This window comes from Brienomyrus brachyistius, chromosome 18 (genome assembly GCF_023856365.1).
Source record: "Brienomyrus brachyistius isolate T26 chromosome 18, BBRACH_0.4, whole genome shotgun sequence".
NCBI classification, from domain to species: Eukaryota; Metazoa; Chordata; class Actinopteri; order Osteoglossiformes; family Mormyridae; genus Brienomyrus; species Brienomyrus brachyistius.
Genome location: NC_064550.1, coordinates 13,153,089 through 13,294,550, shown reverse-complemented (window position 1 = coordinate 13,294,550; position 141,462 = coordinate 13,153,089). Strand labels below are relative to the sequence as shown.

The window sequence follows — 141,462 nt, the reverse complement described above, 5'->3', positions numbered from 1 at the left end:
ATGGATTCATTTTACGAATAACTTCCCCATCACTGCTGATTCTGTGTGTGCAACTGTAAGTGTTCTAAGTGATTGTAAATGTGTCTACATCCTTTCCTCGATTTTTAAGCGACTGATTAGTTCCTGAAAAACCAGGAGAAAATCAGAAGACCTAAATTGTTTTCATTATTTTGAACAGGAAAAATAATGTTTCATTTCCAGCTCAACCCAAAACCCCTCATTTTCCAAAATGTCACCAGAACAACGAAAACAGTTTATATAAATAACAATCGACACACACTTTCTGTGCCAAGGAAGCTGGTGCATAATATGTTGTTTTTACACATAGTGTTTAGCTGAAAAAAATCACAGCTTGTCGCATTATTTTAGTATATTCGGTAACGCTTTATATTAACTGCACTTTCATAATGCATTTATAGAACATTCATAAGCAGCATGTTAGTAAAGCATTGCAGTCATAATACTTTCAGTAAACAAGATATGGCAGGTGTAATATACAGTACTGTGCAAAAGTCTTAGGCAGACAAAGAAAATGATGTTTAGATTATCCTCGTGTTGGTGTATAACTATGATATTATGCCCGTCAAAGTGTGTCAGCTTAGCCATTTCAGAACCTCTGCTAAATTCATCGTAGTGTTTGCAGCGACCGTCCAGTGCAGCCATGTATTTTTTGACTTGGCCACTAGCACAACTCACACAGCTGGTCAATCTGTCACTGACTTTTTAAACCAATATATTTAATTATTTAACTGAGCTGTTGGTGAAATTTAACAAAATCATGGAACGGCTGAGGTGCCCCTGAGGAGATGTTTGGGAACTGAAGCGGTGTTCATCTAGCCGTCCAACTAGATATCAGTAACTTTTTAGAAAACAGAAGAAGTTATTACTAGTTTTTATTGTGTTACTCGTAATTTGCACATGTTCTAATGTTAAATTGTGTTTTTTGTTCTAAGCCAAAGTACACTTGCTACCCAGATAAACAGCTTTAATCATTTCTTTGGACTGCCTAAGACTTTTGCACAGTACTGTATATAATATAATAACAAACATCATTATTGACAAGTAACAATTGCATAATCATATAAAATTTGTTATTCAGAAAATGGATGGATGGATGGATGTTTATTACAGCTCTTAAGGAATGTTAGGGTGTTATACTTACATGCTATTATGAATGCTCTATGAATGCATTATAAAGTGTTACTGTATATAATGCAAAGTGTATAAATGTACTGTATATACGATATATAAATGTAAAGTCTTATCATATTTTCTTTGACTGAAAAATAATATGTCAGTGAATTGGTCCATGAATCAAAATTCTGGTATCAGAATTCAAGATCCATTAAGTTGTGGTGAAAAAAGGGAAACCGAATTACTGTAAAGCAAGATGTATCTGCACCCAGGGAATGCCGGAGCAGTGGGCCCGCCTCCTTCAGACCTCCAACATCACCAAGCTGGAGCAGAAGAAAAACCCGCAGGCCGTGCTGGACGTGCTCAAGTTCTATGACTCCAAGGAGACCACCAACAGCCAGAAGTACATGAGCTTCACAGGCGAGTCTCTTACAGCAGTGGTTCCCGACCAGGCCCTCTGGGACCTACAATCTTTGCTCCCTCCCAGCTCCCGGACTGTCTGGGGTCCCCGAGGACCAGGTTGGGAAAAACTCAGTCGGGAATCGGGACTCAAAAGGTGTTTGCCTGTGGCTTCCTGTTATGGTATCACATTTGGTTTAGCAGTAAAGTATCATTCCATTGCTAATTAAATTAGCATTTTTAAGAATCTCATGGTTTATCTTAGGACTATTACAGGATGCAGACAGTTTTTCGGTCGTGTCTGAATTACTCCTCTCTGTTTAGTGAATTCTGATGCTGGGTTCTGTTTTCCTTGTACAGATAAAATGCTGGATAACTGCAATTCTTTAAATGTTCTGGTAAGTTCTGGGTTGTAGAGGTGACGTAAAGGAGGCTGATAAAACGGTGAAAGATCTGGAAGCAAATGAATTCTGGCTACACTGTTACAGGCATCTATGATAAGTTCCCTCCTCAAAATTGATAACGTCTCCACCCCAACTCCAACTCTACGTAGACCGCCAAGGCTACATCTGAGAACCTCTCCATCAGCACTTTCTCGGAGGATGAGGAGGACGATGATGAAGAGACCATGCCGCCACCGGTGATCGCGCCTCGGCCGGAGCACACCAAATCGGTGGGTGTCACATCGACCCTTACACCCCCAACTTAGACGGCTGTACTGTGTACCTCCGTCACTTATCGTATCTCCGTCCCTGAAGCCGAGAGCCAAAATAGCTACGATTAACATCTATCGTAATACTGCTAAAATGAAAGGTGGTGCCAATCTGTCGCCATGCTTTTGATGAATACAGGAACAGCCCCCTCCTGACTTGACATGTTCTTTGAGAGTTTTGGAGGATCTGAATTTGACAATATTGAATGTAATGGACGTTTGAAGAAGTGGTTTAATTTTTTGGCATCCCTCACGTCTTAGAAGAAGGGCATTAATAGCATTTGCATAGACCCCCCCCCCCCCACCAGTTACACCTATTCTGCCCTCTAAGCTTCCCTACTACCCCCCACGGATGAACACACGTGCACACACTCACACTCTGTCTCTCTCTCTCTCTCTCTCTCTCTCTCTCTCTCTCTCACACACACACACACACATTTGGAAGGAGTGAGGATGAGATTCGTTAAGTGTATAATGTGGATTTTCCAGAAACTAGGAGATGTGGGTGTTTTTTTGTTTTTAGCATCTCCATATTAATTGATGATCTGGTGTAGAAGACATTTTGTCCCTGTATTAATCCAGAACCGATATGCTTGCAAACCACAGACCGGAGGACTGATATTGAGGCGGTTTGTGTGATTTATAGGAATGCCTTGGAAAATGAAAGCGATGGCTGCTGTGAGCTGTCAGAGGCGGACGAGCAGAGGGTGCGGATTAAGTTACGCGCCTTGCTGGCCCTTCTTTGTATCACATTAAAAAAGCAGAAGATGACTCTAATGCCGAAATTCACCCAGCGAATCAATTTAACGTTCCAGGAATCCAAGAAACAGATGAAATTTGTTTAACAAGATTTCAGACCTTGCTGGCAGGGCTGCCGTCCCATCCGAAGCCTGATTAGTACGCGGTGAAGGAGTGGTGCTCATCTTAGCTGGGCGAGCAGCACGTGTGGGGGCTTGTAATGATGTAATCAATGTCACCAATATCAGCGTCGCTGTTTTTATTACTTCACTGACGCAGCTTCGGTATTTTGCTCTTTGGCTTTTCGTGCAGCGTCCAAATTTTAGGTTATGGTGCCTTCTGCAGAGGTGCAGCAGAGGTGCAGCAGAGGTGCAGCAGTGGCATTTTGTCACGGCGTCCGACTCGCAAAATACCCAGAGCCTAAAGCACAAGCAAACTGGGCCCCGGCAGAATCTGGGCCCATACCGCAGGGAAAATGCGACGATTGATCTGCTTGGCAAATTCCAAAAATTCCAACTCCAAATTTTGCTTAGGCCCACCCCGAAGATGCTTATTGGTCCTTATGATTGTGCAGAGTAACATTTTGTCCAATTACCACTTCATCAGTCTTCACTCACCCCGCCGCTGTAGCTCAGCGGTTTCCCCACTTGACAGTTCCTGGTTCTGAATGATGCCTAATGGTGGCGGCCATATTTACCGAGCGACGGCGGATTGTAGCCTGTGGCTGCTGTATTCGCACAGATATACACCCGGTCTGTGGTCGAGCCCACACCTCTCACCAAAGATGCCGCGACTTCGCCCACATTGCCCACCCCGGAGACCAGCAGTCCCGCCCCGGCACCGTCTTCCTCCTCGCCCTCGGTGTCGACCCAGCAGCCACGAGCCGTGGACAAAGCCCGCAGGAAGAAGATGTCCGACGAGGAAATCCTGGACAAACTACGTGAGTGCCGTCAGTTTGCAATGACATACATGAGCTTTGGCTGGTGTCCAACGCGTTCGGCTCATTTCAACCGTTCAACATTTTCAGCAGCTTAAAAATGTGCTAGTATACATCTCCTCTGTGTTTTTGTCTCCTCATGGGTATCACCTTGCTGTGTGTCCCTCTAAAAAAAATGCATCTGCTATAATTAAATTGGCGCTTCCACTCAAAATCCTGCAGTGGAATTTTTCGTCCAATTTTGAGCCAAAAGTAAAGTCGCCCTTTTGCGGTGTGTTGTTGTCGCCCTCTGCTGGCCACAGCTGATGTTGCGCAACTGAACCAGTTTTGCAGCTGAACCACTTTCGCTCGTCCTCCGGGGAGACGGGGCATGTCTGAGATTATGGGCTTCCATCATTGCAGTTTTAGGATGGGGAAAAGTGGTCACACCATCCTCAAGGTCAAACGTGGGATAAACTGGGATTTATGGTTCTTATCGGAATCTGGAGCCCTGTCCAGTCATAATCTTCCTTCCTTTTCCCTGGTGATTGTGCTCCACTGTACCCCGGGTGACCCCTTTCTTGCCACCTTTTTTCATTTTCTCTCTCAGGCAGCATAGTCAGTGTGGGAGACCCCAAAAAGAAGTATACTCGCTTTGAAAAGATTGGACAGGGGTATGTATCCAAACACACTTTACTGTTTTTACACTGTAACATTCATAAAGATGTATCCTTCTGTGTTACAAGCCATCGTCAGGCCGTTCATTAAACAGACAGTTGGTTCTAAGCCCATCTCCATAACCATCACTCCTCCTGCTGGTCTCAGTGTGTAAATACAGCCTTATTTGTGTATATCAATCACATAAAGCCAAATTATTCCCACAAACTCATCCTAATCAAACCAAGCAAAACCATTTCCTGTTATGAAGACTCAGTGTTTGTCCAGTTAACGACCCACAATGGCAGACCTCCAGTGCTGGTTCAAACCTCCTCTCTTTCACAGAGCATCAGGAACAGTTTACACTGCCATAGACATCGCGACAGGACAGGAGGTACTGTCTCGTGTTTGTGAATGGGCCGTATCCCCTATTGGTAAATAAATATGGTGGTAGCCAGCATGACAATGGCAACTCGGCTAAAGTCACCGTGCTTATGAGAAGCCAGCATCTTGAACCACTATTTCTCAGCTGCAGTTGCTAAGACATTGAGATTTTGTTCCTTTAAACACTTAGTTACAAGACGGATGACAGTAGCCACCCAGTACGGTTGCCTGGTCGACCTTAAATGTGTCCAATTTCCGACTGTTAAGCCATTGTGTTATTTCTGTGCACTCCTTGCAAAAGCAACAAATAGTTTTTTCCTCTGTACTTTGCGAAGAAACATTATTTGTCATTATTTGTTGCATTTCTTTGCATTTGTAACACACAGGTTTAATTCCATTAGCTCTGGCTAATTGCAGTTCATCATTAGTAGGAACGCATGGCACTGAACCTCTGATTGTCCCGTTGCCTGTTCCACCGAGTTCGTTGCTTTGTCTCCAGGTGGCCATCAAGCAGATGAACCTGCAGCAGCAGCCCAAGAAGGAGCTGATCATCAACGAGATCCTGGTGATGAGGGAAAACAAGAACGCCAACATCGTCAACTACCTGGACAGGTACGACTTGCTGACGTACCTCTGTTCATCTGTATCAGCTTAGCTTGTTTGCAAGAAGAGTGGAATTTTCATGAAGCAGTTAGTGTAAGTCCAGCCTGGCCTGTCTTGCATCCCTGCCTTTAGTTACTTGGTAGGGGATGAGCTCTGGGTGGTGATGGAGTACCTGGCTGGAGGCTCCCTAACTGACGTTGTAACTGAGACCTGCATGGATGAAGCACAGATTGCTGCTGTGTGTCGAGAGGTGAGTAAATGATCAACAACTTCTTAGGGCCCATGCCGGAGCTGTGTACTGGGGCCTGCTTGTGATCTGCAGGGATGGGAACAAGTCATTCCTTGGCGAGTCTGAGTCAAGTCTCAAGTCAAAACATTGCAGTCCATCAAGTCTCAAGTCATTTGACCTCAAGTCTAAGTCCAGTCTAAGTCTTTTCATCATTTTTCATCAAGTCATGAAATTTGTGACTCGAGTCCAAGTCGAGATGTGAATCATGTAACTTGAGTGTCAGTTTTTTAACCTTTAGTGATTAAAACTTGTTCCAGCATAAACCTACCACAGTACATCAGAGGATACGTACTTTATAGGCAGAGATAGGGGACCGCAGGTTGAAAAGAGAGTCTCCACTCATGGTTCTCACACAGTTTTTATGTCCATGTACATGCAGGGAGTGATGCATCTCGGGAGATCTTACATTCAGCCAATTAAAAATGCCGACAGCAGAGAATTCATATACACAGAAATTATACAATTAACATTATAGTATGCAGAGAGGGACTATAATCTAAAGTCTTCTTGAGTCATAGGGTCTATGTCAGGTCCAAGGGCAGTGGTGTCTGTGGGCTGTGGTGTCTTAATGGTTAGGGAAGTGCACTTGTAATTGAAAGGCTGCTGGTTCGAATTCCTGACCAGCAAGGCACCACTGAGGTACCCTGAGCAAAGTACCTCCCCCAAGCCCTGCTCCCTGGGCACTGAATTAGCTGCCCCTGTTATGTCACATTGTCACATATGGGTTAAATGCAGAGACACATTTGGTTGTTGTGCACTGTGTGCTGTGGTGTGTCAACAATGACCACTGATCATTAAATTCTAAAGCAGTGGTTCTCAAACTCGGTCCTCAGGCCCCACTGCCCTGCTTGTTTCCCAGCTCTCCCTGCCCTACACACTGCTGATTACCTGGATCAGGTGTGTTCAGTCAATCAGAAGCTGAAAGACAGCTGGGACTTGTGCGTGGGGCAGGGATAGCAGGAAAACAAGCAGGGCAGTGGGGCCCAAGGACCGACTTTGAGAACCACTGTTCTAAAGTCTCAAGTTGTTGCCCTTGAGTGCAAGTCTTTCCATCAGTTTTGCCAAATCAGTCACAAGTCATCAAATTTCAAGTTGTGAGTCAATAACTCGAGTCCCCACCTTCAATGATCTGTACTTATAATTCCACTCTAGGGACTTTCGTTTCTCTCCACTGACGTCTGCAGCAGAACAGTGCACTAGGGGCCCACAGTGCCATGTGCTCAGTGTCATCGCCCGTTTTCTGATACTGTTGTCCTCTGGTTTCTGCAGTGTCTGCAGGCCCTGGAGTTCCTGCACTCGAACCAGGTGATCCACCGGGACATCAAGAGTGACAATATCCTACTGGGCATGGACGGCTCCGTTAAGCTCAGTGAGTCCAGTTCCTGTACCGCAGTTCTGTTAGTGCTGTGCTTTTCCTCTGCGGGATTTTGCTGAGAGGACATCACACTTTGAGCAACAAAAAAAACATGGCAAAACCCAAATAATACAGTCTCTCACTGGTAGATTGATTTGTGTTCCTGCGTGGAAAAAAAGCTGTTTAATGTTGTTGCCACCAGAGGGCAACATTGAGACAAGCTCTTAATTCTTGTGGCTTATGAAACACAGCAATGTGAAATTTTTTTGCAGTGCTTAGTGTTTACTGAACAGCGCCCTCTGTCTGTTCCTTTGTGCAGCGGACTTTGGCTTCTGTGCCCAGATCACCCCTGAGCAGAGCAAACGCAGTACCATGGTGGGTACGCCTTACTGGATGGCCCCTGAGGTCGTGACCCGGAAGGCCTATGGGCCCAAGGTGGACATCTGGTCCCTGGGCATCATGGCCATCGAGATGGTGGAGGGGGAGCCTCCATACCTCAACGAGAACCCGCTGAGGGTGAGGGGAGGACTGGGGATTGGCTGGCAGGTTGTCATAGCAACCGCAACTTTTCCATCGCAGGTTGTTTGTTATGTAAACGGAGAGATGCAGATCCTCGCAGATCAGAATATGTAAGAGGTCTGTCCCCCAGCACAAAAACACTTTGGTGTCTTCATAACCAATTAAAATCGAAAGGGGCTAAAACCCATCAAAAACGCATTTCCCAGACACGTCAGCACCTGTTTCATTTAATGGTGTTTTTTTTATTTGTTAGTCCAGCCGTACCTCTTTGTAATTTGTATGAGGGGGACAAACAAATTCGGGTCCTATTGATGTGATTTTGCCACTGAGGAATATTCTGGGTGGGGTAGCAATGTTGAGTGAGACCCTAGATTCCAGCATGTCTCTGTTGACACTGAGGGCTTCCTGGAGACCCCTGTTGCTGTAAGAGCTTGCAGATGTTATGCTTACTAATGTTTGGTGATATTTTGCAAGAAAACACTCCGAATTATAAACTATTTGTTTTCTATTTGTATTTCTTTATAAACTATTCAACTGTTTGGTGTGTGATAAGAATACAAATGAAAACATCTTGAAACAATTGCGTTTTTCTCCCCATAAAATTGAGTGTTTTTAGAGAAACCTTCGAAATCTGTTGTCTGCCAACAACAAAATACAGGTTCTTTGGAAATGAAATGATGCTTTATGGATCATTCCAGCTACACTGGAATGCTACTCTATGCTTGTCCCATCTCCTTTACACTGGGACACACACATACAGCTGAGAGAAAGCTGGGGTCTGAGTGCAGGATCAGGCCATTTATCCGGAGTCAGACCACCCTTGGAGGATTTCAGAGTTAAGGGTTCAACAAGCATGTGATTCTTCGTTCGAGGATGGGATCTAACCCAGCAACCTTCCGGTCATAGACAAAGAGGCCTAACTGAACCACACTCCGCACTTATATTTGAAATCCGTTTCCCAGAATTGCAGGGTAGGGGACAGGTTTACCAGGAATTAGGAGAAACAGTAATGCAATACAAGAAAAGACTGTCCTCCTTGGAAGACGTCTTGCCACTGTTGCTTTTGGAATGTCTTCTGTCGATTTATTGTGCCCCCCCCCCCCCCCCCCCGCAATTTCCACTCCGTAGGCGCTGTACCTCATTGCCACCAATGGCACGCCGGAGCTGCAGAACCCAGAGAGGCTGTCCAGTGTCTTCCGGGACTTTTTAAAACGCTGTCTGGAGATGGATGTGGAGCGGAGGGGCTCGGCCAAGGAGCTCTTGCAGGTGAATCCACCAGGGCCTAAAGGATGCTGGGAAAAGCTGAGCCGACTCTCACAGGCACAGTCTTCCTCCGGGTTCATCCCATAACATGGTTTCATACAACAACGAAAAGTGGGGGTGTGTTAATAAGAGTGTGTTAACCCCTTTCTCAATAAAGACGCATGTTCATTACTGTAGTTTCCTCATTAACACCATGGGGTTATTCATTTTATTCCCTGGACCCAGAATGCATAAGGTTTTAGAACCTGCCAACTGCCACCACCACAGGCACAGAACTCCTCAGAAAGTTTTTGACAGATTTTTTTTCCAGGAAATACAAATTGTATGGGTAAATCTGGAACTGAGAACTGAGACAAATCATACCAAAACTGAAGCAACGCGGCTTAGTGACAGCAATTAGTAGGGTGACTACAGAAGATGTTTGATCTTGTGAACATGATAACTCGAAAAGTATTTGACTAAGCATATTACAATTAGACAAATTTCATTCTGAAACAAATTGTACCAAAACTGAAGCGGCACTGTTTTGTGGCATCAAAAAGAAGAGTGACCTGGAGAAAGTGTCTTAGGGGGGTTAGAGATTGTAGAAGTTGGAGGATATGGGAGGAGCAGGAATTAGATGGGGGGTGAGGGGGCCAACCAGGGAATACATAGTTTTCATTCTGACAGGATCTAGTTAAATTGTACAGTAGTACTAAGCTGTCAGCCTTGTAATGAATTTCTAATAGACATTTTCCAATTGTAGGCATTGTGCTCTAAAATCAGATCTCAGAGTTCCCAAAGCACAGTGACCTTTCTGCAGTTAGGATGTTCTTAGGCTGTGTCATTCAGGTATTGGTTGAGTCTGCTGTTAATTAGACATTAGGTGCTTAAGGCAGCAATGAGAAACTGTAAGCTGCAAGGGGTATTGTCAGTCTAGGTGTGCTTCTGGTCTGCATCAGAGGATCACAGTCAGTAACCTTTGCTTGTAAGCTGTACACATCGTATGTGTGTCTGAATCCTGACCATTGTGCCTACATTACAAGTGTAGGTATTTAGTGTGATTTCCTTCCAGATTCACATACATACATCTTGCACAGAATTAGTAGGCAGGTACTATTCATGAGGGGCGGCATGGTGGTGCAGTGGTTTGCACTGTTGCCTCACACCTCTGGGACCCGGGTTCGAGTCGCCGCCTGGGTCACATGTGTGTGGAGTTTGCATGCTCTCCCCATGTCGTCGTGGGGTTTCCTCCGGGTACTCCGGTTTCCCCCCACAGTCCAAAAACATGCTGAGGCTAATTGGAGTTGCTAATTTGCCCGTAGGTGTGCATGTGTGAGTGAATGGTGTTTGAATGTGCCCTGTGATGGACTGGACCCCCATCCTGGGTTGTTCCCTGCCTCATGCCCATTGCTTCCGGGATAGACTCCGGACCCCCCGCGACCCAATAGGATAAGCGGTTTGGAAAATGGATGGATGGATGGTACTATTCATGGAGATAATTTTAAGACAAGATGACCAGACTTATAAAAATGAATTCAGAAGTTTTCTTTTGCTCCAAGAAAATGTACTTTAGAGAGAAAATGTTACATTAGACAAGCAAAAATAAAAGCACTTGATAATCAGTGTGCAAAATTATTTTGCATTCAGAAACTAAGTGGATTTTCCCTCTTCACCAGGAGCAGAAATAATAAGAAATATTTTTTGTTATTCAGTTTATATAAGGAATAACAAACTATCAGTCATTCTTTACGGTCTTCTTCACCAAATGTAGTGTCCTGTGCAGCCACCTTTCTTCTCAACGACCATCATGAGCCTGTTCTCCACTGAAACAGCCAAGTTTTTGATTTGATTCTATCTCTTAATAGCTGAGGCAGCTAGGACCTCTTTCCAGACGCAGCTCTGAGAAATGCACTGCTTGCCTTCTTGGTAAATCTCATTCTTTAGTAAGGCCCAGTAGTTCTCAAAGGGGGGAAAAAACAGTCAGGCGATGAAGGGCCTGGTCATAATTCAGTCACCTTCCAAGCCTTTCTTAGCCAATCTATGGAATACTTTGGTGCATGGGAAGGGACATTGTGCCGCATGAATCATCTGCAGCCAGAAAGGTCTGCCAGGTTCATCACTGATAATTGAGCCCCCCCTGTCATCTCTCCTGCACCTCCTTGTAGGTACTTGAAGAAGGTGTCCATCCGCTGGCCCATCCATCTGCTCCATCAAGAGTCACTGTCATCTCGTCTGTCCACAAAAACCTTTGCGACATCAGTCTTGATGTGACGTGTCCGTGTCCTTTCTTAATGTTATACCTTGTGCGCCCTATTGAGTGGAGGCCATGTTTCAGCCACCGTGACCTTAGCGACGACACGCAGTGCACTGCACTTCCAGAGATTCCTTTCAGATTGCAGTTTTGAAAAATGATGCCACTTGACGCTAAAGGGTTTCTGGAAGTCTGCCCTTTAATCTGACACAGACCTTTGGCAGTTAATTTGTCCTCTTCTCCCTACATGCTCTTTGGCTGTTGGCCACAAAACACTTGATTATACAGTGATCATGTTTCAAAAGTCTGGTCATTTCAATTGTTTTGCATTCCTCTGACTGGCACTTTGCTGTTTTGTTTTTTCCTGCTCTCTATAAGGTCCTTTTTTGGGCCATTTTAACAGTACTAATAATTTGCTTAGTAATTCTGCGCAGGAAAGTATCTATATTTTCCTGTTTTTCTCCAAACAGAAAGTACTCAGAGCAAATACTGAACATGTTCTGCTTTCAAACAGTTTATTCTTAATTAGAGATTCATCTGGACTGAAAATATTGGTCGGAAAAGCGAACACACTTGCCTAATAATTCTGCACAGTGGTATATTGCCTGGTGGATAGATTTACATGAACCGTCTTACACAGATTTTAGTTTTACTTATAAGTATAAGTCATATAAGTATGAGTTTTACTTATACTTACATGAAGACGTGTCTCTGCAAAGAATTCAAGAGGAATCCAGCCTCTCTGTCCCCGTTGCTCGACCGTTAATGCATTGTGCTCAATATGTTGTGGTGTTGGGGTCGAATCCCAGGGCGCACACATAAATTGACGACATTTCCTTGCAATGTAAGATGCTTAAAAAAGTGTCTGGGGAAAAAAATGTCTGGATTCGTGCCCACGATGCCTTATGCTCCACGTGTGATAGCAGACACTCTGGTGCCTATTAGTGACTTTCGCTCATTCTCCCCTCTGTCTCTAGCACCGGTTTCTGAAGGGAGCAAAGCCCCTGTCCAGCCTCACCCCCCTCATTCTGGCCGCCAAGGAAGCAACCAAGAACAATCGATAGATGCATCTTCCCCTGACTGGCTGTCCTGTCCTGACTCCCCTCCCCCCCAGTGAAGGCCCCTCTGCAGGCCTCCCCCAGTCCCGGTATGCGCCCAGTTGCCAAACGGCAGACGAAAACAAGCCACTGATCTTCGAAGGGACCTTGTTGCCATGGGAACTCCACTGTATATCCTCTTTGGGGTCCTGAGCTAGGATGATATATTTTAATATTGAGTGGTTATTTGGCATAATAGCAGTTGTTCCTACCATAGCTCTACAATTTCACAGGTACAAATGATGAATAGATTTTCTTTTGCTAGATTCAGGTTTTGGCTTTTTTTGTCCTCTTGCTATTTTTACATCTGTATTGCAACAAAATTAAAAAGATCAGAACTAGTACTCTATATTTATAGGATATTCACTATATAAATCCTATTTAATATTGATTTTATTTTGCATAAGGTGTATCAGTCTGTGCTAATGTGTGTTAACGGATTTGGCTTTTTGTTTATATCAGTGGTTCTCAAACATTTTGTTTGGAGATTCCCCCCCCCCCCCCAAAAAAAAAAAAAAAAAAGAAACAATTCATTGATCCAACAGCACATGCTCTGTTACAGAGGGACTCAGCTGTTCTTCCTTGAGGTCCACACAGCGACACAAAGCCAAGGACTGGGGGGGTCCAAAAGCTAAAATACCCCAGTGCTAAAGTTTGCTAAGGGATTGCTTACTATATTAATTAAGGGGGGGTGGGTGCAGACAAAAACAGTCATAAACTTTTGGCTTATTTGGAAAATCATCTCGTGATCTCGCCCACTTATTCAGCGAGCCCCTCCTCCGCCAAGGGTCACGACACGCAGTTTGAGAACCACTGCACTATGCTGTCCCATTTACTTTGGCTGTACCAGTACTCCCAGCAGAATTCTAAATAATAATGTCCTGGGTGGCAGTTTTGGGGGTAGGAATGTCATCACCATGCCAAAATAAATTTTAAAGTACTGAGATGCAAAACTCCCACCATCGTATTTATTCAGTGGACAATGCTGGTTTGGTTGCACTGTTTCCGTTTGCAGTGGGAATTTGACAGTAGAAAGTCGTATTTTATGTATATCAGTTCCAAATTGTTTATACATAATAATACTGTCTACAGACATAAGACACAGAATAAACATCCCTGGGTAACTGATTACGAATGTATTTCTATTGCGCCTGAACTTGGTGATTGTGATACGTTTCAATTCTGATATGAATGACAGAAATCAGAGGCTCAGCTCAGATTTACTCTGTGTCCTTTGGAGGCCTTAACCCCCGCCCCCCCCCCCCCCACCCCACGCACCCCCCAGTCGTCACAGAGATGCCAACTTGCAGCTAAACTACCTGAATGTCCAAGCGATTCCCTGCATTGGAGCTGCTGTCCCTCAATATTCAGGTTGTTGGAAGCGATCTGCTTATCAAGGCAGCGGCAGAGACTTGTGCAATATGACAACAAAACAGCAGCTCAGCAAAAACAGATCAAGAGCCACTTGTCAATTGTTTTTTTTTCAGAAAAAAACTTAAGCAGGACAGGACATATTTACATTGATGCAGTTTTGTGGATTCCTGTGATCACTCACTGAGCACCGTGTTCAGCTTCAGGAGGACACAGACTGTGAGACTCTGAACCTCAGCAAGCTGTTACACTGTGAGTCGTCTCTATGGCTTAAGTTGTAACTAGCTCCTGAACATTCATTTCCATGCCCACTTGTCCTGTGCTGGGTCACAGGGGTGCAGAGTCTATTCCAGAAGCTACAGGAGCCAGGGAGGGGTAACCCAGGGTGGGCTGCCAATCTGTAAGGATACAACACCATTCATACCTACAGTTTAGCAACTCTAATTCTACTTAGCGTGGTTTTGGACTGTGGAGAGACCCCAGGGGAAACCCGACGGAGAACATGCGAACTCCACACCCACACAGGGCAGAGACTCGACAGGTTTAAAGCAACAGTGCTGACCACCATTCTACTGTGCCTTCTTACCACTTATTAATTTAATGATATCTCAAGTCAAACGTGAAGGTGCACTTTTTAAAAATAAGGAGCCCCCACCTCTCCAGATATTTGACGTCTCACTCTGCCTCCCGTTTGACACATGAAAAGAGACTCAAGCGTTTACCACATCCTTCAATGAAAGGTTCAATGAAAAGAGGCTCGTGCATAATTAGCTGTAGCTTTATCTGAACGGAGCTCTCGAGTAAGGCACATGAATGCGCACAGGGGTGGGGGAGACGCCAGGCACTGTTGCTGATAAACTACACACCCGTTTCACTTCTGTACCTCCTGGTCCTCCTTCGAGGTCTCTGACCCTCATTCTGCATATCACTCCTTTCTCAGCGTTCTGTGTGGGAGAGCCTTGTGAAAAGGACACTGACTGCACCACAAAGGTCTTCCTCTGCACTCGTCGCAGAACTTTTTTTAATTTTTTTTCCAAGGTTACTGAAAAGTACAGCTAGTATCTTTGGGAACACACTGTTCCGACACCTACATAGATATCTAGACCATTTACAGTAGACGTGGCTTTTTCTGGCCATGAAAGAGTGAAGGACTGGGTAGCAGGAGCATGAATTATTATTTCATTGTTAGTTATTTACCTTTACATTCCAGAAGGGCCTATTTGAAGCCACACATTATTATTATTAGATACCAGTGTTTTATAACTGGTTTTCGAGTTCTGGGTTGGGCCTGGAGCTTAGGTCTCACAGCAAGGATAACATCGTTATTATTGTCTATCCATACATCCGTCAACTGCTCATCCCAAACAGGCTAGTGGGGTATTGTTATTAGTGGGGTATTGTTATTTTTTATAATAATCATAATAGATATCAAAAAGGAATTAAGCTGCATTACTTTAAAAAAGGATTTTATACGCAGTGTTTATACAGCTAAAGGCAGGTTATGTTGACTTGTCACAGATGCAGTGTTTAGTGGTTTGATTCCAGCCCAATCCAACTTTGATCCAGCTATTTATAAATGTCCTGGACTGGAGTGTGTTTTCCCCATTTATTCCAAGACGCAGGTGAATTTAAGGTGATGCAGCTGCGATTTTTCCCCCCCAGAGACTTGTTTGGAAATATAGAACATGGGTCCCAAGAGATTTTTCAAAAAGTGTTGTGAGGTACGTAGCTGAGACCAGAAACGCTGAGCGGTTACCTGGACTGATAGGATACCTTACCGATCTTGTTACTATTTAAAAAAAAATGTACCAGCCTCTTAAATAACACAGGTCATACTGAAATTTGTAATGTCTTTAAATAGATATGACGATGTCTCTTACAATCGAATCTGCTCTCAAAAAGTTTGTTTCATATCATCCTGAACTTTTCCTTACGGCATTACCTTTTAAAACACATTGACTACATGTTTTCTTAGTCTTTATGTATCCGGCCAAGGTCCAAGCCTACCCCTCCCAGCTGGAACTACCCATTCACAAAACACCCCACGGGGCACGATGTGACCCTGGTCGCGTTCTGTTCGAAGTGGGATAATTTGGGGAAACGCCACCCACCTTGGATGGGGGGGCTCCTTTTGCACATCGAGGGGAATCATAAGAAAATCAAGCAGACGAAAACCCGTGTGATCAACAGGTTGGCATTCAGTTCTGCAGGCTTTACCGGCGATTCGCACCACGGCGCTCGTTTCCCAGCGCAAACAGCGACCAAGCGACGCACTGCGGATTCACGGAGCCGTCACTGGGAATGCAAAGGACGGCTCCCGGAAACTTAAACGCATCGCTTACGAATGTAAGTAGGGCACCGTTTGCATTATATTTCTGCACGGACGCACGTCGTCGTTAAATGGGGAGAACGAATTGAAAAGCGAAGCGCTTCGCTGCGGCATTTCCATGGGTACAGCTCTCAATGAAATGATCAATGGTACCGATTTGTTATGGTGAGGCTGTCTGTGCAACATAATCGAAGGCATTCAGTTGCAAGTGTAGTTACCCGCCCATGTGTGGGATATTGCGATATTTAGCCGCTTATCTTCTGTGACGTTAGCGCTTTAATATGGAATAAAGAAGAAACATGAAACAGTGTAGAGCATTATAGATGCGCATATTTATATCGTATCATTTAAACGAGAGAACGACGCTGCCATAAGCATCCTATCAATAATCTGAGTTTTTAAAGGGTTCGTTCAGCACATGATAATTTGTAAGCGCAATTTCAGCATTTTTAAAGTGATGTGCGCACGAGTAAAGCAAAGAAAAACTATAACTGGCCGCAGTTCTGGGGTGGTGGGGGGGCTTTGTGGACCGCTTATTTCGTACAAATGACGTAATATACCTCCACGGTCCATGGCTGATGAGTTGTCTACAGATTTCCTTTCCCAAAAGGGTCACAGATTCAGTATAATTCGATTTGTTTGTGTTCTCTGTCACTATTTGTTACAAAATAGCCTTGTGGTTGGATAACAAAGAAGGTAAACAGTTAAACAGTTGTAAAACAATTTGACATAAAACCAAGCACAAAACAGCATTTGACACATGAGTTAAGATTGTTTATATATATATATATATATATATATATATATATATATATATATGTCAAATGCTGTGTTGATTGCAACATTAATTGTACCCTTTACGGTACATTCTAAAGAACATTTCTGTGCCATTGATGGTACATTAATGCTGTTTGTCCCTTTGGGATGTTCCTCAGTGTCCATTTCTGTACCTTAAAAGGTACATCCACAAGAGTGCAGCCCCACCAACAGGCAAAGGTACAAATTTTGACCTTATTTTCTGAGAGCGTGGCGTGAACGAGCCTCCTCGTCACATTTAACACACTTCCCAAACACCTAATCTGCAAAAAGAATACCACCGCTCAAGTGTCATTTCCAGAGGGGAATCTTGCCAGGACCCACAAGGAAAATCCTGATATACTTGAATATATATTGAGTAAACCTTGGTGCACCCTCCCGTAAAGATCAATCACTTCTATAATACCTACAAGAAAAATCTTTGGCAGTGGCTTCGCTTCCAGGTGATCATCCTGATCTTCATCACTGAGGATCCTTTTCCCTCTCCTTGGCGACAGGCTTCCAGACATGAGGCGCAGGAGAACCCAAGCTGGACGGATGCCCCTCTCCTTAGAGGGGGGCTCCAGATTCTCTGGCTTACAACATGCCTGTGGTTTCCATGGCGATGGCTATTTGTTAATTAGTCTAAATCTGACCTTCATGCCATTCTTGTTAAACATAAGAAGCATCGGTATTTCCCTCCTTCCCCTCAGTCCTGGAGAATTCTCTCCAGAAGCTGGGGGGGGGGTTTATTTTTCTCGTTTGTCTGTGTTTTAATCCCAGACTTCCTCTGTCTAGCCGCGAGATGGTGACAGGATGATTCACGTTTGCGAAAGTGAAGTGCACAGCGAGGAAATGAGAAAACTCTCCTGCTCGCGTTGGAGGCTGTGCAATATTGATTCAATTTTTTTTTGTACAGCTCTAAGAGGGAACCTGTGTTCAGCCCCTTTGCGGGTTCTGGAGAGTACGTCTTATCACCTGATAGGCAGCTTGAATGTCAGACTTATATATAATATATAAAGTAATTAAGAGCTTAGCTTCAGCGAAACCCAGAATATCCTGTATGCCACAAGGATCGCACATTGTTCTCAAATACCAAGCTGGAAGCCTTTGGATGCGGATACTTTCATCTCATTTGTTTTGCTTTGTTGCTTTTTGGAGCCAGAATGTGATTTTAAGTCGAAAAAACGCCTGCTGGAAGTAGGACTCTCGGAGATGAGCTGCCCGGCCCTGAATTCCGATGTGGGCCAGCCGTCTCAGGGAAGGTCCACCAGCGGTTGCCATAGCAACAGTCGCTGGGCAGAGACCGCGGCTTACCCGGGTGCTCGCTCCCTCCAGAGGAGCGGGGCAGCGGAGCACGCACTTGGTTACCGGGAAATGACCACGCATCCGTCAGTGCGGGACGCGGTCCTCAGAGCTGCGTCGGTATTTCGGGAATGTGCCAAATGTTTTATGGGTTCCATATCCGCACATTTCTAGGCGAACAAAGGAGAATAATAGTGTCGGAACAGCATGTGGGTCAGGCCCGCTGGGTCTGATGAACTCGCTCCATCCCGCTGGCACTACACCAGTACATCTCTCAGATTGACAGCCCTAGTTTTAGCCACTTGACGGCACTGCTGATTCCAGTGGTAGTTTACGGGGGGTTCTTCCCCTCCCCCTATCCCTTCAGCTGAAGTTCTGTCTCCTCTCTGTCCGCAGCTGGCACCCCCCGTTCCTTCTGCGATGGTTTGGGCCGAGTGAAGCATGGGTCCAACGCCGGTGACCCTATCCAGGCTAAGGCTGGGCAGACTCAGGGTGGTGCGTCGGCGGCTCCTGCAGCGCTACGAGCACCAGCCTCTGGTGTCGTGCCTCGCGGGGCTTTACGGCTGCCAGTGGCGGCGATACCAGCGGACACGTGCACCCCCTGGTGGCAGCTGCTGTAACAAGGTCAGGGGTCAGGGGTCATGCACAGCCACTGTGCCAATTTCAGTGCTCTTTGTTGGCAAATAGTTCCAGGAAGTGAAAAGATGAGTGCGTCTTAGATTTTGTGTCTGTGTCTCCGGCAGGTGGAGTGCGCCAGCGTGGCACTCCTAGTGGTTACGTTCGGCTTAACCCTGGTGTTTCTGTACTTCTGGAGTGAAGCTCAGAATGATTACAATGACTTTGACTGGTGGGTCTGTCATCCATGCATTTATTGGTGACCCTGGGAAAGTGGTAAAACCCCTTAGCCAACAACTGTGTTAAGTAAAACCCCGGGAATAGCGGGATAAAATATTTGCATGCTGTTACAGACCAAAACCTTGAATGTAACAAGATAAATAATAGGATTCAATAACTGATGTTGTTACACCCTGTTACAAAACTGACTGATGCTCACAATATCAGAATTTATTCACACAATAATTTGGTCAATAATTGCGATGCCAAGATAGTGCTAGTAACAGGAAAAAAACATTCTGTAGATACGGTCAGTCCTGCTCCAACATGGGATATCAGACCGCAAATCTATTCTAATGGGATTGATATATTAATACCGAAATTCAATAAAAAGCAGAATCACATTTATATTTGCACGATTTTCAGTTGGAGAGAAAAGCACTATGCAAACTACAATGCGATATGGTCTTAGCAAGAAACACAACTTGCATGCAAACTCAGCTATCCAGGTGAATGATAATAATGATGTCTGATCTGTGAGTGAATCGTCCTTTTGAATTGGTTCTTTTCAGTGAATTGTTTGAATCGATTTTCAGATCTAAAACAGTCAAACTTCTTGTACACCCATGCGTTACATAGGTCAAAGTCTTAAATTGTAAGTCTAAAAATAGTTGCCAAATTATCATGTAAAACACTGCAATGTTTTTAGTTCACTTACATTTGCTTTTTGTGGACTGTCTAGTTATGTTGCCTTCGGTGCATGCCCGACCACATGGTGGCTGTGGTTCACTACTCACAACTAATGATGGCCAAAACAATGCTACATGAACCATTTGCTGTATTTTCTTACTCCACTAGGTGGTGCTGTTGGTTTAGTTTGGGGTATACTTTTAACCTTTTTTGAACAGCACCATCTCGTGAGGCCAAAAAATATAACAAATTGTTCATGAAGCATTGAATCACAAGCCTTCACAACTCCTAGCATTTGACAAATTAGCGAGTTTGGCACGTTCAGCTGGTTACTAAGCAATTCTCATAAGACCCATAGGAGATGTTTATGATATAACTTATCGATATTTCATTATTATTTCTTCAGAGTGACTAAAGCCAGCACCTTAGATCACTTGGCTACACTGCTAAGTTTATGTTCCTATTGTAAAGTGAGATTTTCACATGCCAGGATGTTTATACATTTTTCAGCGCAGCCTGTTGAGAACTGTAATTGCAATGTTCTGTGTGGCAAGAAGAATGAAAGAATCTTTATAGCATTTTGTAGTCCCATAGTTTTATTCAAGGGCTGTGGAGGTGGTATCGGCCTAGTCTGGAGGTCCTGTGTGATACTGCTACTCTGGATCTTCCAGGTTCAACTTTGGCAACACAGGCTTCTGGTTTCCCTGGTCAGTGGTGCTGCTGATCATCGCTGTGGTGCTTTTCGCTTATATTTCCTCGCTGCTGGTGAGTGCATGCAGTTCTGCATTGAAGACCTATCATTTTAGCTTCTCAAAAGCAGTCTGCAAACTGTCTGGGAAGATTTTGTTTTTACTTTCCGTAATAAATCTGTGTTAAAATAACACAGTTTAGATAGGACAGCTAAGTTCACTTGAGGCTACGCACAAGGCGTTGTTTCTGTGGTGTGATTGATATTGACTTTTTCCGCATAGTGATTACTGGGCCAGTGTCTTTTTGTATGATGAATTGTTGTTGTTTTTGCTCACAGATGCTTGCTGTGTGTCTGCTCTCGGAGGGTCAGAGGTTATATCTACATTGGGCTCACAAGGTAGGGCAAGCTCAGTGTCTCTCCACTTCCTGTCCTGCCCTCCCTATCTCCCCCATCCCTCACTAACCTGTATCTCCCCCAGTTCATGGGACAGGTGTGTTAATCTTAAGTGTTTTTTTTGCTTTGTCGTAATGTTTTCGTTCTTGAAAAGATTGGCGTCCTGGTGACACTGACATTTGCCATTGTGGCCACGGCGGTACTGTCCGACTTGTGGAGTGGGGAGTGGAGTACTCTCCTGCTCTCTTTCCAGGTAGGTCAGCTGCGTGGTTCAGTGACGTCTTTGCGCCTGAAGAATTTTATGTCGCCTTTGAATAAAAGCAGCAACAACAACAAAAAATAAACAACCAAATGAACCTAAAAGATGGTGTCAGTTTTGCTTGTTTTGCCATGATGAGTGGCTCTATAGCTGGATTATGGACCAGGCCAGTGAGGCCAGAGCCGTAGGGCCTCGGGCTGGAGGGGGCCACAGAGCACTAGTGGCTGTAAGTCACAACATTCATAGTGCGGGATAAACACTACAATGCTCATAAACAACATGAAACTAGGATTTCTAACATTATCAGTGAACCACACTGAACACCTGCTCACATTCTGTGACATTCCGATGCTCTTCTCTTCTGATTGGTTAGGTCACGGCACCCTACCTCCATGTGGGCGGAGTCTTAATGATGACAGCTTTGTCCTGGCCAATAGCGTTGCATTTCTTCCGCATGACAGGCAGAGGTAAGAATACTGCTGGAGATAAAGAGTTGACTGTAGATTGTGTTAAACTTGAATTGATTAATTGAGATTTGCATGTCAGTTGCTACTTTTGAATAAGAAAGTTGGTAGTGAATGTTTCTGATGTCCTTGGTGTGAGAGGATAGTGTTACAATTTCTGAAAAAGAATGAAGGCGGTTCCACATATTTGTCTCCTCCCTGAGTACGATCACCAAGGCCCTGTTCTGTGTTCATAACCCTTACGATACAGTGAGAAGGGCTGCTGCCCTGGGCTTGTTCCTGGCTCTGCTCCTTGCGCTCTACTTGGTGCCCCTGGGGATGTACTCGCCCTGCATCAAGGAAAAGGGCACCCTGGGTCCCGCTCCCACCCTCATTGGGCACAGAGGGGCCCCCATGGTAGGTCACACTAGCCAGACAAATGATCAGCTCATTGGTGTTGTTCCACAGAAGGTGTAACCAGGTGACTGAGACCTTGGGTGTGTCTCAGTCACAGTTACAGTGAGCTGGAGACTGCCACGGCCCATTGGCTCATGTTACAGAAATAGCACTACATACACACCTAAAGTGAAAGTCCAAAACACAGCAGCAGGTGCCAAGAAAATGACCTTTCAGTAGGGTGACTAGATAATCCATGTCGTGGAGGACACTTTCAGCTACCTAAGGTTTTACAAAGTATTTTAAAACTAAAATGCTACTGTGCTTGGCTATATAGTTCACTTCTTCTTGTGTATTGACTGGTTTGTTTCCTTGACTGAAAGACTCATCCAGCTGTTTCACATTAACATTAGTGACACATGCATGATTATTGGAGACTGACCAATCAGCACGCAGCAAGAACTTAGTGTTTAAGTCAAGTCTAGGTCCTATTAATTGAAATGGTAGTTTGCAGATCCTGTCCTAGCTCAAAATGTCCTCCTTGTCATGCATCATCTGGTCACCCTAGGGAGTTCAAAGTAGTAGCTCACAACATTTTTATGGTCATCAGAATCATTGTAATCACCTTCTCTACCGAGGCGCCGTGGGTGGGTCCAGGTGGTCCTAGACCCACCCAGGTGGAACTCAGGCTCACCCATTCAGAGCTGACAGCGAGCGATACAGTGCGATAAAACGATTGTGTCTGACAGGTTTTTGTGTGTGTGGTTAGATCAATCGAAGGAGCTGTGCGCTTGAGAGGCAAATAGATTTTTCTTTCTCTTTGTTCATTTGGTCTTAGCAATGCACCGGGTCATTTAATTAAAAACATTTTTTAAAATATGTAGTAGTCTGTAGTGCGACTTTGTTGCCCAGTGAATTGTTGTGGGACTGGCGCATTGCTTTGCAATCACTTTTCTGCCGGCCCACCCCTGCTATGATTTCTGGCACAGATATTGCACTGTGTAATCGGTCTGGTAAGCAGCACTTGGCATCTTGACAAAGACTTGACAGAGACAAAGACTTCCCAAAAGCCCATTAATGAAGGAAAGGTCTGCATCATTCTTAGCAGATGGGGATTGGCTGACTGAAATGCTTGCTTTTGACTGGGATAGATAAGCCCATTTGAAAAGGCCACAATGTGTTGGCCCAGTGGTCAAAGAACTGGCTCCACTGGAACCAGTAATTAAGAGCAAGCTGCTAGCACAAAAGGTTAGTGGCTGACATCATCTTAGAAGAAGCGTTGAAAATGAACGTGGAGCATGTTTTTTAGGTGGATGAATGTGACCAGCAACCCTGATGTTTTTCTCTTTGTAAGTGGGATTACGCTGTAGGTACTTATCTTCCACCCACTCTGGTTTTGAACCTGTCTGGAAACAGATATTCAGCTGGAATGTTCAAAGCTTAGAAGTCTGGTTTCAGATGTTATGAATTACAATTAAGATGTTCGATGAATGTTATTCTGTGGTCTGTGGTTAAATAAGATCGCACCTTAATACGTCTTCTCGTTTCAGATGTACATTCATATTCCTCTCCAGTTTTCTTTCAGATTGTGTGCATTATAAAAGGACTGTCTTTTCTTGTATGGACTCATTTCTTGTGTCGATCGGATACACAGCTCGCACCGGAAAATACCCAAATGTCCTTCGAGAAAGCAGTGGAACTTGGGGTCCTGGGCTTGGAGACCGATGTCACCATCAGGTTGGTAGCTGCCCCATGTTCTCGTAAAGGGATCCCCGTCCGACATGTGTCTATCCACAGAAATCCCAAATCCTGGAAGTGCAAACATACGAACAGCATAGACAATCATACATACTAAATATCAAGAGTAGAGCGCAAATACACCTGCGTTATTTTGTTGCCACGGATACGGTACAGTAACAGCCAAGGGGTTCTGTTGCAACAGCTACGATGGGGTGCCATTCCTGATGCACGACAGGACCCTGCGAAGGACGACCAACGTGTGGGAGGTGTTCCCCAACAGGACCGAGGAACCGGCTGCCATGTTTTCCTGGAGCGAACTGGAACAGCTCAACGCTGGGGCCTGGTTCCTCTCGGTGAGCTTGGGGCTTGCCTGCCCTCAGACAAACGGGCATCGAAATGGTTCCCCCACAGCTATTATTGAAGTGAATGTGAAAGCGACAGAGAAGCGTGAACAGAAAGTACTGGTGTAGTTTCACGAGCGAAACAGGGAAGTACAGTGCTCACAGAAAGTCATGGAATGCTCGCTTAATTCGGTAAATTACGTGCAGATTTATTGGTTTCATAACAAAATTAGACATTAGACATAACTAACATTAGAAACAAGCAGTAGTTTTAAGTAAGACATTCATTTCAAGTAGTAATAAACTGAAACCCAAATTATACTTCTAAAGGAGATGTTCCGAGTTAAAAAGTTCATTGACAGATAGTCTCATTGGGTGCGTTTTAATTAGTACCACCTTGCCAATAACATAAAACATCAAGTAATTGTGTTTAGTATCCCTTTGGGAGCAAGTGACCACTGAATGAGTCAGTTAAACGAAGTAGGACACTTAAAAACAAAATGTGCACGCAGAGGAGATGTGCAGATATGTTACACATTGCTTGTCAAGGGACTTTTTTAATGAAACCAATAAATCTGCAACATTTTTACAGAATTAAGCAAACATCCCAAGACATTATGTGAGCACTGTATATTGAAGTTGAATAGTTATTATCTCTGTAGATCACGTTAAATATATAACAGCATAAATGTCTGTATTTGCCCATAGAATCTGAGCAGGAGTCTGTTTATGGGGTTTAAGTACAATCTGAACTGAGGAGGAGTAAAGCTGTAAGCAAAGTGTCTGTGAAGTGTATCAATGATAAATTAATTGTAACGAGCGGTGTCGGCCCGCGTGCCTGTCGCCCCATCCACCTCAGCGGGACCCCTTTGGCACAGCCTCCTTGCTCGACACCGCTGACCGGGTCCGAGCCCAGAACCAGTCTGTGTGCACCCTGCGGGCCTTCCTGGACCTGGCAGCTCAGCACGGCCGGCTGGTCATCTTCGACCTTTACCGTCCACCCAGGGGCCACCCGTACCGGGATACCTGGATCAGCCGTACGTTGGAGGTCATCCATAACGAGTCCTCGATTCGCTCCAACCAGGCACGTTCCTCTGTGCTCCCCTATATTGTTCTCACTGCACAAAGAGCAATGCTTCGGTTGGTCGTGTAGGTACGTCCTTCAGCACACTTAAGCCTTGGATTGACCTGCAGCCAGGCTTGTCACCTCTTAAGTTAGGTTTGTGGCATTGTGTGTTAAAAACCTTGAAGAAAGTGCTTACATCAGATTGTAAAAGACATCTGATTGGTTGGTTCCACCTCCTCTGCAATCTGACTGGTTCGCTCTGAATCAACCATTTTTCATTCTGATCTCAGAACATTTATGTGTCAGTAAAACTGCCATGAGCCCACATGTGCTGCTGTAGGTACTGTGGCTGGCCCCAGAGCTGAGGGAGCAGGTACAGGAGCTGGATCCTGACCTCCAGCAGATATCGGGAAGCAGGTCTTCGGTGGAGGAGCTGCAGCAAAAGGAGATCACCAGGCTCAACCTGCACTACAGCTCCATGTCCGAGGAGCAGATTAGGTACCGTCCCTCATGTGGGAATCACTCCAACACGCGAAAACCCCTGAAAATGGAACATCACCTCCAGCCAATCCGTGTGTGTGCCTTCTGGGTTCCCACAGCAATTATGCCGCAGCTAATATCAGCACCAACCTGTACGTGGTGAGTCAGCCCTGGCTCTACTCGCTCGCCTGGTGTGCCGGTGCTCATTCCGTCACCACCAACGCACCCCAGGTGCTCCGTGACCTCCTGCATCCACTGTTCCTCATGGTGAGAAACATCTCAGCTGGGCATGACCCACCTCGGGGCTGGGGAGGGGTATGTAAAATCAGCAAGCTGTTTTACGCATTGTTCACAGTGCTCTTCATTTTGGACGTTCTCAAGGTTTACAAGAAGGTTCTTATAAGAGATTAACTCCTAAAAAAAAAAGTCACGATGTACTCAAAGTACTGCATTCATGCTGACTGTGGTAGATTTATTACTTCATAATCTTTCTCTCCCTTTCTCAGACCCCTGAAAAGTATCGCTTGATGTGGCTCCTTACAGACGTTGTGTCCGCAGTGCTCATATTTGTGTTCTTCTCTTTTCACTGGTAAGTGAGACTGGGGGGCGGAGCCAACCCTTGCCACACCCCCTCATTTTTTATGCACAGGTTTGGGTTCGTGTTCAACATGGATTTACTGTGGAGTCTCCTTTCAGGTGGAGGGAGCGGGGGCTGGCTTTTTGCACCGGTAGCAGGCAGACACAAGAAAATGGGCTCTACAGCAAGTTTCGGACAGGTATCAGCATAATTAAACGTCAACATAAATGCAGGCATCACCCTTAACTGATACTGGCATTTTGACTGTAGTTTGGGATTCGATTCTAGTCTAACCATGCAACGTGGGGATATGTAGGGGCTGTATAGCTAAGAAAAATATCCCAGCACAGTCTCTCTCAATATGATGGTCTGTCTTCTCGCTTGCTCTCTGGTGACCTTTCACCTTTGACCCCGATTCACTTTTTCTTGACAGAGATGAGCGATGTGTGGTCCGTCTCCAGCGTTCACGCACATGCAGAGGGGCGAAGCCTGCCAGTCACCCCCAACCTGTCTGTGATCTCAGAAGTGCAGGAGCCCTCTCTCTGAGCAGGGCGAGGCCTATAGAAACATCTCCGTCAGAGATCTCACCACGCACCACCTTCTGGAACTCAGTCGAAGATGAACCAGGCTTTCACTGAGCTGCTGAGTTGAAACTTAAATTAGCAAGGTGTGCGGTCTGTTGCTGTTCGCTGGGGAGGGTCATGAACAAATACCAATACTGCTTTATCGATTAAGCTGGTCCAGTAACATCAAACTATGACTTTTCCTCCCCATATCAGGATACACTTGACCCTCTGTCAATGTGTGGATGCCCCTAATGGTTCTTATGAACATGTTTATTATGGAAACCATAAGTATAGTCCTCAGCCCCAACAGATGTTCTGCCAAGAGTAATTAACTTAGGATAGTTTTCCATCTCCCAAATCCTAATTTTGACCAATGTATTAAATTACTGAACAGTGCCAGGGCTGATTCTTAGGGATTATAACATACCTGCAACTTTTCATTTGCATTGTTGATGGAAGATGACAAGGGAAGAGTGGAGACCTTAAGCCAATATCCCCCTAGTTAGTACTCTTGGAAGTATTTCTTGATGGGACTTGTAGTTAAGGTATAGATGTTGTTCTGGACTTCAACTCCCATCAGTATTGCTGTATAAAACCTCTGCAGAGGTGAGTCCCTGCATCCTGTGTAATGCACAACTTTTCTAATGTACTAAAATGGATACTTTCAGGCGTCATTTGTTTTATACATGTGTCTGCTTCTCCAAAGTCCAGCGAAGGAGAGACATCCTCACTCTGATCCGCCTGTTGTGACATCATTTGCCTCAATGTGCAGACGTTTTTCAGCATTAAGAAGGAAATCAACACAACAGGTTGATTATATCTTAATGTAAATAAAATAATAAAGCTGAGTAAGGAAACACAAACAAAGATTAAAAATGTTTTTATTGATTGGATGCACAATCAGTTAGCCAATGCGATGCCACCCTGTAACCGGGGTCCAGTTTGACTTTGATACAAAAGCTGACATAGTCCGTCATCTGCTCTTCATTGAACATTCTGGCATTATATAACAAAAGTTATATAACAAAAGTTTGATGTTTTGTAGCTTTTCTTTTTATAGTTTTGCGATATATAACCCCAGTTTCAATTTTAATTGGGGGAGTCATTATATATCAGGCCCTTAACTTTGCTCATAGTGGGTTGAAGTCCTGATTTTTTTATTCTCTCTTAATCTTAGCCCTACTTGCTTTATTTAATAATATGAATGGCAAGTTTCAGGTGTCAGTCAATATACCAGAGCAATAGAAATGCTTTCCCTATGACCCTCTGGGACAATGGCTGGCCTTTCATGGTTTCCACAGACACCGAAAGGTCCAGAACCTTAAATAATCATCTGGCTTCAGATACCTTGATCTTGGGGTTGGGGGGGGAATCAAATTTGCAGTACCTTTATGACATCACCGCAAGATTTTCCACTTTCTTATAGACACTATTACATCTGGATTGCCATAGAAAACACACTGGATCACTTTGCATAATAAACAACCAGTAAAGACTCAGCCCCCTATCCATTCATCTCAAACTACACCCTCGCCTACTATTACACCAAACCAATCAAAAATCCAACAAATCAGTCTCAATGAAGGACCTCCCAAAACTCATTTAGAAAAGTACAATAGATGATGATCTTTTTAAAGGCATTGAAAGTACCAGAAGTACCACAATGCTCATTCAGTTACTCATAAAAACCACTGAGGAGATTCTGCTAAAGCCGGGGGTCGCATTCCAGCTCCTAGAGATCTCTCCCCCCGAAGAGTTTAGATGCAGGTCTAATTTAGCACACCTGATATAAATAATCAGGACCTTCAATAGCATCTCAATATTAGATCCAGCCTTGTTAATAACATAGCTACTTAAACCAACATCCATCCATCCATTTTCCAAACCGCTTATCCTACTGGGTCGCGGGGGTGCAGGAGCCTATCCCGGAACCAATGGGCACGAGGCAGGGAACAACCCAGGATGGGGGGCCAGCCCATCGCAGGGCACACTCACACACATTCACACCTATGGGCAATTTAGAAACTCCAATTAGCCTCAGCATGTTTTTGGACTGTGGGGGGAAACTGGAGTACCTGGAGGAAACCCCACGACGACATGGGGAGAACATGCAAACTCCGCACACATGTAACCCAGGCGGAGACTCGAACCCAGGTCCCAGAGGTGTGAGGCAACAGTGCTAACCACTGCATATTTTCCTATTTATATTTTGAATCAAAAACATTTACGAAGACCCCACTGACACCTCTGTATGTACACTGTGTTTTGACGTTATTACAGTGGTCATCACACAAAAGTGTTTCCCAACCCAGTGCTCAGGGTCCCTCAGTCGGTCCATGTTTTTGCTTCCTCTTAGGTCCCGCTTTCATAACAGTGGTCATTACGAACAACAATGTTTCTCAACCCAGTGCTCCGGGACCTTCAGACAGTCTACGTTTTTGCCAGGAGCTGGGAGGGAGTAAGAACATGGACCGTCTGGGGGTCCACAAGGCCCGGGGTTGAGAAAGACTGACATAAAACACATTTTACTTCACTTACTGTTAAAAATGGCAGCAGTGCACTGTTGCATGTTATTTTCAAAACATTTCTGAAATGTGACAATGCCATGGAGCGAGAAAACAGTTGTATCGGTGCAGCGACTGTGAGCACAGGCTTGTGTGCCACTCTAAATCCTCACTGAACACTTTCTCTAGAAGCTTGTGTGTGTGTTTTTCTGTAAATATTTATTTAGGAAAATTTTATTTACTTAGCAGATGCTTTTGTTGGAACGTAATGTAGAAACAGCGTGGGGAAGGGGTTAGCCAGCATCCACCTCCCTGGCCAGTTAAAGGCCTAATGGTGATATCACTTGACAGCTGGTCGTGGGATTCGAATCCACAACATTCTGACCATTATCATAAGCACCTAATGAACTGAGCTACACACCACCCCAGGGATGGATATATGTGTAAGAGTGAGATAGTATCTTTCTGTGTCTGTCTGAATGTGTGGGATGAATGAATAGGCCTATATAGTTGCTTGTGAGAATGTTTGAGAAGATATCCGTGCATGTCTTTGTGTTTCCTTGGGGATTTTCATGCCAGGGCTCAGCCGTGGTCTTGAGGTTTGGTTTAGAGAAAATGTTTTTGTTTATTACATTACCGACAGCTGAAAACCCAGATTAGGTGACTCACTCAATAGTTGAGGTTGTCGATGGCTGGAACCCATTGATCTAGATTGTGAGATGAGACATTTGGTATTGACGGTTCTCTTACTAATATGAGCAACCTTGGGGGGGGGGGGAATCTCCCAAACCTGGTCTCAGGGGGCAAAGTTCACCATTATGGCCTTGGCTGTCACATATTTGCAGTGGTTGTCTTCTTCAACTGTTGAATGTCTGCTCAGCTGCTGTTGCCACGAGAACTACGCTGTTTAGTCGTGGTGGTTAGCATCTGGCTGACGTAGGAGGTCAAGAGGTCGTCCATTTTGTAGCCCTGCAAACAGCCAGCCACGCACAACTTCTCGTGTTAATGTGCACACCGCACTGCAGCGAGCATTTCACATCAGCCCCCTGTTTCACATCATGCTGGCAAGTCACGGGGCGAAAGAGAAGCACAAGAAGTTTCTAACTTGACATCATAGCAAAATCGATCCTAGAGAGGGATTAAAGGACCGTCGTACTGCCACTGCATCAAGGAGTGTCCTACGATGAGGAATCCCCACTGGGTAGCATTAGCCGTCTGTAGGCAGAAAGCTCAGCGAATGCAAAACTGGCCTTTGTTCCATTAAATGGGTTCCTGTTCCTCTCATCACTCTATAGCCAATCAGATAAACAGGAAATAAGAGCTTCTGCTTTCACTGTATATGCATGTATGAGAGTGACGGCTACACACTTTGAACAGGCAGTGCCGGATCCAGGTGTAGGCAAACTGGGCAGCTGTCTGGGGACCGACTGGGAGTAGGGGGCCCAAATCGGCAGAAGGGTGCCCTGGCAAAATGTACTAAGGAGAAACCACCCCCCCATTTAACAAAATTCTCAATCAGTGAAATCTGAGTACTGTGTCACTCACCAATGATGTCTCACAGAGCAGCTTGCTGCCCCGTAACAGGTTTCCGATGGTGATGTGGAAATAGGTGTTCCCACTGCTCCAGTTGGAGATCTTGGTGAAAGGGTGTGTGATCAGGATGTCCTGGTGGGAGGGGGGTGTGGAGCGTTTATGCACAAGGATAGTCACACGCAAAATATACTTAGACTGATGTCAATGCACACAAAACACATTCAATCATTTGGCAGACACTTCTGTCCCAAAGCCGAGGGAGTGACAGCGAGGTCAGCCAGTGTCCGCAGAGCAGATGTGGTTAACAGCCTTGCTCAAGGGCCCAACGGTGATCTGATTACTCTGCCAACTGCAAAATTAGAGTTTTCCTCCGGGATCAATAAATCATCTTTTGTTTTACCTTTAACACACAACCAGGGGCGCCTTAAGGGGGGAGGCGGGGGGCAACGCCCCTGCTCAGAACCGTTCACATGCAGGCAAAGTTTACATCATCCTCACACCCATTAAACTGATGTAGAAGCTACACAGAAGCACTCACTCCCATATAAAAATCTTACACACCCCCCACCGCCTTCTCACCCACACAAACCTTGGTCTTTGGGTCGATGAGGCTGATGCCGTGCTTGTTGATCGCTATCAGCAGAATCTCTGGGAACCCCGGCTCGGTGGTTTGCTGTAGATACGGGGAGAGGCATGTTACAGGGATTCGACTGTGCATTGCCAAAACCTTCCCTTTGTGATGTCATCAGCCAAATGTACTGTGTCCGCCAGAATGAAACACGGCATGTACATTCTCTGGTGCGAGTTGCTGCTATTGTGTTACTATTGCTATTCCCAAGAGCGTGATATGAAGCTTTTCAATCAGGTCACATTCAATCGAGGCATGTATCTTAAAAATACTGCATGAATGTTGTTACATTTACAGAGTAAATTTAGTAGATAATTTATCACTATACCATGCAAGCGACTGCTCCATGGGGGTGACTGCTACATTAATTAGTCAATGTATCAATGTAAATTCATTTTATTTTCCGTAAAAAGTGTTAACTATCTTACTAATTGAACCACAGCGCTGAATGTTTCACTAGAATCTCTTTGAAACCAGGATAAATAGAACCCATTGATGCTGTGCTTCACTGGCAGTCTGTGGAGACTTATTGCTCATAACACTTCGATGACGAGTTTTCAGAAGCCGCCTGGGTGCTGTGCTTCACTGAGAGTCTATTGGAGCTTCATGCAGAGTTTTTGCTGAGATGACATTTATTGGACTGATAGACTTGCAGTCAGATATTTTAAACCCACCTGTTTTTTGTGGGGTTTGCTAGTTTGTTTCATTTGCAGTGAACATTTGGGGATTTTTAGTGAACTAGTTCGGTAGTTAGTTTGCTAACTAAGCTGTGTAGGTGTGTTCAAAATGGTCAGACTGCTTCCGAAGGAGGCATGCGGGGGCCACGAAACGAAAAGGCGAGCATAATTTACATACGAGTAGCTGGCCAACTAAGATGAGGAAAAAAAGACCGTTATTGGTTATTCTGCCAGCTGTCGACACTGTGCTTCCCTCATCTGGGAAAAAAATCACTATCTGCTGCCAGGAAAAGAAGTTGCAGAACAAGAAGTGTTGAGTTGCTATCAGTGTTCTACTGTGTGTAGAACATTAACGCAAGATTACCTTGACCTCAAAGAATGCAGATCCAAACGTTGGCCACTTATAGATGATCTTTAAAAATGTGAGCTTGGCCTCCTCTTTGGATTTGCCGGCCTGCTTATTGATGTAGGCCAGCAGAGCCTGTAAAGAGAAACACGGCTCAGCCTGTATACCCGGATGAACATGGACTGCACAGAAATATTATGAACTCCAGCTGCCGGTGAAACGATACATCCTAGTCCAGAGAAGAGGAGCAGGTTCTTGTCTATTTGGTGACTTTCACTTAATCCAGCCCAAGAGAGACACACATGACGTGTGACTTCGGGTGCAGGTCCCTCATTCCACCATCTACTCACCCGCCTCCAGTCTTCGGGGGTGAGCTGCCCTATGACATCCTGGGGCACCAGTTCCTTCAGCATCTTGGGGATGTTGGAGAAGAAGATCTTGTCCTCCTCAAATTTGACACGGTAGATCAGCGCCCCCAGTTGGAGGACCTCCTCAAGTGTACAGCTGTGGTAACCATGGAGATATGTGGGTAGCTCCTGAAGAAAGATTAAAGAGAGCTAGAATGGTCTTAAGCACTCACATACACACACATAAGCTATATAACCACATACACATATGCAAAAATACACATATATCCTAAACAACATATAACAAACCCATATGAAAAACCCATATGTATAAGATATACTGTACTGTGCAAAAGTCTTAGGCAGGCAAAGAAAATGATGTTTAGATTATCCTCGTGTTGGTGTAAAACTATGATATTATGCCTGTCAGTGTGTCAGCTTAGCCATTTCAGAACCTCTGCTAAATTCATCCTAATATTTGCAGCGACCGTCCAGTGCAGCCATGTATTTTTTGACTTGGCCACTAGCACAACTCATACAGCTGGTCAGTCTGTCACTGACTTTTTAAACAAATATATTTAATTATTTAATTGAGCTGTTGGTGAAATTTAACCAAATCATGGAACGGCTGAGGTGCCCCTGAGGAGATGTTTGGGAACTGAAGCGGTGTTCATCTAGCCATCCAACTAGATATCAGTAACAGAAGAAATTAGAAAACAGAAGAAATTAGTAGTTTTTACTGTGTTACTCTAAATTTGCACATGTTCTAATGTTTTTTTGTTCTAAGCCAAAGTACACTTGCTACCCAGATGAACAGCTTTAAACATTTCTTTGGACTGCCTAAGACTTTTACACAGTACTGTATATACATATATACATACAGTACAGGACAATATTTTTGCTGACTACCTGGTAAAAATGGAAGACAGAATCAGCCACAGAGTCTTTCCCTGGAACAGTATTGGTCCAGAGCTTCTTCATGAAGAACACCTGGTAGGTCAAGGAAGGAGGTGCACCTGTGGGCAAAGTGTGGGTTAACGTGTGGGAGAATGGCCACGTTTTCATCAAAACCCTGAAGAGGAAGATCAGAAATAGCGCTGGATTGGCCTAAAAAATCTGAAATGAAGCAGATTAATAATCACTAACCTTTAGAGCGACGGACTGCGTGATTCCAGAACATTCCAACCACATTAACACTGTTAAAGCACATTCAAGAAGTCCATAGACCTAAGGGCACCAGCTTTAGAGAAATCACGAGAAACATGCAGCAAATTGGTTTATTGACATGAAAGAAAGAGCAGAACTTACCGTCCTTTGGGGGCCGGGCTGTGCGGATCCAGTCTGTTAGGTGCCTGACAAAGTCAAAGAAGAAGTCCCCTTCTGGCATGCTAATCACCTATACCACAGGGGCGGGGGGGGGGGGGGGGGGGGGGGCGGCTGAGGCATGGGAATCGCAGATGGAGACCGCAAGTGTTCTGCTGTCGCTCTGGTCACAACCACTTAACTGGGGTAATTTAGTCTTTAATGACAGTAGGAACTTTGTCCTGAGATTACTTTGAGGCCTGTGGTGAAATGCAGCCAAAGACGATCCAATTTGAGTCCCAGGAGGTGCCTTCTAATGAAAGCTGAAGTCCTTAGACTGTCAGAGTGTGTAATACGATACGTCAGAAACTTCAGCTGCACGCTGCACTGTGGTTCATAACCCTTTTGAAATGCTGCTCCTGTCTGGTGAATGTTGACCGTACTCACCCTGTCTGAGACTTTCACAAACAAACTGAAGCCCTCACACGACTTGAGTTGTAGCCGACTGGAGATGCTCAAGCAGAAGTCTTGGGCTTTTGTGCTTGACTCCACTTCAAACACCTAAAAATGAGTCTGGGAGTCATTAGGGGGTCCTTTACCCCCCCGGATGTTTTTTGAATGCTCTGACCTCGCTACATTGTAGTCAGCCTGCCACAAGGTTGTATAAAAGCTGTGTGAATGCTGCGTACTGTAAAAAGGCTTTTCTAAATCTCTCGATGCCTTACAAATCAAATACACCAAAAACCTCCCTGAGGTGCCACATGGGGTTCGACTGCCTCTGCATTAATAAGGTTGGTTTCAGAGACACATGCTTGGAGGGAATGCCGAATACACATTTTCCTTTCTTGAAATGACTTGGGCTGGAGGGGTAATTTTAATTCCTCAGTTATTTTCCAGAAGCATGAACCTACATGCTGTAGAGGTGCTCCCCAGCTAGCTCATGGTTGTTTAATGAACAGAAAACACCATCCTCTGCAGAGGTGGATATTTCAGTAGCAGAGTAAAAATCCAGGCCAAGATTTCGTTTCAACCAACCATTTGAGTACTCTGACTGTGATTCTTTATACTCAGCTGGTTGGCAAAAACAAAATCTTGGTCTGGATTATCACTTCCAGAACCTGAGCTATCAACCTCTGATCCTACTCCACAGCGTAACAAATACCTAAAACCTTGAAGACCACCTTGGACCTCAAAAGTAAAGATTGACAAGCATCAAGGGATGGAAAAAAAGCTATGGTATTGACGCTGCACTGAGAGTCCTATCCCGGTGCCAACCTGGTCCGTGTCATTGGGGAAGTGGACCTTATGGAAGATCTGGGTGGTCTTGTGCTGGATGGCTTCCACCTCCACCAGGTGAGGGGGGTATTTTCTGGCACCATTCCTTAAAGAAACAAAAAACAACAAAGATCCACAAAGACTAAGCATCTGGCAAGAATATGACATCATGGTGCCGTCTCAGGCAGGACTCACCTGAGATGTTATGAAGAAAAACAGGATGATAAGAGGACATGGGAAGCCTTACAGCAAGCTAACGCTAATCCTAATCAATAGAAAGATTGTGTACATATAGGTAGAATCCTAGGGTGCGTGAGCTGCTGACCTAAGTGCCTTTAGAAGCCGCTGCATGCAGTCTGCTGCTAGTGGGTGGTGCTTCCTGGCTTGTAGGAACTTCTGGACATGGGATAACAGAAGGTTACTGGGCGGAAAAAGGCCTGTGCAAAGCCAGAGCAGCTCCCAGCCCTTCTCCTCGCTGTACCTGCAGAGGTTCAGGGGGGCAGAGTCAAACCCAACCCTCAGGTGATTCTTCTGAGCAATGCTCGGTTAACTGTGCCCCTAGCAACACACAATGAACAAGCCGAGCATCTCATACTTACTTTACATGATTTTCAGTGAGTTGCTTAAGGATCTGGCAGAAGATCTCATCCTTCAAGGGCTCTGACTTTAAGGCACACTCAAATATCTGGTCGGTGAGCTCATTCACGGAGCGCGGGCACTTGGATGGGTAATCGCCCATGTACTTCATTATGGGTTCAATGGTAGTGGTCAAAGATAACAATACAAAGTGCCGGGAAGTACACACCACCGTGTCTTCGAGGGACAATCACCCCACCCCACCCCTGATCAGCGAAATCTGCAGAGGGGGGCGTGTCAGAGGTGTGCTTCTCTGAAGTCATACCACGTTGTCATTGACTGAGTAGGAAGATATGTGGAATTATGAGGATGAAACAGTTATTTGAGCGTGAGGCATAATGGGAATATGAATATAATGGAAGTAGGGAAATAATGAGAGTATGAATTTAATGGGAGCATGAATTGAGTGTGAGTAATGGTGGGAGTATGAGTTTGACTATAGTGAGCAGGCCTTTGTGACGCCAGGGGACTGTAGGTTTGAAAGCCCAGCAGGGTGCCTGAGACGGTGAAGGATATGAGTAAAAGCAGCGCAGGCCTCCTGGGACAGACCCTCATGGCTCAGGATCTTCTTCAGCAAAGGCTGCTTGATGGGCTCTCGTGCACAGCTCCATAACTTCTCCTGGCCCCAGCTGTTGGAGCCCATCACTCGTGCCAGGGTGCCCTTCAGTGGGGGCCTGCAGGGGTGGACAAGGGGCAGATTCAGAGTCAGGGGGGAGACACCATTAGCCTGGGTAGCTGTGTGTAGTGGCGGAGTCACTAGAGTGTTTTGGGGGGTTTTGGCCCAAATAAATGTACATGAATAAGTTTAAAAAGTGGGTTCTCATTCATTTTCATTAAAATCAGACCCCCCCCAGCAAAGGATCAGTCTCCCTTTTCTTGAATCTCTAGTGACACTCAGCAAGAGGTCAGCATGTTTTAATTATTTAATTATTTAAATTCAGGATTTAGCAGAGGCAGAAAGTTTAGATACAGAAAGTACAAAGAGTATAAAGAGTCACATTGACAGAGTATTGAACCTTTTGGTCGAAATAAAATCTTGGTCTGGATTTGTACTTTCTGGACCTGAAATTTTCCACCTCCGAGACTTAGACAGTAAAAGATCGGTATAAGGAGTGAGAGACAGACAAATAGAACGATGTACCTGAAATAGCTGTAGGAGAACTCCTCCAACGTGTAGGGGGCGCTTTTTCCCTCACCGTCCTCTGGCGGGAGGACCAACAGGCCCAAAGATTCCCTCCGCTGGTCCGGAGCTGCAGTTATTACTGCCTGTGATGCAGAAAAGGAGGGTGATGTCACTGACCTCTGGTAATAAACTGCAACAAAGCCCAGGGGACTGTTTACCTCTATCTGTATTAATAATAAACTTGAAAACCAGATTTATTTCCGATGGATGTAAAGACACTAAAAGGACGGAGGCAAAATTCACAAACTTGAGGGTCAACAATTAATACAAATGAATTGAAAGATTGACTGAAAACAAAGAGACAGAGAGTGATAAACACACGGACAGAAAGGATGTATATACAACAAGCAGATACACAAACAGAAAAAAGCAGACTTGCATGTTTGGCAGAGGTCACTGACCGCAATGTCACACTGAGGCCTGGTGATAGCAGGAAGCACATAGACACAGTCCACTGGGAAGTCACCGCTCTCCTTGGTCCTAACGTTGATGCCGTGAGCCCAGCCCAAGTTCATCACCTGCTCCCCTGTGTCCTGGTCCAGCTGGATGAGATCACCTCTGGCGAAGTCGAGGAATGTTGAGTCCTCTGTGGCTGTCATATAAAACCCAACCCCCCCTCAAGCTGCTGATTTAGAATTTCAGGTCAACGCGTAGTCATGTGTGTCGGGTGAATGTGGGGGGGGTCGGCGGCACGGAAATTGCCGGAAGCTTTCACCTGAGTTTGAATCGTCCTGCAGCGCCACAACGAACTTCGACCTTCTCCTTAGTCCCTCGAGAAAGATCACCAGCAGGTCGCGGATGTCCTCAGCGTTGTTGGATGTGAAGGTATACTCTTCCCCCTTGATGGTAGCCAATGTGAAGCTCTGTCCCTGAAGTTTGCCCCCCCTGCCGTGAATGAAGGGAAACCAGGAGAAGGTTGTTTCAGCAGCCAAGCAGGCATCACTTCTGGTGGGAAAATATCAGCGGTAACCACTGGTCCAGTACTCATACACAGGGTTAGGAGAATACAAAGGAGATCAAGTTTATGCTTGTCACCGAATCTCTTGTGTGCAAAGAGCTTTTGATTTTCTGTTTGTTTCAGAATTTTTGTTTAGCTGAGGGAGTGTCGGGCAGCTTTGTTCCATTTCTAAGCCGATATATAATAGCCCAAATTCTAAATGGTTGCTGACGTCACGCAAAACAAGTTGCCCATCCAAAAATCAGGGAGACCTGCTGCTGGAAACGGCAGTGATCTCCGGGAAGGTGAGCTCCAGGAGGACCTCCTCTTGATCGTCCACAAAGTAAACACCGGTCCAGTTCACAGCAACGATGACATCATTCTTTGGCAGGCTGGGGCCTAGAGAGTGAGATAGAGGAAAGGGAACATCATAAACGCTCAACTGGATTTCATGGTAGAAGGAATGGTTTTAACCAGGTATCACCCTCTCACTCTGGTATGAAGGTCCTAGAGTTGCCAACGTTGTTCAGGCTGGCATGAGATTTTCAATTCAAGACAAATTTGCACACACATTTACATGTATGTAACAGTTTTATTACCTTGTGAACAGTCTGTAGGGTTTGCAAAATACCCCAACACTTTTGATGTAGCTAATTTTAGGTTTTTAATGACATAATACAAATGTTATGTAAGATTTCTTGCGTGAGCATGAATCTGAAAGTGTGAGTGTTATGGCAGATGCATCACTGCTGGCAACCCTGAGGTCCCACAAGGCACCTACTCCCCATGCAGAACTGTCACCCACCTGAGAACTTAAAGGCCTCGAAGAACCGTGAGAACAGCAGTGGCCATTTGAAACGTGCAAAGTCCACCACTTCTTCCTTGACCCTCTGTGCCTCTGTCAGGCTTCGAGTGCAGATTCCCTGTGCAATGCAGTATAGAGCTCATACCAATGCAAGTGTAAATACACAACAGTGACCACAGTAAAGAGAAAACAGCAGGATGGTCATTGAAGCGTGGCATGGCACATGCTGAGTTTAAAGGCCAGTAAATGCACCCAGGAGCAGGAAAAATAATTAAATGACCAACTTGTCATTGACCAAACCATCCAAGGTCAATGGGCTGTGATTATATGGGTTTAATATCAAAGTATATGGGCAGAAAACCTTATTTGTGGGACAATGAGACAGTCGTCCTGAGGTGCTGAATCTCCAGCCGCACGAAGTCATTAACCTGGTGGCCCCAATATTATTTGAACAAAGTGTAACTAAGACTGTAGCAGCCGGTCTTGCCCAGAAAGCCCTAGAGCAGTGTTTTCCAATCTGGTCCTCGGGGACCCAGAGTCAGTCCATGTTTTTGCTCCCTCCAAGTTCCCAGGCAGACAATCTGCGGACTGTACGTGGGTCCCTAAGGACCGCATTGGGAAACAGTGCCCTAGAGTAAATGTGTTTCGGGGTGAGCAACTGCTAACTAGTTACCCAATGACTAGTTTACTGTACTTTTGCAGGGAACTTTTCCAGCAACTTGCTGGATGGCACGCACCTTCTTGAATGCTGTGGTGATCATTTGTGCCCACTTCTCCATGGTCCTAGAGGAGTTAATCTCACGGTCAGGGATGTACGATGAGACTAGGCTGAGGAGACGTTCAGGTATCAGGTTGCACCCATATTCCGCAAAGTATTGCTGGGCAGCCAGCCGGGCCAGGTCCTCCTCCTGGGGGTTTCGGTGGAGGGACAAGGTCATGGGGTCACAAGACACAAAAATCAATACATCCATCCATCCATCTTCTGTAATCGCTTATCCTATTCAGGGTCACGGGGAGTCCAGAGCCTATCCTCAAGGCTATGGGTGCGAGGCAGGGAACTATCCAGGATGGGATGCCTACCTATTGTAGGGCACTATTGTGAAAATATTACCAAAAAAGGCAGAAATATCAACTAGCCAATTGGGCATAATAGCAGTATTTCCTTATCAGAGCAGCAGGTTACACGAAGTATAGGATTTTTAACCTAATGTTTTAAAATTAACCTTTCAGGCACCTTAAATCTTTTACCTGAAAATTTGGAGTTTATTTCTATACATTAATTTGTAACTATCTGCCATCATTACAGAGATCGTTATCAGTAATCTTAGCACAATTTGACACCACTAAATGATACCTATTCTTAGATCATATACAAAGTTTCTATATCCATCACATAAAATTCCTGCAACGTTAAAACATGATCGGGTACCAGGTCAATCCAAATCTAGCTCTCATCTCTCATGTTGCTTCCACAATTCGATATGATCTTACCAGGTCACAGTGGTACTCGCCAAACTTGACACCACGGACGATCTGTTGGTAGATCAGGTTGGTGGCCACACTGTCGTCACCTGGGTTGTGCCAAGGTGTGAAGATCTCCTTGCGGAAGAACAGCCTCCAGGGGGCGTTGCGCTCCTGGGCGCCCTGCTCCTTGGCATACTGCTCGCACTGGGACACGGCATCCATCACGTGATCATTCCCGCTGCCTAGGGAGGACACCTGCATGGTGGAATTCACAGATGATGCCAACCCAGAAGGACCATTTCCATAGTGCTCACGGAAAGTCTTGGGATGTTTGCTTAATTCTGCAAAAATGTTGCAAAATTATTGGTCTTGCAACAAAAATCAGTTGACAAACAATGTTTCAGCACATATCTTCCACACGGACGTTTTGTTTTTAGTAAGTGCCATATTTTTTTAGACTCACTCATTCAGGTTTGTTCTTGCCATTTTACTATTAATTGCAATTCTAGTCATTGGCTCCCAAAGAGACGCTAAACACAAATGTTTGGCATTGTGTGTTATTGCAAAGCTGTTACTAATTAAAAAGCACCCAGTGAAACTGATTATCAATGAACTTTTTAACTCGGAACAGCTCTTTTAGAACTATAATTTGGGTTTCAATTTATTACTACTTGGAATAAATGTCCTACTTACAACTGCTGGTTATTTTTAACATGATCGACATTTTTTGTAAACGAATGAGTAATCATTTTTGCTACAAACCAACAAATTTGAAATTTGCAAGCACTCCAAGACTTTTTGTGAGCACTGTTTATATGAAAATTGCTGTGAAATCCATGGGGCAACCCCAAAACTGCTGATTCTGCTCTTCTGGTACAAAGAACAAACAGATTATCATACAGTAGGTATTTGTGCATTAGCACGGTGTCTCCCAGTCCGGTCCTTGGGCACCCACAGTCGGTCCATGTTTTGCTTGGGATTAGGAAACACTGTGTCCGCGTGCACCTTGTCAAACAGGGCAATGTAGAGGGAGAAGCCAAAGGTGTCGCTCAAGCCGATCCTTTCCGCCAGTGTATCGCACAGCTCTTTCGCTGTGGTAGCCGAGTCTGTCAGCAAGGTCTTGGTTGTGCCGTCCATGAAGGTCACCGGGAGCATGATGGGCTTCTTTGACTTTGTGGCCTGGGGGAGGAAACGCAACGCAGTTAGAACCCATGTTTCTACAAATACTGATCGAGTAACACACTGCCAATAAATTCTTTATGATTCAATAAAAGCATTATAGACTATGCAGAAGTTTTCAGAGTTAAAATTTATGAAAGTCGACAAAAACGTCATTCTCCCTATTAAAGAGTTTCGGGAAATGAAATTGAGGTAGTGTTGGGCAGTTCAGGTACAGCAAGTACAAATCCAGACCAGGATTTTGTTTCTACCAACCAGTTGAGTACTGTGACTTTTTATACTCAACTAGTTGGTAGAAACAAAATCCTGGTCTAGATTTGTACTTGCTGGACCTGAACTGCCCAACACTACCTAAATTTCAATTCCGAAACTCTTTAATAGTGATAGTGATGTTTTTGTCAACTCTCCTTGCTGAGCCTGACATGCACATCTCTAAATTGAGGGCTAAAAGATTTGATGGAAAAGACTCAAATGACTTGAATGGAGTTTAGAGTTGAAATAAACAAGGAGACCCAGGTTCTCCTGGTTTTGTGGACTGTAAGACACTTCAGAAAATGACTTTTACAGTGAATGTGAAGGCACTTACACTTATTAAGTAACAGCGAGTGAAGGAAGAGGGTGGAGAAGTGAAGCTCACCTGTAGTTCAAGCCAAGATGGTGGCTGGACCCGAGTCCCATTCATAGCAGTTCTTCTTAGCCGCTCTTCCAGGTAAGAGGCATAACCAGGAAGAGCCATGTTGATGAAGTTCTGCAGATACTGTGAGACAGTGGAGCAGAGGCGTGAAGTTCAGGTCCAGAACGTAAAAATCCAGACCAAGATTTTGTTTCAACCAACCAGTTGAGTATGTTCTGACTGTGACTCATTATACTGAAACGGTTGGTTGACACGAAATCTTCGTCTGGATTATTACTTTCTGAACTTGAAACATTTACCTCTGCAAGAGAAACCCACAGTTTGCACAAATTATGTTTCCTAATGAAAAAGGGGGATGAAGAACCAAACAGAAAAATTAAATAGTTTATATAAAATATCATGTGTGAGTTAGTGATGTCATACTTTTGCAAATTTCATAGAGGGTGCAAAGCAGCCAACGCAAAGTGAGATGAGCAGCCATCCGCGTACGTGGCTGGTCTTTGAAGGGTTCTGGGTCAGCTGCTTGCAGATCTGACAGTAGATCTCATCTCTGAAAAGAAGAGGGTCACCGTATAGCATCATACTCACGCATTCACTTCACAATCTGAGTATTCCGCAACTTCTGTAGTTGTCAGAAAGAGCGTCTATATCTGCTGTATGGAATCTATCGTTTACAGCTACAGAGGCAGACAGACATCTGTTTGACTGGAATTTCGTGTAAGACAATGAGGAAATCACATACATTAGATGTAACTGAAGAGCAAATTTTTAGAACTCAGTCCATTTGTTGTTGTTCTTGAGATGAATCTGCCAATACCCCAAATTCAGGCTTCCTCATCATACGTTGCAGTGCTGAGAACCAAAAGTCACTCAGTCCTCATGTAATCCAATAAAGATCTTTCATCATCTTTCCAAAACTCACTAAGCCTAAAGATATTTTCGCAAAAACTTATCCCATGGACTAAGTTTTGTAAATTTGCTCTTCAGTTAAAGACAATACATGCTGATGAACTGTGAAAATCATTGGACACCTTCAGTTAAAGAGGAAGAATACGCATTTCAGTATAATGATCAGTTAATTCCAAAGACAACATGCTCTATTCCACTGCCTCCTTGGCTCAATGACACTTTCTGCAGCTACTAGAAAGAGTGCTAAGGTATCGATAGCAGAAGTGATTTGTATTGGTAGCATATTTAGAGTAGGTCATGGAGGTTGACTCACCTGAGGGCAGGCCGCAAAATGCCATTGCCAATGATAAAGTGCAGCTTCTCCAGGTTGGAGGTAGGCCGCTCCTCCAACATGCTGTTTCCCGGAGTGCTGTAGTCAAAATCGTTCAGACGCCTGATCACCTGGAGTGGAAACAGGAAATGTCTCCATGAACCCATGGGCACCCCCTCACATAAATGCTGAAACTATAATAAGTCAATGTATTTTTAGTCAAAGGTTAGCAGAGGTGGAAATTTCAGGTCCAGAAGGTAAAACTCCAGATCAAGATTTTGTTTCAGCCAACCAGGTGAGCATTTTGTGACTTTGACTCTTTATGTTCAACTGGTTGGTTTAGAAGCATTGGTGAACCATGATTAATAGTAATACAGTAGCTCTCACCTCCTCCGTGATCTTTGACTTCCTCTTCAGAGTGAGGGAGACTAGCTTGTGTCGCGCAGTGTTTTGCCGGTGGCTTTCGACAGCAGTGCTCTGTGAGGCAGAGGGGCTTATTATACAAGGCCGCGGATTAAGCTGCATTAATTAGAGGATAATTTGTTGCTGGTTAAGACCCCAGGAGATATCAGTACTTTGAAATGTGCGTGAATCACCTCAGGGATGCATACATGCAATTGCACAATTTTTGCAGCTTTGGAGATAAAAAGGTTGACTAAAACAAAAAGGACCACAAAAACTAGAAGTTGGAAACCTGCTCACCATCCACTCTCTATATCAATTTATCCAATACAGGGTCAAAGTAAGTTACTCCAATCACAAGGCGTACTATCACACACAGTGGGCAATTCCCTGCTTATCTAGTACGGGGTTGTGGTGTGATGGGCAATTTATATACACTGGTTCATAAATAATGCATGTCTTCAGATATGTGTTTCTCAAGCCAATTCTCAGGGACCCTCAGACAATCCACATTTTTGCTCCCTCCTGGCTTGCAACCAAAAAAAGAACACCGATGACCTGGCACAGGTATGCTGGGAGAAATGAAACAGACATACCAGCATATTTGAAGCCACGTAAGTATCCACTAGCTACCATGCCTGCTACTCACCAGAAACAGATGGTTCTCAGTAACCTTCAGCTTAGATACATATTTCAAAACAAATCTGCTCTGCAGTGTGAGAGCGCACAGCTGCTCTGACAATATTACACCCAGTAAAATGACTCAGCTGGACTCCCGGTGGAACTTTCTCACCCCTCTCAGTCCCTCCCCGTTACCCCTTCACCTCCTCAGCTCCCTGCAGGGCCTTCAGCTCATGCTTATACGTCCTCTTCCCGAGGGTCTCGTAGATCTTCGTCATGACGGGAATCTTCTCGCTGCCGTCGTTGACGACAGCGTGGTACTTGGGCTCCGGAAGATCACCCATAAACCTCAGTGTCGTGATCCAGACGGCCAAGGCCGCCTGCGAATTTTAAGCACAGTATGTTAAAAAATGAAGAATAAAAAAAAAACATGTATTGCAAAAAAATTAAAATATATAAATACAATGGAAGCTCTCATATCCAGTATTCAAGCGACCGACAACTCTAAAATATCAGTACAAAAATTAAAAATTCATCATAAGTAATACCACCATTTTCTTAAAAGCATACAAATACTTGTTCCTATTCCTGTCTACAGAGTGATGTGCTTTAGTCCTCTTTCTGCTTGTTCTGCTGTTGTTTACCATGCAGTCTTGTGTCTATTGAATATCCGGCAGCACAGCAATCATTAATGTGTGTATATATAATATGGGTGACCAGATAATCCTTTTCAGGCAGGACACTTTGAGCTACTTCTGCAAACTACTTTAAAAGTTTCCTGTGCTTGGCTACATGGTCCAGTTCTTTTTGCGCTTTCACTGGAACGTTTGAAAGATTCATCCAGCTGTTTCACATTAACATTAGTGACACATGGCAGTATTATAGGACACTGACCAATCAGCACACAACTAGAACTCTGCTTAAGGGAAACCTACGATCTTTTGATTGAAATGGTAGTTTACAAGTGTCCTCCCTGACATGCATTATCTGGTCACCTTAGTATAAAAGGATTAAAAAGTTTAAGAACTGTGTTACTAGAGTAACATTCGACTAATTGGAAAATACCAGCAGTGCTTTGCTCCCAACTTTGCCAGATGTGAGGACTAATATTGTCATTTAAAGATAAGTAAGACGCTACATCTTTTAGGGAACGACTCATTGCAAATGAGGTAAACTAGGCAGTGACATTGTGACTAGTCAGGAGCGGGTTAAGTACCATCTGATCTCCCTCGTCTTCATGTAAGAGCAGTGGCTGTTTGAGGGGGCTCTGCGTGTGGTACGGCGTGGCACTGCCCTGGAAGTAGGTGGCGGCGAACTTGGCAAACTTATACTCCGACAGGTCCTCCTCCTCGGCCACAGGAAGTGGAAGAACTCTGGCCACGTCCACCTCCTCCACCTGCTCGGCCTTCCCTGGAGCCCGCTCCAGGTCCTGGTGCATTTGTGTGTGTGCGCGCACGTGGGCATACACACACACGCATGCACAGAGCCACGCACACGCGCGCAGGAAGAGGCGCGCACACGCACACCACAGCAGGACAAAAAAAAAAACGGCTTCTCTCAAATTTAAGTCGGCACGAGTAAAATAACACAAATTATACTGAATAGACAGATGGCAGTCAGTTAAATGAGTGATGACGTGTGAATGTTACAGAATGCCTCTTCTATTCAGGGCTGATCATAAGTGGGGAGAAAGGGGAAGATTTTCAGGAGTCTGGACACTAGGGGGGCTCATGAGTGTGTGAGCATGGATAATGGCAGCTTTGCTTTGGAGAAGGGAGAGGCCCATTTGATAGAATTTTTGGTAATACTTTACTTAAAGCAGTCATATACAATACATTATAGATACCTTCATAATGCATTATAATGCATTCAAGTCTTAAACACGGCTATAAAAAGGCATAACACATTATAACTATGTGCATTATGCATTATGAATGCTTTATGAAGCTCTCATCTATAATGAACTATTAGTGCCTTTATAATGCAGTATAAAGCATCCTTAATTCTTGTACTGGCCATTATAATGCATTATGAAGGTATCTAAACAAAGTGTTTCCAAATTATTCAGGGGCCCAGCCACATTTTTGTGCATCCCACTTTACTTTCAGAAAGGCACATGGAGGCCTCACCCAAAAGCTTAATCAATTCATTAGCCTTCGTGGTGCATTAATTGGAGGTAAGCATAGTGGTGCCCTGCCTCATTACCTCGAAGCCTATGGGGGCCTGCCCCTCCTGCCCAGGGAAGGTACCATTAGACCCCAGGAATCCAAACACTTCATCCACCACATCCGAGTCACTGACTGGATCCTGCTGGACCAACTTCCCCTGCAGCAGCGCCCCCTTTTCGGGGCAGGCTTCCTCCCATGCCTCCTCTTCCTGCATGGCACTTGCGCTGGTCAGCTGTTCATCATCCTCCCAGGCCTGCTGCACAACCATTGCCTCTCTAGGCCACCGTGTGTCTTCGGCCAACAGGAGGCGCCCTTTCTCCTCCAGAGGTAGGTGACCCTGCAAGAAAAAGGAAGGAGAAGACATGAGATGCCACTTAAACAGAGGTGGAAAGTTCGGGTCCAGAAAGTACAAATCTAGACCAAGGGTTTGTTTCAACCAACCAACTGAGTGCTCTCAACTAGTTGGCTGAAACAAAACTTTGTTCTGGATTTGTACTTTGTGTACTTGAACTTTCCACCTCTGCTCTTAAACAACACAAACAATTCTCCAGAAGATAAATTATCGACACTAGAATCATCGTAGTGGTAAAGGAAATGGATTTAAGTCCCACCAGACCACTTGATATGGGTTAATTTCCTCCCCAGAAGTGCTTCAGGAATAAACATCCAGGCCAGTAGAGATAGCATACCTCAGTTCTGAGCCGCTCGTACATCCTGCGAGCGAGCATGCCACGCGCGTGGGCCTGGATGCTGATGACAGCCCTCAGACGATGCCGGAAGGCCTGTCTCGCTAGGAGGCCTCGGTACCATGCCTTCAGTACCACGATGCTTCTCCGTGCAGCTCTGTAGCTCTGGTAAACCTTGCGAGATCGATAGACGGCCTGGAGCCGTAGAAAACCCGTCCGCATCTGCCAGACAGAGACAGCTGTGCTTAGAACTTGATGACCGAGAATAGATCTGAATACAAAAGTTGATTAATAAGCCATGAGACTGTGGATCCCAGAAAACAGAAGAACATTGGATGCCAGTGGAACATGGGAAACACAATAATCACAGAGACAGTGGAATTCTGACAATAGTCACGCAGAAACGCACCTTACCGTTCTATAATTCTTTCGACAGTGGTGGCCTTTCCAGATTTTCTGAATCAGTATCACAGAATCCCTGATCTTGAGAAATCTGGATCTGCAGAAACATGACCATTGGTACTGCTGCAGTTACGATACTATGCTTGTAACTGGGAGTTATCATTACCTCCTTAACATAAAGTGTACCAGACATCTCTGACGTAGTCTGTGGTTTTGCTCACAGACCAAACTCAGGGATTCACCTTAACCTCACCTGTCTCTGAGGCCCCGCACAGCCTTCTGGATGAGGATGACCTTGCGTGTAATGGCCGTGTCGCGCTCCATCTCCAGCCGCACGTCATGGTGATCCTACGAGATGAAGCGAACGAGGTCACGAAGCGTCCTCGGTCCTTCACAGGGGCGGAGCTAGAAATTGTGGCCCCCTGGCAAAATGTCACCTTGGGCCCCACATTATATAATTTTATGCATTCAAGAGCCCCAGTAAAACGCTGGGTTCCCTAAATCTGCCAGGATCTCCATGCCCCTACTGTGGCCCCTGTAAGGTTCTGGGGTCCCTGAATCTGCCAGGGTCTCCATGCCCCTACTGTGGCCCCTGTAATGTGCTGGGGCCCCTGAATCTGCCAGGGTCTCCATGCCCCTACTGTGGCCCCTGTAAAGCGCTGGGTCCCCTAAATCTGCCAGGGTCTCCATGCTCCTACTGTGGCTCCTATAAAGTGCTGGGGCCCCTGAATTTGCCAGGGTCTCCATGCCCCTACTGTGGCCCCTGTAAAGTGCTGGGGCCCCTGAACCTGCCAGGGTCTCCATACCCTACTGTGGCCCCTGTAATGTGCTGGGGCCCCTGAATTTGCCAGGGTCTCCATGCCCCTACTGTGGCCCCTGTAAAGTGCTGCGGCCCCTAAATCTGTCAGGGTCTCCATGCCTCTACTGTGGCCCCTGTAAAGCGCTGGGTTCCCAAAATCTGCCAGGGTCTCCATGCCCCTACTGTACCTGTGGTCGTTTATACTTTTTACTTTATTTGTTTCATTTTAATTTGGTTTCTTACGAGATCTTAGGCTTCATCACTTGCTCCATCCATCCATCCATCCATCCATCCATCCATCCATCCAACCGACCGACTGACCACTTGGGTGCAGCATGTGGCTCAGCAGGTTAAACCTCTGTGCCTGTGATCACAAGGTTGCCAGTTCCAACCCTGGCAGAAGAGACACACATCCATGGGCTCTAAGCCAGGCCCTTATCCCCCAGCTTCTATCCCAGTCAGTACAAGGCTAGGGTACATCCTGGACAAAATGCAAGTCTACCACAGGGTACACACAGCCAGTGGGAGGAACCCCCCATCAAACAGGGTGAATAGACACACATACCTGTACAGAGTAGAGGTGGGATTTGCCCCCTGACCCTGAAAGCATGTGGCAGTTTATGCTGCTACCACCACAGCCGCCATCTAATACGCAACAAATGACACAAAATATCAACAAGGCAGTGAAACTGACCTTAAGGAAAATCTTGCTCTTCCCCATCTGCCAGTCCTCACCGCTCCCCACGATGGTCTCCAGGATGCGCTGGCATGCTACTGTCACGTTCCCCTGTTGGAAAATGTGTGTTTCAGTGCAAAAACAGTATGTGCAGTTCCTGCAGTATAGTGATCTGCAAAAAAAAAAATCCTAAAAATTTCAGACCAAGTTAATCATATTTTTTGACAGGCAATTGCTTATCCAATAGCAACACCGCTAAAACTTACTCTCAACAGAATCTGGCTGCACAGGAAATGGGAATTGTCTGGGTGGTATTTTCCACTAGAGGGCAGCATCTATACAAACAAGCCGATTCATTATACTTGTACTTACTGTACAGCTTTGATACTAAAGGCTAGGAATATAGCATCATATAACCATATCTGCTATCTCAGGTTTTGACCTGACCCTCTGACTCATTAACAAGTTCCTGCAATGCTTTTGAATTAAGTTACAGATTTCACTGAGGCATCTATTGGCTACTTGTGCCTATTCTGCCGACATTTACACATGATCTAGCATGGAATCCATCTTAGACTATGTCCTTTGTCAGGGTTAAATAAAAATCATAAAAGAAAAGTTGTTCTGCTTTCCTAATCTCATTCTGACCTTCATGGGTCACTTGTGCATTATGCCATATGTGTAGAGGCTGAAAACACTTTCATGTGACACCACAAGGGGGCAGCACTCCCTCACCTGTTTGAAGGCAGGTTTGACGTCAGGCAGAAGGACTCTGTAGCGGTCCACAAACTCTGCAAACGTGTAGCGTATAGGGTAGCCGGCGCGGCGGATTCGGATGGTCTCCATCATGCCAGAATAGCGGAGCTGCCGAATGCAGAGCTCCCGATCAAACAGCTACAGTCGAGAGATATAGGTGTGCAAATGGCCGTGAGGCAGAAACAGCAAGAGCATCCAAACTTCTAAGCAAAGCAGTCTGAAAAGTTAGACTTGTAAAATTCCACATTCTGTTCAAATATGTGTGTATGTTTCTGTCAGGGTCAGTGCCCGTCCAACGCTGTCTTATGTGTCTTGTCCCCTTTTGGCCAGCAGGTGGCACTGATCATTCTGTTGTTTTGTAGCCCTTCAGCCCGTAGTGTCTATCCCTGCTCCCTGGACTGCAGCCTAACTCTATGGGTTGAGTGAGCGGCTCAAAAGCTGTACCTCTCCAGTCATGAATTTGAAGCTGGCTGGTGATTATCATCCAGTCTAGCTTCTAGTTTTACACCTTAGAAGACAGATTAACTTTGTCGTTACATTTTAGTTAGCTCCTGTTTTTTCTTTTTTGTATCTGACCCCTTGAACCTTTCTCTCTGTATTTGTGCAGCATAACAGTTTTCTTGCTGCAGTGTAGTATTATTATCAACCAACAGAAACACCGTGCCATAGCGGATTGTCCTGTCTTGCATCATTACTTACAGCAGCACCCATTTCCCAGGGCAGGTAAGACTCAGAGCAGCCGACACCCACGCCATACGCCTGAGCACCAGGGAAAGTGTTGCTATGGCAGTCGGTTGCCAAGGGATTGTCGTGGGCTTACCATAGGCTTCTTGAACTCATTGGGTTTGATACAGCGCACAAAGAATGGCTGGCAGGCGCCTAAGGTCTTCATGAGCAGGTCCAGGGAGCGCTTGAACTGACTGCTCAGGGTTGGTGAGCGTTTCCTGGTCTCTGCCCCCTGCATGCAGGGAGGTGCGTTACACATTGAGAGCTTCACTTCCTTTTATATCATTCACTCCTTTCTTCCTCTCTATCCAACTTCATTTTCCCTTAATTTGAGCCTCTCTTTTCCTTTCCATCTCAATGTTTCTCAATGACATTGAGAAATTATCGCTAAGGTAATAAAAGATCTTAAAAATCTATGTGGAATCACGAAGGACCTCCCAGCTACGGTACATCACCATGGCAAGGTCGGTCTGGAAGATCTGCTTGATGAACTTATTGCTGGAAGTGTAGATCAGCTGGATTATGTCACCATGGAGACCGTCTCTGTTCTTCTCCAGGAAGCCTGTAAGAGGTCAAGATCTTCCTCTGTAAGGTTTCTGCTGGCTTCTGGAGGTCAGCTGCATGCAATGATTCAAGCTAAGAAGTCCAGCAGTTTACTTCATTTGAACTTAGTCATATGTATTCATTTCATTCCCTTCCCAGAGGAAATGAAAGAACACCACTCTGTGACTAACTTAATTATCTGCATGGCGCAGAGGGACCAGTCAGTGAGATAATTGACTTTGTGGCATTGACAAGCTAGACCAAACCAATTTTGTGCTTGGTGTCCAGATATAAGTCGTGACCAATCGAATTAAATTATGGGGTCATGTGGAACGCAACAATTTGAAGCTGCATAACATTACATAACACTCTAACTCCACAAGAGAACAACACATTGATTCTGTCATAGAATGCAACACTCTACGAAAATATTTATACTAGTAAATCCATATTGTGTATAGAATATCTAGGGACATACTCCAGAAAAAGAAAATGTTATTTAGTTAGAGCTTGCAAAAGTTGCAAAATATAAATGAAACGTAACATAAACCACAAGCTGCTTCCAGCTGACTGCTGTTTTTGATGGAAGAGCTTCAGTCAGCTGTTAGTTGAAAGGATATCATGTGACAGATAAAAATATCAGGCAGATTGGAGGGAATCCCGTATGCAGTACCTGCAGTGTCATAGTAAACGGTGCCAGCAAAGTGTTGGATGCCGAACACCGTCTCGCGGCTGTGCTTGGGGGGGAAATAGATAGGATTGGACTTGTGCTGGGAGTTGAGCTTATTCAACATGGTACCATCCGTGCCCTGAAAAAGGTCCCAGTAAGGAGAATTTAGCAATAGATTTTATATAAGTGAAAACATTTCTACAATCGTGGTCAGAATGCGGACCCCAATACTCCCGCTAGTCCGCCAATATCAGCGCAGAAGCTAGGTTTGCATGAACGACGACAGTTTGTCAAAACAAAAGGATTAATTAGACAATGGGAATATAGCATTCATTACTTATAGCGGTTTGTCCTGTGCAGGGCCGCATGGGAGATTATGGAAGGTATGGCACAAGGCAGGGAATAACCCTAGACAGGACGCCAACCCTTCGCAAGGCACACACACACACACACATTCACACCTGTGAATTATTTAGTAACTCCAATTCACTTTAGCATGTTTTTGGTCTGTGGGGGGGGGGGGGGGGGACCCAGAAAACCCAGAAGAAACCTCAAATGACAACATGGTTAGAACATGCAAACTCCAAAAACAGAAAAACTAGTAATCTGGCGTTTCAGAGATTATCTGAGATTAACTCTTTTGAGGTTTGTCTTCTAATTCCAGAGTGAAGCAGACTTATTCGATGAGAAAGTCAGGGCCCCTGAGACGGCACCTTTGGAAACCTGCTTTCTTCATCGATGAGAGAGATGATGTTCATGGGCTTGATGGCGATCATGTCGAGGGCATCCTGGTTGTCGGTGAACTCGATGTGCTGCCACCTGATTCCCTCCAGGTTGTACTCCTCCTGCTCGAGCTTGAACACATGGTGCACGAAGAACTGCTGCAGGGTTTCGTTGGCAAAGTTGATGCACAGTTGCTCAAAACTGAGGGTAAAAACAGTCAATGATCAGGAGAGAAAGTCACCAACGAATTAAATTACGGGATCTGAACCTGCAATAAGTAGCAACTTCCAGGATACAAATTGGTCAGCTTAGCAACCCATCTATAGCTATTTAGAAAGACATTTCGGTTCTTTAAGTTCCTTGATATTTAAGGAGTCTCATCTAGACTTTGCGATGAGGTATACCTGTTGATAACAAAGTTCTCAAACCCAAAGATATCCAGCAGGCCGATGGATGTCTGCATGTATTTACAGTCACTGGGGGGTGGTTTATAGATGGCAGCATTAATCTTGTCCACGATCCATACAAACAATCTTCCATAAATTCCCTAAGATATGAGAATAAAAAGGTTCTAGGTTCACTGCTAATGGGAAATAATGGTGATAAATGACTTCAGATCTATAACATCATTTGTAACTGAACCCATTATAGCATAGTTACGGTACAACTGATTTTCACAAGCTCATATTTCAGGTCTGACATATCCTCCCTCGAGTTCATAAAGATGTAGGGCAGAAGTCTCTTTGCAGATCCTTAGGAGGATGGAGGAGATAACCTTCACGAAAGCGTCGCGCACATCCAGCCCCTGCTCCACACTGAGGAGAGTTGATACAGTCTCTCCTCCAGTGACGAGGGTCCTGCTGGTCAGGCAGCTCATCACCTCCTCAGGATCCACCTACACAGCAACACATCAGAGCAAGCAATTTACAGCCACTGGCACTGTACGACAACCCATACTGCTGCAATCTGTGATCTGTAGACAACAGGACAGGAAGGTCTTACAAGCCAGCTATATATAACCTCTATGAAAGATATCCTCCGCAGAGATCAATAATGTAATCATATAATAAGTTACAAATTATTTTTAATCTGTTACAGACTGTCAATGAGTTGTTGAAAGCTTTGAAAGTGTTTTGAGGGTGAAACCCTGTGTAACTCAGCTGTATAACCTTCTTAGTGCAAATTGCATTATAGTAAAACCTCGGATTGCGAGCATAATTCATTCCGGAAACCTGCTTGCAATCCAAAGCACTCGTATATCAAAGCGAATTTTCCCATAAGAAATAATGGAAAATCAGATGATTCGTTCCACCACCCAAAAATGTTCATATAAAAATGATTAATACAAAATATAAAGTAAAAATGCATAAAACAAATTAACCTGCACTTTACCTTTGAAAAGAATCGTGGATGGTGTGAGGGAGACGAGAGAGAGGAGAAGAGGACGGTTATTTTCTAGGACGACTAAAAATTTTGCTCATCTTTCAAAACACTCACAAACCAAGTTACTCGCGATCCGAGGTTTTTTACTGTATTTTGAAGCAGGGAGTGGAAGGGGGATTAATGTTCCAAATATGGCCACTAGGTGGCAGTCCTGCATACATTTAAGGAATGCATTTGAAAGTCATGGTCCATTTGTAAATCTCAATCTGCATCAGGTCTTTTATAATGACTGAGAATAAAAGTTATTCAGCCTAATAATACTTAATGACAAACAAGAGCTGTAGCCCCATTCATCATAAGTATTCTGAAAATATAAAAATATGAACAACATAGCGATATCTGCAAGATAATTCTCTCTGAATATATAGCAAAGCATAAAAAAATGAATTAATTGGTACTTACCTCATTGGTACATAACTAATAGTTTTGACAAACTATGTACCCGGTCTGCTGGATCAGTACCAGAGAACCATCACCGTGGAAACCAACACACAATCTAATAATCTTTTCATATATAAAATTTGCTAACAGGACCATACCTTTTACATATCCGATCATGATTTCATAAAAGTGCCCATTTGAACAACGTCAAACCCTTCAGAATATCTAAATAAACATGGCGTGATGAATTATCTTGTCATGCAAAAATGAAATGCATAAGAAGACAAGGAGGCACCTGCCAGGTCTGAATTGTTAGTTAATTACGTGAAAAATACTTCATTCTAAAATGCTCTCATTTATATTTTCGTAAGACGTTGTGAGTTAAAAGAGAAATCTTGAAATTGTCAAGAAATGCACAAAATAGGAGACAATTTCTTCATGGGGGACCAAGTTCTTCACAGAAAATGCATTTGACTTTTACTTTGGTTTCTAAAAAGCTGTAAGCTTCTTGAAAAGTCGGTTCAAAACATGCGGTGCATTCTGACCTCCAGCAGGGCGGCAGCAGTAGTGAGGTTCGTAGAGCACATCACCATGCAGGCATCCATGTTGTCACGCATTCTGGCTGAAGATGAATGGGCAATCAGAAAATTACAATATTAAAAATTACCGACTGGGGTATACTTTTAATAATAAATGAAGTTCATTCCTTTGCTTTAACTATTCAATTTTAATTTTTTAACAAAACATTGACTCAGTAATAACATAACTTTATGACTTTAATTATACCAGAACAATTTATAGGACAAAAAAAATAATTACCTCCGAATGATGGAGAAATTGAGATTTTTTTTTTCCGACATAATTTCTTGATAACTGGTAACAAATTACTCACTGTCTGGTGAGAATTAGTGGTAAGTTTGGTGGGTCAGACCTACGCCAAAATCATAGGATGGCCATCCCAAAGGTTCAAATTTGCCCCACTGGCTCTGGTGCCCTCTGCTGGCTCACCTTCAAAGCACAGGTTGCCAATGTGCAAGATGGCTGCAAGTAGTTTGGAGATTTCCCAGCTCTCGGTGTCAGTAAACATCAGAACCTTCATTGCAGAGAGGATGTTGGAGTACTCCTTAAGGTCATCACGGCCATCACACACAACACAATTTCCCTGAAGAAACAATAACCAAGCACACACGTACGTGCTATCCTAAACGTGGTCTTTCAAACACCAAAAAAACAAATAATCATCCTGATTCCTTTTGAACAGAAGACATTCAGGTGTCTCCTACGGTATGATGATACAGGTTTCTTGGCTACAGTACTAAGGTTTTTATGTCGAGCCAGGAGCTAGGTCTTTAGCATAATGTGTAATTAAGTTCTGCCTGAGTTGGAGTAAGCTAATGAGACAAGCATGTAGTTCAGTCAGGAGATGCTATAGTCGAGCTGTCAGATCGCAGCCTGAATCAGGAAATGCGGAGATGGGCAGAATTTGTCAGTCACAGTGACGGCAAGATTTTTGCCGGTTTGCGATGAAACCATTGTGATACCAAGACCTAGTTATTCGGTAACAATAAGGTTACCGTTGGTTACCGTGTCATTGCAAAGGCAGATGGAATGGATGTAGGAAGTAGCTGCAGAACCACGTTTCTCACCATGGTGAGGTAGATATAATCTACAGCGTTGCCAAGATACAGCTTCTTCTTCATGTCAGGGGACATGCCCTGCAGCATGCAGTAAAAGATGTGATAGTTTCTCTCGTCTTGAGTCTGGATATGGGAGAATATCAAAGATCAGTCCATTGATGTAATGCAATCCATTTGTACAGTACTGATTGTACATTACTACATAAAACATTAGGTACATCATTTAGGTAAAAGTATGTTGTTGTGTAACCTTCAGTCCACCCTTTGTTGCTATAATAACTTCTGCTTTTCTGGGAAGGCATTCCATTAGACGATAGAACACTGTGGGTGGGATTGCCTGCCATTCAGGTTGGGTATTGATGTCAGCTGGTCAGTTCCCTTTCCGTGAGCTTGTGGGAAATATCACTTCATAACTAAACTTGCCCCCCGATGATTCCACTTCACTGCACTTGACCATTGCATCTCGTTCAGGTCAGAAATTTGGTGAGCTAAGTTTTTGGAAAGATTTCATCCTACCAAGTCGAAAGTCACTAATCTCTCCCGTAAGACCGCACATTCTATTGACAGTGTTTGTTGTTGGAGATTTCATAGCTAAATGCTTAATCATATACCTGCGTCATTGAGTAAGAGTGGTATCCACATGTCTACAGACCTGTCTACAGACTCTGGATTTCTCCAACAAGTACTGCTCAATCCTGGCCCCTTCAATCACCCCTCTGACATTGAAGTGGATGTCAATGTATTTTCCGAAGCGGCTTGAGTTGTCATTGCGAATAGTCTTGGCGTTGCCAAAAGCTGCAGAAAGTGAAAGATACAGTATTGAATAGTATACATACAGTATTGAATAGTATAGATACAGTAGTGAATAGTGAAAACACATATAACAGTCCTATCATTTGATAGATGATTTATAACTACTGAGTTACTGAGATGACAGTATACTGTATGACGCCAGCTTTTCAGTATTATCACTAACTTTTGGGTGTCACAAAACACATCTCATTATTATTTTATCCATACTACTAATCTGCTTACCAAATTACGGACGTAAAAAAACATCTATATGGTACCGAAAAGCTGGCATCCGGCCAAATGTTTCACCCGGCATGTGAAGCCCTGGTGATTATTGCACTTGCGTGATATAATATCGATTTGATGTCGCCCAGCCCTAGTTCAAAGTCACATGCTCCCATTGTGTTGCGAAATACAGATCAGCAAGTAATACCAGGGTGTTGTTTGGCATTTTTGGGCAGCCTGTAGAAGGCAGAGCTGTCTGATCCTGACCTTCAAGGATGGGCGTGGCCTCCAGGACTTGCTTCTCAATCCACGAGTGCTGCCCGCTGATGGACGCCAGGAACTGTAGGATAAGCTTGGTGCTCTCAGTCTTTCCAGCTCCTGATTCACCACTGGAGTATAAATGCCAACACATATCGTAACAGACAACAACACAGCATAACAAAAGATAACAATGGAAACTCACTCTGCCATACAACCATTCACACCAGTAAAAGAAACACAACCATCTAATAATTGTTAACATTTCAAATAATGAGCTGAATCTTGTTTGCATGTGCTTGTGTTAGCTGAAGGTTTAATGAGTCTGTTGTTTGCTTAATCGTTGGCATATTTGTATCTCAATGGCTGGCTGAGTGTTTGCTATCCATCCAGTTCCCCCGAAGAGACACTGCACCTGATGATGCAGCACTGGTCTTTGCCACTGCGTCTCATGCTGAAGTAGCAGTTGTCGGCGATGGCAAAAATATGGGGCGGCATCTCGCCCACCTTCTTTCCGGTATAGAGGTGGATGTGATCTGCCGTGTAGATGGGAAGCAGCTGGTAGGGGTTCACCGCCACCAAGATCGACCCTGTGTAGGTCTGTTGGGTCAAGGGTGAAAGGTCAGGCGCAGGAGGGGAAAAGAGACAAAATATAGAAGCTTCAGTCAAAGATATTTGAATGACAAGTGAGGGAACTTAGGACCTCGGAATACATTCTGTTTTTATGGAAGTGAGACACCCAGACAAACTTCAGGCAACTCAGCAATTTATATAGTTTTTGACATATTGTGCTTCAAAAGCATTTATATGGAAGACTATATCCAGTATTGCATATAACAGAGGCATGATATAGCTGTACCCACACAAATCTGAACATAATCTCAAGATGAGGTTCAGGGTGCAGTGATATACAGCTTGTATTTTTCTAACATGGAAGTAAGGTCTCATGAAGTCCCTATATTAGATGATGCAGTGCTTCACCAGTAGTGTCATTTAACTCCATAATCAGGCCCTGTAAAAAAATATACAATCACCTGCCACTGAATCAAGCTTTAATGGGACATCGTGGGCCCATGACTCTCCTTTCTTGCTGGTACAGAAGACAGACAGAGCTCTCTCTGCGTAGGTGGGGCACAGATAAACGGAAAAGCAGGAAAGGATATTTTTCCCCAACCCTGAGCTGAGGAGCTGCTGTGCTATCAGGTGCTCGCTGGTTAGTCACGTGCCGCAATCAGGTTCAAGTGCTTGGGAAAGATAAGACAGCGGTTTGTACTTTGTTTGGCCGTTTTAAGCTTAAGCGGATGCCGTTGGTGCTGTACTGTTCAGTGCATGAAGTATGCTTGGCATTCTTATTAATATCTACTGCTACATGTGAGTTATGTGTTTTTATCTTCTCAAAGTAAACTTTTAAAAGGAGTCAAATACGAAATGTAATTTGTACCGGGAGGAAAAAAAATGTTAGCTAATCTGACCGATACAAAAACCTTCAGCTAAATATCAACTATTGTGCATAATCGATGGTAACTTTTTAGATGGGCACATTTTCATGAAACCAATATATCTGACAGCATTTTCCAAAGCAACTCACAGTAGAGTGACATGTTACAATTGATGGGTGAGACTTGGGACTTTAAACCACAACCTTTCCATTTGTAGCACAATGCTTAGCTGATTGAAGTACAAGAGTTATTCCCAAAGACTATGGTTTGTTTGCTCAGGTATTATTACATGGCAATATCTCTCGTCTTCCTAATTTAATAAACAATTCCAGTTGTTACATGCAGAGAGTTAATTATAATTTTCCGTGTGTGTGTGTGTGTCTGTGTGTGTGTGTATGTGTACAAAAAAACAGTGTTTGGATAGATGGTATTCATAGCTTGGGTCCTTATTGAGCTAGTATCGGAAAAATTCATCGCAGCGTCTTGAAGCACTTATGTAAGTTGCTCTGGCTAAGGGCGTCTGCCAAATACTGTAAATGTAAATGTTATAAAGGACACCAATAACTGTGATTTATAGTTTATGCCAGTTGCAGTCTTTAACTAGTTGGAAACATATTTATCTACAGCTCAAAGAAGTTGGAATTCCTCACATTAAAGTGGGTGATGATTGAAAGAGTATTTGCCAGGACAAAAGTGTGTTGTCCACACACAAAATAATCCGGTTTAACTATGTAAATACTGTTAAGCTTGGTGCTGCAAAACACCTCTGGGTGACCCAAGCAGCAGACCTTGCTAATACCACACAGTACCAATCAAACTATCCACCCATCCATTTTCCATAACTGCTTCCCCTATTCTGGGTCACAGGGGGGTCCAGAACCTGTAGGCACAGGGCCCAGAACAACCCAGAATGGGACATCAGCCCATCAGCTCACCATTCACACCTATGGAGAATTTGGTAGCTCCGATGAGCCTCTGCATGTTTTTGGATGCGAGTACCCAGACAAACCCTAAGACAACATGGAGAGAACATGTAAACTCCACACACACACAAATTCCAGGCAGAGACTCATACCCGGGTCCCGGAGATGTAAGCCAGCAGTGTTAACCACTGCACCACCATGCTACCCCTGATCAATCTATCTGAACTGATATATCTAATCTCTGTCTGGACAACATCCTCAGTCAAACCACTGGCGACTCAGGAATCTCATCTAGATCAATCCAATGCAGAGACCTCAAAAAGACACAACAAAGAACTCACCCCTAGGGGTACACGTGCTGTCACCTCCCCCTCATCACTCAGTCTCAGACTTAATCAATCGTTTTTTGAAAATAGAGCCTGTTATTAATAATTTAGAGAAAGGCAGAGCCTGAGTTCCAAACAACAGCAGCTCCCTGAGGGCTGGAGTACAACAGTCTGTTCTATCTTTATCGGTCTATGCATCTCTACGCCTGATAATAAAGGGGAGGCTGCTGTTATCAACACAAGGGCTACGGTGACATGGTATTTACACTGCTGTCATCAAAAAGAAGCACTGGAGCAGACAAAGACTTCACTGGATGCCCTTTTCAACAGAATTTTTAAACAGTGGTGTCTGAAGTTTGAGCGATGGCCTGTGATACCCTACTGCTGTTGTGGCCTATCAAGTAGTGGAACCAAGCATTAGCCATTGATTTTACCCTTCTGGTGTCTTCTGTTGGTGACAGAGATCAATAGGTATATTAACCGATTCTCAAAATATAATGCTCTGGTGTAATGGTGGAGTAATGGTGGTGTAATGATGGAGTAAAGGTGGAGTAATGGTGCTACCATGGGAGTTTAGGATCTCAGAATTGATCCTGGGTAAGATTGTAACTTAAAAAGAAAGTCTTTTCAACTGATTAAAAACTGTCCTTTACAAGCTACCAAGGAATGGATACCAAAAATGCATTAATCAGGACTTTATTATGTAATATGAAGGCTGGGGGAATGTGGATTTGAAACATCCGTCTCCAGTTTTATTTAGTACACCAGCACCCATTAGTTAATGGGCCCATTAGTTAATCCTATTTTTCTGAGTAAAAATTTTAGACCGGAAGTGCTGCACTGTAGAACATTAATGCAAAAAATTATGAAAAATCATGAGAAGACCTGATCTGTTTTTTTAACCTGAAGAGATATTAAGCGAATCAACACAAGACAAAAAAATTGGTGAAATAATTTCATGACACGTTATCCAACTCCAGCTTTGGGGTTTGGGGAATTTCTAGATGACATATTTAATTTGATGTTGCATAGGACCTGTGAGGGCATATCCATCTTAATTATTTACAGGTTTCATCATGGCATGTTTACCAGACATTTTTCAGCCTCAGAAGAGTTTGACCTCTGATTGGCCTAAAACATGCTGTAATTATAGGGCAGTGAGAGGAGGCTATGAACTCACGTAGATGAGGTGCTCACGGTAGCGGATCAGAAGGTTCCTGAGGATGCCAGCCTCATTCAGGTCCCCCAGGCGGATCATGTCAGCCACCCCATGCACTGAGGTGGGGTGCATAGGCTTGATGTTGGTGGCATTCAGAGATGAGAGCCAGTGCTCCTAGTGTGAGAATGGGGTACGACATGTGACTCAAAAATCCAAAATGGCAGGTGTCCAATTTTCAGAATGAAATGCAAACAAGAAACAGCTTCAGTCAATACACAAGATCATTCCATAATGCTTTACATTAGCTGCACCTTCATAATTCACTCATTATATGATGAAATAGCATTCAGTGTACCTTCAGAAAGCATTTATTTTGCATTCATAGAACATTAAGGACATCTTCATAATGCATTCACAGAGCATTCATAAGCACCATGTAAGCATACCTTAACAGCTATAATATGACATGACATGATATATGATATGATGTCAGACATGAATCTGAATTTTTTTGTGCATTAGAGCAGCTCTATTTGCAACGTAAAAAAAAGACTTGAAGACACAAATGCATACATTTAACATACCATCGCAATGTATGTATACCTTAGCATCCTAACATACCTTAACAGCTTTAATACACATTAACAGTAAACATTATTATCATATCATGTTTGTCATTAGTGTATATTAAAGCTGTTAAGGCATGTTAGGATGCTAAAGTACACTTACATGCTGCTTATAAATGCTCTACGAATGCATGAAGGTGCACCTAATGTTCTATGAATGCATAATTAAGGCATTATGAAGGCGCAGCTAATGTATAGCATTACCGATCATTCATTAGCAAGGTCAGAATGAACTGGTCATGTGCTAAAGCACTATCTTTGCTGGTATGCATTCTGATCTGACTATAGAGCCGTAGGTTACTGCTAATTAGAGAGACCTCATTAGTTAGCTAGAAGAACCAATGCCCAGACTCACGTTTCCTTCGTCATCCAGAACGTGGATCTGGCCAGAATCACACAGCTTGACCACAGCACCGAGGGGAACGTCAAACTCCCGTTCTGTCTTGAGGTCCAACCATATATGGTCCCCCTTCACGAGAACCCAGTTGTTTTCTTAATAAAAATGTACTTCATTCTAAGGGCCTGTCATTAATGCACACTCTGAGTGATTCCTGAATGGCTGCAATGCTGAATCGGAAATTCATCTCCAGTTGCCTATTAAATTTGCACATTTTTGACACTCAACTTTCAGCATCCGATCAATCTCCATTCGGTGTTACTGATTGACCAAACTGCTCCAGTGACCCTTCCCAGCAAGTATTCATGAGTACAAATACATCTTAAAATATACCAGGAAGATTATGAATTACACTGAAGTTACCCTTATGTCTACAATGAATAGCACAGAAAATTAACAGGTTACTATTGTCAATGTGGCTATATACACGACCAATCAAAAGTTTGGACCAACAAACCCACAGAAAGGTTTATTTGTACTATTTTCTACAGTTTAGAATAATTATAAAGACATCAAAACTATAAAACAACATACAGCCAAGGAAAAAAATGAGACCACAGCACAATTTTTTGTTTCACTCATTTCTTAATTTATGGGTTTGTGTCTGTGAATAATACAGATGCTCCTCTACTTACAAACTTTCAACTTACGAACTTTCAGACATACGAACGAAGAAGACTAAGTCCAAACTGTGTTCATTGGGCTCCCGTTTCCTGTCTGCAACATCAAGTTTTTGTCATCTAGTATGACTTCTGGCCCCTACTCCCGCCGCGCAGAAGCGTAGCGTGCGAACTCCCAGCATACTAGTTCTTTGTACTTGCGTATATACTTAAAATTATGTTGAATAACCACTTACAAACGTTTCAAGTTGCGAACGGCCATTCAGAACGTATCTCGTTCGCAAGTAGAGGAGCGTCTGTATATATTTTCCTGCAGACTGCAGCCTGGCTCTTCCCTGCTTCTCATTAATGAATAGCTAATTCTTTGCTTTATGGGACTTCAATCCTGCTTCTAGAAACCTGATACAAACTAACCTAGCAGTGCACGTCACACCTGCACTTAATATTTCCAATTCCTTTTGAAAGTTACATGATGTCATCCTACGATTCATGAAAAACTGTTGGATAAGGTAGCGGTCATCTCTGGCATTAGAATGTCGCTTCTGTCCTTTACCTGGCTTGTTTCTGGTCGTTCCCAGTGTCTCCTGCTTTACCTTATTCTTGTGTCCTGCTATCTTAGAAATTTTGAACCTGAAAGCATCCTGCTGCTCAGCATAGCCTTCTGCCAGCAGAACTGGGATTAAACCATGATATAAAAATGCAGATTTGCTTAGAAATATAGAGTAGCCTCAATTTTTTCCATGACTGTACATGGAATTATGCACCAACCAAGAAAGTATTACACAAAAAAAAAATTGTTGGGGAGCAGCAGCTGTGGATTGGGACTCAGAAGGTTGCTGATTCAAATCCCTGGGTCGGCAGAGTGATCCCACCATTGGGCCCTTGAGCAAGGCCCTTAACCCCAATCACTCCAGGGACTGGCTGGCCCTACTGTCTCCTCTACACCAGTTCCATGAGGTGGTCTCCTGAGATGCTTTCCCAGCTGTCCTGAAGGAGGTCCCACATATGCTCAGCACTCATTGCCTGCTTTTCTTTCACTCTCTGACTGGCATGGATTAGGTAGTCACCCTAGTCAGGTGACCAGGTCATGTGATGCAACACTCTACCAATTTTCTTTCTGGGCAGCTTGACGTGTCCAAACTTTTGACTCGTAGTGTATATGTATAAAATCTATGCAACACACACACAGTGGAGATGGAATTTAAATCCTGGATGTGTAGTTGATGGCGATGTCCACTGAGCCAGTGTGGAGAATATAGGTATGCAACATCCATAAGGATCATTGGGAGACAGAGCAGTTGGGATGGGCTTAGAGTCTGGGGCAAAAAGATATGAAAATGTATGCTTATGGTCACCTGGCTCACCCTTCTGGGATGTAGCTAAGGGGCATTTCCCTGTTAGACATTGACCCTTTTAAATGTAGCATTACATTCAGTATGAAACCTGGCATAATTGTGGTCACATGATCTAGTCACATTGTGACATCTCAGAGAGTTTTCTTTACTCCATTGAGAGATGAAAGGTCCCTTTGAATTCCACTAATAAAATTTGCTTCCCACATATAAAGCAATGCAAAGAACAACTTGCCACATTATCATGGCCTGCCTTACCTGCTGCAGAATGACCATGGTTCTGATTTATTCCTGGACATCAGAAGTCAGAATGTGGGCCCCCTGTATATCATAAGGAGATAAGGACCACCCAACAATCTGGACACAAAAAGAGGTGGAGTCGGCCCCTTGGCGTAGCAAGACATAACAGAATGAAAAGCGGTACTTTCTTGTGGGCAGTCTTCCATAAAGAATATTACAAGCCATTCCACTATCATTAGCATATACTTGCATACATTTAGCAAACAACCTTGCAGAGTCAGCCCCTCATCCATCATTACACTGAGAAACAAATTATTAATTACATGCACAAGTCAGAAAGAGAGAAAGTCAGAGTTTTGGATAAGGAGACGGCATCAGACAATATCAGAGCTACAGAAGAACCTACATATGACCACAAGGTCTCTGACTTATAGCGACAAAGTTCATGGCACATTGCATAACATAAATGTACAGCAAAACAAATAAAGAGCCAAAAAAAATGTCAACTGAAGGAACGTAGAAATAGCACAGCAATCACTCTACTCAGGCCATCAAACTAATATCCTCTAGCGAAGCCTGGGGTACATTAGGAGAAAAACAGTGCCCAAGGCCTGGAAAATTAAAGCAGGGATTTACACACCCAAGCCTAGCTGTTTAATCACAGTTAGCCAGAGGGAAAATACAGAGGATCTCTGGAGAGTTTGCCCCTGTGAGAGACATTCAGAAGCTCTGGGACTCTCAGCGGACAGAAAAAAAAGATGGAATTCGTTGAATCTGCTTGCAAACGCCTTTTTTACAAAGGTTTTAATATTGGTCATTAGTCTTCTTTTGCCTCTACTACCATTTTTTGGAGTTCTCTATAACACCCTGTAGCATTCTGTAGCATCTTGGTAATACCGTGAAGTTCCTGTAGAATTCTGCCATGTTGTGCAAGGACTTCTAAGATCGTGTGGTGTCCCTAGGCATTGTGTAGCGATTTGTAGCGTGTGTTGTACTCTAGTTATCATGCGGTTCTAGAGTGTTCCTTGTGGCACTTCCCAGTCCATTGAGTGTTAATCATCCTTGCCATGACTCAGCAGGTCAGATGAGAGGGAGAAACGGAGACCGGAGCTCATTCCTTCTTGGGCTTTACTCAGATTCCTCGGGCTAATCCTGTTGATTATGCAGAGAATTCTGCACTCGGGTTTTCTGGGCCGCTGCTTTTTGTTTGCTCAGGCTTTTTCCAGAGAGTCCGGGGGCAGATTTTTCACGCCAGATGACCAACTCAATAAAGTGAAAGGAGGCTGGAGGCTGACAGCCCTCAACCGAAGAGGCTGTCCGGAGTTGGGCAAAGGAACAAACTACCTCCTGCACAGTTTCTGTCATCCCCACTCGCACACATTACTCAGGATCCAGAGCATGTGATTTAATAGCTCATAATAACAGTGATACCCTGAGACATACTCTACCAGTCAAAGGTTTTTGCGCATCACAGTTTTTTTTACCATATTTACACCATAAACTACAGATTTTATATTCTTAGTAAGCATTGGAAAGTTGAGTGGACAACTGTAAATGAAAATATAAATCAAACAAAACAAGTTTCCTTTATAACCTGGATAGAGTATGTGACAGTGCATTTCGGATGTCCCATTAACTGGTTGTTTGGTGATGGCAGTCAAATTCTAGGCCGTCCTTCAACTTTAAATGCACCAGTTACCTGTTTCATCCCATGACACAGAGCAGTGTTTAATGTCCCTTGTAGAAAGGATGCCTTGCATTTTCTCTGCTGTTATAACTGGTAGTGGAGATTACTTTGATGAATCAAAGACATGACATTTTCTTAATTAAGTAACACACATCGTGAGCATGCTGTAGATTTATTTGTTAGCGATGAACACTGAGTGTATTTTTAGTGAATGTTAATCGAGTAAATACAAATGCAGAAAATCTCGGGCGTGTACAACATTTTTTTGACTGGTAGTGTAAATAAGAGTCAGCCCCATCTAATGTAGCAAATGTGAAAGCTGAATGAGCAGTGAATGAGCAGTGAATGAGTAGTAAGCAGCATTAGCATACCGAGAATATGGTAGGATTCCACTGATGAGGAGGGCAACCTGGCCCCACATCCCTATTTACACCACCTGAAATCATCCAGAAGCAGTAAGATGAATTTGGCGACGCCGGACAATTCAGGCAGTGAACCCTGTTTCATACTGAACCCATGTGACATTGTCGGAAAACAGCGTACAGGGGCTGCTGTAATATTCAGTATATAAGTAGTAACCACTGTGAGACATTCAAGTACATAGGTGAATGACTACAGATAATTGAGATACTAAATCCGCCAAGTAGCTCTTTGGGGGGGGGGGGGGTTGTGTCTGGTGATGATGATTAAAAGGGGTTAATAAAGCTTATGGATGATGGGGGAATCTTCAGAGTTGTGTGCATTAACGGTTTTAGGCTCGAACGCTACACTATGGCCCTCGAAAATTGAAAGCTTGTTAGTTTCCAAGGACGTGAACGAGTGCAGGAAGGACCTTTGTCACTTCAGCCAACCTTTCTGTCTCAAAATAGCACCAACAACGATCTCCAAGGGACAGATTTTCCAGAAGCCTGCTGTTGTCAAAATGTCATGAACCATGACGAAACTGAAGGCCGGTGGTTCACTGTGACAAAACCCACGTTATACGATTAAAACCATGAAAACAGCAGAGGTGGGACGTTCAGGCCCAGAAAGTAAAAATCCAGACCAAGATTTTGTTTCAACCAACCAGTGGAGTACTCTGTGAATGTGACTCTTTATATTCAGTTGGTTGGTTGAAACAAAATCTTGGTCTGGAATTGTACTTTCTGAACTTGAACTTCCCTCCTCTGTAAAAGAGGTCTCCCTTTTTGGGCCGCGGAGGTGTTAGCTGTAAGCGGCTTTAAGCAAAGTCTCAGGGCCGCTGCACCGGTGCTTGTTAAGGCCTGGTGGGGCACCACTTACCTCTCGGCCGTTCTGCTTTGGGGCACCAGTCCTGGCAGCTTCCTACCCGTCCACAGATGACTGAAGTCGATAAAACAGGGTGCAGCCGTGCTCCTCCGTCCTCTTCCAAAAAGTGTCGTTTTGGATTTCAGGTCTCTCACTTTCACACCATTGTCTCTCCGTTTGTTTTTCTCAACATACCAGTCTCTCTTACTTTTGTCTCTCAGTCCATCTCCGTGATAAACTGTACCTTTCTCTGACCCGGGCCTGCTCTCTTCATCATATCCAACTGCTCATAGGAGCCTCGCTCAGGAACGGTGTGACAGAGGTGCTGTGTCGCTCATTCACAGTTGCTGATCCTTATTAGAGGTGAGAGGGGCCAATGCGCAGCAGGGTGGAGGTGGAGTGGAGCGACAGGGGGCCTAAGAGCAGCCCGGAGCTAAATTCTGCTGTGATCTACCAAGCCTATTTCTTTTTTATAGTCGTCCTCGGGCCAAAATTTTTCACTCTTCTTAGTTTAGCTTAAAACATGGTAGTAGGATGACACAGGATGTCAAAGTCACCCCCTCCACACTAACACTTACCTCATTAGGACCAGAAAGTGAACAATGTTTCCTCCTCACCTGTAGGGGGAGCTGTTGTACACAAGCATCCCTTAGAACCCATTTCACCATTACAGCTTGGTAAGGCTAAAAGCATCACATATGCATCAGACCCTGACATTATTTCATATTGCATTTGAAATATTGTTATTTACATAGTTGTAGTGTCTTAAAATCACTTTTCCTGCTCAGGGTTGTGGGGCAGCACAGGGTAGATGGCTGGAGTCACACAGTTACACACTGCAGGCAATTTTCAAGAGAGCCAGAGCAAGAGTTAGCCTAACTGTACAGTATGTCTTTGGACTGCAGCGAGAAACTAGAGTACCCAGAGGAACCCAACATGTTACAGGAAGAACATGGAACCTCCACATTTACCAAGCTGGTTCAAGATTCAGAATTGCCAACCTAGTCAATGGTTCTACCAAATTAGCCATATTTGCAGTGTTAAACTGTGATACATATGTTTCTTTAGATCTCCAAGAATTCACAGCTACTTGAATTACTGCCCAATATCTCTCAGGAATAGACAGATTGATATCATTGATCAGCAGAGCCAAACCAATCTGCAGATCAAGTTTCACATTGGCCTGTGTCTGGTGTCCATTTTAGCAAATGAAAGTCTGCTCTTAATCGCCATGAAGAATGATCTGCTTGCAGATGTACCATTTGTGTGGTAGTATTTGCAAAAAAAACTGCAACTTCCTTAAAGAGGTCAAGTTTTAATTCAAATTCATGCCACAAGTTTACCTTAAATACAAAATGAATACAGAAATAACATAATATATAAATAAAGTTGAATACGTACAAAACACAGTGGCCCAGAATGATGTTAGTCATTGAATAATTGCAGATAATCAAACACATACTTTAAACACAGATATGGCCCTTTGGTATGGTATTGACAGTAAATTGACAGTGAATGTGATTTGACTGACCTTGAACAAAAAACTGAAAGACAAAGTAGGAAATAGCAGTAGAAGGTCGTGATCAAAAAGGATTTGTGCCCAAAACCCATTTATCTGCCAGTTTTTGGTTACCTTGATTTTACCATAGCCATTATAATAACCTTTAACCCAGTAGGAAAAAAAAACATGGAACATATATGAGAGACCTATTATGAATCATGTACCATCAATTACAAATAAATTCATGTCTGCATTACACTGCACATGTCAAAGTGCCACGATCTGAGTGCATATATGTTTGTGTTTTGACTTGCGACTGGAGTCAGCATCTTTACACTAGAGTTGAACTGCAGGTGTTTCTAAAGTCTGACAAGTCAAAGGTCAAGGGTCAGAGGTGTCGGGCCTCTGAGGACACACGCATGCGGAAAACAGGCTTAAAAGCTGATGCATGCAAGGCAGGGTGCTGAATACACCAGGGGGCCCTGATGACACCTTGGCTCAATGATTACCGTCATATATCTTTAACTTCCTTCATAATGAAGATTCTGAAAGTACTGGACGTGTCCTACATAGCCCGGCTACCCTGGATCCATTTCAGCTTTCATGCCGACATAATAGATCCACAGGCAATGCTATCTCCTTTACCGTGCACATTGATTATAGCTCTGTATTTAACACCATTATTCCACCAAAACTTGTGTTAAATCTCACGAGTCCTTGGTCTGTGCAGCTTCATCTGTGGCTGTGTGTTTGACTAACGGGCCCCAGGCAATAAGAATGGTCAAGAGAACCTCGTCCAAACTGACCCTGAACATTGGTGCATCCTCAGCCTCCTATTATACAGTCTGTGCTCCGCAAGGACCCGCAACAACACCACTGTGATTGGTCTAATTAGCGATGATGGCAAAAGAAGAAAGCAAAATGGGTAAAAGACCTGGCCTTATGGTGCCAGGAGAACCTCACTTCGAATGTCCACAAGACAAATGAGATTGTTTTCAACCTCAGGAAGAACAGAAGCAGTCACACCCTGCTTAATATCAATGGCTCATCTGTGGAAATCAGTGGAGTCAGATATGTGGGCATCCAACTCACATTGTCTCTTAAGACCAGCTGCATCCTGAAGAAGTCAAAACAGTGACCGTTCTTCCTGCAGCTAAAAAGCTTCGGACTGGAAATTAGATACTTCCACTGATGCACCATTGAGAGCATCCTGACAGGATGCATCACAGGGTGGTTTGATAACCTGAAAACCTGGGACCTCACACTGCAACAAAGAACAGTTTGGATGACCTCCGAAATCACTGGCCTGATCCGTGAACATCAGCCGCTAAATGCAACAGGAGCATCTCCACCTACCCACTTCAGAGATGGCTTCTTCCCACAAGTAATTAGGACTGTAAACACCTTGTGATACCAACTCCTTTAAATACATCTCTAGTGCTGTAAAAATCTCTTGTATTTGTTCTAACATAAATTCTCAAATATCACAGTATTGTAGTGGTTTTCCACACTTCCCTCGCACTATTTCAGTGCTGTTGCACTGTTCACTGAGTGTTACTCATCTATTATATTTTATGTAGCATTGCACTCCCTTTACGTCACACTGCTGTCCTGTCAAACTACAGTCTTCAAACTAAGTCTTCTCCTGTGTTACAACCTCCCTTCTTATAAGGGAGAGACAAACCTGACAAAAATACTTGAAACCAAACAGTCCACAAAGCACAGAATAGCATAGGAGCACAGAGACAAAATGCTAAGACCTGACTTATAGGCGCCATCATAAATTGCCATACTCAAATGATCTCTTTCGTGCCTACATTCTACTCTCAGTCTATTTAGGCTGCAAATCAATTTTGTTTATTCATTTTTACCCACAGGGTCCAGAGGTGGCAATCATGTAGTAATGAACCATTTGCTGTATTTTTTTGACCCCACTAGATGGCGCTCTTGGCTTGCTTTGAGGCATGCTTTGAGCCCTTTTTTGAACAGACAGCACCATCTAGCGGGGTCAGAAAATTCAGCAAGTGGTTCACAAAGCTTCATTTGACCATCACTACGGTTATGGACTGAATTAGTGGCATTGTTTTAAAAATAGTACCGGTGACCAAAGGGTCCCAGGTTTCAGCCACAGGAGGAGAATCTCCTGGAGCTTCCTTGGCTGAGGAACTCTGCATGATTTTCTTCAGGAAAACTCTAGCTGTGTGAATGAGGAGAAGTGTAAATTGTAGCCAGACTGTGCTATAGACTCCGAATGACAATATTAGGTGGGGCTGGACTGTATTTTAGTACCACAACAGCAGACATTAGTGTGCTAAATGCCTCAGTGATATTTTCTTAAACAGCCACCTTTCCAGAGCCCAAATGATTTATTTTTATTCTAGAATACCATGGATTCATGAACGGTTATATCAATATAATATGGATCATATAGTGCTGCTGACCATCATGGTCTTAGTTAGCAAGTGGAGCATGAAGGTTAAGGGTGACTGCCTTTCATATGTGTGTATGCAGAAGTACAAACATGGGGTAGGAAATTCTATGGAGCTCTAACTTAACTCTCCACACCACAGACACAGCCCACACAGACTCCCCAGCACCCTCTGCTGTATAACCTTGGACTAAACTGAATGGAACTCCTTTGTGTCTCTTCATAACATAACACCAGAGCCCCCAAATTCCTATGGCAAACCAACCACCTCCCACAGGCATCAAATCCTGTAAATCAGCTTAGCATCGTGCTTGAAGCCCATATTATGTAACCCCTGGCCTGCAAATAACTAATATATGCCAGTGTACAGTGTTTTATAATGTGCAATCCATAGCACAGCAAACCCAATCTCAGCAGGCATCTCAAAGCATGCTGCAAATATTTATATTGCACCATTTCCCATATGGATATTAAATGCCAACCCCATAGTGTTATAAATACTGAACATCACCTATATTAGCTACATATATGAAAGTCATTGATATATTATCTAACTCGAGCCGTATTGTTTGACACTTATAAATATATAAATAGATTCACTCTGGTAAATTCTGAACTGTAAACAGGTGTATGTTAATACATCACTAAGACATCTATCTCCGAACACTGTAAAAAAAACAAAAAAAACAAAACAAAACATTGATATCTGCTGCCCGAATAATAATCTTCTGCAGTACCCAATAAAACAGAAAGGATTTACAATAAAGTGATGCTGAACGGCATAAATGCAACTTTTGTCCTCTTAAATGGCAACCAGGTTCAGAGAAATAAAACCGTTTACTCCCATGATTAAATTTTTTTCATAATCATTATGTATACTGTAATGCCATATATATGTACAAATACAATCAGAAAATCCTCAGTTTTCTCTAAAACCAGAAAATAAGCTGTACTAATAAACACAGAAAGGTTGCTCCGTGGCTTCGGTCTACAAAACACTTTTCCTGGGGTTGATTGCATGTCTTCCAAGAAAATATGCAGTGTTGCTCCGTTATTGGTAATCCTGTTTTGGCTATTCCTTCCCGATTCGCTGGAACATACACTAACGTAAGTGTCGGGGGTCTATTGAAAAAGAAAAAAAAAAAATCACATAAAAATAATAAATAACTTTCAGTGAGGTCTGTCTTCCAGAACTTGGTACTTCATGCTGGTCTGTATCTCACACAGGGTGATATTCCACCCTGGGAAGAAAGTCATGATCCCACAAGTTACGAGTAGTCGTTGATAAATCACACCATACTCCGTTCGGCACTTTTCACTTTTTTCGTCTTTTCATTCGCTGTCATTGTGTTTAGAGAGAAAGACGCCCAAACATGAACAAAGAGAGAGGAGATCCAGCTGAATTCCCAGATGAACTGCACTACTCTTTGAAAAAAAAAGCGTGTCCTCTGTGTTGCTCTTGAGACTGCTGGGCCGTGAGTAATTGATCCTGTTGAGCAGCTGAGGAATCATCATATCTGCCCCAAGGTTATGGCACTGCTAAGTTCTCTGCATGTCTGACATTAGCAGCATCTACCAATCTATAGACACTTACTAGCACATACATGTTACTGTCACCTGTGTCCAAGGCTAACTGTTCCCTAATCTGTATCTCACAGAGAGTACTGCATGACCATTGTTGGAAGATCTAAACACGGAACGGGCATTACTAGATGGTAAAAGTATCAAACGTCCATCCTTGGATGGTCAAAGCATTGCAAGGCCTTCATTGGACGTCTAAGGATTGCAAGGCCTTAATTGGACGATCAAAACATTGCCGTCTTTGGTCCCACAACGTACTTTGCTGTAAGAGTGGCACATGGATCAACGTCTTCAAGTGGAAAAAAATGTTTGTATATATACACATATGTACACATGTTGTTAGGATAGATGCTACATGTCAATCACGCATTGGAGAAAATCACAGAAGAGCTTCCTATTGCATTCTGGGAATTAGGTTCTCTCAAACGTACGGCAAGAAGTTCTTCTAGGGAATACAAACCACCTCCTGCCCTGAGGCATTCCATGTCAATGGCTTCCAGACCGTACACCAGGAGTGAGTCTGTTGAAACAGGGGAGGGTCCAAATGCATGATGGACACAACGCCTAGCTGCTCAGCTGATGGGTAACTCCTTTCAAAACGATGCATAGCCCTTGTATAAAAGTTGGCATACATGCAGAATATAGAGAAATATATGTTTAGAGAGCAAAGTAAAGCCTGTTGCAAAACACAGTCCCGTGTGTAGGGGTATAAGGCGTAGCAACAACGGGGCAAGGCTTCAGTAAGACAGGACTGAGGCTCAGATACTGGTCAGCTCGTTGCAGGTGATCAGTCTGACGGTGAGCGTGCCTGGCAAGGCGTTGCCCTGGCGACTGCCCCTATCGCGCAAGTTCACCGTGTGCTGCTCCTGCCGGTTATTGGGCTCACTGGTGAGGGTCACCTGACCCAGGAAAGAATCCATGATCACATTCTTGTTGAAGATCTGCTCATTGGTGTGGAGACAAAAAACAAAGGGGAAAAGAGTAAAGAGTGTCAACCCATTTCATGAAAAGAGTCTGGATGCGTCACTGAAAGAGCGTGAAAGAGAGGCAGACATATGCAGGAGCGCAGGTGTCATGGAAAAAGCAATGAACTATTTAGCAATAACTACTAACTGTGTAGTAACGAGTGGAATTATGAAAATGAGATCACGCCTGGCAGGTATTTCTCGCATGTCCAACCTGGAGGAGACCCTCGGGCGGACCCAGGACACGCTGGAGAGATTATATCTCTCGGCTGGCCTGGGAACGCCTTGGTATCCCCTCAGAGGAGCTAGAGGAGGTGGCTGGGGAGAGGGAGGTCTGGGCATCCCTGCTTAGACTGCTGCCCCCGTGACCAGATGAGTGGAGGAAAATAAAAGAATGAATGAATGAATGAATGAATGAATGAAATATCAATCCATCAATAAATAGTTCAAATTAAAAAAGGGATTTACAAAAACAGCACAAATTATGGAATTTCAAAATATATTTGAAAATGCAGTTTAAAAAGAAAAATAAATAACTGAATTCACAAATTGAGCTAATGCAGTTTTTAATCTGGCATTTAAAAGGGTAGTTCCCTTTCCATTTAAATTTCCATTTTCCAGCTGCTTTTCCTTTTCCTATTAGCTATTCGATTTGCTTAACCATTTAGCTTCTTTCAGCCTCTCCACTTAGCTTCTCCATGACACTCTGGGCTCTATGCTGGTCAAACAATTCCAAATAGTGCAAATTAGCAATGGGATGCAACAAGCTTTCTGATTGGTTAAAGGGAGAGCCACATCATCTCACAGCCTAGCTATAGGTTCGGCACCTGTGTGGAATTGGCATAGGGTATGAGCAAGAAAACAGAAAGAATGATGGGGATACTGCGTTGGGGTGAGGGAGTAATCAGCTCAGCCAAATTTCGGACTTCTGTGAAAGGAGGCCTGCCTCACTCCATGACTCAGAAACCCCCCACCCACCTCTATATGGATAGCTTCTTTGGGCTTCTTCCTGTAGAAGAGGCCCTTGACGTCAAAGTCGGGGCATCTCGTGTCCTTCAAGACCGGTGACCGCACCTTCTCGCCCTCGCAGGTGATTATCACGTATGGGTTCAGGGCTGAAACAAGATGGATGCCGGTCAGTCATGATGCAACTTCTACGGATGTGGAAGAACTACGGCGAACAGACAGACAGACAGTGAGCTAGTGCATTTTAGCTAAATTAAATACAGTACTATTTAAAAAAAAAAACTTAAATAGCACAAAGCTACCTTAACGCCTACAGCTACTAGCCACTGGGTGGTGCTAATGTACCTGCTCTTGGCAAGGTGTTTCTCTTGTTGTGTGGAATCAGGTATAGAAGTTCTGTGTGCTGATAGGGCAGAGCACCACGTGACTCATCTGAATATACCCAGCGAAGCAAAGCGGGTTTTAACAGCCTCGGCCCAGATCCCTCCCATCTGTTATACCCTTTCTGTCCACGGGGCGTGGGGTGAAGCTTACCTCCATTAGAATCCGGCCCCTGGAGGCCCTCGGCTCCCAGCACGTGCACCTGCGTGACCACCTGAGGATAGCCGCAAATGCCAATCCAACAGGTTTGGGCCGGCTCATCCAGAGTCAGCTCTCTGAGCCAAAGCGAAAGAGACAGATGAGCACGCAGACAGACATACCCAGAGACAGAGGGAGAGCTGAGGGGAACCACTGAATCTTTCATCTCCAGCCAAGGCACGATACGTCTACTCGTGTATTAAGACACTGCGTGCTGGAAGCATCAGAGGGAGGAGTTACTGAAACATTCTCAGGGGGCCCAATGGAAATCAGTCTTCGATAAACATAATACAGCTACTCTATAAGTTGAAAGTAAGCTTGGCTTGTCCTTCTAACAGAAATTTGACCCGAGATAATAGAGATCTCTACGGTGAAATTTCCACCACTGACCCCAGTTCAGTTACAGTTTTTTTTTTTTTTTTTTTTGCTTACTGATCCACCCTAATTCAACCAGATCGATCGGAATAAGAGTTGGCTGGTTTACTTGCAGTCTGAAGGCACATCAGTGAAGACGCGGAGCAGGAATTCACCCTGCTGGCCTGGCTCGAAGGTTGTGGGGACAATGATGTAACGGCCCTCCTTCAGCTCCTTCCTCAGGAAGACACAGCGTGAGTTGATGTAGATGGAGCCACCCACTTTGTGCTGAGCCGAATGCATGCGGAACTTCCTGTTGAGCTCCACCTAGTGGCGGGTGAGATGCATAAACCCAGCCATTCATTTAGCTTTATCAATGTCTTCAACCCACCCATCCCAAGCCAAACATACCACATTGTTAACCCCTACCATTCCAGTTAGATTTATTCCTGTTTCCCAATATTCCCATTATGGTTCAAGCCACACATCTAAATACAACTTATCAACTCCCACATAACTCTAGGAACGCTGACAGAAAAAGGTCTCCACCAAAATAATTGCACCATAATGTCTCTGTCATTTTGCATTGTCTACTATCTATATGCACCACCTTGTACCACTGCTTATTTGTAGGATATGTTGTTATTGTTGTTGTGTTGTTGTATCCATCTATCTAGATATCTACCCATCCATCCATCTACCATCCATCTTTGCCCTTATTTCTGTTTGTTGCTCTGAGGAATTACAGTTGTTTCATGCGTCTGAAATAACAGTATTTTCACTTCACTTGAACTATGTCTGGTCTGCAGCTATATATCTAGTTCTCTCCTACTCCACTATCTATGTTACCTTCCCCTAAGTGAAGCCCAGCCCCTCCCAATGTGGCCCCAGGCATCTGGTCACCCGGTGAATGTCGAAGCCAATGGCCAAGTTCTCCCTCTTGCCCTCTCGGGGTCGGCCACACTGCTCCTTCTGCTGCAGGCAGATTAGCACCTCATCCTCCACCTTCTTTACATCAAAGACGTACTGCAGGAGGAAATGACAGGATCACTCATTCATATACAAAGAACCAAAGATGGTGTCTCAGAATCAGGTCATCTTCAGCCTGAGGCGGTCGGTCAGTACTTATTCTAGGTTCTACTGGAAAGTGGTCCTTACCTGAGGGTTCTGAAGGAAGGTGGTCCTGTGGTTGATGCAGCCCCCAGCACGGTTCCTCAATGGATCATCCCAGCGAACCCAGGAGCCCCGCATCACCTCCTCCTCCCAGGTCTTATGAATGCTCAGGTAGGAGGTGTTGATCAGGCGGCACAACACCAGATCCGTGAAGTACTGACAGAAGTCCTCAAAGTTCATCCTGGATTTGTCATGATCAAAGGTAGAGTGGGATCTTTTAGGCCTAACAAAGTGACAGACTGTAAACTAAATGAAACTGCATGAGCCAACATCATGTGGTGAGGCTGAAGTACAGAAGACTCTTATTTGCAATTTTCATCTGTTTGAGTTTTGAGTTATTAGTGAAAGCAAAATAAAGCTTCATGAACCATTTGCTGTATTCTCTGACCCCACTAGATGATGCTGTCTGTTCAAAACGGGGCTCAAAGGATACCTCAATAGCAAGCCAAGAGCACCACCTAGTGGCGGAAAAAAAAACAGCAAATGGTTCATGAGGCTTCGTTTGGCCATCATCCCCACAAATACATCTAACATGAATATACTATGGAAGGGTGGCATCTCACCAGAACTCTCCATCATCCTCGACAGTGACCCCCAGCTTTTCCCGCTCACTTCGGCTCACCTTCTTCCACTCTTCAGAACTACAGGACAGACGGTGGGATGAACTGTTGTGAGATGCCAGTGCTGTGGGCTCACGCGCAAGCATCCACGTCCAACTTTCACCCAAATGAAACCTGATCAGCAGATGCATCAAACCACCAAATCCCATATCAGAATGTAGAAAATCACACAGGAAAACAACCCAGTGGTATCCGATGCTGTAACAAGATACTACTGCTCTAAACACCATGCCAGTCAAATGTGTAACAAAGTGACATGCTGGCAAAACTCGCAGTACCACACAAGGACAGTAGGTGGAGCACTGGTTAGGGATATGGAGCTAAGATAAGAAACTACTGGGCTTAAATCCCAGGCAGGGAGTTTCTGCTGAACCCTTGAAAGAGGTACATATCTGGGTATAAAATGAGCAAAACTGAAAAGCCATCCCAAAGATTCATTACAGCCAGCTTCCCTGCTTTGTTGTAAGCCATCATTGTGCGATTTACAATCAACCATCTCCAGAATCCAACCCAGTTCTTTTACGTTTTCATAACACCACAGCAAAGAGATTATGTTACAAATGCAAGAAATATGAAGATATAATCCTAAACCAGCTCTGATCACTGGCAAATATTAAACCCTTTTATCAGAACTAAATATAAACCACATGAAAGCCAGGGTTACATTCGTTAATAAAGAAATAGAGAACTCATAGCAGACATATATTTTTGCTAAATCCAGGATAAATAATTAATTTGGGAACTATTGCAAAAAGATTGGCTATATTATATGTTCTATATTATATATGCATTTTCGTATTACGTGAATATGCACTTATTGACTCAAGTCTTAGTCCTGCACCAAACCAATTCCAGTATGTCCTACATTTGGCCAATAAAGTGTGCTGGGCTCAAAATTTAATAAGAATCCTTCGCCCGCTGAATAATTTAGATGGACATTAAAGCCGAATCTAGAATCTTCCCCATATCTGTCAGGCCTGAGCGTGGATGAGGGGAGCAGTATAAATGAGGAGAGGGAGACAGGCAGAGGCCCGTAGAGAATCTTTATCGCCGTTCTCTCATTACAACCTCAAACATCCGGCTTCTGGGCAGATGGCAAGAGCTGGAATTTCAGATGGCAGAACTTTTTGGCCACGGTGAATGTTGAATATCTTTCCTCCTCTGTGTCTGTGTGCTCGCTGACCCCTGCCGGAGCAGGCTGCCGGTTTGCCTTTCGACATCTTGCAGCCAGAGGAACAGAGCACCGAGCACCAGCTTTCCAGAGGCAAACATATTGGTTCGACTATTTTGCTTGAGTCTGGAATGACTAACGCAAGAGGGCTTATTCTCCGTCTAGAACAGCCAGCTTCCATTTCAGGTGCCCAGATATTTTCTCAATAAATTGTGCCTTATTGTGCCCTTCACTTGGCCAGATATTTCTGCTTTTAAATGCTACCAGCTATAGATTATAATGGTTATTTTTCCCAAAAGTGTATATTCTGACAGCATTTTATAGTTATACAAGCTCATATTAGCTGGAGAAGTTTACGATAAGCACTCAGCACCCATCACATGGGTATTACAGCAAATCCCCCGCCTGGGATTCAAACCTACGACCCTTTTCTTCCAGTTCCTGAATTGCCTGTGACTTGAAGCCCATTTTGTTCCCAGGCTTGCAGTGACCCCCCTCACCAGCGGGATTCTGTGAAGCACAGAGCATAACGCATCATAAAATGCCAACCTGGAGACATCTGCTCAGACCACCCCCCCAAATAAAACTGTACAAACATGGTTACGAAGCCTGCCATTTTCATTTATGTCGAAGCATTAATGATCATCCTGGACATAGGCTTTTCTCCCAGGGGGTGCAAAGTGAGAGAGCCCAACCAGTCATTCATCCAGATAAATACATTTGTAACAAAAAACAAAGTAAATACGTTTACAACAATTTATGATTACATAGAAACACAAGCCACATTTTGAAATGTTACAAAAACAATTCAGTTTTATTGAACTTAATTTGTTCAAATTGTATTTTCATGTGACCAGTAAGGGCTGCACCCCCAGCACCCCTGGAAAAATCACCTATGATCTTGAACAATGCAGAAGTCGTTTCGGTTTCCTGTGGAGCATCTACTCCGAAGTACTGCGTGAAAGGCCTCCTAGCCTGAAGGGGGCGGCATATTACCTGTCACTCCAGGGCCCGCTCCACTCCTTCTCCCCCCAGGGGTTCCTCATGCGTATCATGCAGAGCTTCTCGGACTTGAAGAAGGCGAGCAGGCCATGGCCCAGGCGCACCTTCCGCACGTCGGTCACAGCATAGGCATGGCCCTTCACCAGGCCACACTCCAGCCGTGCCTCCATGTCTTCCACGGTGGTCGCCTGGGAAACAGGACGGCGGGCGCACTCTGAGCGGTGAAGGTACGGACATCAAGCACCCCCGAGGACGATCATAAATAAAGCACCACAATCAGCGAGGGTGACACAGGTCGTTTATCAATTTGTATGCGCTTCTGAATTTGCATTGCGGAGGGGGGGGGAGAGGAATGCAGATGAGGATCCAACTCCTGGGAGCCTCCTCATTCAGTCCTCAATCAAATTTCTGCCACATTGGCAGCACTGCAGAAACTCTCGAGCTGGGAGCAGAATTCTGCAGGACGCAGCAGCCTACGCTGCCACCGTTTCAGAGCTTTGTCTTTAAACTACTAATTTACAAGCCTTCTGAGGAAAAATCACAAGAATGTAAAGGATGTTCTATAACTCATGGCATTTAAACTTGAAAGATACAGCTGGACCGGCTTGCAGGTTATTATTATTTAGTATTTTTCTGAGAGATTTATGCTGAGCTTCGGTAATGTTGGGCCCTAATACCCGAGATGTGGGTACCCCAATGAGCAGTGCGTCCCACCCACTCAGCACCAGCCCAGCCCCTCACCCTGATGGAGCAGCTGATGAGCCCGTCCCGGTTGTGGACCTTCAGAACCCTCTCGAACAGCTGGTTGCGGGTGGCCTCGTCTTGAGCATACTGGCCCTCCAGTAGGTCCACCGGCTCCGACACTCCCCCAGTGAAGTCCACCAGGGCGTCAGCCGTGTTGCCACCATCCAGCGCCTCATAGCAGCCATACACCCTGCCAGGAGGTAGTGAGGGAGGACATGGGAGGCGAACATTAGCTAATTTAGAGGAAATCTTATAAAGGTCATAGGTCACACATGAACTTCAATGGTCATAAATAACTCTGATTGAACAACAAAAGCAGAGCAACACTGGTAGAACACCACTAGCAACATGTAGTGTTATGGCTGGAGCCCAAAATTCTCAAATAAGTTGTCAAAAAGGGTTCAAGCACAGAACAAAAGCTCCACCCATAAGTCCTATTTGGTTGCTTTAAGGTCTGGCTCCAGACCATCGTAGGTTGTACTTGCTTGGCATAGGCCTTCTCCACAAGAGCACTCCAGAACTCATTGCTGTCATCCGAGTGGCAGTAGACCAGCTGGTTGTCCACGGTAGGTAGGCGGTCATCAATCACCACATCCACCCATTCGCCAAACCGCCAGAAGCGAAAATGAAAGATGCCAGCATAGGTCTCGGGCTTCTCCGTGTCCCACTCCTGCTCCTTCCAGTCTGGAATGACCTGGACACACCCATAAATTCAGGCTGTAAGCATAGCCCGAGGGTAAGTGATCTGCCCCCCCCCACAGCAGGAGTACTCACTAAATCAGTCTGCATATTTCTCACAGCTGAGATTTTTTTAAGTCATAAGTTGAATATGTTTCCGAGAAAATTTCTGTGGACTTCAAATCAAATCATGGCAAGTCAGGTAGGGCTTTGTTGTCACAGCAGTCATATTTACGGTCACACCAACCATTTCCTTGTAAGAGGATTGAGCGATTTTTGGTTCCCAATACTGTAACATATGTCGAGCAAGCCTGACTATAAGTAATTTTAGTAATATTAAACTGAATTGGGATTTAATTGAACAAAATCAAATTACAACATGAATACCACTGGACAACACTGGGATTTTAAACACAGAGTAATTTCTGTAAATTTGAAAATAAAAATGTGATGAATAAAAAATAAATATTTTTAAATAACTTACAATGTTTTTTGTTTCACAATTCTGCGAACAGGAGAAATACAGATTCCATTTCCAGTGTCAACCACAGTGATTGACAAAATAATACTTCATGAACCATTTGCTGTATTTTTTTACTCCACTAGATGGGGCTGTCTGTTCAAAAAAAGGAGCACAAATCATGCCCCAAAGCAAATCAAGAGCACCATCTCGTGGGGTCAAAATATACAGCAAATGGTTCGTGAAGCATCATTTTGTCGATCACTAGGCAACTGTGATTCTTTACAGCTTGGTGAGCAAAAATGGAGGGAAGGAAAGAAAATCAAGCTGGCAACAGCCACATCAGTCAGAGGTCTGGCAGGGGGCACTCATGTCCCGCAAGGTGACTTGATAGCTAGCTATATATTGAGCACAATAACAGTATGATAATTACAATGCTATTGCTTTGTCTCAAAAAGAAGCCTTTTTCATAATAAGCATTTTGTACAGTGAACAACCATTGAGCATCTTTCTATTTACCTTTTAAAAACAAGGCAACTAAGTTATTATTAATTGATTTATCTCAAATAATCGAGAGTAATGAAAATTGGGATAGAAAAGTTGAATATCAAAGTATCTGATGGCTGCAGCCATAGGTGGCTCAGTAGGTGGCGCTGTCTCCCACCTCCAGTGCTGGGGTTTTGAATGCCACCTCTGCTGCGTGCATGTGGAGTTTGCATGTTTGCCACATGTCACGTGGGTTTCCTCTGGTCCCTCCCACAGTTCATTACACGTGGTTAGGCTAACTGGTGTATCTACATTTCCCATAGCATGCGGCAAATGACTGGCATTCTGTCCAGAGTATAACCAGCCTTGTGCCTTTCGCTGCTTGGAACAAACCCTGAGCAGGATAGATGATAGATATCATAATGTGCGGCTTACAGCTCTGCATGTTCAGATGAACAAGGTCTTTTCATTACACACATACATTCTCTCTCTCTCTCTCTCTCTCTCTCTCTCTCTCTCTCTCTCTCGCACCCACACATTCACTCACTTTCTGCCACAGTGACTCCCTGGAGGCCAAGCTAGAGCAGGCTGCCACAAACCAGCAGTTCCCCAGCTGTCCCTGGTGCAGGTCATGGGCGCTGATTCCATCCACAAACAGGTGGGGGTCATCACACAGCTCCTGGGGTTCAGGCAGGGATGGAGGAAAGGGCAGGAGAGAAATAAAAGAGAGAGCAAGAGGATGAGAAGATGAGGGGGGGGGGGACTATAAAAGAGCGAGAGAAGGCTGGGAATGAATAGGTTACAGTGCTGTGTGAGGAAAAGATAGAACAAGATTCAGGATCAATGTCGGATATGTTGAGGACAGTTACAGAGGAGAGAGCAGAGTTGATAAGATGAGGAGACGCTTTACCTTCAACTGCCTCACCAGTCTATTTACTGTCCTAGTGATAAGATCTCTGTGGGTCTAAGTATGAATAACAAAGAGAGGGAGAGACTGGGAGATACAATCTGGCGACAGTACAAACTCCCAGTCCAAGTCTGCAGTGACAATAAATCTACAGCAGGGGGCACAATGTTAATTTCCTAGTATTACTGCTGCTGTGACTGCTCTGGCCTTCAAAGCTGTATTTTTAAATAAGAACTGCCGTCACGGTTCACGGACACGTCTTCTGTTCGGCTGTTTCATTCCGAGATATTCATTGTGGTGACTATGGAGACACTGTAAATTCCCAGAAAGACGACGACCCCCCCCCCCCCGGTGATTGGCAGGCGGCATTGGAGAGCACAAAAAGTCAGATAAGGCAGCCCTAACTCAGTTCTCCGTAGCAGTTTGGGAGGCTAAATCAGAAGTTGACTCAGCAGAAACAAAGTAAAAACTGGAAACAAAGTAAAAACAAACAAAGGCCCTCTGCCCCATCTCAAATTCCCAGCATCCTCTGCACTAAGAACCCATAAAAGCCACCTATTAAGCACTATAACCATAATGACGTACACTCCTTTACTTCCTCTGTGCAAGCCTGAAACTACAGTCATAAATATGGTTTATGTCTCTAACCACACATTTATCTAAATCAGAGTAAAATGTCTTGCATAGCTTTATAATGTACAGACTGTAAAACTCGCTAAGATTAAATGTAGGCATTAAATCCATGCTAGACAAGGCCCGTGGACCACTTACATATTCATCTCCCCCTCTAAAAGCCCTCTGCTGGCAGCCTATTGGGTGAGCTGAGTCAGTAAACTGGGTAATAAATGCCCCTCCCTAACCCAGGCCTGACCCAAATCATAACCCGAGTCAGTCTAGTCCACAGAACCCAAATTCATATAGGCCTCTGATCAGCAAGGAACCGCAGCCAGAGGCAGCAATGGGGTGGATTGCGCTCAGTCGGGCTTGGACTCCCTGTGTAACCAATGGGACTGTCAGAATGACCTGACTTAATGAAACATTGTGATGTTCCAACCGTTTGTATTACAGACGCTGTCAAATTGAACACCGACAAGCTGCGCACACGCTTACTCAAAACCTGAAAATTAGCTTGTCAGATAGAGACTTGCAAGGCTTGGTGCCATAAAATATTATTTATTAAACCCAGGGAAGGTGTGCAACTGAGCCAGCCCAAAGCACACCGAGAAGATCTTCCTTGCCAAGCTCATCTGTATATTCCAAATACATCCAACGGGGATGTTTTCCCGAGTTTAGCTTTCGAGACGGTGACAAGCATGAGTGAGGGAGCCAAGCGATGCAAGACAGGTGTTACTCTGATGAATGCTGATGAATGTGTCTGAGAGATTGACACGTTTGTGTAACGCTGAGTGAAGGCACCTCACCTTGGGTCTCTTCCAGGTGACCCGCCCGATGCGGTTTCCGTGGTAGAAAAGGGACTCGTCGACGGCTGGAAAGCAGGGGTCCTCAAAGAGCACCCCCCTCTGCACGCACTGCCGCTTTAGTGAGGAATACTGCTGCCCCTTGAAGGGTTTCACTGAAGAGAACATGCTGCCGCCTGCCTGCAATTACAACACACGGCCTCAAGGGCGGCACTGTGGAGATAAGGCCGTTCATTCTGGGGCTAAATGGAACCTTCCACCCATTTCGCACAGGCAGCCTTCTCAGTCATCCCAGCATCGATCACTATTGCCTTATTGCTGTTGTGCCTTTGACACCTATCAATGGAGTGATTTCCATCCATCCTTATTTATCTTGGTCAGGGGGGAGGGGCAGCACAGAGCACAAGGCAGGGGAACACCCTGGACGTGTTATGTGAGGAAATTCCTTGAATTTCATGGCTGCTGACGAAGAGGAAGGCGACAGCAGCCTAGGCAGCGCTTTTAGCGAGATCCACTTACAAAGAGAAAACAGACACCGCGGCAGCAGGGATCACAAGCTCGCAGGCATTATTAGTGCATTCAAGGCAAACGTGAGAAAACTCCCGACGTGTGTACACACCAGCTGGGAATGAGTGACTCCTAACCAGGTTAGAACCTTCCAAAGGTTAGTTTCAAGAGCTGGTTATATCCACAGTTCATCTCAAACAAAATTAAAAACAAATAGCAACTAAGTCGCGAATATAGTGATAAAATATTAACCACAACTCATCGCCCTTGGCTGTAATGTCTGCCATTCCCAGTGATATTACCCTCCGTCACGACATCATTGTCTCCCCCAGCCTGATTGCAGGGTGTGCTGGAGGGGGTGGGAGGGGGGGTAATGGTAACCCTGGAAACGGAGACTGCTACGTGGGCGGGGTGGGGGGGAGCCCACGCAGTGTGCGGAGGTAGGGTTCCTCTCCAGCTCAGAGGAGAGAGTCCCCTGGTGAACAGCGGCACACTGTGAAAATATGTCTCCCCCAAGATAATATCCGTGCTACCAGTCAGCCCTTAACTGCTGCGCCTCATCCAGTTACGTTATCGCTCTATGGGGCTTTTGCTCCCTGTCCGTATCGATCTGGTCAGCAACACCTGTCACAGAGCATAGAGGAGGACAGGAGAAGGAAGGGGCTCTCCTGCCGGTAGCCCATGGTAACGGGGCTCGGTTTCCAGGGTGATTCTTTGGCTGGATAAAAGCAGACGGCCCCGCTAATCTCGTTAGCGTCGTGAGTGCGGTCGCACTGGCTTGAAGGAGAATGGCATTTCCTTACAGAGACACACTGGGACTCAGCACCAAGTCGGAACCCCAGAACTGCATTTGCAGCCCCACTCTTCTCTTACCCCAGTCATCTGGGAGATTATTAAAATTCAGCACAAAAAGATATAAAACTGATCTATAAATCACTGAAATATATAGCTTCCGTCATGGTTAAAATCACACCTTTTGTCAAGATCAGCGGCTGTCACCTGGAATTACACCTATAACGATGCAATGACATGGGTACTGGGACAGTGCAAGTTTCGAAGCGGGCATGTGCATCCAAACACAACCACAAGCATCCTCCTCAGGTGCAGATGCTATGATGATGCTGAAACACGGAGGTGTTTACAAGTGCTGCCCCCACAGCATGCACTGGGCTGAGGGTTGGCTTGCACACACCTTGCCACGCTAGCGGAGAGTGAAGCTAAGCATGTGAGGAGATCACCCTGTCACAGCCCAGTGACTCAGGTCCAAAACACAGTCATGCAAACAAAGCCTCCTACTGGAGAGGGCTTCCCTTGCGGTGTGTTGCAGTAGTCACTCAGACGGGAGGGGGCTGGACTATGCCCAGAATTAATGAGAGGGTAACTCGGTGAACCTTCTAGCTCTATTCTCTCCCTCCATCTCCTAGATACAGAGGTTTTCCCAGGGTCTTTGCCGGCGCCGTATGAAGTACCGCGCTTAAGCGCACCGGTCCAGCATCCACGTATAGCACAGCTTTGTCGGAGCCTGATGGACACTGATGTATTTATATGCTATAATCTGGTCGCATGCCAGCGAAAAACAATAACAATGATATACCCAGCGGCGGAAATAAAAGGCATTCCGCGTATCTAAGCAAGTTTTACCGCGACGTAACCGTTTATTGGCTCGACATCCCTTTGAGCCCTATATGACAAAATGCTCTCTGTCAGTCCTCCTGGACTTTCAAGCGCAGAACCTCACTGCTCAAGCATCCAGTGTAAAGCAGCGGCAGGCGTCATTAAGCCATCCCTGCACAAAAAGCATGGACCGTGCCATCAATCAGGCGATAATCGGATCGCGATCTGCGCTGTCATTTGCAAGTGTAATGCGCTTTCCTTAAGGATCTCCTGTAATCTGTTATAATTTCCTGAAGTCCCCCTCCCCCAGATTCTCTCTCTCACACACGCACGCATTGTACAGGCAGTCTCCTTCTGATGGGTCCTGCAATCCCTTACCCGGGCAGGGTGACGTGCTCTCCGCTTTTCTGCGCTTCCAGCGACGCGCTCGGGTGTCCCGTGTCTCACTCCTGCGACGCGATGCACGATTTCTCTCCGGCGTCTCCTCTCACAAGCCGGGGAGGAGCCAGCAAGCGGAGCATCTACTGCGACTGAGCATGTGCGATCCTGAACCCGTGAGCCCGGGCCCTTATGCGTTTTAAATACAGTACAGTAATCTTCCCCTACAGCAAGACGACGTGGTGCTACCGAAACTCAGACAACCCATCAATCAATCGCGCTGCTTTTGGCCTTCATGTATAATTTGCATGGAATAATCACAAGTTCCTTCCCAAAGAAGAAAAGTAAAATTCCCTTCTACCTACCATTTATGTTTCAACCCAGCTAGTCCAGCCGAGAACAACTGTATGATGACAATTTTGTAAGAGTAAACTAAAAACATTTGTCTTGGATTATTTAAAGAGGCCAATCCTATTCCGTGACAAACCATGGTCTTTAAACAAACAATGGTCTTTAAATAAAACGTGAAGCCCTATAAATGACTGTGCAAGGGGTGATTAGTGCAACGACATTATACATTTATAATAAGAGAGAGTGAAAAGTGACGGTAACACGTCCAGATGTTTATGACAACGTGGTATGTTAATGCCGCGCCGATTGACAACGAGCCGGGGAGCGCATCGGGGAGCCCAAAGTCCCGGTACAGCCATAAAATGATATGCTTAATAAGCAAGCAACGTTTGTTCCATTATTTATGCATTCAGTAGCGCAATAACGTAATCCTGGCATTCAACGTGCACCGATTTTAACTCATTCACCTTGATTTAATCATTAAATTACCAGATTATTACCTGTAGCGTTACTGTGTGCTTACCCCCGCGATTTCCTACACACGAATGCTCCAGGATTTGGATTCGTGTGCATTACACCATTAATATGTTTTACACATTGTTTCACCCTATTTTGATAAGGAAATAAACCTGGGCAGTTCCCGGTAAATATCACGCCATAAAAAGACTAATTCAAATGTATAATAAAAACATAATGACACATACAGCTGCAAACGTTTTTTTTCTTTCAAATTTCATGTTATATTCGCGTAGCACCACGTTGTCTCCGTCTTGTGGACGACAAGCGAAATACTGAATATCTATCAATCTATCTTCTAACCACTTATCTCAGTTAACGTCGCGTGGCTTGGATCCCTTGCCAGACATCATAGGGCACAAGGCTGGAATACACACTGGACGAGATACAAGTCCATCTCAGGGCAGACGCGCTCACACGCAAAATCACTCCACGGGAAATCGAGACGCAAAAATGAACGAAATTAGCCTGCGGGGAGAAACCGCGGTATGCAATAAAAACACACGGAAGCCAGAACTTTTCGAATACATTACCGATAATGGTGGAAAATTAAAATCGTGGAAAAAAATGGCATAAACAGTAGAAACTTTTAATGGCTTGTACCACCGGACCACAAATACATGCTGTATATTACAAATAATACAACTGTAATAAGTAAAATTTAAATGAATCATCATACTATAAGGTACTGTAATTACACTATCTTTATCTTCCTAGCAAAACTACCTTATAACAATTGACATATTTTTGAATCTGTACTAAAATTGGGCAATTTTGCGTCATCTGAGAATTGTTACCATCATTTTGGGCACGTAAATAACCACAGGTCTGTCTCCTAACCTGATTTACAAATTATTACCATTTGTTCATCAGTTACCCCCCATCACCTTCTTGACAGCTTGGCCTAAATTAGACCTTGATTGACAAATTAACAAGGCAATCAAGCATGAATTAACAGATTACACAGATGTGGAAGGGTTCCACCTTGCGTCTCTGTTGGTAGTTCATTTATTACCATACCAGAGGAAATGAGGAAGGAAAAATGAACATATTTTTAAAAATCTATCAAGTATTTCATCCCCTGGGTCAAATACACAAGCAAAAGAATGGTCACACCCAACACAATAATATAATCACAGATTGAATACCCAGGAGATAACAGCGGTCATCAGTGTAACTTAGAGGTCTATAAGCAATTGGGGTCACTCCAAGGTAACAGGAAGAAATAACATAGGAGTTTAGGGAGCAGTCGCCTCACTGCCCACAGGTAAATGCTTCCCAGCATTATAAAACATGGTAAACGCAGTTTGGCACGTGGCCCACAGCAGGTCCACTAGACTGTACAGAGGGTCCATTCCCCATGCCACCACCCCGGGGGGGGAAACAAAAAACAAAAACACTGACAGCTGACCTCTTAAACATTAGACTGCATTACAACGCCAAGTCACAATCCCAAAGCTAGCAAAGTCCATTCTTTACTCCCATTTCCAAAAAAAAACATTATATGAACAAAGATGAGACTAAAATCAACTAAAGCAAAATACAATGCCCAAATGATGTTCCAACACTGGTTTTGTAATCACGGCCCCAGACAGGGTCCAACTAAGACAGCGCCCCCATGTGGATATACAAGCCTGATGCAGTCTTTTGGGGGCAAAGATTGAGGTGTCTGGTGGGATGTAACAGCAGTCCTTGCAGGAGTGAGGAAGGGCACCCCCGACTCCCACGCTGTGCGTCATTTTCATCAGCCCTCGCTGCTACAATGCAGGTCGGACCTTCTGCCATTCAACAAACTCATCCAACAGCACCGGCCCTGGGGTGGTGAGGAGGAGGAGGAACCAGTTATGGGAGCATTCACCACACCCAGGGCATCTGCTTCATTGCAGACATCTCCAATAGACATTTATGGGTTTTTTTTCCCCACAAATCAGCAGAGAATATGGAGGCAGCAAGGCTGACTAATGGGTGCATCCATTCACACAGCATGCAGGTGAGTAAAATACACCTTCAGTAGTTATGGAGAAAGGAATTAGAAGAGGAAATACACAAACAGATGCTCATAAATGCTGGTAAATTGCAGCACACTGTTACACACAGCTAGTGATGGACAAAAACCCCTTTTGAACTACTTGGTGTATTTTTTTTGATCCCACTAGATGGAGCTCTTGGCTTATTTTGGGTTTTGCTCTGAGCCCTATTTGAACAAACAGCACCATCTAGTGGGGTTACAAAATACAACAAGTGGTTCATGAAGCTTCATTTGGTCATCACTACATACAGCCACGCAACACGCAGACTCACAAGCTCCATCTTCATCATAGTTACTAAGATCTGCCTGGACAGTCCTGCTGAATTCTAAGACGTTGTACCATTGGTCCTTATTCATCACTTTGTACCTGGATTGCTGAAAGAGGGGAAAAAAAACACAAGACCAGGAAGTCAAACACTAGTTAGTATCTAGAAGCAAAGATAATGGCGGGGGGGGGGGGGGGGTACAACCAGATGGGAAAAACAGCAACGAAAGCAAACAAATTACATGAGGGTGGGACTGAGCATCTGTTTGTGTGTCGGGGAGAGGGACTCAAAACAAACCTCCAAAAACTGGTGAAAAACTGGGAACAGCGGCCAAGTGCGGCCCAGGAGCAAAGCTAGCATGGATTTGGCCGTGTCCATATCAAGACTGCGCAGGTCTTTATCCTGGAGAGTGAGAGAGAAGCAATGGATAAAGGAGCCAGAGAAGATAAAGAAAAACACGAGAAGCAGAGTGGAGTACATGCCGATCGGGACCTCACCCTGGCAAAATCAAAGGCGTATCTGTAGATGTTCTTAAATGCGGCCGTGTCATTGAGCTGCGACCTCAAGTAGTCAAGCTTTTCCTGCAAACGCTCGTTGCTGTCGCATCTGCATGGGGGGGAGGGGGGTTATGGCAGCAAATATTCAAAGACAACAGTAAAACAGTGCTTTATCCTGACAGGTGCAGCAAAATCCCAAATCTATAGAATGTAAAAAGCATACAAATGAGAGCAGGATATCAATCATAGGATAAAAGTTCAGCAGCTTCTGCGGGGAAGCAGAGGCAGAATCTCTTACTGTAATGATGTCATTCCCTTCATCCATTCCTCTTTAGTGAAAAAACCCATGTTTAGTGCATCGAGTTTCCAGGCTAAGACTAACATAACAATCTGCAGAACACAGAATCAAAGTTAGGTTAGAAACACATATTTACATGAATGTAGAATAATGCAAAAGTCCCACAAGATAACACTACCTGGACTATATATAATAAGCAGCTGGGTACAAGCTAGTTCCCCATACTAAATATGCTTAATTGCAACAATGAATGAGGCAGACAGGATGAAACCAAATACGTCAGCTACCCTGAAAGTCTAACCAATAAGTATTCTGTATGGTATAGAATCATTCAAAGCACAAACCTCTATAGTAAAGACCAATCATAAGTTACAAAATATCTGTAAGTAATGCCATTTTGGAGTTTACAAAATGTATTCAGACATATAGCAAAAGTCAGGAGTCTTAGGGGGATGCTCACGTTTTCGGGCTCGACTCCAATGTCCTCGCAGAACTTCTCCATGCCTTCTGGTCCAACAACCTCATCTGGGGCTGAAAACATGACAATCTTACCAGCCTGTACAACAGTAAAATGAAGGGGAGAGAAGTGCGGGGGGGGGCTCCAATACTGCACCAAAACATTAAGGAGAGGAGAGCGAACGCATCAATTAAATGCTAGAGGCGAGCGTCCAGTGCGTAATTCGTTAATGAGCAGGTGCCAGTACACAAAGGGCGTATGAGAGTACAGAGATGATGAGGTGGGTGCAGGTCCCGGAAGGCGTACAAAACACAGTCCTGAAAACAAGCCGTGGATTTTAATAAATTGAAGCTGATACAGAATATGAAATTGCATGAAAATAGGTCTGCAAAATAAAACACATTCTTATTTGATTCTATTTTGTAAATAAAAACAGAGAGATCTCAGAACATGTTCTGGCAGGATACGGCCCCAAATAAGCACATTGTGTCTGATAACTTTGGTTCATAAACCTGCATAACTGGGTGGTTTTTTTTTAGATGTTTGTTTTACAATCTGACGTGGGCTCATAATTAGCACTTGAGTCTACCCAGTTTCCCCCTTATACACACACATACCTGCATACTCATAAAACCAGGAAAGGCACTTCTTGCTGGAAAAGTGGTCTTCAGGACTGATCAACCTACCGGGAGCAGATGTCCTACAAAAACTGCATGATAGAAACAGAGAACAGAGTGACACCAGCGTCACGCCACTCGGACTTCCCCTTTAACTGACAACCTTAGAACTTAGCTCACAAGAACGGCTCCACTGCTTCAGTAAACCGTCTAAAGAGTTTAGCAAATTGGTAAAATTACAAGGTGTGCAAATCACTCTGGGTTTGCGCCAGTCAAACCTATCTTACTTGCAGCAGTATAAATAACAGCAGTGACACTCACTTGGTAATTCTGCACTTCCTGAGGCTGGAATCATCGGAGCCGGACGACTTTCTCTTTTTTTTAACTGGCATACTGGAGTCGGCACTGGGTCTGTCTGGTCTACCTTGGCCTAGAAGTGATGGTGGTGGTGGTGGTGGTGGTGGGGGGGAGGGGGTATGAGGGTAGAGTCAGGTCAGAACCAGCTCCTCTGTCCCCTCCAGAGGGGAAGGAGCTCAAAAACACTGGAGGATCTGGCAGCCATATTGGATGACCCTCAATTGGCACCATTAGTTTAAATGCAAGGAATCTACTTTTACTTCTCTACAACTGAGACTTCTGAGTACGCATTGGATGGGAGATGATTTAGACAAGTTATATCTATCTAAAACACAATATGACATGATCTTCAAAAAGGGATACCTGGATTCCTATAAATTTCTAGTCCTCTTGTCCATTCAGATCCTCTATTACACACACACACACACACACAGGGGAGGAAGGGGGGGGGGGGGGGAGAGAGAGAGAGAGAGAGAGAGAGAGAGAGAGAGAGAGAGAGAGAGAGAGAGAGAGAGCAACACTAGTCAGGTACAAACAGCCTTGAACATGGCTTACATAATTCAGGAGAAGAGCAACCACTTCTATCCCAATCTTTTATAAAAGTTACTATTAACCAAGGTTTTCTGCTATAGACACTAAGCAGGATGGTTCCTTACCGGGCTATCCAGAGACTGATGGCAAGCAGTACTGACAGTCACTTCACTGCATGAGGAGCAACAGAAAACAAGAACCTTTTCAGGAAAACAGAGTCGTTTTTATCTGTTGTACATATTATTTGGACTTTCGATGACAGCAGAATCAGAGGTGCCTATAAACAATTGTCAGTTTGTCGCAGAATGGAAAATACACTACGGACGGCAGTAACATTCCCAGAAACAAAATAAAAGTCAGTTACAAACGTACAACACCGATCATGCCCTCTGCAATAAGCGCATAAGGAATACCAGAGAAAACAGTACAGCAGTATTGACTAGGTTTGTTATACTGCTTTGACTCATGAGAACCATTTCGTGGGAGACTTGTCTGTCAAGTGTTGGCTGTACGTCGGATAAAACGAGGGATCCTTGATTATTATTGACTATCAGCGCCAAAGCACGTTTGACACAGAGTAACCAGAAATGCAGATGACAGACGGTCCTCTGACTTATTTTATTTTCTCCTTTCAGTATCGAAATACAACTGCGCCACCAGAAAGTGACACGACTCTCGGCAGCAGACAGCGATAATGTACGTGCCTCATATGGACTGCAGGGCCAGTCCGATTACACGCTGTACGCCTATTGGACTCGTACTGGTTAGTTAATAAAGCGACATCGATGCAGTCTCCTAAGGCAGCAGGGTTTAGGTCAGACCTCATGCAGAAAACCCAGACAGCTGGATTACGGACAGCAAGCGCAATAGCAATTCCACGGCGCCGGGTTCGTTTTCTTTATTTAAAGACATCGACCTGCACTGGGTGCTGTGGTTGTTACCAAGCTGGTTACCCAGTTTCTTTGTTATGTGTTGAGCCAGCAGTCGACGAGTCAACAGTCCGGCTGACCCATTAACCGGGTTGCCATCAAGATTGGCTGCATTTACCCAGGGTGAACACGATCACTCTACCGGCGTCGGGGGGTCTCCACACCAGAGACGCCAGAACTTAAATACGGACTTAACCAGCCGGTGATGGCTACATGGTAGCTAGCCGCATATGTGCAGCACATCGGGGTCCCTAACTCTGGTAGCTACAAAGTAACTGAGCTGAGATAAATAACCTGACGCGACTGAATCGCTGCTGCTGCGCTGCCGCCACATGCAGAGATGTACCCGTGCTAGTGATCCAAACCTTGAAATTTCAACAAGCCGTCTCCTACGCCCGAAATGTGAAGCCTGTCCACCGGCAAGGATGTCAATAACTGGTACTTTATCACACCGGCACTGCGAACTCCCATCTTCCGGGGCAGGAGCCGCTCGGGCGGTACCGTGTCACCGCCAGAGGGGTGTCACGGAATTTTTTATTGACGCACAAAAGCCAAATACAACAGAAAGCTACTTTTGTATTTTAAAAAGCATATACAATATAATATACTTAGCTTCGAATAATAAAATACACACATTACAGAGTGCTGCACTGCGTTATATTCGAAGTACTACTTCCCATTTGTGAAAGTGGTCCGTCCCAGGTGTTGAAATGCGACGCACTGGTTTGGCGTTACGTCACTCCGTCTATGTAACGGCGAACCACTTCAATAGGAAAGGTTGGTCGTCATGTATCTCCACAGGCTGAAGTTTAAACCAATTTATATTTAATTTAATAAGGTTACATGAAAAGCTGAAAGCACAAGTAAATGCATTTTTAAAGAAATACCCCCTTTATTTAACCTTATTGACGCGATAGCTAGTGGCTCCGAGACGATCAAAATTTTAAGATAACGATTATGTAAAATCGGAGTGCTTTTCAGGTTCATACTTGCTAGGATGTTCGGACAGGACACGAAACAAAGAATTTATATTACACAGACAAAATCTTTAATCAAGTGCATATCATTTACACCCACCAGTACCCCAAGGGGGGCACTAATGCACAAAGTGATTCCAACAATTTCAGACCAGTGAGTAGTGACAAAAGAATGTCAAAAGAGTGCGGAACAACCCAATTTCAGCAGAACTGAACACTGGAGTAATTTATTTGGTTCAATGTCTTCAAGCTTTAAGGAAGGGATTATGACTGAAACCTGCTCTTTCTTTCACATACACCCAAAAGCGACACAAGCTTCTAAACCGTAGGAGTGGATTGTTTACACCAGTGTTTTCTCAACTGAGTCCTTGGGGACCCCCCCCCAGACAGTCCACATTTTTCGCTCCCTCCCAGCTCCCAGTGCACCTGTTCCTGATTGGCTGGGAGCTGGAAGGGAGCATAAAGGTGGAAAGCGTGGGGGTCCCTGCGGACGGGGTTGAGAAACACTGGTTTAGATCATTACCAGCAGGGCTGGTTCAGGTAACTAATGGAGGGGAGAATTACAGCAAACACTCCTTACACAGCATGCGCACTATTCAACAAAAATCCACATGTAGTCAGAAATGTGTTTTAATAGTATATTGGTGCAACTTTGACCATACTGACTTCTCCTGCATATTGCGGAAGACTTCTGTTAATTCTGGTATAAAGCTAGTGGTTATATACTCCAATTCAACTTTGAAATGTCAGTAAGACCTGCTTCCAAAGACAGCCGTGAATTGCTCTATTTCTGAGTTCTGAATCATGCCAAAGATGTTCTCCTGAGCTGAGATCTGAGCTACTAAAATGTCTAGCTCTTCCTAGCTATTCTTTGCAAACCAAAATAAATGCATAATTCATGGTTGTAGCCATTTTCCTGCAATCGGAACCGTGCTTCTTTTTCCCCAGAAAAATGTAAAGCTGACCTACTATATATTTGCAGTGGCCCCTGCTTTCGTGTAGAATGGTGCAGATACAAGCTGCTTGTGCTGGTAATCTATGACAGCCAACTAGTGGTAGTATTTGGCATTACACTCGAGTTTTCCAGTGCGATTCATTATCAAACTCACTATACGTTCAAAAGTACGTGGACATTAATTAACCAATAGTTAATTACACCACATCCACTGCTGACACTACTGCAGAAGCACAATCATACCATATCCGGCAACAAACACTTGGTGCTCATGCAGAAGAGATTAACGACTTTCATTGTGACACCCACATAGGCACCTTCAGTCAGCTTGTACAATTTCAGCCACAAGCAAAATGGAAACATCTGGGAGCAAGTTCAGCTGAGAAGTGGGGGCCATGCAGGCTCAAAGACAGGGACCTGATCACCCAGCATCAATACCTAACCTGAATGGCAGCAAATCCCACCAGCAATGTTACAGCATCTATTGGAAAGAGTGCAGGCTATATAGCAACAAGGGATGGACCAACTTCATATTAATACCCTTTGTTTTGGAAAGAGATGCTGGACAAGCTGGTATCTGCATACTTCTGGCTATATAGTGTATATACAGAACTAAACCATCATTGTTCATAGTGCTGCAAACAATTTTTTGACATTTCTGAATTTTATAAAGTTTGAACAAAACAAGAAACACATTTTTCACAGGGGTCTTACACCAGCCCTTTCCCAGGAGACGAGACTAAAACTCGCATTAGTTTCCAGCGCATTAGTGTTTTTCCTGGCCCTGAGTCCTTCCAAATTTCTCCGAGAGAAAAGTGAAGTTCAACAGAATATTTAGAGAAACCATGAGTGTAACCAAAACACATACATGTGGCACAGACACACATGTGGCCCCAATGACCAATAACTGATCAAATCTTAGAACCTAATGACTGTTTTACCAGCACCCACCATCCAAAAAAACAATCTGTAGTGTAACTGAAGACTAGAAAATTGGTGTTTAGAAACCACACTTAACCAACCACAGTCAGCTAACTGGGTGAGGAATGCAGATTTTCTGCAACTCAGCTATATTTTAAACTAACTAAGCTCTGTCTGCCCCCAGCTCACACCCTGACATTCCCAGGACCTTGATCTGAAGCAAACGTTCATTCAACATCCGCATAACATTGACAGAGCAGAGGCATTTAAGGAGGCTTCCAAATCACACAGCCACTGACTACTGGCTGCAAGTTGGGTCAAAGTAGGCAGAGTCATTGCACTTATCAAACTGGTTCCCCTTCCATGAAATCCTTTGAATCACAGTTCTGTAGAAACATCCCATCCATCCATCCATTTTACAAACCCCTTATCCTACTGGGTCGTGGGGGGTCCGGAGCCTATCCCGGAAGCAATGGGCACGAGGCAGGGAACAACCAACAATGGGGGGCCAGCCCATCGCAGGGCACACTCACACACCATCCACTCACACATGCACACCTACGGGCAATTTAGCAACTCCAATTAGCCTCAGCATGTTTTTGGACTGTGGGGGGAAACCGGAGTACCCGGTGGAAACCCCACGACGACATGGGGAGAACATGCAAACTCCACACACGTAACCCAGGCAGAGACTCGAACCCGGGTCCCAGAGGTGTGAGGCAACAGTGCTAACCACTGCACCTATAAACATCCCATCCCTGATTATCTCCTATACAGGATGAGTGGGTATACAAAAAAAAAGCAGTACAGGAGACTACCCCCCCCCCCCACTGGAGGGGAGTTCTCAAAATCAGTAACAAGTACTGCAACTAGGCTGCATATACAGTCATCAAATGTCTTCAGCAAGTCCAGCACAGGAAAACAAAAAACCTAACAAAATGGCCCAGGACTGTCGGGAGGGCGTAGGTGTGCAGAACTGTGAGTGGGATGGAGAATTTAGTGTTCATTCTGCAGTGTTCCAAGGTCTATATTGGGGACAGATCGATGCAGTGGAGTCTTCCTGGTAACCATTTGCGTATACCATGGCCCACAGATAGCACAGCCAGGCAGGTAAAGCAGAGGTTAGCCTTGCACACGGACTAATCCATTGCAAAACAGTCCTCAGACTTTTACTTTATCACTATTTTCTCGGGTAATTCAGGGATGCAAACATATCAGCAGTCCCAGACACACTGCAAAAGCCACAGTCGAAATGCCTCTGTTTGAGAGTCCCACCGGACATCATGGCCGTCTACATCCTCTCCATCATCACCCTCATCATTACCAACACTACGCCACGTAAAAAAAGGTGTTGATGTCCGTCTCATCCCGCTGAATGTACTTATGATCAATCAACCACTCAATCTGCTCCTTGATCATCTTCTTCTGTGGCAAGAACATGTTCTTCAGGATCTCCACTAGCTCAGTCTGGAGCTGGGCATTGTTGGTTTTCTTGCGCATCTTCATAATCTGGATGATGGCTTCCTGCAATAGTAGGGCGGGAACATGACTGGTCAGGGTTTTCATCTGAGTCACAGGTGGGACTGGGGCACCCGCCTGATGGTCAGTGACCTACCTGTGTCCTCAGGATCCTCAGCTGGACGATACCCTCATTTTCCTCTTCCCGCATCCGGTCTGTCGTGAGCTGCAGCCGGCCAATCAGGTTGATCTTCCCCCGCTTCTGGGCTTTGCCATTTTTTCTGGGGAGTGAAGTCGCACATGCTCCGTTAGTGGCTTTCCTTCACTTTGGCACAAGGAAGTGGTCGGGAATGATTGGAACGTGTGTAGCCTCTGCATCTCACTCATTTCATAGATCAGCAACAGGAGGAGATACTTACATCAAAGAGAAGTCCTGGTTGACGTGGAAGAGCGTGGCATCGGAAAAGTCTTTCGGAGAGGCAACTAGGGGCTCGTAGGACAGTACCTGGCGCTTCAGCTTGGGGAAGGCTACCAGAGACTATGGGTGTAGACAAAGAACATCTGCCAAACAATTCTATAAGCTCCCGTTACTCAGTTCTTGCTGTACCACTGGTTACACACCCCAGGCCTCCACCACCACAACCTTACCCAGAGTGTCCTGCGTAGCTCTGCATCAGGCAGCTCCGTGGCCAGCTTGAGGTTCTCGAAGCTGATCCTTTCCTTGGGCCTTTGGTTCCAAGCAAAGAGCACAGCCAGCTGGAAGGTGGTGACCTCCAAGTCATACTGACCCACTTCATTCTTGAAGGTGATCTGCAAGAATATAAAAATTTAGTGGAACAGAGGAAGCACACTAAGTGGCCTCTTTATTAAGTACACCCAGCCAGGATTGGGTAAGACCCACATTTGCTTCCAGTGTTTTTCGTTTTCTTTGAAATAATTCTGTTTCTCAAAGTAAATAAGGATTAGAATGGCACTAAAATGTGAAGGATAATCATCTCAACTAAAAATGTCCTTATTGACCACCTCCCTGCCAACAGAGGATGCCACTCACAATGCCATTGGACATGAGGTGGTTCCAGTGCAGCTTCCTGCCACTGTGGTTCTTCTTGTAAAACTCCTCTGCTTCTGGAATGAGGTCTTCTAGTTCAGTTGGCAATGACACGGATACCTTCTCTGAGCTACGTGACCAGGCACCTGCATTCAGGATCTTGATGTTCGCAGAGTCGGCTGCAAGGGGTGCCCATAACACAAACACTGAGAAGATGCTTGGCTCTTCTGCTGGACAATCAGGTTATTGTCAGAAAGCAGGAAGTCACCTGGCAGGGCCAGCTTGTTGTGTTTATGCATCTCCTTAAAGGACTGATTCAAGTCTTCAGAAACCTTGATGTCCTGAAACATTCTAGCCAGCTTGTTGACGTAGTCTGCTGGCATGCCCACTTCCTGCACAGACATGAAGTGCACATAACCATATCCAAACAGCTTAATTACGCTGAATAGTAAGCAGGTAAGAATTTTTACAGAGAAAGGAAGGCTTGTACCCTGAGCCACTCCACCATGTTCTCCTCAATATCACTGTCTGCTGAGATGTCCAGGATCAGACGGCGAGTGAGATGGGCTTTATGATACCGCATGAAGACGTCCTTGTTCTGGACATATTTCAGCACCAACAACTGGCCAAAATTGGATTAAAAAAAACACTATTGTTCTTGAAGCATTTCAGCAGCAAAGACAACAAAATTCATAAAGAAGCAGTAATGGGCAAATGAAGCTTCATGAACCACTTGCTGTATTTTTTGACCCCACTAGATGGCGCTCTTGGTTTGCTTTTGGGACATGATTTGAGATCTATTATGAACAGAGAGCACCTTCTCGTGGGGTCAGAAAATACAGCAAATGGTTCATGAAGCTTCATTTACCCATCACTATAGAGACGCCCTACAGCACATATATCCCTCAAAGTCAGTGGAGGGATGGACCACTTCAGAGTAATCAGCACCTTTTGTCAGTAAATGAGAGACCAGCAGGATGTGCATTCCTACTCACCACCTCCTTGAGCTTGGCCTCAATCTCTTCAGATGCTAGCTTCTTGCTGAGTGGCGTCTTCCTCAGCAGCATGTCGCAATAGTTTGCCAGCAACTCAGGACACTTTGATTCCGGCTGCGACTTCAGCACTCCCCTGCACCATGTGTGTATGAGGGGGGTGGGGGGTGGGGAGAGGACCCATGGGTCAGCAGGCCTCACAGGGGGTCACAGCAAGGCACCGGAAAAAACCGAGAAGCAACCGCTGAGAAATATCAAGTCACATAACACAGAAAAACAAGAAATTGTGACTTCCACCAAAACAAGAACATCAGAGACATGCGAGTAATGGTGACATAGCTGTGCTGATGAGTTGACTGTTACCCTTTCTGTTTCAGTGGGAGCTCCAGCTTAAATATGGTGGCATCGTTCACCACTGCCTTATACGCCTGAAAATACAGACAGCATCGCAGTCAGTCTCAGGCACCGTAGCCACGTCGCCGTCATTGAACTTCTGCTTTCCTTCTGACGGCTGCCACACTGCAGGCAGGGACGTCACATACACGCAGCCGGAGCCGGGCTCACTTTGTCCCTAGCTGTCAGGAAGTGCGGGTCGTCCCGGAAGGCTTCCTTCACCAGTCTGCTGAAGCGCTTGAACAGCGTGAGGAGCTGTTCCACGTACTTCTCAGAGTCCTGGGTGGGGGGAGGGAAGGAGGGATCAGAAACATAAGGACATCAAGAGGCTCAGTCATCACAGAGTATCTACAGAAACAGGACAACACAAGCAAATAGGACTGACTCAGTTAGACATGAGGGATGAAAACGTCGAGAAATTCACTTTAAGGAGGTCAAATACAAATGTCTAGAACTATCCTTCTAGAAGAGGGACACCCTGATGTCACAAGTTGGACAGGTAACCATGGACACCAGTAACAGGGACACAGAGCAGACAAGCAGAAGATACTATTCCATGACACTGGGAATAGTGGGGAAGTGCATTTATGTCCATGTTCATGACTGATCTTGTCAGTTTTGTGTTGTGTTTCTACATTATTTAAAATTCTTTGGCAAAGCTTCTCTAAAAAAATAATAATAATAAAGAAGACACTAAAACAGGCCAATAACACAACAAAGATTAAACAATCACACATTCATCCCAGTATCGAGAGTGCAGAGTTGTTCCTCTAGACTGCTATACCTGTCCAGCTTTACCAGAAGTCACCCAGCCCACAGCAGCTGTAAAAATGACCCACACTCCTCGCTCTGTGTCAATTAGCCCTTGGCCACGGCTCTATGCCATTCTGCCAAAGGCTTAAAAATATCCAGCTGATAATTTAAAACCTCGAGCACCGAGTCTGGCAGGAAGCTCAAGATGAATTTTCAAAGTGCCCGCTTGCTGTGGCCTTCGCCTAAGTAGAGCTCACTCACGCTGGTGATGGTCTCAGCAGCTGCCACCATGTCTGCCAGCCCAGCGCTCATGATGTGCTCCTCTAGGTCCTTCAACATGGGCTCCACACCATTGGGCACCTTGTCCATGAGTGAGAACATGAGGTGAAGCTCTGAGTATGCAGATAACACACATAGAGAGCAAGATCAGCAGGAGAATATTCACCTAAGGATAAAAAAAGCAAACTGCACAAGTCATTTCATTGACAATCAATAGACCACAACAATCTAGAGTTCACATCAACCAAACAAGTCAAAGGGTTATACAGGCAGATGGATGCTAAATAGATATCCTCATGTCCATATTCACATCTCAAACAAAGTGGAACGAACGAACCAAATCAATGTGGACCTTGGGAGGCATCAATTCCACGTTTCAGTCAGTGGTTGTACTCACTGTCAGTCTCATTCCGTTGGATCATCCCTGCACACTCGACCAGGATCGTTTCTTTGAACGATGACAAGAGAACATTCACGCAGCAGTCCAGGAGCTCAGAGGGGGCAAAGATAAAAATATACTGTACTGTGCAAAAGTCTTGGGTAGTAAAAGGAAACATTTTGGGCTATTTATCTAGGCAGTAAATGAACATGTGCAAATTAAGAGTAACGCAACAAAAACTAAGAAGAATATCTTCTGTTCTCCAAAGTTACTGATATCTAGTTGGACGGCTAGATGAACATCGCTTCAGTTCCCAAACCTCTCCTCAGGGGCGACTCAGCCGTTCCATTCATTCATCTCATTTCACAATCAGCTCACTTAATAATTCCATTAGTTTAAAACATCAGTCAGATATTGATTAGCTGCATGGAGTGGGGTAGCGGTTGAGTGAAAAAGATATGCAAGTGTATTGAATGGTTGCTACAAACACTGGGGTGACTTTAGGAGAGGGTTTGAAAAAGCTGATAGACTTTTACTGACATGTAAGACTTTTACACCAACATGAAAATCATGTACTTTTCTTAGACTGTCTGAGACTTTGCCCAGTACTGTATCTTCATATAAATATACAAAAAAATGTATATACAAGCAAAGCACATAGTTTGGTCTCTATACTCCGTTACATGGAGTACAGTTTCCATTCCAAACATTCTACCACTAACTACCCTAAAATCTAGCTGTTATCCGGCAGAATCGGTTTGTCTGCTCAAACTGTACCCACAGCTTGTACAGAGTTACAGTCCCGTCTAGTCTCCAGATATCGAAGTGCCCGCTTCTCCTCTTCCTGGAGCTTAGCATCCACCTGAAAAACACATGGAAACTCACTACAGCAGTGTTTCCCGGTCCGGTCCTCGGGGACCTACATTCGGTTCATGTTTTTGCTCCCTCCAGGACAGGCAGCTCAGTGGAAGTAAAAACGTGGACTGGATTGTCTATGGGTCCCTGAGGACCGGATTGGGAAACACTGCCCTACAGGAATGCACTGTGCCTCATGCGTACCGACAGGAGAACTATGCTTAATGAATTCTAGAGCCTTTATCACCACCTGGTAGAAGGGACTCGTTGCTGTGCAGAGTCAAGTCCAAACTCACGTATTTCATGTAATTCTGGACTCCGTTCTGCTGCAGATAGGATGCCGCTTGTGTCTTGTAGAACCTCTCGGTGGAGTTCAAGTAGGCCTTTTCAAAGTTCTCCCTGTAGATCTGCAACTTGTCTTCAGGACTGGAGCAGAGGTTCACTATAAATAAGGGATGAGGAGGCAGATGAGGAACAGGACATTGGGCTGAAATGCTCCGCAGCACAAAAACTGTACTTCCCAAAACCTGACAGCAGGTGGCATAGCAGTTACCGTAACACACAATTTCAAATATACAGACAGACTTTTTGCTAAATCATTGTACAAATTCCCTAAGCATACAGCTTGAGGTAATCATCATGAATCACTCTCACTGTACCTTCTCCAAAGATTCGGTTACATTCCAGACTAATAGACATCAATACAGATCGATCATCGCTGCCTAAATGTAGCAATGAGGATGAGCATCCCCTTACCGTAGGACTCACGGACACCGATGACCAGCTGGGAATCGAAGGCCTCGCCCAGCCGCTCAGCGTGCACCAGCTTCATGGCGCTGTCCTGCAGGCGGCTCTTGATGTTGGAAAAGATGGACTCGTTCCATGTGTCTAACATGAGCTGCAGGGATGGGGGATGGACGATCCAGAGGTAGGTTGATTAAAGCTCAGCATGAAACTGGGATGAAACCTCCATGAACGCCTGTATGAAGTCATCATCCCATAGCTAGACCAGAACACAGAACTTTTCTTGACTTGAAGTTGTCTTTGGACCCGAGTGAAAAGAAGAAAATTTTGAAAGAACTCTCTCTCTCACTCTCACGCACACTTCCTCATACACACACACGTTTGAATCCATAGGTTTGTGGGGTCTGTCCATTCATTTCTATGGGAAAACCCCTAATCCCAGCAATGACAGCCTTACCCCCTGCCCAGCCCTAACCTTAACCATAAATAAACAAACAAAATATAAGACTTTTGGCATTTTTAGCTTTTCGATTGCAGTCACAGATTTTTACAAAATTTAGAATTTCCCCTTGTAGGGACTGAAACAAATGGTCCTCATAACATCAAAATACCAGGATTTTATCACATTGGTGGGACCTTTGGTCTCCACAATGTAATACATGCATGTCCACAGACACAGACACACATACACACACAGGTGGAGGTAGATTTGAACCCTTCATCCTGGAGTTTTTAAGCAAAGATCTTACAAAAGTACCAAAACACTTAGAACTGTGATTTTATCTACTGTGTCTCTGCTCCATTTCCTTCTCCTCCTCCTCCTCCTTCTCCTTCTCACCTTCCTGACGATGCTGTCCTCCACACTGGACTTCTTGTTGCTGCCCTGCTTGCCCATCAAGGTGATCTCCAGCTGGCAGAAGGGCTTGGGCAGGATGTTGCACTGAGTGAAGAACTTACGCCACTCTGCGATGTAGGCCTGGAGGAGGGCGGGATCATCCTGCTGACTCAGCACTCTCTGCGGGAAGGCAGCACAGCCAATCAGTGATCAGGCACATTTTACAATGCAGGTAGAATGTTTTTTTTTTTTTTTGCAGGTAAAAATTTTTTTTTACTCCAAGTGATTCTCAACTTAATGTAGTTCAGTGTATATGAAGGTAGGGATTGTGTTGGAGGTCTCAGAAAACAAGATGGTCAAGAGAGGAAGGAACGCAAAACATTCATAAAACCACAGAAATTGCAGCCGTAATGTCCTTTATCTGAATAACATTCCGTCTAACTGTTCACACAGCTAGACTCACAGATAGCCCACACAGCTGGACTGAAACTTGAACTGACTACCGGTTCTGCTCCTCAGGGTACAGGGACACCCCACGGCTTCACTCACAGATGCCCAGAAGTGGCGGTTCACTCACCACCTGTGTCTGCTTAATGAAGTCTAAGATGTCTTCTTTCAGAGCTTGGTGGATCTTAGCCGGCCCTTTGTCATCCCACAGACAAACAGCGTGGACATCCCTAAGCGTGCACAGGCCAGCAATGACAGGACAACACATGGAATAAACAGATAAAGGGAAGAGATCAGATGTGACATGTCAGCACCACAACAAGCAGAGAAGCCTCAGGAGTACTGAAGCGATTCGAGCTTGTTCATTACTGTTTATGAACCTAAGTAATAAAACTTGTAGGGACACACAGCTTTGAACCTTGGATTTGGTGCACAATATCAGAGAAAGAGCCTTGTTTTCAACACCAAGATGGAGGAGAGGGCTTGTACTCACGAAAACAGATCGAACCACTGCTGCTTGGTGACCGTTTCTTGGCGAACGAGCTTCAGAACGATGGGACGCATCAAATCCCACTTGTCATCAAATTGGAGGGAGCCTTTGTTCTAATGGCGTGGAGACAGGAGAAGGTTAAGTTATATCCCACAATAGTAATGCAAGGATAACTTGCATTACTATGAACAAAAAATAAGGCAGTGAGGCTCAGAAGCCGGTCCAGCCCTCCCGGAATACGACCAGCCTCAGTGTCCCGGCTGAGGGGGGGTCCAAGCCCTCCCATTCCCCCCATTCCATGCCACACCTCCCTGTGACTTCCCCATCAAATGGTGCTTGGCCACTGCCAGCATGAACCGAGCCGTAACTGTGCCGACATGGGCCTGCTTACTGGCAGGGCCAAACCAAGCTGGTTGCGATACCATCTGATTGGTCAAAATGCATGAAGATAGGGATGTTCTGCGTATGGATTATCTGAAGGAAAAAAAGGCATATTTTATACGTTATTCATTATTAGTAGTATCTTACATTGTGATGTACTGATGCAATACCGATAGCTCAGAATTTGAAAATCGGCAACTACCTACTTAAAAGACGTACAGTCAATCCTGCTACAATGCAACTAATGCGTTCCTGACAAACCTTCGAGTACTAAAATACACATATCCAATCTGAAAAATTGGGTTAGGGAAATGCAACTCCAAAATGTAATAACTTACACTAAACAAAAATAATCAAATAATACTCAGATACGCTGTCAGAGAAAAAGAGTACCAGCGGCCAATTATGTAATCAGAAATGATAGTAATACATAAAAAAAAAATCATATTCATAAACATCTCCTATGTGTCTTACGAGTCTCAGGAGAATTGCCTAATAACCACTTCAACCAGACGTGCGAAACTCGCTAACATGTCGATTGCCAAAAGTTGGCAGTACTGACAGCCAAAACGACGCTTCATGAAACATTTACTGTATTTTTTTGACCCCATTAGATGGTGCTCTTCGTTTACTTTACCTTAAGCCCTTTTATGAACATAGAGTTCCATCTAGTCGGGAGTAGTGGGCCACAGGCACCGTATGGTCGAGTGTGCACACAGCACAAATACAACAGATTATGGTATGCAGAGAAATACTGAAGGAAACATGGCTACAGTGTAAGTAAAGCAAATGTAAGTGAATTAAAAAACATTACTGTGTTTTTATAATCTGTCAGATATTTTTCGATTTTTAAAAACGAATACTGTGACTGCAATGCACGGATGTACAAGAAGATTGATTCTTTTAGATTTGTAAACCAGTTCAATTTCACTTAAAGTTCAAAAGAATGATTCGATCACAAATCAGACGTCACAATTATTTACTTGGATAGTTGTTTTTGCGTGCTAGCAGTGTTTCTCACTAAGACCATATGACGTAGACTGCATAGTGCTTTTGTCTCCGACTTAAAGTCGCACAAATACAAATGCAATTCCAAGTTGTATTGCACTTGGGTACTAATACACATTAGAACAGATTTGCAGTGTGATATCATGCGTTATAGCAGGACTGACTGTACTAAGGAACAGCTGAACAGAATAGATTCGTGATGCAAACTGACGCAAGAAAATCCTAATTCCGAGAGCATTTCATACTAATGCAAGACAGCAATTCTCACAGACGTGCTAGTGTAAATTAGCACATAGCAAATTGTGATGTACACTGAGTGAGTAGTTAATAAACATCTCTTTGGTTTTACGTTACTGTCGCTCTCCAAAGTTGGAAATGCTATTACTGAGCCAACCATTCTGCAGTGAAAAACCGACGTGAGCTGGAACTGTGCCGTAACTCTTCTCTGTTCCCGGTACAGCTCAGGTGCGGCTTGGTTCCTGTACTGCATGTCAATGGAAAAGAACCAAAAGACACAAAACCCAAGGTCTCCACTCCCACACCACACAACACATGTCTCTCTCTGCTGACCAGGTGAGGAAAGAGCTGAGGAAACTTCACAAATGTAAGGCTGCAGGGCCTGATGGAATCAGCCCCAAGATGCTGAAGATGTGCCAGCCAGCTCTGCAGGGTCTTATAGTAGCAGTTCTCCCTCCCTCTGAGTCTGCAGAAGGTTCCCCAACTCTGAAAGATATCCTGCATAGTCTCTCCAAAGAACAGGTGTATCAGCTCCCTTAAAGACTTCAGACCAGTTGCTCTTACTTCACATACACTACATGGACAAAAGTATTGGGACACCTGTCCATTACACCTACAGGAACTTTCATGACATCCCATTTTAAATCCATAGGCATCAGTGTGGAGTTGGTCCCACCTTTGCAGCTATAACAGCTGCCATTCTCTTGGGAAGGCTTTCCACAACATTTTTGAGTGCGTCTGTAGGAATTTTTGCCCATTCGTTCAGAAGAGCATTTGTGAGGTCAGGTACTGATGTTGGCATGAAGGCCTGGGTCACAATCTACATTAGTTCATGTCAAAGGTGTTCGATGGGGTTGAGGTCAGGGCTATTTGTAAAGGGCAGTCAAGTTCTTCCACCCTAAACTCACTCAACCATGTCTTTATGGACCTTGCTTTGTGTACTGGGGCACAGTCATGCTGGAACAGAAAAGGGCCTTCCTTCCCCAAACTGCTCCCACAGAGTCGTAAGTATATAATTGTCCAAAATATCTTGGTATGCATTTCAGACAGACAATTCAAATCTTGTGGACAGCCTTCCCAGAAGGGTGGCAGCTGTTATAGCTGCAATGGGGGACCAACTCCATATTGATACCTATGCATTTAGAATGGGAAGTCACCAGTCCTGTAGGTGTAATGGCCAGGTGTCCTGACATGTTTATCTATATAGTGCATTATGAAGACCTTTAAGAAGCTGGTACTGAACCAGCTTTGACCCCTGGTAACAGACCACCAGGATCCTCTGCGGTTTGCCTACCAGGCACACACAGGTGTGGATGATGCTCTGATGCACATGATCCACTGAGCCTTCGCCCACTTAAGCAAAGCAGATACCACAGACTCTGCTTTCTGAGGAGGTCTGTAGCAAGCTGGAGAGTATCAGTCCATGGTGGCCAGTATGCTTTTCTAGTCTATGGCCTACAGGGGAAGCGACACCAAACTCATCAGGAAGGCCAGTTCCATCACAGGACTGACCCTGGACTCACTGTGGGCAGCAGCAGAGGAGAGAATGCAGGCAAAATTGGACACCATTATCAACAATGCTGCCTGTCTGCTCCAGGGGGCTCCATCGTGGAGCACAAAACAACCCCTCCTAATGTGCCACTCCCCACCCCCTGAACATAGAATAGAATATAATTCTTTATTGTCATTATGCATACTGTATACATAACAAAATCACATATACCATCCATTAATTTTTATTGTTGTTTTTGCTTATTGTGAAGTGATTAGTTTAGAGCACAACAATGAAATGTGTTTTCTACATTTAACCCATATGTGACATAGTGACATAGCAGGGGGCAGCTAATTCAGTACCCGGGGAGCAGAGCTTGGGGGTGGTACCTTGTTCAAGGTACCTCAGTGGTACTTTGTTGGTCAGGGATTTGAACCAGCAATCTTTGGATTACAAGTGCACGCCCCTAATGATTAGGCCAACCCTGCCCTATAATAATAAAAATAATAATTATTATAATTATTATTATTATTACTATTATTATATCTATCAATATGTTTGTTTGTTTTGCTTATTTATTTTCCCCTTCATATTCCATAATATTCTGTTTTTCAGGATTCTGTTTGTGTTCCTGGGCACGTTTTAATTTGCTTTCATTGTAGTTGTTTGCACGATGTGTATCGTCCATGCACCTTGTCGGCTGCTGTACGGACAAGAACTTCCCACTGGGATCAATAAAGTATATCTAATCCAATCTATTCCATTCTAATATATAATTCATGAGCAAGTCTTTGGTTGCATTTGACAAGTAAACCTGATATTTTAACTACCCAGGCATTATAGCTCCGGAAATTAACCTGTCAGTGAACCTCTGAAGTTGTGAATCCAAGACAGGCCTCTCTGCTGTTTTATGGCTGAGAAAAGCAGTCATTATGTTGAGTTTCTTAGATAACACCAGAGCTGTAAAACTGAACAGAAATGTGAGAGCAGAAGTAACAATAGACCCTTGGGATCAAAGGACATGCTTAACATCACCTCATTTCCTAATTTCATAATGCATTTGCACAACTGAAGAGAAGGTGACTTTGATCTTACCAGTCATACTAAGCAGCTGCAGCTCTGGGCAATATGCAAGGGTTATCAACTATATATTCTCAATACTGCATTTACAATTTATAAAATGTGAAGTATTAGCATACTCTGCTCAGAAGGATTTGAGCGTAATAAGGCTGATGCAGTTTCCCAGCAGAGGAAGTTATCCAACATGTATCACTTCGCAAGTTCCACTGGGGGCAGCGAAAGGCTTAATGACAGCGGGAGATGTGAATTCTCTGTGACTTCCCGGCTGCCTTGCTGTAAGATCCAAAATGTGGGAAAAACATCAGTTCTAGCCCCTCACAAAGACAGAAAAACATCAAAATAGCCTCTGGCAGTTTATTTTCCTGACGTTTTTATTCAAAGTGGCTTACAGTAGAGGGACAGTTTACAAATTGTGTGTGCTCCCTAGGATTTGAACCCGCAACCTTTTCATTGCTAGTAATATGCTGTACTCCTTGAACTAATAAAGTCAGAAAATGATTGCATCATGTACCAACGCCAATTATCCCATAATAACCAGCAGGTACTGAAAAACACGTCAAACAGCCTTGGGAACTGAACCACAAACCAGACAGAGATTCATCATTCAAAAGCCACAGAAATCCATAAAGGAACGTTTCAGTTACTTAAATAGAAAGTTCTGGTAACAAAGATGAGACGGCAAACTGAAAGTGCTTCAGACATAACAATCTTACAGCCCCACGACTGTTGCTCACCCTTTTCAAACTGCGAGTTAGCCGAGGTGCAGTTAACACGACTTTCTTAGTAATCGTCCCAAACTCCCGATGCGTCAGATAACCTGACAATCCTCCCATCAGCACTGAGAAATGTCCTTTTATTATTTTGCGACCATAATATACTCCCTTCTTCTGTAAAACTTCCCGTTCCCATAACGCTGGCATTTCCAAGAGCGATCAGGAAACCTACACTATATCTCTGTAAGTGGAGACTCTCCAAACAGTATGCGGCATAATCGTTTCCTCCTTTGATCGTGCAGAAACCCGAAATCACTAATACTGGGGAGTGAGTAACGTACACAAGGTATGTTTCCTGGATCTGCATATATAATTTCAGAAGCGTTCGTCTCACATTCATCAGTAAAGTGGTAAGATGTTTAATTCTGTCCTGGCAACAGGAACTTCACCTGAGAACGGACGAGTGACTGTGCTGTCATCCACCCGCGAGCAAACGGTTTAAAATAGATAGCTCGCATTAATACTTAGTATTTCCCAAATAATCCCTATGTGAAAAATCTGTTATCGTAATCAAGGCAGCCCAGCATTGTTAATACTTTAACAGATGATACACATAATACTGTTTATTTTAATAACCTATTCAAACTTTTGAGCCCATACCTCATTCTGAAATGCCACGCTCTTGCAAAAGATGTGTTTTTTTAACCCAACCAGTGAACCATTATTATGACATGACAATCATAAAACGCTGCCAATATAGAGATGATGTACCTCTTACCTTTAACAAATTAGACGTCGCCATGTTCCTTAAACTTATCCCCTCGCGAAATCTCGCGAGATTTGCAAGGCATTTAACCAGGCAATGGGATTTTAATAACTGATGTAGCGGAAACCACATACATCTAGAGCCTTAATTGAAATTTCATTACAAATATGTACGATTAGTGAAACTGAACTGGTCTACTGATTACAGTAGTAAACTACCAAAGGTGTGCTAATAAATCTACTATTGATATATGTAGATTAGTACATGGCAGTAAACAAAACGCATGAAATTTCAGCTGTAATTTACAGCAGGCATATCATTTAACCGCTACGCAAGGTGAATGTACAAATCAGAGTATCGAGTCAAATGAATATTTTATGATTCAGCGGAGGTTACATATTTATGTTTGACTACATTTTGATCCATTACAATATCCAGTGGAAAGAACTGACACAAATCAATGTGCGTTTACTCACCAGCAAGTCTGCTGAAATCAACCAGTTTGAACGCTGCTGAAATTAAACGGGACTCCCACTTTCTTTCTTTCTTTTTCTTTCTTTCTTTCTTTCTTTCTTTCTTTCTTTCTTTCTTTCTTTCTTTCTTTCTCCGTCAATTATTGTTGTTATTATTATTGATGTTTTGTTTTTTGTCGTTTCTATAGTTTGTATTATATACAGTATCTGTCACTGAACATTAAATAGTACACGTTTGTATTATATAAATAAACTGCTAACAATAACAATGACAGTGGTGGATAGGCTATAATATTGTGACATTGTTTATTGTGATTTGTCTATTTATCGTGATATTTGTCTATTTGCGTATTATCTGCCATAGCGAAGTTTGGCCTGGGGAAAAGGGCATTTCGTTTTTTACCTATTCAATTACGCTAAAAGTGACACTAAACGTATCTATTTTATCTTGTATCATCGATCATAGCATAGCATAGCTTTCGGATTAAGTGTAAGGATAAATAAATACATTAGAAGGTTCTTCGATGTTTCTCAGTTTAATATAGCTTTACACAAAATGAATTCTGAGATTTCTTTCTGTTATGGGAATATAACAACAGTCATATATTCAGTACGTTTCGAAGCTCCGCTATGATAAATTTGTTCCGCTTAGGATATATCTTACTAGCGGTTCTATCAGTGGGTTTAACTAACCTGCTCAGATAGATTTCCTCTAGATGTCACTGTTGACTAAGAAGAGACACACCGGCCATAAAATTCTCACCAGCGATAGATTGATATTAAATCGGACATAAAATCTTTATTACAAATTAACCTGCTCGAATACTTAAATTATGTATAGAATGAATACAACAATTACATTTATTTGTATTTTCATAATGTTATGATTATTTTAATGTTCTGTATGATTAATCTGATTTGCGGCTTAAACCTATTGGTGAGGGCAAACAGAAATAGCAATGGTTTCTATTGTTTGCAAATACGCAAAAACGTGCGATTCAAAACCAAGCAGTATCATTTTAATTGCAAACTTGTCATAATAACTGGCCAACAGTCTTTCAAATGGCACAATACATTTTCCAGTGTCAAGGCAATTCATATATGCACTAGTAAATAATTTAACAGTCAACCGAAGTAGTTCAGTCGTTGAATCATAGGTAGCCCTACACTTTAATGAGCATCGCTGATGCATTATGATAATGTTCGAGTGTTCATTAGCTTGTTCATGGGTTAGGCTATATTGCAATCAGTAACTTTCATTCGCTGTCTTTTGCTAGAATACCTAAATCAAAACAATTTGAACTTATATAGATCCCGTAATGAAATCCTCATAAAATCGAGTTGTTTCGAAATATTTAGGCCTATATGAAAATCTGTACCTTCGTAACTTAAATAGATTTTTCGGAATTTTCGAACATTTACAAATGTTCCAATGTCTGGCAAATTTTACAGAAAATCAAATGTTCCCAGTCGTCCCCTGTATTGTTTTAGGTCTTGCATATTGGATTTTACTTGGATTTCAACGGCACATTAGAAAACGCAAAAGCATGGATGAATATATCGATTCAAGTTACCCTCGTTACAATCCAATGTAACTGACATCACCAAAACGGCACATTGGCTTTTTCAATAAACGCGAGTGAGTGATTGATTGACTGATTATTTGCGGGAGGCACATTAATGCATTAAGTCTAAGGCAGTTGACGTGTACATGACATTTTACAGTGTTTACGGGTTTTTAAGACATGATAAATCATTTATACAAGAAAACTACGTTTATATACGTGGCAATTATATACAAGAAGATAGGATACACAGAGCTGCTAAAAAAAGACAAGAACCTGCAGTAAAAGCGTAAACCACGGCAGTCGCAATATGGTCCAACAATATGTGAAAATTAATGTCAAAATAAAATTCCAGTCTAGGTCATCTCTTTGGCTGCAGATCGGCCCACCTCATTCTGTTGGGTTTAGCTAGCATGGGCACTTTCGACCGGGTTTTACCGCCTCCTCGGAAGAATGGACAACATTCGGGACAAAGCCACTTTTTACCCCTTCCCAGTTTTCCTGTATGGTTATGTCCCCATTTTTCACCCGTTCGTATATGTCTCTGGTGAGGACATTGAATGACTCCTCCACATTCACGCCGTCTTTGGCAGAGGTCTCTATGTACTTCATCCCAAAGGTTAAGGCAGTTTGCTCCGCCTCCTCGCGGCTCACCTGTCGCAGGTTGCCGAGGTCGCACTTGTGTCCCACCAGCAGAAACACTATCTGATAGGGTTGCATGTGCATCTTTGCTTCATCCAACCAGTTTTTTAGATGCTGAAAAGATCGTCGGTTTGTCAGGTCGAAGATTAGGAGTCCTCCCACTGAATTGCGGTAGTAAGCGCGGGTTATGGATCTAAAGCGAAAACAGAAAGGCCTATGACAGTGAATTCATAAAAAACAATTTTTGACTGTTTTTTCAGAACCGAAATAATATTTTTTTCCTCCCATGCTTAAACGCATAGCTTATACTTGTTGTTTTAGGATGCATTACAGGACAATTACAACAAAACATAGGCTATTGGTCATGCAAATGTGTTAAAAAGTTTACTGCACATATAACCTTCTTGCCCATTAACTTCACTTAAAACCATATGAAAACCAAAATCTTGGATTTAAGATGGAAATAGTAATCAGATACCTGAATCTCTCCTGGCCGGCCGTATCCCAGAGTTGGAGTTTGATTCGCTTGCCTGGTTCGATCTCAATCAAACGGGCAAAGAAGTCTACCCCCACCGTGGGGTCGGATACATCTGTAAATCTTCCCTCGGTGAACCGACGCAGCAAACAAGATTTTCCCACTGTGGAGTCTCCGATCACAATTAATCTGAACTGGTAGATCCAAATCGCTTCCATCACATCTCAGTTAAACTGTAAATGAATGGCAAGTGGTATTTACTGGGTACAGTGTATGAGTACGCAACCAAGCATAGCACATTTGGTTAATGCGTCTATACATAATACAAAGAGAATGACGTAGAAAACATATATATATATATATATATATATATATATATATATATATATATATATATATATATATATATATATATATAAACAAGAAATAACGCCTTTTAAACTGAAACACGAGTACTGTTTCTATTAATAAAAGCATGGTTATACATTAATGTTTCGCAGGTTACTAAAAGATTCCTTCCAGGCTATTAGTCGAGCTGTGACATTTCTGTAGACCTCAGATCTTCCCTCTTTCTTTGCAACGACCGGTATTAAGACCAGTATACTTAAGCATGTCTACCCCTTTTTAAGATACATACAACATTAGTCTGCTGACGAACAAATACAGAAGTTCAGCTAGTTAGAATAATCGTAAACTTGTTAAATGCTTTCGACCTCTGCATTGTTTGTTGTTTTTCTTTTCTCAGTGACGTAGATTCACCCGAATCCTCTTTAAAGACATCACCGGTGAACATCGCACGGCAGCTCAGTTCACTCTAACTGGATCAACACCACTTGCTCTGGGAAAGGAGTTGTCAGTTCAGCACCACGACATAGATTGGTTGCAGAATACAAAACAGCCAGACAGCGCTGAACTGCGCATATTTTGACGGACGGGTTTCCTAACCGAATAGTGAACAAGCATGGGCGGGATCTATTGGAATCCTGCCAATCGGAAGATATGAAGGCGGGTAACAAAGACGTATGGCGCTAGGTTGATCTCTTGGCACACACGAGGGTACAGCGGTAATGTAAAGATAATGAATTAACTATCTGTATCTTCTGGGTTAACAAGGAAATGGATGGAGCGGAGCGGTCGAAATATACAGGTAGACGACAAATGGTGATATAAATCAAATGTTTTGTTTTCTAAGAACTGAAGCGCAAAGGCCACAAATCCAGCGCGTTCCCCGCATCAATATGGTTACGGTACCATTAGCAAGCAGTCTAACGATAATTGACCCTTTAACTGTGTTTGGCTTTTTCATGTTGTCTCTCACTCATTCCAAATGCTGTATAGTAACCGAGTAAGTTTTCGGAGCTGTGCGGGCAGTTTCAAGTCGTTAGTGCGGTCGTACTGGATCCGCTGGAGCCCGGCTTCCTGGCGGAGGAGGTCCCAGACAATGACACGTGTGTGAGGCCACACAAGTCAGTGCTACTTTTACACAGCAGGTATAGTTCCCCTGATAACTTCATGCCGAGCGATACGTTTTCGCCGACAGACTGGTCCCCCGCGATTCACTTTGCCAGCCAGTATATCCATAGGCCCACCGGGAAACTGCCAAGTATGCCAGCGTCCCAATCCAGCCTTGTTCCAAGTTATGGTGTACGTGCTTCACACATGGCACACACTACGGTACAGCCGAGCAGTTCTCTTTTTCGAAAACGGGCCGAGAGAAAAAAAACATTTGTAATACAATGCATTTGCCAGCTGATTTCATCTGTGCACAGTGTGTCACATCTAATACAGCACGGTACTACTGTATTCCCAACTGTAATTTATGTTCATTTGTATATTGAGATATTATTTGCTCGAAAGTAATACATTTAATGGAATTCTGACATATAATATAAATGCTGTAAACGAGGGATTGATTCTTTTTTTAACCACCAGTGAAGATAGCCGATGACTCGGAAGCTGAGCGGCAGAATGGGGGGTTTTGTGGCTGCGGCAGCGTCGACCCTAACCTACAAACGAGTGAGTACGAGCGCCTCGCTTCCGTCTATGATACAGGCATAACGAAATGGCGATTTTATTCGTTTGTTTTGGGGCATCTGTGCCATACCTCTTGTCAAAGCGCCGATCCGCTCTCGTCCGGCCTGTCATCGGTTATTTTTTGGGAAATCTCTGCAGTTTTAAGCGCTGAAAATCACTGCTGGGCGAAATGTTCGGACCCATACACGGCTGCTGTGCACGCAAGGGAGTATCTGACTTTCGATTTCTATTTCTTCTGTTAATCATTGAACGACAACTGCAGAGAAACTCTTACTGTCGCATTTGTTCCGGCATCCGGTATCGCAAGCGTATGCAAATACGGCGCAAGAGTATATCATTCTGAGCACTAAGCGTTATTTGTCAGTAGACGCACGTGCATAATTATAGATTAATATATGCATTTTATTTTATGTGGTATGTCTTTTAAATCGGTCATTAATGTCTTTACTAATCGTTCATGATTGATTCATGTTTGCATATTAAATAGTAATATTGTAGTAGTTCATGTAGTGAGTAGGGGCAGAACGGTTGATCACTTGGTGGCGCTATTATCTCACACCTCCTCCGATGCCTGTTCGCCGTTCTCTATGCGCGTTCTTCAGCAGGGAACCTGAATCCCTAACAGAGAACACAGAGCCTGCCCTCTCTGAACTTTGGCTGCCGCTTCATTATTTATCCCCATTGGCTTCCTTCAGTAAAGCCCATACTGACCTTTGCTACGCTCCCTTGTCACTTCCACCCAGGGCTGCTGCAGAAGAGGATGGGCCCAGAGGAGCAGGCGGCGGGTTCCCTGAGCCCAGGACGCCTGGACAGGAAATCTTTGGTCAGCAGGCTGACTGCATACAGAGTGAAGGAGATCTTTACATGGTGAGTTATATCTTTCATCATGAAGTCTTCTGTTACGCTAAAGTTGTTCTGATTTAGCACTGCTGATGTGAAACTGCTGTCTGCTCTCTGTAAGCAGTGTTTGACAGTGTAGTTTGCCCCTGTTCACACTACATGACTTGTCGTCTTGTATTCGGGATTGTTGAAGTCGTTGTGGTTTACGCACTACACGACGGATCAGGGACTGGGGGTCACACACTATAAGAGCTTTCACTAGGAGGAGTCATCGGCGAGTCCGTCGGGTGTCCAAGCTGTTTCAGCACGAAATCACACGTGAGAATGACACCAGGAAATCACAATTCTACTGTCAATGTGCTACAGATTGTTATAACACTTTTACTCAAATGACAACACATATGCTCAACATTTACAAATGCGTGGCGAATTAGCTCTCATATATATAGAACTTTCAAGAAACTGTATCGCATACGTTGGGTTTTTAGTGACTGTTGTTGAAGAAATTTCTCAAAGTCCGATGTTTAAGTGTTTGACAAACTTTATTATCCGATGAGCTGAAAGGGAACAGATACTCATCAATCGTGTGTCTCCTGTTCTGCTCCCTGAACAACAAGTGCATACATCTCTTATAGCCCAAAATGCACCAGTCATCAGACAATTCAAAGAAAAGGATCAGCTGTCTGAAGACACCAGGCACTTCTGCTTATTGAGGCTTATAGGCTCAGAACAGAGCAACCTGAACGGAATTTTCCTTTGCAGTTTCATACTGTGTCGAGTTAAATTTATCCAATTACCCAATTACTTAATCTCACTCCCAGGTCATGCTGACCCGGGCCCTTGCTGATCAAGCTGCATTATGGCAAATGTTAGTTCCTTCATAGAAAATAGAAATCCGTCTATTTAAGCAAGCTTGCATTAGTACATTGTGCTTGACTGATTCAAGTGAGGTTATATTGTTTCAATCATTATAGGTAAATCAACAGCACCATCATAAGTTCTTTTATCAATTACTGATTAGATATGTATATATATTTGCATATTTTCTATCACACTCTGCATATAAAGTTTGTTACATACATCCATCCATCCATTTTCCAAACCGCTTATCCTACTGGGTCGCGGGGTGTTACATACATATATATAATATATATAATTTGTATGTATATTTGTATGTATGTATGTGTATGTGTGCATATATCTCATTGGCTGTAGCTCATCACCACGCTCATTGCCAGTCGCTCTCATTCGCTGTAGCTCATCACCACGCTCATTGCCAGTCGCTCTCATTCGCTGTAGCTCATCACCACGCTCATTGCCAGTCGCTCTCATTCGCTGTAGCTCATCACCACGCTCATTGCCAGTCGCTCTCATTGGCTGTAGCTCGTCACCACGCTCATTGCCAGTATCTCTCATTTGTTGTAGATTTTTGCTGCCCCCATTGTCAGCTGTGACACTTTCACACCTGCAGAATTTGGAGTCGCTGACAGGTCTAGATATTTAGCATGATAGATATTTGGCGGACATTTGCAAAGCATCGGCGACCCCGGGGGGATGCGTCGTCAACGGTTCACCTATAGCAATCGCGCTCCTATTTCCCAGAGCAGACCGAACACGATTTGCCTCTGATCTGGGGGTTTTGATGGCAATCTCCTAAAACTGTCGCCTGGAGGAACATCGGGGATAAAATCGTGTTGTGTGAACTTTGCATTATTTGTGACATGATCGTCCGTCGTCGCAGGCCCCTCCTAAAGACACTGGCCATGGGTCAGGGCCTGTCGCTGTTGATCTGTGGGACAGCGGTCACTTGCCAGTACCTCGTAGAGTGGAAGGTGGACACGCCCATGCTGCAGAGCTTCCTGAACTATGCCCTGCTGTTCCTCACCTACACGGTCGCTCTGGCCTTCAGAAAGGGTGAGCTCTTCTGTTTTTCTGTGAATCGTGACTTCTAACTTCACTATTCTCAACATGAGTAAGTGACTACTGCTCTTCCTGCAGTTGGTAGCACTCCTACCAAAGCACCCCTGTAGAGGGTGCCACGGCATGAACAGCATCTGTACCTGTGTGCTGGGCGGGTGATAATAGTAGGGAGTTGTGGGTTCTTGCCCCCCAATGGGGCAGTTCAGATCAGAACTTTTACAGAGGGTAAGCTGTGCAATATACTGAAGGGGTATCTCTGGGTAACACAGTATGAAGACACTGAAGGTTATGCCGTCAAGTCCCCAAATGTACCCTGATGTGGTACTTAAATTTCATAGATCTAGTATCCAGGTGTATAAATGTAAGTGGCCTTCTAACAAGAAGTCAGTTAAGTAGAAGTGGAAAGTTCAGGTCCAGAAAGTACCAATCCAGACCAAGATTTTGTTTCAGACGACCAGTTAATTACTCTGTGAATGTGACACTTTATACTCATCTGGGTGCTTGAAACAAAATCCTGGATTGGATTTGTACTTTCTGAACCTGAGTCTTTCACCTCAGCAGTTAAGTATGCAAACGTTTGAGCCATAAAGTTTTGTTAAGCATGTGTGGAGGATTTTCATATCATTCTGTGTTATGTTTTGTATTTATGGATGTGCATGTATTGCATGTCTTTTTGGGTTAACATTCTCTCCTTAGTGTAGAGAGTATAACATTGTGGGTCTGCCCCTGTTCCTAAAGGGTCTCTGTGTGGATGAGTAACTGTCTTTGCATAGTAAACAACCTCAATCCTGGGTGAGACCAGTGAATTGGTTAAGCAGTTAACTGCTGAGTTAATGGAAAGCTGCACAGCCCTTCAGGAACAGGAGTGAAGTTTTACATTTTTCAGTGCCGTCTGGCTGCACCATTAAGCCTTGTGACACGCATGTGCGTCGCACAGCCCCCCTCCATTGTGCTGTCCGTGTCGGCTACCCCTGGATTTTGTCCCCCACAATAACATCCTCCCTGTTGGGGGTCTTTCTTTTGCTTTCTTGTAACACAGGAGATGGAAATATTTTGCAGATTTTGCGGACAAAGTGGTGGAAGTACCTCCTAGTGGGCTTGTCTGATGTACAGGCCAACTACGCAGTGGTGAAGGCATACCAGCTAACCACTCTGACCAGTATACAGGTTAGAACCTAGAAAATTTCTGGTGGACATTCAGTTGCTTCTCTTTTGTTGTTGTAATCATTAATAACAATATCAATAATAATGATGTGCCCTGCGATGGGTTGGCACCCCATCCTGGGTTGTTCCCTGCCTTGTGCCCGTAGCCTCCAGGCTAGGCCCTGGATTCCCTGCAGTTACAGAGAATGGATGGATGAGTGAGTGGTGGATGGAATAATAATGATGATGATTTTATTCTCTGCTTTAATAGCATCTACGTACACTTCCCTGATTTTACCTTTTGAAATGTCTTTGTGGATATATAAAAATTTGTAGGATCGAATCGCACGACTGACCTTTCCTCCTGAGATTCGAGGCTACGGTTTTTAGCACGTTGGCTTTGACATAATGTAACTGATGGCGGACCGCTCCCCTTGAGACAAGGCCAGCGGCGTCATTGCCGTTCCTCAGCATTGTTATCTTGTTGTGGCTCCATGAGAAGAGCTTGCTTCCTGCTTTCCAGCTGCTGGACTGTTTCGTGATCCCCGTATTGATGGTGCTTTCCTGGATGTTCCTCCGGACTCGCTATCGGGCGATCCACTATGTCAGCGTCGTCGTTTGCCTCCTCGGGGTGGGGGCCATGGTGGGGGCCGACTTGCTGGCCGGGCGGGAACAGGGATCCAGTAAGTACCAGCAGCTGGAGTACTTGTTGTACTGTATGTATTTTTAAATAGGACATATGTACTCTAAAACTAAACATGACAGAAAGCATTTTTTTAATGATTCCCCATAAACGTCGGATGTGATGTTATTCAAAGCTTAAATAATATATGAGCATTAAGAACTTGACGAGAAAGAGACTGGCTGCTTATTATTTTTCATCTGCACAGAGAAACTCAAATAAAAATGGAAAAAAACCTGTGAAGCCAATGCTTACCTTGGATATGTCAGCCTAACAGGAATGACATTTTCTAAACACTGAAACCTTGTCTTAGTGTATGACGGTCTATCTGATAAAGCAACGTGTTTAGTCAATGCAGCCTGCTTGTCTTGCTCACTCTGCCCCCTGGTGGTCGATTTATCTTACTGGACGGAGCCGTTTTAATCTCCTTTGTGTTGTCTACATGCATTGGTGGTGTCTGCTGTCTCATTTCTCTTTACTGTGCTTTGTCTACATGGCATTGGTACTGTGTTACAAAGGTAGACATCAAATATCCAGACGTCAAGAGACACAAAAGGTTGTAGCTAAAACAGTAGCAACATCCAAGGATTCTGGAAGCATCCTGGGAAAAGACACGGAACTATGCTAGATGAGGGGATGGGAAGGACTGTAGCATTATATACAAAAGAGTAATAATTACACTTGATTAATTTACAGATATTTTATTACATACATTATATCCATGCTTTTTCTGTATATGTCATGCAATGGTTTACTCATTTGTTAAACAGTTTGCACAAAGTTATACTAATTGAGTCTGAACTGATTCAAATGTGAACTCTGGCCATTTCACATCAGAGAGAGATTTCAGGTCCAGAACGTACAAATCCGGACCAAGATTTTGTTTCAGCCAACCAGTCGAGTATAAAGAGTCACAGTCACAGAGTCTGGACCTGAAATCTCCGCCTCTGGTGCTCATATACCCATCACTGCTTAACTTTCACTCACCATAGTCATATGGACCGGTTTTGTTCTCTTTGGCCCACCCCATAGCCAGTAACATCCTGCTGGGAGATGGGCTGGTGCTCATTAGCGCCACCCTGTATGCGGTCTCCAATGTGTGCCAAGAGCACGTGGTGAAGAACCAGGGTCGAGTGGAGTTCCTAGGCATGATGGGACTCTTCGGGACCCTGATCAGCGGCACCCAGATGTAAGCTGTGATTGGATAAAGTCTGGGGAGGTGGACTGGGATTTTTTCGTGTGTATCTCTTCTTAAGTTCATTATTGCTTCAGTCCATGTCAGCATACCTGTTCTCTGGGCTTGCAGGGCTATTTTGGAGCACGAGTCTGTGGTGAAGATCCCATGGAACTGGCAGATAGGTGAGACCGCATGACCACGTTCTCTCAGCTGAAACCTTATGTAATTGTATTGTTTATTATTTTACTGAAATACCTTCAGATAATACATTTTACATACAAGGCATTTGGTCTATGACCAATATTTAGTTTCTAGTGTTTTCCACTAGATGTGTAGAAGGTTCCCTTCTCCTGATTGTCACACAAGCCTTGTACTGTATGTTAGCATCTCCCGGGTTGCTGAGCAACTGTACGACCCTACACTTACACAAAAATGTTCTGTGGGCAGAATGAAAAATGATTGGTTGGGAGATAACCAATCAGATTGTACAGGAGGTGGGTCTAAGCAACTAGAGGTGGGACCAACCAGTCAGATTGTGCCTTGTCTTTAAAGGGGTTACTGATGATTCCCCGCCCTCCCGCTGTCTCCACAGTCGTCCTAATCGCCATCTACGTCTCCTGCATGTTCCTGCTGTACAGCTGCATGCCCGTGGTGGTGAGGTTGACCAGCGCAACAGCGGTCAACCTCTCCCTGCTCACCGCTGACCTGTTCAGCCTCTTCTGTGGCCTTTTCCTCTTTTGCTACACGGTGAGCGCTGTCTTACAGCTGGGGTGGGTAGGAGGACTGGGGATGCACTCCACATTCAGGCATTGAGTTGATCTTTGAGCTTGCTTTTAAAATTCCTGCAGTGACTTACTGTTCGTCTCTTCATGTTGGTACAGGTTTGCTTTCCTGTGGTCTGTCCACCATGTCTTTCATTAACTTGACTCTTTTAGCTGAGTATTAAAATGTGAGAGGTGTAAAACGTTACTGTCTGTGCACAACGTGTTTTGCTGTTTATGGGTTGTGCCACGCTTGTCAGTCCTTGCAGTAGTGAGAGTCCTTGCAGTAGAGAGAGTCCTTGCAGTAGGTTTAATCGTGTGCTTTTTTATACTGTCATTGATTATCAGATTTAAAAACATTAGCTGAAGACCAAGTGTTGATCTCCTTGGTTCTTTATAAAAATTGTTATCTGATGTGGTCCTTTGACCATTTGGGGGCAGTACTGGCATAATAGCATACATGCAGTTGACCTTTCACCCCTACTGCTTCTGCAGTTTTCAGCCCTGTACATCGTCTCCTTTGTGGTGATCACCGTGGGATTTGTCATGTTCAATGCTGTGCCCACGTTCGCTCCAGAAGGGCTGGCCAGACTCGACAGGACCCCGGCACCTTCCCTCAGCGCTTCCCTGGACAACTACTTCAGACAGGAAGTGGATGTGGAAAAAGAGGGGGGTGGGGGAGGGGCTACAAATCAGCTTCAGTGGGAATCACAAGACCATGCTGGTGAAACTAGCACTAAGTTTTAGCTTTGCACTTTAAAAAAAAAAAAGGAAGGGGGTAGGTTCCCTGGGTGTGGATTTTTGGGAGGACCTCTCAATCAGCCAATAATTAAGCAGTGGTTCTCCAGTCCTGCACACCCACTGTTGTTGGCTGATTGAGAGGCCGTCCCACCCCTTCCCTACACCAACTTTACAGTGATTCATGGGCATCTTTCATGTGCTGGAACATGCAATGTTCATACATCCCTCTCGCTGCAGAGGACACGGGTGAAGGAGAGGTTAATTAAACTCTCTACTCTCTCATTGTCAAACATCCACATTTCCCATTACATTGTGGGTGGGTAGATTGCTTTGAGAATTTGAAGCACTTAGAATTAAATCAATTAATCCTTACAAAGGGATGTATTACTACATGTATTTTAGAAATGTTTTTGTTTAGTGCTATATGCAATATGGCCAACAAGCTGAAGGATTAAAAATGGGAATTATTTGATTTTTTTTATGTGTTCGGCTGTCAGGTCACTCACCGTATTTTATAGTTTTGTTTGTTTTTCCAATTTGTACAAAACCATTTGAATGGTGTCTTATCTGCAAATCAAATTTTATATCCGTTTTCAGGCATATTTTGTGTGACGTCCAACCTTTTGTTAAACGAGTCAAGAATGTCTGAGGCTGGCCTCGTGTCGTTTTCGGCTAACAGTCCTGGAAATGTGCGCTAACCTCCACGTCGGAGGCTTTGGGTGCTGCCACCACTCCAAACAGGGTCAAATATACCGGCGATACCGAGGCATCCTGACGGCGTGAGCAAGGCGAGGTCATGACCTCTGTTTGATCAGTACGCAATCAGGGTTTGTGCAAATAAAAGATTTTATACGGATTAATGGCTTATATCTGGTGTTTAATGTCATTACTACAGCCACCGTTAAATCGCATTGGATGAAAAGCAAACAAGCGCATTGGTTCAAATGGTTATAGCAGCCAAAGTATTTTATGGTCTTACATTGAAAGTTAAAGCTAAAACAAAGTTGTAGACTCGACATTTCGGACTTGTTACTGCTTGGCCCTGCACGCCAATTTCCAGTCCATTACTTTGGCCCCAGGTCTGCTTTATAGTTGGGAGTGCAGTCAGTAAATCCCAACCCAGCTGGATGCTTTGGTTGTATACTATGAATGCAAGGATGATGGAAGCTGTTGATGTGTGTTTCCAAGAGTCGTAGGCCAGGCCCAGCTGGACTGTACAGGTGTCATTAGAGTATACAAACCTATGGAAGAATTTTAAATTCTTATTAAAGGTGGCTTCCCAGGATAATTCCTGTGTAGTTTATGTAAATCCTAAGTATTATAATCACACTGAGAATAATTCATAACTGCAATCCCCTGAGTAATGATATTAGTTTTAGTATTATTTCCAAGGTAGTGTAGTTATTGTTTATAAGCAATCCGAGGAGTAGGTCTACGTAACACTGGCAAAACATTGCTGCATCAAAGCGATCTGTGCAAACTGAAGCATTCGGTTTCTCTGCTTATCAGACTCAATAATGTAGAAAAATAAAAATAATGTTGAGCCATTAGTCTGTCTACATCCTAACGAAGCAAACCTTCACTGAAACGAGAAAATCAACTTCCAGTCGAAAATGAAAACTGCACCTTAGAAATGGGTGGCATTCCGCTTTCAAAACGGTCGGCCGAACTAATATCGTCCTTGGACGCTGTTTATAAGCCCCTTAAGTGCCCTATCGGTTCGATGCGTAAATAAGGCAAACAGATTTGCACTTAAGAAGCACACATGCTGATAATTAACTTCTAAACATAGCTCGACGACGACATAATTTTTTCTTTGAGGAAAAAAGTGGGACGCTTGAGTTGGAGGGTACGTCAAGCCGCCCCGGTTTTATCAGCTTTTGATAACGGGTTTCCTCCGTACTGCAGCCCCGCATCGGATCCTGTGGGCTCTCATGGAGGAAAAGCAAGCACCGACCAGGGATTAAACGCACGCCACGGCGCACCGCTCTCACGGTATTGGATGCCTTCCACTTTTCTTAGTTTTGCGATTTTCTCTGTGTACGTTTCAGCCTGTTCAACTAATATTAACCGCGAATTGTCACGCCGGTTGTCGCACAGTGCACTATCATTCGGTTTTAAGGAGCGCACCAGTTCAGACATGGTGCGCGGAGGGACTGCTTATAAATAAGCATGGAGTTATTGAAAATGACACCAGTGCTTACTATCTGAATGGCGTAAAAACATATGTATTTCTTATGTGGATGGGATTACTTAAAAATATGAACGTGGTTTTGCCATGACTGCACCAACCGAAGAGCTGTACACATACGCCGAACTGCGACATGTTCGTATTTCAAGAAAAGGGGGGTTGTTTTCACCGATTTATCACGTTTTTATTGTTTTGGGGAAATGTTGCTTTCTTGTAAAATTCTTATATCCTTTTCACAGAGGCATAGACCATCATTCAGTGAATTTTTGTATGATAAATCACGAAGAAGAGACAAAATGAAGCATTTTTTAAGGTAGGTAAAATTTCTCATGTTATTTTTACATTAGGTGAAGAAACAAACACCACTTATAATTATAAAATAATTATATATTATTTTCGACTTATTTCTTTTCCTTATATTTTGATTCCCCCGCAAATGAAAAATGTTTTTGTATCTTTTATTTACGGAAGACAACACGTTATTCCATCACGCTTTTATGAAGCTGAATTATAGTTGGAAGCCCCTCGCGAAAGGCAAGGAAGATACAAAAAACAGGGCTATTCAACAACGAAACATAAGCTACCATTGGCAACTCACACCGCTCGCCCTGTTTCTCAGATTATGGGATTTGTTTTGTTGATCTGTGTCATACGTCTGAATGCAAAAGCAGCTGGTTGTCATATGCAGTTTTTCTGTGTATTTTCCCCGAGAAAAAGTTAAGCTTATTTATCGCACCAGGCTATGATATAGCCTTAGTATAGGGAGCTTGTCTCTAATACCTTTACATACATTACATACAGATAGTGGTGCTGAAGGGAAATGCACAGGGGACTAGTGACGTTGCTTGTGTGAATTAAAGTAATATTTCTAGAAGATGATTGTTTTGGTCATGGTACAGTCTATGAGGGTTGTACCTGTGAGCAAAGGATAAGAGACAGACAGACAGACAGACAGACAGACAGATAGATATAGACATTCTGGCCAACGCCGATTTTAATAGCCCTTACGGAGAACACATTGCAAAAGTATCAGCACCTAACTATATTTCCACGATATTTACAACAAAAGTAATAGTTAGGCCTAGCTGATTTTCTTTTATTATCTAACATTGGGCATCCCTTAAATAAAATATTCGATTAATTAGTAAAATATAACGCTATAGAATAGATTAGAATTAATTTGGATAATTATCCTAACATTATCTGTTGGCAGATCAAACACGATGCACACTAAGCAGCACAGAGTCGATGATTAAACACACTGATGCGGAAGCACATGTAACATGACAGTACGGCCCGTAATCATCCCAGCTTCCCTCGTGTAGAAGAACCCAGTACCGGTGTCTTTCTTACCGTAGCTGACCACTATCGGTTCGGAGTTAATGGTGGACATTCGCATTTACACTCAGAGCAAGATTCGACAGTGGTTTTCATTTGTTTAAATAATAAAGTCGCGTTTATGTTATGACACGTATGCAAAGCCAGTGGTGATCTGCACGCGAGTAACATTCCCTTCATCTCAACTGACCCAGAAACACAGGTAAAATATTCAGTATGACCAGATTATAAATGAACAGCATAAGGTCCCCACTTTATTGACAGGTTTAACCCAAAACTTCCAAATCCTAATTGTACAGTACAATCATCATTGTGATTATTATTATTTTTTAACCATATTTAATGTTTTCGTTGGGAGTCCTGTGACCATAACATTTGCTGGGTTCTGTGTCTTTAATACCTTGTGCTCTCCTTTCCTGACTTCCTCTGCATGACACACTCATGTTGTCCAGATGCCCGTCCTGGAGCCATCAACCTTATGGTCACTATTTCCTGTAACTTTGTTGGTCTCTTGCCCCCCCCACAGGACACTTACGCAGTTTTTTATGTTCCTGTACTGCAAATTTCTGTGGAGGACGTTGAAGTTCGTGACCCGAAAGGTCACGGGACGGTGTGAGATGCAGCGCATCTGTTACAACAACAAACCGGGCGCCCACCGGACCTTGAAGATAGGTAGGTGGCTGACCCTGAACACCCGAGTCAGTCTGAGTGAGAAGCAAGGTCACCAGCGTTTGCAGATTGGTTACTGTTATCACAAATATGCATCCATCACCAAAACCGCTTAAACTTGGGCAGTCGCCAACACACGGGGCCAACTTCTTGCCGTGTGTTGGATCGAAAACTGGTTAACTGACAGTAAACGGCGAGTAGTTATTAGAGGCACAATGTCACAGATGGCTAAGTAAAAATGCAAAGTAGTCTTACTTTAGATGGGCTTCTGAGATGAGTCTTCCTGTGTTTTCTTTTCAGAATCATCTCTCAAGTTCTCCAAGAGTGGGGTGAGACACATTACTTAGCTTTGGGTCCTTAAGGGGTTTGTCTATGAAAATAAAACAAAACAGGCAAGTGTTTTACCTGGAAACCTCCTAAAGTTTTATACTATGGGATATAATTATTTTCCACAAATGAATTATTATTATTATTCTTGTAATTATTCCTTCCCAGCTCCTGCAGTCTGCCGTCAATGTCCATGCAGACTCTGTTGAGAAGACCATAGATGACATTATGGCCTTAAAAATGATCAACCCTGACACAAACCCACAGTAAGACAGGACTATAATGAATTTGCATTTAAATGGGTCCTATTATTCTTTTCTGAATTTTCCCTTTACTTTACTGTGTTATGTAGTTTTATGTGCATGAAAATGTTCTCCAAAAGCTTAAGTACATGCTAAAGGGAGTAAGTCTCACCACAGAAACCCTACTTATTTGTCTAAAACGCCTCGTTGGAATTCCCGCCCTTGCTTCCTTGGCATGGTGAGGTCATCTTGAAACACAATTCTTATTGGCAGTCTACCTGCAAGGATCTGTATGCAGACTGCCAGACAGAGGCGGAATACGTAGCGCAGCTGACCAATCAGAGCACAATGGGCTCATCGAGGGTGGGGCTTGAAGCTCTAACAACGTTTCGGACAGAGTTATAAACAGAGTGAACAGAGATGTACAGTATGAGAAAAATAATGTGTTTTTGGAACATTGAAGCATGAAAATCTATTCTAGTAGACTCCAAAAATTTAATTGTGAACAGTGAAAATGAGCATAATCTCAGGAAAGGATCTCCTTTATTAAATCTTAGAGAAAACGCTGGTATAAAAAGCAAAGCAAATGAACTTAATGAGACTTTTTAGCAACACCAGGATTAGTATTAGGGCATCAGAGTGTCCACACCTGTGCTGTGGTTCTGTCTCTGTCGGTGGAGCAGTCATCCGGTGGCTGAGAGACAATGTGTTCTGTGTTCGTCCAGGCTGGCCGTCTCTCTTCAGGCCAGCCTCTACCAGATTGTGGGCTACAGGAGCCTAGTGGTTGAGGTGGAGAAGCTGCGAAGAGACCCATACGACTGTGAGAACCCTGATCATGAGGAAATGCTGCTGAAGGTGCAGATAACACTGGATCACCTGCATATGGTACCAGTGAAAAGTTTGGACACGCCAAGCCTCCTACAAAGGACAGTGGTAGTGGGCCGCATCACATGACCTGGCCACCTGACTTGCACAATAGAAATGGTTGGAGGAGTTTGACCAGAGAGTGAAGGAAAAGAGGGCAGTGAGAGCTCAGCATACGTAGGACCTCCTTCAGGACAGCTGGAAAAGCATCTCAGGAGACCACCTCATGAAAATGGGTTAGAGGAGAATGGAGGTTCAGCCAATCCACGGAGCAATTGGGGTTAAGGGCTTTGGTCAAAGGCCCAATAGTGGGATCACTCTGTCATCCCAGGGATTTGAACCAGCAACCTTATGAGTCCCAACCCACAGAGCTGCCCCCCCCAAACATTTTTTTTTATCGAATACTTTTTTTGGTCAGTGCATAGTTCCATGTGTGTTATTTTATAGTTTTGATGTTTTACAATTATTTTAAAATGTAGAGAGTAGTACAAAAAAACATTTATATGGGTAGGTGTGTCCAAACTTTTCTGTACCAGTGTTCCCAGAAGTCCAGACATCTCACCAGAAGTGATAGGTGTGCTGTTATACCTTTGCTTCAGATCTTTGACACATGACCTCTGTGTTCCTCACCATAGTTGTGGAGGGCACTTCGTCCCGAATCTCCTCTGAGTGGACGCATCTCCAAGCAGTGGTGTGAAGTCGGTTTCCAAGGCAGTGACCCCAAGACTGACTTCAGGGGAATGGGGATCCTGGGCCTGCACACTCTTCTGTGAGTGTTTGTGCATGTGTGTGCAGGTCTGCATGATATGACGTCACAATATAATTGCAACTGCAATGGCACATGCACCATAATCACCAGGGCTTTAGATGACGGGCGTAAGCATTTGTCCTGTCATGTTCTTTTCGTTACCATACGGACATGTACTTACACCTTACTTACACCTACGTACTTATGCATGTACTTAATAAGATGCATACATTTGACACCCAAAACTTAGTATAATTCTGAATAATTTTTTATATAATATATAAATCCTTAGGGGCGACATGGTGGTGCAGTGGTTAGCACTGTTACCTCAGGTTCGAGTCTCCGCCTGGGTCACATGTGTGTGGAGTTTGCATGTTCTCCCCATGTCGTCGTGGGGTTTCCTCCGGGTACTCCGGTTTCCCCCCACAGTCCAAAAACAAGCTGAGGCTGATTGGAGTTGCTAAATTTCCCATAGGCATGCATGTGTGAGTGCATGGTGTGTGAGTGTGCCCTGCGATGGGCTGGCCCCCCATCCTGGGTTGTTCCCTGCCTCATGCCCATTGCTTACAGGATAGGCTCCGGACCCCCTGCGACCCAGTAGGATAAGCGGTTTGGAAAATGGATGGGTGGATGGATAAATCCTTATTAAGATTAAGATTGCCTTTATTAGTCCTACGGGAGGGAAATTTGCATTATACAGCAGCAAAGTGGACAGTGCAGCAGAAATAAGCAGAATGCAGAAAAAAATCAAGTATCAAACAATAGAAATAAGAAATATAAATAAAATACAATACAATATATACAATACAATACAATACAATACAAGATGGTATGTGCTTAGTGTTTGTTGTGAAGTCTGATGGCAGATGTAAGAAAAGACCTGCGGTATCTCTCTGTCGCACACCTTGGATGCACCAGTCGCTGATGGAGCTGCTCAGTACTGACAGTGTGTCCTGTAAGGGGTGGGAGATGTCCTCCAACAGGGAATGTAGCTTAGCCAACGTTCTCCTGTCGCTCACCACCTCCACTGAGTCAAGGGGACCTCCCAAGACAGAGCTGGCTTTTTTAATCAGCCTGTTCAGTTTTCTCCTCTCCCCAGTAGGGATGCTGCTGCCCCAGCAGACCACAGCATAGAAGATGACTGACGCCACCACAGAATCATAAAAGGTCTTCAGGAGTGGCCCTTGCACTCCAAAGGACCTCAGTCTGCGTAGCAGATACAATCTGCTCTGACCTTTACTGTAAATAGCATTTGTATTGTGGGTCCAGTCCAGTTTGTTGTTCAGATGAACACTCAGATACTTGTAGGAGTAAACAATCTGAATGTCCATCCCCTGGATGTTGATTGGTGTGGATGGAGGACGTTTGTGCCTACGAAAATCCACTACCAGTTCTTTGGTCTTTCCAGCATTGATATGGAGGTTGTTCAGTTGGCACCATTCCACAAAGTCTTGGGTCATTTCTCTGTACTCCTTGTCATCCTCATTAGCAATGAGGCCAACAATTGTGGAGTCATCAGAGAATTTTTGCAGAAAACAGTTGGTTGAGTTGTGTGAGAAGTCCGCAGTGTATATAGTGAAGAGAAATGGGGCCAGGACTGTTCCCTGTGGGGCCCCTGTACTGCGCACAACTGTATCAGACACACAGTCCTGTATCTTCACATATTGTGGCCGATTCGTTAGATAGTCCATGATCCAGGAGGTGAGGTGGGGGCCCACTCCTGGGTACAGTAACTTGTCCCTCAGTGTTGTGGGTATGATGGTGTTGAAGGCACTGGAGAAATCAAACAACATGATTCTCACAGTGCTCCCAGGCTTTTCCAGGTGAGAGAGGGATCTGTGTTGGAGATGAATAATCGCATCATCTACCTCAATGCCAGGCTGGTAGGCAAACTGAAGTGGGTCCAGTGAAGGGCTCACTAGGGGTCAAAGGTGGACCAGGACCAACCGCTCCAGGTCATAAAATGGTCATACATTTTATGTTAAATGGTCAACTGGTCATAAAATCAGTTATTGAAGCATGCCACATGCTACTGTTTTTGGTGTGTGATGGCAGCGATAACGCTGAAGTGCTGGTGAAGAAAGGGACAGCTGAACAGCCACAACATCTTTTGAAAGAGGAGATATTGTGCATAAGGTAAAAAGATGTCAGTCAGATTTATACAGGCCATCACAATGCGCCTCGCGTTAATATTTTATGCATACTGCTAATCTGCTTACTAAATTGTAGGTGTAAGTAAATGTCCGTATATGATGCCTGGAGACCTCAATCTATCAAGATATCCAGCACACCCGACCACCACCAGTGACGTCCCTGCATCCAGCTCGCCGTTCTGATCTTCCATGTATGACCCGCTGCCTTACCTCTGGTTGCCTGGCAATTGGAAGAAGACTCGGCTTCGGCATTGGCTTATCTTCCTTGCTCTCCTCTCTCTATTTGACTATCCCTGCCGGCCCCTGGAGGATGGGCTTCCCCTTTGAGTCTGGTCCCTCTCAAGGTTTCTTCCTTCTAGGGAGTTTTTCCTTGCCACTGTCGCCTATGGCTTACTCACTGGGGGCTTTGGGTGAGGATACTGTAAAGCGCTTTGAGACAATGTAATGTTGTGATAATGCGCTATATAAAAATAAATTTGTTGTTGTTGTTGTTGTCCGTATAGTGCCGAAAAGCCAGTGTCCAGACAAATGTTTATGCCCGTCATCTAAAGCCCAGGTGATTATTGTGCATGCACTGTATAATCACGATGTAATATCTTGTAGCCCTACGTATGTGTGAGCTCATTAATGAGAACCGCCCCTCACCTGGCGACTATTGGCCTCAGTCTCTGCCCATTGTTCGTTCCTGACTGCAGGTACTTCGCTGAACATGACAAGGCCAGTGCACTGCAGGTCCTCCATGACTCACTGCAGCCCAGGTCCAGGTAACTGTGGCTGATCAGCATGAGGGAGGCTTACAGAAGAAAACTGAAGTCATGCTTTCACCTACATATTCCATTTATTTATTTCTTATGAAAAAAATCGGTTCTCCATTCATCAATATCCATTTCTTTTGTATTCGATTGTTCTATAAGGGTTTATAGTACAACGTTCTTTCCATTATAATCTCTGGGTCTCCAAGCCACAGATTAAATAACCAATGATTGAAAGTGGATGGGCGGCTGTCATTTTATGTCATGTGACTCCTCCTTAAGGGCTTTGTGCCTTTCCATTTATAATAGCCGCCTCTTTTCTTTGTTCTGATGTTAGATTTTTATTGCTTATCTTTACGTTGTCTCTCTTCATCCTTTCGTTAAGTTGCCTTCTCTCCATACCTTTCATTCCATTTCCGTGTCTAGGAGTACGCCCAATGATGAGGCCAGGTACTATCCACACTCGCGAGCCGTACAGTTAACGTTTTTGCATCCATTTACTGTGTTGTTACAATGTGTGCCCTTATTGTTACAGTATTACGTAGAACATGGTGTAGAATTCTGGAAAGTTATGTTGTGTTAAACTCTCAAGAGCAGAACTGAGTCTGTGGTACTAGGGGCCTGTTTATTGAGGCTCAGTGTGGGCCATGATCTGCTGGCTGCCACTTAGGATGATGTAACTCTCACACCTGCTTCTCCACTGCGTCCACAGCCAGATGAGCCAAGCAGAGTCGGAGAGGAAGAAGTCCGATAAGGCCATTGGGTATGTGTGCCGACCTGAGTACCTCGCCGGTAGAGAGGCCCACAGATCACTCTACCGTGGAGTTAAACGCAAAAGGTTGATTTAAATAGAATGCTTGTTTTAATTAATTAACGAGTTTTAAAGGCTCTATGCATCAGATGTACATCTGTGAAATTGATTGTGGGTGATACAGCATTCGGTGACGTTCTATCCATCATCCGGCAGGTGACACAGGGCTGTAGGAAGTCAGGAAACTAGAAAAACAAGCTGTACTTAGTTAATCCTTTTTACTTACCGTGACCTAGTAAGCTTAGTGACAGCTGGGCAATTTGTGCTAGTCAGAAGCCATTGGTGGGTATTCACAGATTATTCATCTTCTTATATAAGAAGACACAGTGTGGTTGTTCAGCTCGATTCCTTTTTTGTTAATTACAAATATATCAGCAATAACTAATTGTAGCAGTAATACAAATGGATTGTTATGCAGGAATACTGAGATTCATGCAAGATGCTGTTACAACACTGTTACTTCTGCGGTCCGTCTCCCCGGTATCGGGGATGCATAGAGGAACAGTGAAGTAAGCTTACAAAACTGGAAATAAGATGTTGTGCTTTTACACACTCTGCTGGAGAGGTCGACTTATGAATGAGGTCGTCCATAGAAACGGTTATGCAAACGAGAGGCTGACGTCATGGAAACGGAGGCATGCGGGGAGTTATGACACAGAGAATTCCAAGGGGATAGATTTGCGTGGTTGTCATTGGTAGATCCTTGCAGCGGCATTATGGGCAATTGGCCAGGGCAGCATCCTTTAAGGGGCCCCATGGGGACGCCTGCACATCTGAAGAGCTGGCTTGGATAATGACCAGGGTACCAAATAAGCCACATCCATCAATGGTAGTTGTCACACACACACACAGGTGAGGTTTCTATATCTTTGCAGGGACTCCATTCATTGCTATGGGCATAACCCTAATCCTAACTTTGACAACTATGACTACCCAGCCCTAACCTTAACTATAAGTAAACAAAATACTAGACTTTTGACATTCTTCATCTGTTGATTGAATTCCCGGATTTTTATAAAATTGAGCTTCCTCTTCTGCGGACCAAAATGAAATGGTCCCTACAACATCAAAATAACAGGTTTTTATCACATTGTGGGGACAATTGGTCCCCAACATGTAATATATGCATAGCCCCTCCCCCCCATACATACATTTCAGCCTATTTCAGTTGTAATCCTCGGTATGACCCAATGCACACCTTCTGTTATTGTGCCATTCTCATTGTCATATGAAAGTTTACTTTTCCTTTAAGGATATGCGGGAGTACAGGGACACACGGATACAGTCTCATTGTCAGCAAAAGCACGTACAGTACAATCTTGGAACTCGAATGCCTCTTAACTTGTCCTGTCTGTCAGATTTTTTTCGACTTGCACCTTGAACCGAAATCTTGGACCTGGACTATTCCTGCTAAAACTTGTAAGGATTGAGACATGTCTCCCATGCTAAACAATAACCCCCCCGTCTAGGGCAGGGCTGTCGAACTCCAGTCCTGGGGGGCAGGAGCCCTGTGTAGCTTAGTTCTTTCCCGGTTCTACCACAAATGATCCAGCTCAAGAGCTGTGTGGTAATTAACAGAGGTGGAGGGTCACAATTATGAGGGAAGGTAACCCCCGAGTTCAGCGACATGTGCTGTCTAATACAGCCGGGGGGGCAGGGGGGGACACGCCGCCCGTACTGCGCAGAGGGTGGGCGGGGGCACGTGCCAGGAAAGCGCTCCGGGCGCGAGCCGCACGTTCCCCGTCCGCTGATTATCGATGGTCATCGCGCGAGGAACCGTAGATCTCGGAGCGCGACGCAGCTTCTAGCGCTCGCGGCACTTTAACTTCACCGTTACCCGCGTGTTCTGCTCGAGAGCAAAAGGAACAAAGCTCTTTGTATGTGACCCTCCAGCACAAAACTGTAGACTTAGGCCAAAAATGAGAAATTAGGATTATGGTGTCAAATGAAAGGGCACACAAAAACCTCAAAAAATATCTAAAAATACAGCCATGCGACTTCCGTACGGTTTTGTGCTGGAGGGTCACATTCCATGGTTCCTATGTGCGTTTTCATGTGTATTAGCTTTATATAGATTGGTAATGATTTTATCATTAATTAGGTAGGTAGATGACTCCATGACTTGCACTGTATAAGGTAAACTGTATCCAAGGTACCACTGTAAAGGAAACTTCTGACATGGTTTCTACTGGCTGAATACTGTAGGCAACAGGCAGAGAAGGCATGAGCCACTATCTTATTTTGACAATTGGAATGCGCGTGACTTTAATGTCGTCGCCAGCAGTCATCAGATGTGTCCACAATATCCAAAGGCACAAAGCACACAGCCTGGTTAAGGTATGATTTGTAAGCGGTTGATAGTTCTTCTCATCATTCCGAATACTGGAGTGTTACACTTGAAAATCGAAATGAGATACTGATGGACACACAGAACTTGCTATGAGCCCCCCCCCCCCCCCCCCCCCGTGTTCTTCTGCGTTAGTCATGTTTGTTTCGTGATGCATCTTGTGACTTGCAAGTGCTCCCGTTTGCCAGAAAGCAAACAACAGCTAATATGTGTCTGTGCGCATGGACTCCTGCCTCTATATTAAACTCGCTCTCGGCTGGTGCAGTTGCCAGGCAGCAGGACTGAGTGATGACTCGGCGTGCAACCAAGCCATTACCACTGGGGTTGATTAGTTTCTTGTAAATGAGAGACTAACAAGGCCTCTGTAGAAGTACGTCAAGCATACCTTGGCCAATTAGTCCCTCCCCTGGCAGAACATTTCCAGTTAATACTATATCCTAGTTCCAGCATTTTTTTCGGGCGGTCTAACACGGACCCTCTGATCAAGGGCCACCCAATCTGAAAATAATCTGAATATGTGGAGCTCCTGTTCTCTGCTGTTGCAGGTACTCCTTTGCCATTGTGGGCATCAACATCACCGAGCTGGCCTACTCCCTCCTGGTGAGTGGTGCCCTGAAGACACACCTCTACAATGTGGCACCAGAGATGCCGAGTCTGGTTCATTTTCAACAGACTTTTTGTGAGTGTTTCTACACTATAATGTTACCTTCAAACCTGGCATGGAGAGATTAATGGTTCTGTAAAGCAGTGTTTCCCAACCCAGTCTTTGGGGGCCCTAGACAGTCCATGTTTCTGATCTGTCCCAGTTCCCTGCCAGACGGTGCAAATTTTTGCTCCCTAGCGGGTGTCAGGTGGGAGCAAAAACATGGACTGTCTGCGGGTCTCCGAGGAATGGATTGTGAAAAAGGAGGAGCATGAAAAAGGATGGAAAACATAGCCATGCTTTGCCCGTATTGATAGTACTACCCCTTGTTGTATTTTAATTTCCGTTCAGTTGTTTTTTTTTTTATAATTGTTCATAAATAATTGCCATGCAATTGCAATTGGAATTTGTGGGGAGGAATCTTGGATCCTGCTGGTCCCCGTTCTTCATCATGTGGCTTGCTGTCCCTTTGCAGGTTACCTCATGCAGGAGTTTCACAGGTTCTGGATTGAGGAGGACCCCTGTGACATCATGGAATTCAATCGCGTGCGCAAGAGGTTCCACAAGCGGGTGCAGAGACAGCTGAGGAACCCTGACATGGCCCTGTGTCCCCACTTTGCTGCCTCTGACCTACACCTGGTTAACCTATAGTCAGCACACAGCCTCAAGCCTTCGGCTTACCTCTCCAACACCCCGCCCACCGCTCTCCTCTTTGAGCGACATCACGCTACTGCTAGCCTCTCACTTAGCCTCTGCCCTCTGACGCTGCCCTTAGAAAATCATCATGACCAATGACCGTGACAATTGTACACCACAGTGCTGCCTCAAATTATTATTATTATTATTATTCAGGATTCTTTGACCACTGAGATTTCATAAAAAGAGAAATAATGTCTAAGATTTACATATCCTGGAATATTATGTTATGTTGATTCAGTACAGAACTATTGGCAGACAGCAGTAAATATTGAATCAATCAAAAGCAAACATTAACGTCGGGTAAAATGACAGCTCTTAATATGGCTGAAATTGAGGCCGTTTTCCATCTGAGGGAAAAAGGGTGATTATACAAGAGAAATCGTCACAACAGAGTAGGCAGTTTATCATACAAATAGGCAGAGAAGGGTGCATGTATGCAAAACAGAAAGTTATACTTCTTTATGTGAGCGAGCAGGGATGCTGGAAGCATCAGAAGATCAAGATCAAGCGAAGATGAAGAACGTAGGTTCCCAATCCACTAACATCAGGCACATAGCATACTGTCATGTCTAAGCCAATCACATATTTGCGACCAGCTACTGAGCCAATAGCGTCGTCTGAAGTCTGCGCGAATAACATCATCCGTTCTGTACTAAATAGATGAAAGGACGCTGTAACGTGCATTTCAAAATGACGCTGTGTCTGCCAAAAAATATTCTGAAGTCAAGAAAGTACCAGCGCTGAATGAGTCCTTCGCGAATGTTTGTTTAATACATCTCTAATTTTGTTTGCAGCAACGCATTGCTGAAAATGATTGTGACGACTCTTCCGGTTTATTGGCCAAAATAATAACTCAAAGTCTGGTTGACACGTTAATTCTGAATTCAGCACCTCGATATTGTGATACGCTGCTTTCCTTATTTCTCATCCTCAGAACCCTGTACGAGGTTTAGTACATCACAGTACACTGCATTACCAGGATTTCCGAGGCATTCTCTTAAGACATTGCATACTTTATTTCTTTGAAATCGTTTATTTCATTTGCGACCTGCCGTTCACTATGTAATATAAAGTGAGCATGTTTTGCAGATTTTATCCTTTAGGTGTCTGTGTGAAGTCTCATAGTCGTGGAGGTGAAATACCGTCCACCGAAATGCTGATGGAATTGCATGAAGTATTTTACCTGTTTTAACTTTGATTTAGAAACACCACACAGGTGGATCAGGGGCCTGGATCACGAAGCTGGGTATCTCGCATAGATGGATTACTTGTCGGATTTAAGGTAGTCCAGGCTAAATTTCAGTGAATGAAGACAAAGAATATTTAAACCAGAGTTCCTTAAATCAGACACGCTATCCAAGTAAGCAAGAAATCTTGCCTCGTGATACACCGGCCCCTAATAAGGAATATTTTGCAGCTTTTTGCAGCTTGCTTACGAGAGGCGTTTATGTCTAAGCTCCTTAGCTGTAAAATGTGACGATATTTGGTTATTCTCATTAGTCCCTTGTTGAAACACATGGTGATCGTTTTACTGTTAGGGCAAAAACGCTCTTTAAGTAACGTAGCACTAAAGTAGGTGATGTTAAAATAATACGCTAAAACAGTGTTGAAGGTGAGTGAATGATGAGCCGAACACTGCAGGATATTTGGGAAAATAATTTGGAGTCACTTTCTGTAACTCATGAGAATTCTTGCTGTGACAATGACATACTTTTTTATTTATACGTAAAGCTCTGTTGAATAAAAGTTGATACATACGTGTGTATTCCTGTCTTTACGCCATTTTAAAGTCTGTTGTGACAGTTTAATGCCACTGATTCTGGCATAATTTTGGGACATTAGTTTTATTAGCCATATGGGTTTTACGGATGTGATTGGTCTTTCGTATTTTTGAAGAGCTGATCAAGCTGTTAGGAGACACAGGCCGACCTAGAACACCATCTTCTGAGGGGACTTTGGCAAGTGTCTTCTCTGGCGTGAGGAGCACCGTCTGATACAAATGGCTTTTCCGCTGCCGCCAAGATCCGAGCCGCAAATTGACGGTTTTCCATTGTAAAGTATAAGAGCAGTACCCAACCCGGTCCCTTGCTGACCGTTTTAACTAGCAGGGCTGAGCTCGTGACCAAACCAAGCTGGGTGAGTCACCGCCGTTTGATTGTTTGAAAGCAAGCAGATACCAGTGACTTGCAGATAAGCATGGATGATCTGAAGGAACAAATCTTATATTCTATGTATTATTCATTTTTAGTGGTATCCCACAGCACAATGAATTCCTAAAAACTCAGAACTTGAAAATATCCAACCTTTCACTGCACTGACTGGACTGAGGGAAAAATGGTGACGAGTGTCTTTCAGTCGGCAGCTACCGGTGCATGATCTCACTGACACGGTGACATGCTATATCAGTTTTGTGAGGACGTATGTGCGCCAACTAAAATCTTTACTCTCATACAGCAACAATAAACCCTGATTTACAGCCAAATTCATGCAGCTTCGTTAGGAGAACAAGGAGGCCTACAAAAGTGGGGACAGAATCCTGTACAACCAGGCCAGGAACACACTGACAAAGGAGATCAGACTAGCAAAGAGGTGCTACATTGAACGTCTGGAAAACAGGTTTCCAGCTAACAGCCCTGGATCGGTGTTTAGAGGCCGGCAGGACATCACTAAGAAGACCATCCTCCCTACACTGCAGAGAACCATCAACTGGCCCTGCGACCTGAATGTGCGTCTCTGCAAGTTGGACAAACCCACTTTCACGCAGTCCCACCCTCTCCAGCCACATCACACAATCAGCACCCCTTGCCATCCCCCCGCATTGTCACACCTCCGGTACACAGAATCTGTGAAGACGACGTGAATCAGCAGGAAGGCGGCGGATCACGATGACGTGTCACCATCCTGCTTCGAATCCCAATCCACACGTTTCCACCACAAAAAAATGGCTCCAGCACGGCATCCCATCATCAAAAACGGACAGAAAATAGGAGCTAAAATCATGTGGTGTCAACTTAGCTTTCAGCTCCAGAAGTTTGCAGATGACACGACGGTAACTGGCCTCATCAAAGACGGCCACCAAACAGGACAGGAAGACACCACAAACACCGTACGCCAAAACAGCCACACACACACACACACACACACACACACACACACACACGGCCAGCTACTTTCCCCAGCACTTAATCACACAGTGTCAAAAACAAGACCTGTGTAATAAACCTGTTATCACCAACTAATCAGTACCATACAACAGCTGAATGGAATGGATTCATAATGCAAATTTACACAAGTGAATGCTAATTCTGCTAGCATCTGATGCTAACAGCAATATTCTACTATTTATAGGTTCTTTTATACTATTTGCAGAATATTTTATTTTTCCATTGTAAAATTTGTACATTGAAATTTGAATATGTACATAGGGGCGGCATGGTGGTGCAGTGGTTAGCACTGTTGCCTCACACCTCTGGGACCCGGGTTCGAGTCTCCGCCTGGGTCACATGTGCGTGGAGTTTGCACGTTCTCCTCATGTCGTCGTGGGGTTTCCTCCGGGTACTCCGGTTTCCCCCCACAGTCCAAAAACATGCTGAGGCTAATTGGAGTCCCTAAATTGCCCATAGGTGTGCATGTGTGAGTGACTGGTGTGTGTGTGTGTGCCCTGCGATGGGCTGGCCCCCCATCCTGGGTTGTTCCCTGCCTCGTGCCCATTGCTACCGGGATAGGCTCCGGACCCCCCGCGACCCAATAGGATAAGCGGTTTGGAAAATGGATGGATATATATATATATATTATATACACACACATATACATATACCCTCCAGGATCCATGAAATATTTCGTGCCTCAGACTTGCGTTCACAGAGAAAATTATGGATGCAGATGCATAAGCTGTACCTGAAAACCCCCAACCTCTTCACGAGAATGCCAAACGCATTTTCTACAACCCTGTGTGCTCCAGACGGTAGCTTAGCGCCCTATGACTGTGATCCATCTTCCTGATTGGATATGGCTTCATGAGGTCATGCCTTAAAGGATATGCATCGTCGCCCACAAACATGTGCGGCATCATTATGTCAGACTTGGGCAAAGGTTCAGGCAGAGGACAGTTCAGCCGGCTCTGGTCCATTGCTTTGCACAGCTCAGAGTGGGCAAACGCCCCAGAGTCTGAGACGCTATCTTGTGTACCCGCACTTGCGTAGATGAATCTGTAGTTCGCATCCACAGCAGCCGTTATTACCACAGAGGACCGGCCCTTGTAATCGTGGTAAAGGCTGCCACTTTTTACTGGAAACTGTATATTGATGCGTTTTCCATCAAGCGCACCAAGGCAATGTGGAAACTGCCGCTTCACTTCGAAGTCCCGGGCTATTGTCCGCCACTCTGCCTCTGTTGATGGTGTCTAACGATAGAAGAAAGTATAGTTCAGGCTAGGAGTTAAACTATAATGCGAAAG

General features: G+C 44.2%; 10 protein-coding genes across 18 annotated transcripts in view; 4 read left to right on the top strand and 6 right to left on the bottom strand.

Annotated features, from left to right (window-relative positions):
• The window catches only part of LOC125712822 (serine/threonine-protein kinase PAK 1-like), a 19,007-nt gene extending 6,184 nt beyond the window's left edge, over window positions 1-12,823 (top strand). The window contains exons 4-15 of the mRNA XM_048983302.1: window positions 1,387-1,554; window positions 1,894-1,931; window positions 2,087-2,206; window positions 3,725-3,923; window positions 4,510-4,573; window positions 4,902-4,950; window positions 5,440-5,552; window positions 5,676-5,793; window positions 7,102-7,201; window positions 7,506-7,702; window positions 8,834-8,971; window positions 12,179-12,823. Coding sequence (XP_048839259.1) covers window positions 1,387-1,554; window positions 1,894-1,931; window positions 2,087-2,206; window positions 3,725-3,923; window positions 4,510-4,573; window positions 4,902-4,950; window positions 5,440-5,552; window positions 5,676-5,793; window positions 7,102-7,201; window positions 7,506-7,702; window positions 8,834-8,971; window positions 12,179-12,265 — 1,391 coding nt within the window. The 3' untranslated portion in view covers window positions 12,266-12,823. The remainder of the gene's footprint in view (window positions 1-1,386; window positions 1,555-1,893; window positions 1,932-2,086; window positions 2,207-3,724; window positions 3,924-4,509; window positions 4,574-4,901; window positions 4,951-5,439; window positions 5,553-5,675; window positions 5,794-7,101; window positions 7,202-7,505; window positions 7,703-8,833; window positions 8,972-12,178) is intronic.
• Window positions 1-32,510, bottom strand: part of mrpl48 (mitochondrial ribosomal protein L48) — a 127,234-nt gene extending 94,724 nt beyond the window's left edge. Inside the window, exon 1 of the mRNA XM_048983291.1 lies at window positions 32,501-32,510. The gene's annotated coding sequence lies outside the window, so the exon portion shown is untranslated. The remainder of the gene's footprint in view (window positions 1-32,500) is intronic.
• On the top strand, window positions 15,390-27,435 carry LOC125712810 (glycerophosphodiester phosphodiesterase domain-containing protein 5-like). The gene is made up of 16 exons (XM_048983272.1): window positions 15,390-16,015; window positions 18,495-18,722; window positions 18,842-18,945; window positions 20,294-20,387; window positions 20,650-20,709; window positions 20,861-20,959; window positions 21,339-21,432; window positions 21,680-21,825; window positions 23,459-23,541; window positions 23,747-23,897; window positions 24,745-24,969; window positions 25,292-25,449; window positions 25,551-25,698; window positions 25,938-26,020; window positions 26,128-26,207; window positions 26,442-27,435. Exons 2-16 carry the CDS (start codon window positions 18,540-18,542, stop codon window positions 26,552-26,554), a joined length of 1,821 nt encoding a protein of 606 aa, XP_048839229.1. The 5' UTR covers window positions 15,390-16,015; window positions 18,495-18,539; the 3' UTR covers window positions 26,555-27,435.
• LOC125712807 (unconventional myosin-VIIa-like) lies at window positions 28,843-64,269 on the bottom strand. 2 transcript variants are annotated; one of them, XM_048983269.1, is made up of 47 exons: window positions 64,252-64,269; window positions 61,980-62,093; window positions 61,020-61,172; window positions 57,567-57,751; window positions 57,161-57,282; window positions 56,529-56,671; window positions 55,886-55,999; window positions 55,248-55,401; window positions 54,785-54,861; window positions 53,191-53,310; window positions 52,820-52,962; window positions 52,406-52,616; window positions 51,696-51,831; window positions 50,935-51,041; window positions 50,574-50,711; window positions 49,733-49,891; window positions 49,016-49,108; window positions 47,776-47,870; window positions 47,535-47,619; window positions 47,120-47,342; window positions 46,472-46,746; window positions 45,483-45,695; window positions 44,470-44,646; window positions 43,631-43,720; window positions 43,247-43,374; window positions 42,448-42,574; window positions 42,028-42,147; window positions 41,217-41,390; window positions 40,239-40,466; window positions 39,485-39,655; window positions 38,748-38,865; window positions 38,215-38,341; window positions 37,721-37,890; window positions 37,407-37,597; window positions 36,964-37,088; window positions 36,339-36,496; window positions 35,786-35,939; window positions 35,512-35,667; window positions 35,187-35,292; window positions 34,359-34,472; window positions 33,918-34,005; window positions 33,519-33,625; window positions 32,613-32,798; window positions 32,281-32,397; window positions 31,201-31,284; window positions 30,624-30,743; window positions 28,843-30,047 (listed from the first exon to the last, which is right to left on the bottom strand). In XM_048983269.1, exons 1-47 carry the CDS (start codon window positions 64,267-64,269, stop codon window positions 29,955-29,957), a joined length of 6,507 nt encoding a protein of 2,168 aa, XP_048839226.1. In that variant the 3' UTR covers window positions 28,843-29,954. The 2 variants fall into 2 exon arrangements, with proteins under 2 accessions (XP_048839226.1, XP_048839225.1); XM_048983268.1 differs by having other exon boundaries at window positions 46,472-46,771; window positions 47,124-47,342.
• A 4,216-nt stretch (window positions 64,270-68,485) lies between these two features.
• LOC125712809 (calpain-5-like) lies at window positions 68,486-86,893 on the bottom strand. Its single transcript, XM_048983271.1, has 13 exons — window positions 86,719-86,893; window positions 84,223-84,399; window positions 82,442-82,573; window positions 80,756-80,964; window positions 80,268-80,460; window positions 79,521-79,714; window positions 77,297-77,374; window positions 76,719-76,914; window positions 76,464-76,586; window positions 75,691-75,887; window positions 75,162-75,283; window positions 74,640-74,776; window positions 68,486-73,637 (listed from the first exon to the last, which is right to left on the bottom strand). Exons 2-13 carry the CDS (start codon window positions 84,385-84,387, stop codon window positions 73,455-73,457), a joined length of 1,929 nt encoding a protein of 642 aa, XP_048839228.1. The 5' UTR covers window positions 84,388-84,399; window positions 86,719-86,893; the 3' UTR covers window positions 68,486-73,454.
• Window positions 86,894-88,153: 1,260 nt separating this feature from the next.
• Window positions 88,154-94,274, bottom strand: LOC125712815 (DCN1-like protein 5). 5 transcript variants are annotated; one of them, XM_048983286.1, is made up of 11 exons: window positions 94,201-94,274; window positions 92,763-92,808; window positions 92,470-92,513; window positions 92,071-92,179; window positions 91,750-91,841; window positions 91,136-91,206; window positions 90,676-90,767; window positions 90,378-90,486; window positions 90,178-90,282; window positions 89,887-89,989; window positions 88,154-89,398 (listed from the first exon to the last, which is right to left on the bottom strand). In XM_048983286.1, the coding sequence occupies exons 4-11, from the start codon at window positions 92,139-92,141 to the stop codon at window positions 89,343-89,345; spliced, it is 699 nt and encodes a 232-aa protein (XP_048839243.1). In that variant the 5' UTR covers window positions 92,142-92,179; window positions 92,470-92,513; window positions 92,763-92,808; window positions 94,201-94,274; the 3' UTR covers window positions 88,154-89,342. The 5 variants fall into 5 exon arrangements, with proteins under 5 accessions (XP_048839243.1, XP_048839242.1, XP_048839241.1 ...); XM_048983285.1 differs by lacking the exon at window positions 94,201-94,274 and adding an exon at window positions 93,913-94,101; XM_048983284.1 differs by lacking the exon at window positions 94,201-94,274 and adding an exon at window positions 93,932-94,101.
• Window positions 94,275-94,591: 317 nt separating this feature from the next.
• Window positions 94,592-110,882, bottom strand: LOC125712808 (cullin-5-like). The gene is made up of 19 exons (XM_048983270.1): window positions 110,782-110,882; window positions 105,096-105,205; window positions 104,733-104,832; window positions 104,159-104,335; window positions 103,333-103,474; window positions 102,873-103,018; window positions 102,503-102,583; window positions 101,740-101,833; window positions 101,325-101,455; window positions 100,482-100,589; window positions 100,281-100,345; window positions 99,921-100,053; window positions 99,416-99,547; window positions 99,194-99,317; window positions 98,929-99,104; window positions 98,526-98,687; window positions 98,297-98,415; window positions 98,035-98,158; window positions 94,592-97,943 (listed from the first exon to the last, which is right to left on the bottom strand). The coding sequence occupies exons 1-19, from the start codon at window positions 110,803-110,805 to the stop codon at window positions 97,749-97,751; spliced, it is 2,343 nt and encodes a 780-aa protein (XP_048839227.1). The 5' UTR covers window positions 110,806-110,882; the 3' UTR covers window positions 94,592-97,748.
• Window positions 110,883-112,239: 1,357 nt separating this feature from the next.
• Window positions 112,240-116,252, bottom strand: LOC125712819 (ras-related protein Rab-39B-like). Its single transcript, XM_048983294.1, has 3 exons — window positions 116,029-116,252; window positions 113,928-114,157; window positions 112,240-113,642 (listed from the first exon to the last, which is right to left on the bottom strand). Exons 2-3 carry the CDS (start codon window positions 114,140-114,142, stop codon window positions 113,216-113,218), a joined length of 642 nt encoding a protein of 213 aa, XP_048839251.1. The 5' UTR covers window positions 114,143-114,157; window positions 116,029-116,252; the 3' UTR covers window positions 112,240-113,215.
• Window positions 114,646-124,078, top strand: LOC125712811 (solute carrier family 35 member F2-like). 4 transcript variants are annotated; one of them, XM_048983273.1, is made up of 11 exons: window positions 114,646-115,071; window positions 115,263-115,527; window positions 115,857-115,940; window positions 116,702-116,825; window positions 118,540-118,712; window positions 119,758-119,885; window positions 120,385-120,544; window positions 121,576-121,732; window positions 121,850-121,902; window positions 122,313-122,467; window positions 122,977-124,078. In XM_048983273.1, exons 2-11 carry the CDS (start codon window positions 115,437-115,439, stop codon window positions 123,226-123,228), a joined length of 1,377 nt encoding a protein of 458 aa, XP_048839230.1. In that variant the 5' UTR covers window positions 114,646-115,071; window positions 115,263-115,436; the 3' UTR covers window positions 123,229-124,078. The 4 variants fall into 4 exon arrangements, with proteins under 4 accessions (XP_048839230.1, XP_048839232.1, XP_048839233.1 ...); XM_048983275.1 differs by lacking the exon at window positions 115,263-115,527; XM_048983276.1 differs by having other exon boundaries at window positions 114,646-115,414.
• A 928-nt stretch (window positions 124,079-125,006) lies between these two features.
• On the top strand, window positions 125,007-138,757 carry LOC125712813 (ELMO domain-containing protein 1-like). Its single transcript, XM_048983279.1, has 12 exons — window positions 125,007-125,071; window positions 125,131-125,217; window positions 125,653-125,726; window positions 127,278-127,423; window positions 127,721-127,749; window positions 127,916-128,013; window positions 128,715-128,844; window positions 129,489-129,622; window positions 132,450-132,518; window positions 133,219-133,269; window positions 136,210-136,343; window positions 136,783-138,757. Exons 3-12 carry the CDS (start codon window positions 125,710-125,712, stop codon window positions 136,956-136,958), a joined length of 984 nt encoding a protein of 327 aa, XP_048839236.1. The 5' UTR covers window positions 125,007-125,071; window positions 125,131-125,217; window positions 125,653-125,709; the 3' UTR covers window positions 136,959-138,757.
• The last annotated feature ends 2,705 nt before the right edge of the window (window positions 138,758-141,462 follow it).

Coding starts and splice junctions, on each gene's coding strand:
- LOC125712810 (XM_048983272.1), top strand. CDS start 18,540: ATGGGTCCAACGCCGGTGACCCTATCCAGGCTAAGGCTGGGCAGACTC. Junction 20,710..20,860: donor ATCTACATTGGGCTCACAAG/GTAGGGCAAGCT, acceptor GTTCTTGAAAAG/ATTGGCGTCCTGGTGACACT. Junction 21,826..23,458: donor GGCACAGAGGGGCCCCCATG/GTAGGTCACACT, acceptor TCGGATACACAG/CTCGCACCGGAAAATACCCA.
- LOC125712807 (XM_048983268.1), bottom strand. Junction 47,871..49,015: donor AGAGCAAGATTTTCCTTAAG/GTCAGTTTCACT, acceptor TTCATCTCGTAG/GATCACCATGACGTGCGGCT. Junction 35,940..36,338: donor GGCCTGCGCTGCTTTTACTC/ATATCCTTCACC, acceptor CTACCATTGAAC/CCATAATGAAGTACATGGGC.
- LOC125712809 (XM_048983271.1), bottom strand. CDS start 84,387: ATGTTCTCTTCAGTGAAACCCTTCAAGGGGCAGCAGTATTCCTCACTA. Junction 80,461..80,755: donor GTGGAGAAGGCCTATGCCAA/GCAAGTACAACC, acceptor ACCTCCTGGCAG/GGTGTATGGCTGCTATGAGG. Junction 79,715..80,267: donor TCATCAGCTGCTCCATCAGG/GTGAGGGGCTGG, acceptor CCTGTTTCCCAG/GCGACCACCGTGGAAGACAT.
- LOC125712815 (XM_048983286.1), bottom strand. CDS start 92,141: ATGCCAGTTAAAAAAAAGAGAAAGTCGTCCGGCTCCGATGATTCCAGC. Junction 91,842..92,070: donor AGGAAGTGCAGAATTACCAA/GTGAGTGTCACT, acceptor TCTATCATGCAG/TTTTTGTAGGACATCTGCTC. Junction 89,990..90,177: donor TTTTTCACCAGTTTTTGGAG/GTTTGTTTTGAG, acceptor CCCCTCTTTCAG/CAATCCAGGTACAAAGTGAT.
- LOC125712808 (XM_048983270.1), bottom strand. CDS start 110,805: ATGGCGACGTCTAATTTGTTAAAG. Junction 102,584..102,872: donor TCCAGAATTACATGAAATAC/GTGAGTTTGGAC, acceptor TGTGTTTTTCAG/GTGGATGCTAAGCTCCAGGA. Junction 100,054..100,280: donor CTCCCACTGAAACAGAAAGG/GTAACAGTCAAC, acceptor CACATGGTGCAG/GGGAGTGCTGAAGTCGCAGC.
- LOC125712819 (XM_048983294.1), bottom strand. CDS start 114,142: ATGGAAGCGATTTGGATCTACCAGTTCAGATTAATTGTGATCGGAGAC. Junction 113,643..113,927: donor GCCGGCCAGGAGAGATTCAG/GTATCTGATTAC, acceptor TTTTCGCTTTAG/ATCCATAACCCGCGCTTACT.
- LOC125712811 (XM_048983273.1), top strand. CDS start 115,437: ATGCCGAGCGATACGTTTTCGCCGACAGACTGGTCCCCCGCGATTCAC. Junction 119,886..120,384: donor CCACTCTGACCAGTATACAG/GTTAGAACCTAG, acceptor CCTGCTTTCCAG/CTGCTGGACTGTTTCGTGAT. Junction 121,733..121,849: donor CTGATCAGCGGCACCCAGAT/GTAAGCTGTGAT, acceptor CTGGGCTTGCAG/GGCTATTTTGGAGCACGAGT.
- LOC125712813 (XM_048983279.1), top strand. Junction 127,424..127,720: donor CCACCGGACCTTGAAGATAG/GTAGGTGGCTGA, acceptor TTTTCTTTTCAG/AATCATCTCTCAAGTTCTCC. Junction 129,623..132,449: donor CTGGGCCTGCACACTCTTCT/GTGAGTGTTTGT, acceptor TCCTGACTGCAG/GTACTTCGCTGAACATGACA.